Below are 121896 nucleotides of genomic sequence, written 5' to 3'. Positions count from 1 at the left end.
CGCCCCGGCTTCGCCCGTGGTACATATTTCGCAATAAAAGGTAGCCTATGTCCTTTCTCGGGTATCAAAATATCGCCATACCAAATTTCATGCAAATTGGTTCAGTAGTTTAGGCGTGATTGAGTAACAGACAGACAGAGTTACTTTCGCATTTATAATATTAGTATGGATATAGTTAACGAGACGAGAGATACCTAACGGATATCAAGTATGTCATATAAGTAATAATATGTATTTATAGTTTTTATGCTCTATGGGTCGTGAGGTAGAGCAAAAGTTTTATAACTTAGAGGGTATTGGGCAGAGTTAGGTCATATTGTCAATTAAAGCTTGTGACGTTTACTGACCCTCTGAATGCACAGGACGTACGCTGAAATGGAAACAAAATATTTTTTATCGACTTAACTACAACATGCTTTAAACATGGCCGTCGGTCGCCGGCGCCACTCAGTACATTCTCAACCGGCGACGGAGACACGCGCTACCGCACATTAAATATATTACGATAACATAAAAATAAATCAATTATATTTAAACTCAATGTGTATTGTGAATTAAAATTCCCGTTTTCTTCAAAATAAATACTATCACGTGTTATATTTTGAAAGTCTGAAAAGGCGGGAGTGTTAGCGACGCGTTCGCGTTTATGCTAAAAAGCCGGCATTTCGGAATAGGTGATTACTCGGTGGTACTTGTGAAGTTCAGGATTTTTAGATTTTGCACGGACAAGTCTCTACAATAGTGTCGGTGCATTAGGGTGAGTGACATCTAAAGAAGCTAGTTACAGCTTATTTTTAAACTTTAAGCACGAGATGCGCAGACGTAACTATTTTTGGTCCACGACACATCCTCACCTCTACAACAAATGTCATTCTCGAGTTTCAAAATATCGAGTATAATAAAATACAGGTTTTTGTTAAAGAACAATTAACAGTACTGAAAATAAATTGATATTCACGCTAGAGGAACATTTTTATACAAGGTTATATAAATACTTATTTAAAGTTATATACTTTTTAAAATGAGTTTAAAAGTTTAAATGATCTTTTAACGAGGAAACGATGTTTAATTTAGTTAGCGAGTATACATTAATTCATAAAGTGGGTTTGTTAGCATTTTAGCATGAAGAATGAACCCATACATATTGATTTTGCATAATAAACACTCAATGATACAGGTTTAATCTACGCGGTTTCATTTAATTAAGAGTAATCATAATCAACCAAAATCAAATTTTAATTGAATCACGTACTGAAAAAATTGCATGAGATTAAGTTATTAAGTATGTAGTGACTAGAAAAATTAAGTAACTAATAAACACTTGTTTTATGCAAATTGCAAGTATATCTGCTTCATACTTTTAAAACGTATCTATATATCTAATATTGAATTCTAAAGTATTGTTTTTATTTGTTAAGTATGTACCTAATTTAAATTATTATCATCAAATACGTCAATGGTCATGAGAAACTCAGTTGTGATTGCTATATTTGACCTTACCCTCGACTTCAGTTAGCAGATAACGTTGCTTAGTTCAAGCTTAACTGTTCACGCCAATTTATATCGTAACGTTTACTATATAAACAGTAAATTCCTATACACATATTTATTTTATGCAACACAAACATAACTTACGGTAACCAACATAAAAGTTGCAAGGAAAATTTTGATGTCAAAGACCTTTTGAAATTCAATAAACGAAGAGAAAGTAAGATCGTTTAGGTAGTCAGTTTGTTTTATTACCAATCACTATTCACAGGCTTTTTACGTTTCAAGAATAATGGTTGAAAATTGCAATAAAATGCATATATGTAGAGTTTTCGCATAGAACAATTTTAAGCAGCTCAAAAATGTTTATATTAATTAACCTTAGATTTTTGATTTCCTGTTAACTTCTAAGTCCATAAAATAATTTTCATTTCCGCTACAATTAATACATTAATATTAAATTAATAACTATAAAATACTTAAAATGTGGCTAAATAAATAAAATAATATATACTTAAATTAGAAATAGTTCCATTAGCGTTTATTTTAATTTTTGTTTAAATGATAAGTAGAGGGCAAGCGACGGTAAAGTCAATACAGATAGTAAAATTAACAATAGCTTTGGAGTCCGGATGAATTTCCGTTCCCAGTAGAACGCTAATAAGGATTTAAATGCATTCCTACCTATCGAGTAAATACCTACTACCTATCGAGGAGTAAATACTGTTACAAATTGAAGACGAAACAAATCCTTTTGAAACTGTTTCATAGAAGAAAGCTTTGTGTGAAGTTTAGAACGTGCAATGTGTCGGACTTGTCACAATTTGTGGGCAGTGCAGGACCATCTGTTTCACCCACTGAGCCTTGAAACAAAAAACTAGTTTCCAGTGAATGTAAACACTAAACACGTTACAAAGCTCATATTGTATTCGACCTTTACTGAAATGCATTTTTTATTTATTTACGTTCAGACAGGACATAAAACTTGTCAGGCTCAATTGAGACGGATTGGAAATTTATCCCGCACCTTACCGCTGATCGCGAAAGTTGTATGTTCCGATGTATTATATTATTAGTTACAATTTGCAATTCATAGTTCTAAAATTCTACAATTTCTTGCATGATTGAATTGATGTGCAATTGAACAATATCCGTATGCATGTATCCTGAAGGTAATAAGTAAGTAATAAAACTCATTAAATTATCATTTTCTAAGTATGTAATATGTATCTAGTAAATAGTAATATAATTATTGTTTCTGCGTAAATTATACTCAGTTAATATATCTATAATTTAGTGCGGTATTCCTAATTAATTAAATTTAGATAAATATATTTTATGACTTAATACATAGTGCGTAGGTACCTACTACGTAAATAATATATGCAATAATATGGAACAATGATGGAATAAATCAATATACAAAACATTTATTAGCTAATAAGGAAACAATTAAACTTTACTGTAATGAAGTCTGAAAATGAATTAAAACTGAGAAACTAATTGTTAAGTTAGTTTTGGACTTCACTATGATTTAGTGTTACATTGTAGTAGGTACATACCTTTAATGCAATAGTAGGTGAGTATTTAAACCTTAACCTATATTTTGTATAAATTAAAAACAATCAACAAAATAATACTTAATTCCATACTCTGGGCAAACATTTTTAATATTGCGTGCTGCGACTCACATGTTTGTTTGTCTGATAACATTATTGATATTCGAGATAAACGACTGGTTGTCAAATTGTACCTAAGTTGACCCCATTCCATAGTGTGTTTAGAGATTCATGTGAAACTGTGCCAAAGAATATTTTTGTAGCTAATTAAAATAAAATGCCCTATGCATTTCATATATAATATAATTTTTATAAAATTCTAAACTATATTTACAGATTTCAATTTTAAAGTACAACTTTTCGTTTAAAATAAAATACACGGCAGTCGATATGTCACTTATAAGAATTTCCTTATCTTTAAATTTCATTAGCAGGCTTAATTTTTGATCAAATAAAGGCTAATTCGCGCAGCTGATGAGATCATTCAACATTCAAAATATACTACTACTTGAACAAATGAGTATGACAAATTTAAACAAAACTATCTTCGTATGCTGAACCTAAAAACAAAAGCAATAATGTTAAAAAAATATCAAACGGACAATTAAAAAGTTAAAACATTCGAACAACTCCAAAGTTCCACAAAAAAAACAACGTGTGAAAAGTCTCAGGAATATTCCATAATGTGGATGGGATGTATCAATAGATGCTTTTTTTACAAAGAATAATGTTTTCTTAATTCCTAGAAGTGACGACCGCGATCCTTTACTAGGCGTGGGACAACTGTGGCGCTTCAAGTTCAAAAGAATTCTTGGGTTCACCGTCTTTGGCGCCAACAAATATGAATGGGCCATTCATTGATACCATTTTTTTCATTCACTCGAACAGAATGAATTATATTGCTGTGATAGTTTTGATTTATAGGACAAGCTATTTGGTGAACTAATAGGTAGAGTTTTTATACCATAACCTGCAATGTTTAATATTATACATCCCTAGTTATGTAAGTAAATGTATAATGTTTAATATGAATATTATATTACTTTAGAAAATGAATATGAACAGGATCACTTTGATCTTCATAGGCCACTGTTTCTTTTTTCAATAATTTTGTAGAGCTGCATTCAAAATATTATGCAAAAAGCTTCAAATAAATGGGCAGTATAATTTACTATATTAAAAAGGTACTTATCAAATAACTCATACTTTCAAGTCACAACATATAATACATATCTATTAAAAACACATAACATGACACCAAACTATCCAAACCTGTTTTCGTAAATAAAAACTAATATTGGCCTGGCCATGTTTATCTAGAAGCCAATATGGTTATCTGACCATAGGAAGTTAGACTGATAATAATTATTAGTTCTATCACACAATCTTTAAAAAAATATTTGGTTAACGTAGTACGTCATTACCATTACTCATTACATACTCTAACCACCAGTATAAATAAGAAGCAAAATGTTATTATAATATAGGTAATATATATACCTATAATATATATTTTCGATTACTTAATACATACATATAATAAATCAATTTATGTAGCAGCTGTGCATCCCAGTCTTGCCTGTGGCGTTTTTATATACAGATAATTTATATAATGTATAAAAAGAAAAGCAAAATTTTAGTGTTATTATTATTTGCAGTAAATATTTAATATTTTTAAATTATGCGCTTTATATCTCTAACACCTACAATAATATTATGCATGTAAGTCATATTGAATTTATACGTATTAAAGACTGTTTACAAACAATCCCTTCATAGACTGTAAGGTGATATAGGTTTTCCTTGCTTTTCCGTAATTTGCAAGTTACTACGACACCGGACAAACACTAGCAATAATACTTGTATTATTGCTAGTGTTTTGTTTTTTTTTTAATTCTCACTTGTAACGTAAGTATAACTATTTTTTTTATTAAATTAAATTACATAAGATAACTCATCGGAAAAATTCAATTACAATTTTTTGTAATTGTAGTTGATGGAATTGCGAGGAGTAGGTAGTACCTACTACCATGATAGACCTGGCACACTAAAAACTATTTTTTGCGCTTTTTTTTTTCGGCATATAGAATGAAAATTGAAATGTTTGTAAATTATGTAGTTAGTACTTGCTAGGAAATTTAATGTATTATCCCTTTTTACATGCTCTACATAAATGCATCTACATCTTTAAATTCAGTGGCTTTAAATGAGTTTCTGAATTTTTATTATATTTCTTTATGAACAGGTATATAGTTTAGGTACATACCTGTTCGGATTAAATGCCTTTCGTCTAAAACACTTGTATAAATGTCAAGCGATCATGGAATATAACCGTATAATTCATGAAAACCTGTTGCGATCAACTTGTATTTTACGATCTTCTGAAATGAATCTCCAATAAATAAGCAGTATTTCATTTTATAAAGGAATATATCATCAAGTAAAAGTACAAAATTTTCATCACGAAGGTATTAGGTAGCCCCGTATCCACTATCCACTTTTATTAAATTTTTAAACATAATATGTGTACTTTAATTTCTCTTTTACGCAGCTGTATTTGACAATTTGTATTTTCTTCCCATCCAAGTTTAAAAAATGAAGCTCCATTATAATTAAATGTGTCTATAATTAGCTAAGATCATTTCTAGTACCTATAAACTAGTTGAAGATATGGAAAGCCGCCGCGACCACATTTCGCGCAAATCGTTTGATTTACACGTAAGCTTGTGACAGCTGTAACTAGTTCGAGTAGACCGGGAGATACTGACAGAAAATTTCGAGTCATTTGTAACAGGATGGCGGTTCTACAGGGGTCTTAGTACGCAATGACAAAAAGAAAAACGATGGTGTGAACGCTGGTACCGGCGGCTTAGTCGCGTGGGCGTTAGTCGAACTCGTCGGAAAAATAGCGAAGTCAAACGATTTGTAACACAAAAATTTTAGAATTTACCGATAGCCCATAAAAAAGAAGTAGGCGGTAGTGTCATGCCATACTTTTCCGGTGTGACTTACAGCCCGCCATACCGACGCGAATGTGTTGATTTAAAAAAAACAATTCAACCATTTGTACCAGGCTAACTTTTGCACAGGTAACCATCGTCGTGCAGCCATTTACGAAAATCGCCATGCCATACTTTTCGGACGATTCCAAATGGTCGCCATACCGCCGAAAATCTGCAAATTTTTTTTTTCGCCGAACCATTTGTAACACCCTAAATTTTTTTTTCAAAAACTCCTGAATGATTATAAATAGAAGTGTGATAATGCCATACCTGTGGGAGGTGGCGAATGTGTATAAGATTTTTTTTTATTGTATGATTTTATTCGTATTTTGAACGATTTGTAACAGTATGGCATTAATCTTTCCTATAAGTTTGAGGTTCAACAAATATAAATACAAAATTTCAAAGATCTATGTGGTAGAAATCTTCACTTCTATAAATTAATAATAAATTTATTTATGAAGTATGGCAGCACTTTTTCCCCCTACAAGCAGAGGCGGCTCGTGACAAAATTTTATGGGTGTTCACTTGAAATAAAATACTGAAAATACATGGTGTAAATCAGTACAATTTATTAAAAAAAATATATATTATATAGATTCCGGGATTCAGGGATTCCGAAGACTCATCATGCCCCCATAAAGCAATTTGAAATGCACCACAAAATACGACACATCACACAATCTATTAACCTTCGTAAAATATGTCTGTTTTCATCGACACGGTCATTGAACTCGCGTATTGACTTTCGGTACCTACGCGGAATCTAGTGCTTTACGAATGTCTTGTCGTCCGATAGACGCCAATTGCAGTTCATTCAACAAATGGTACCGAGATTGTGAATGTTTTTTCATCTTGATTGAAAGATGAGCTAAGTCGTCAACGCCCGTTTCAGTCCAAGCACTCTCACCTCCGCCGGCCGCGCCCGCTTTAAATAAAAGACACGGAAAACAAAATAGTTTGTTGCTTTCATCACAAACACACAACCACGGTGTTTTCACATATTGTTCAGATTTAAACACACGCGTATATGTTTTCGTTTTTGTCGTACTTACATTTTTGCGTAAGATCAAGTTCAGGCCGTGGCGGTCCCTTATTAGCTTTACATTCAAGCCGAATTTGTAACGTTTTAACACACTTTTTAATGAACGCCACATTATAATTATTGTTCATTTTAACACTCACAAGTAATACTGATAACTACAGGCTATTTCAACACGTATTTTATAATTTTAATTAGAAAATTGCATGAATCGCGCGCGTGCATTGAAGTTGACTCGAGTGTTTTGTTTATATTATAGAAGTGGTAACTGGCAACCTCGCGCGCAATCGCTGTCCTGCCTGGCGGTAAAAACGAACCGGCAACGTTTGCGGGTGCGCCGCTCCGAATTTTGCTACTTTTCCATAGAAAATCTTTTGTTTCACGCGCAGGGCTCTGGCAAAACCCTCTCTTTCACTCCTATTGGATTTCGTATTAGGAAATGTACTAAATCTTTTTTCATTGGAGCGCAATCGTGAGCGCACCGCTTCGCGCGTTACATAATACAGTAGGTATTTACAGGTGTATGGGATGATGGAATGATGGATATATTCATTGGTATTAACAGTAGTTTTAAAGATTACGATTGATTTTAAATAGTAGATAATAATTAATGTTAATAATTAAATTAAGGATTTTATTATAATTATTTATGGGAGTTCACTGCACCAGCGCTCCTTAGGGCGAGCCGCCTCTGCCTACAAGAAGTATGGCAAATATAATAATGGTCACATTTTATCAAATACTCTCCAAAAATCTAAATGCAATACTGGTACAAAAAGTTTGGCGAAAAAAAAATTTTTTGCAGATTTTCGGCGGTATGGCGACCATTTGGAATCGTCCGAAAAGTATGGTATGGTGATTTTCGTAAATGGCTAGACGACGATGGTTACCTGTGCAAAAGTTAGCCTGGTACAAATGGTTGAATTGTTTTTTTTTAAATCAACACATTTGCGTCGGTATGGCGGGCTGTAAGTCACACCGGAAAAGTATGGCATGACAGTACCGCCTACTTCTTTTTTATGGGCTATCGGTAAATTCTAAAATTTTTGTGTTACAAATCGTTTGACTTTCGCTATTTTTACGACGAGTTCGACTAACGCCCACGCGACTAAACCGCCGGTACCAGTGTTCACACCATCGTTTTTCTTTTTGTCATTGCGTACTAAGACCCCTGTAGAACCGCCATCCTGTTACAAATGACTCGAAATTTTGTGTCAGTATCTCCCGGTCTAGAGTCGATCTCTATCAGATTTAATGACTAAATTGTACCAATTAACTACATGTTACATACAAATATTTAACTTTTCCTTTGCATTTTCAATATGGTCAGTGATGAAATTGTTCTACAAACTTCCGTATAATTTATCCCAAAGAAAATATTTAATTGCATCCAACCGACAATTTAGTTTTACACGAAAAATGGTTTCAAAAATATTTAAATTTAATATTTTCTCTTAAAATCAATTCAAATTATTTTTGTAACATGTTTAGTGAAATTAAACAATAAATATCTACAAAAAAATGATTTTAAAAAGAAAAGCCTTCGCAAATGTCTCTTGTACGACCGAATAATAATATTATACCTAGGTAGGTACCAATATAACAATTACCTATGTGGTTAGAAACCTGCATAAAAATATGATCATTTTGTGGTAACAAAAACTTCATAAGATATTTAAATCTAGTCCTGTAGGCTACTTCTGAAAAACTTAATACGCAGTATTCAGAACATTCATAGCAATCGCCAACAAAACCTGATTCTGATCACTAATGTGTTGAATGGCATAGAACTTGAAAATTTACATAACATTATGCGATATAAACATAATATTTTTCGAATAATTAACACAGTTACGTTTTCACTGCGGTACACACAAGTAGTCTGCTATTTTGCAAAATCTAATGTACTGGGAAATTAAATATTGGTTATTCCGACATCGCAAGACATTAGACAGATTATGAATAACAGTAAGTAGCATAACTCTTAGTACCTATCCTACGTTCATCTCGAATATTTTTATATCTTTATCATTTAAATAGGTTATCAATAAAAACACAACTATGATTGAGCAATGATCCGTAATCTTACCTTGAAAGCTCTGGAAGAATCGAATGATCATAATATTAGTATTTCATCTTGTGTGATAATAATTTTTAATCACACAATAGCATTAAAATTTAAAATAGTTCTTCTAATGTGCCTTCAATTAAAAACAAGTGTGATTGTAAAACATTTTACATTATATGCTAATAATAAAATACTTCATTATTACACAAAGCCAATTAAATGTTTATGGATGTGTCATGTGACTTATTAAGATTTTGCTTGGAATATTTCAAACAATAATAATTATACCTTGATTACAACAGAAGATAATACTTATTACTGGGTTCACATAAGGTTCAGATGATATATCTGTATAATAGACGCCAGGATGACGAGCTGCCGGAAGAACCACATTAACCAAAGTCTATCAAGATTACAGTCTTATTTAACCTTGTCATTAATTTTAATTACATTCCATATCAAATTGCTTTAACTGTAGATTTCACAAATTAACATTTTTTCGACCGAAATTTTAAAAGCAATTACCCTCATCGCTGCTCCCAGCTGCTTATTGAATTCGTGTTCTATCTGATTGTTTTTCGACAAACACGTAACTTGAACTGAATACGTATGCAGTCTTTCTGTGTTTTATTATGTCAGAAATGCTTCATGATTCACGCGAAGATAAGGCTAAAATTTCCATAGAAAAATGCCCATTATTCGCAATAAATATTTATTAATATTCGCTATCTTGTTTTCTCATATTTGACCTCTGACTGTTAACACTGCAAAGCAACCCCCGCAAGAGTAAACACGATAATTTACATTTCGTCACTATCAATTATCAACATACGTATAAATAGACTGAAGTGTAACTTAAGATATAAACAAGCTGCGACTTAACTATAAATTCTTTCATAAAATATGATGACTAGATCTTATTTACATACGTATAAAAGCTATTCTAATAACAATCTACGTATATCGAATTTATAACGTTAAATATTACTATTTATTTATAGAATCTTATCACGGATCCCCCCACTAACATAAGATAAATTAAAATACCAGTCGTTATATTTATAGAGCTTTTACCCTATTCTGTAGACTGGTGTAATGGCAATTAAAGTTATCGGAAGTTAATATTTTATATACCTATCATATTTCCATTTCAAATCCATATTAATTACCAATTAAATACGCAATAAATGAATACTTACTTAGGATCGATTAATTACTTTATGATATTTGCACGATAATAATAAAAACATATATTTGTTTTTTCAATATATGACGTAAAACTGACACAAAATCTATAAAATTGCGATGATTGCTTACGCCACAGCATCATGCCGACTCATTGATATAAGTTGTTGTTTGTTGGAATAATTATAGCTATAAAGGCAATGCAAAATATTTATCAATATTATGTATTATCTTGCTCGTCGTGATTTATGCGGCACTTACAGAAGGGTTACACGGTCATCGATCCACATAGGGCTTAATTTTTCCCAAGCGATAGGAAAATTACATACTTACCTTTACAAGGCGGGCTTTTCATCGTACTGTATTCTTGTGAATATTATTTTATAATAATATGATTTAATTCAAGTAAACTATTCTAATGAAACATTTTTTATTTTAAAGATGTTGGTAAAATAATTCTCATACTAAGGACATTCTCGTAGTAAACAATGATTTATGAGCATTTTCCATAATATTATCTTAAGTTAAAACGAAGTAAAACCAACATATCTGTAAACAATAGATCTATTTCTCAAACAATAGCTTTTATAGTTTCAAAATAAGTGTGAAATTGCATTGTTTAAAGTTCCGTCTAAGACAATATATTGAAAAGTAAAATCCAATACGTAATAAGTTTTCTGGATAGAACCAGTATTGACTATCATAGTCAGGGTCAATTAAATAGTTATTTGTTGTGTTGCGTCCATAATGCGACACATTTATTGTACAGCTGTGTCTTTAATTCTCCTCTATTCACGTTTACGTTTGCATTTGTTATTAAACAAGAAATAGGTACACGTGTCATATGATAATACGTTATAATATAATTATTTTCATACAATCTAAAATATGGTCATGTGGAAGGATCGTCTACCAATATTGATAGTTATCTCTCCAATTATATTATGCCATGCATATACCTCCGCGGCACGCTCATGGCTTTCTGAATAAACATATAAAAAAATCTGTAACACAACTCGATCATTACATACATAACCTATTTCTGAAATCCCATACATCAGATGATAAAGAAAGTGACCTGGTTTATTTATCACTTCATATTGTTGCAGTGGACACGATGGTGCAACGAGTGGCGACGGACGAGCGTCCGTTCGAGACCCCTTCCTCAGACGAGAGCGGCCTGGGACGGGACACTCCCACGGATGATTCCGAACCTGAGGCAGCTTTGGTAAGCAATGGGCCATGTTGTTGCTGGTATTCTTTGACTTCACTATTTTATATACTTTATAGACCGTATAGGCTGCTTACAAGGTATTTTTTATGGATAGGTATATACTTTACTAAATTGTGGAACTCTTGCAGGTATATGAGGTAATACCTGTTTAAGAATATATTTTTTCTGTAATGTATTATCAATAGTCTTTGCTATTTGGATACTGGCCGAAATCGTTTATAGATAATAAAATTAAATATCAATTAAATTATAAATGTCACAATAATACATAATATAGTCTTCCTGTCAATATACAAATTAATTCATGGCCATCTAATTTTGGACAAAATTTAATAAATGGACACGGCAGACATGTCTCAGTTTACGGATTTTTGCTATGAAATTAGCCTTATTCTATAATTCATTCATAATTGTGGTTGTTGGTTACCACATTTATGCCGTTGTTGTGAGCTTCGAAAAAGTGCAGTGGGATTGTAAAAAATCCACAAAAACACAAACAGATATCATAGAAACGAGGTCAGCATGTATAGAAACATGCAATTGTGATGATAACGCCTCTAAACTAAAGGTGTAAAGTTATAAAATATGCAAATGAAAAAAAAAATGAAAAAGTAGAAATGTACAGTGCATGCTATTGATAAAGTGATAGCAAAAAATGTCTGAATTAGCAAAGAAAATAAGAAGGAAAAGGAAATTGAGGAACATAGCAGAAAAAATAATTAACGGCTGCCTATTTTCAACGATTTTTCTTGCCTTTGCTGAGATTACTGTAACCTTGTTGCTGTTGATTTTCTAGGATTATTTACTTGCAATTGAATAATGGCTGTTTTAAGATTGTGGAACAGGAGAAAGGAAATCGCAAAAAAAATTGGAACGTTTATTTTAGACTCGCTTATTTGGGCGACTCTTATATTTGGAACATATATTCTGGTGGCTTTTTAGGACACTGAAATACTACTTTTTGATAAAAATACATTTGCAACATGTAACTCTAATAAACGATAGCTTTGCACCAAGAAACATGTTCTATTACTTCTAATTGCTCTATGTACAAATATGATTTTGTAAATGGCTAGTAACAGTGGTAGCACTAACGATATTAGGTGATTGATTATATAGGTGAAATGGATCAAATTTCGATGACAAGGTCACTATGTCAGAAGCTTTTTTGAGGCTATTCTTAGTCTAGTTACTAAATGTGTTACTAAAGACATCTTATACCTACGTAATAATTTTTCACCAGCTTAATTTTTGCAGTTGGTAATTAAATTACTACATTGCCATTTGTGAATCCGTCTCACTTCTCAATTAATAATAATTTCTATATGAAATAAGATGTTCTTTATGAAAGCAAATTTTATTAAGCTGTGCGAAATAAACATGTCAATATAAGTCAAAATTTGGCAACAATACAAATCAGAAGTTTTATAGATGCAATAATATTAAAACTAATTTAAAGTTAATAGTATCTACCTCTGACGATTACATCAAATGAATAAGAAAGCTGGAAAATATTAGTGTTTTTCTTCATGTCTGAAACAATATTTTCCAAGGATGCTAAAGGAGATTTCCCAGTTACCCCCACAACCGAAAGTGATGAAAAATTATATCAGTTAGAAGAGAATTGCGTAAATTATTTATTTCTTTTTCATTTAAGTATCTAGATGTTAACAAAATATAACTTAGCATCAAATAATCAGTTATTAGTTAGAAATTGTATTTTCCAGCATAAAATTTCTGTGATGAAAATTTCAACTACATTGCAAGGGTAAACAAACAAACTCAGTTTGTAGTATCAGAGTTACAATTAATTATATATAATAAATAATAAAATCCAATTTCTATGTAATGTTCATTTTCAGGTTGTACCTCCCGATGGCGGTTGGGGCTGGATGGTGGTAGCGGCTTCATTCATGTGCAATTTTATCGTCGATGGAATATTGTTCTGTGGAGGAAGTCTTCTTAAACCCATACAGACGGAATTCAATGTAAGTTATCAACTTTAGCTTCAACTAATATAAAGCACATTTCAAATAAATGCAGTTTATATCACGAACTTTTGCATGCACATGTAACGACGATAACGATAGTCTGATCTTACCCCTCTTCATTATTATTTGTAAATAAATACGCAGATACCTGGAACCCTAATAAAATAATCACAAATTAATATTAATCTTCAATGAATGACTTGCAAAATCTTTATTCGTTTATACGTTTAGCATTTAACGAACACCTCTATAAATCGAGTATAATAAGAGTAAAAAAAGAAAAACTTTAATATTACCGGTCTTCCTAATTACGAATTCAAAACGAAACAATCTTGTGACGACTATTTATAAGTGACTGACCACACCCTCGTACGACGCTGCTGTTCTCACGTCACAAACGTGCCTCCATATTAATATGTTATTACTTATTATATATTATATAGCTAATCATTCAGTGTTTAAATGCGTTTAAAAATATAAGCCATTTGCATTGGACATATTTTTCTAGAACTAGATAATTTATTCAATCTACTTCGGTCGATATCTGACATGTTATAATTGGTTAAATTATCATGTTTTACTTTTGCTATGTTCATGCTTAAAAGCTTAAAGATACTTATTTATATTATGTTACTTATTAACTAATAAGTTACATAATTAATTTAATTTAATTAGTTAATAAGTAACATAATATAAAGGATTTCATTCAAAATATAAATAAAATAGGTAGATAATATAGAGTTAACTATGTCTAAATTTCTGTTTATTTAATCTCTTTATAAAATCCTGTTTTAAAGATAACTAGTCACTACGTATTTAAAATGTGTAATACTCAAATCTTATAAGCTACAATGATTCTTATATGCTTTAACAATGAGTCATGCTTACCTAACGAGGCGTTAGCCGTCACGCTTAAATTTAAATTTTAAACTTACGCACATGACTGATATGCATAGACGCATTTTATTGTTCAAAGGCTTTTTCTACAGTAATAATAACCATCAAACATAACTCAGTTATAGTCCAAGGTTTCAATAAATGTAGGTCGCTGCAAGATTGAATACTAATTAACGAGTAAGTGTGAATGGATTGGTAGTTTAAAAATAATCGGACGTTGGTCCACTTCTCTGGCAGGTGATCTGCTGTAAATGACAACTAATAAGATGCTAATTTCTATGAAAAATTTAGTTGACTGTCAGCTTAATGCAGATAAAATATTTAGAGACTTTAATTAACGCTATACTTTGTTACGTTGTTTAAATATTAGTAATTTTTTTTTTTTTTGTTATTTTATTATTAAGTCGAATTTCAATTTAATGTGCATATACGTCAATCGAACATTTCTTATACTTTTGAAATAATTACATTTTTGCAACGACACTAATTGTTATTTTTTTGTATCCACTTTTTTCCTTATAGAATTTTATAGCTCTACAAATATCGAAATCTTAATATCACTTAGGGATTTTTGTTTAAATGGGGTTGAATTATCACAGAATGCGGAGGTTCCAAAAAAAAATAAAATTAAAAATTGTTATTTTCCAATGCACGTTTAGGTAACTTATTTTCCAGAATATTTAAAAACAATAAAAGGGTTTAGGTGTTATTGTTTTGGATTTTGGAACTCAAGTTCACAATTACCATAAAGTTAAGGCCAAGGCTTCATCGCGTTTAACCTTCATTCATTCATAGAATTCATTTATCTAGTTATAATGTTTTTCTCTACAATTGATTTAGCATCCAAATGCAAAATTAAAGAGGAAATATGTAGAGGATTTTTTATTTACATCCAAATGTACTAAGTAAATTAATATGAGCTTTCACCTAACCTGTCTATTTGGACTCGATTCGAACGGTCATTTTAATAATTGAAATGTCATTTATCATTAACAATTTAGAATTTAGATCAATATCAAAATGAAACAATTATTCTCCGACACTGTTATACTATGTACAAAAAAATTGTCAAGACTTGATTTCAATTAAGGCGGGCACAATCTAGATAACTTTTAGTATCTATTTTCTTAAATATAAATATAAAAAGTCACTAAAAAGTCAAGGACGATGATCATGCATGCTTGTCAAGCCTGCAATTACGTGAGCAGCCAGCCTCAATAGTGGACAGACGTCAAAGAAACTTGCTGGCGACGACGCGACGTTCAATTAATTACGCGGTTTACGCCATATCAATACGAATGCGTGGAATTATTCCATTTCCACTTTCTCAGGGTTGCCTCTGCGTACAGTCTATAATTAAAATGCGTGCTCAGTACTCAATATTTATTGCTAATACTTACTAGAGAATGTTGTTTACGGTCTACCTATATATATCCAAGAGCAATGCTACGGGTATTTTTACTACCATTGCTGATGCCTGATACCTATAAGTTTTTACAAAAGTTTTCACAATTTTCCTGTATACTTAATTCTCTAGTACGTATATCATCGTGGACTATTTCGTAAATAAGTAAGAAAGAATATCATTAACTTTGATATTTTACCATGTTAATAGAAAGTAACATGAAAATACATTGACCTTTTTATGAAAGACAAATCGTAAGATTAAAAATAAACGAGATAAATCAGCTACAATACTACACGCAACTATTGGGAGTTTGCCAAACAGACAACACAAACTATTTCAAGGAAAATGTTGTAGGCGTGAATACAGATTTTCGCAATGCATTGTTAACTTTTTACAAATAAAAAATTAAAAAGTGCGTACGTAGGCTTTGGTTATTTGAGTAAATAATCAAACTAGGTACGTCGGTATATACATTAATTCTATTATCAGTTAATTTAAATAAGTCGCATGTACCTGCCAACATATTAGCAATTAAATTTGCAAAATTAATCATGTTCCATAAATACTTATATTCTTACGTTAAGTACGTCTGATTTAATTTTGTTAAAACATTATTTTTTTTCCTATACCAGTGACAATGCCTTGACAATGACTTCATAATTTTATATGACAAAATAACCTAACTTAAGGCTGCAGTCTAGCAAAATTGCGTTTTCAACAAGTTATTTGACAATTTTTTCCCGGCTAATGAAATGATAAACTGAATTTTTTTTTCTTGTTTATCAATTAGTGTTATATACGCAATGCGCGTGAATTTTTTCACATTTATAAAGTTACTTTATGTTACCTTAATCAGGCCTTCAAGATAAGTCTCTTTCCCCCAAAGACATTTCGAGCTAAGTTTGTGCACTCACTACGTTGCAACCGATTACAATTTACACAATCTGATCAGCGCATTATTATCCTTATATAGTCGTTATTAAAAACTGCTGAATACAATTGCCGAAAAACTTATGATTTTCTTAATTAGAACGTTATAAATTCATTAAATTTCCCATTTTTTGCCTTACAAAATCTATTGATAAATACTGCTAAAAGTTATTTTTTCCATTAATTTATTCGAGTTGGTTGAAGACCAATGAGTATTAATCCTTTAAAAAAATTTTTTTTGAATTTTGATAATTCTTTAAATATTAAAAAAATATTTAAAATAATTAGGAAAAATCCTAGCGAATTTCTTTAGTCGCGCTCCTTGGGCCGGAGCGTTCTGACGTGTGCTCTACGCTCGATTTTCCTTCATACCGAAGTGAAAGTTGCTCTACTTCATTAAATTTAATATTTTTGTTAATTGATTATTTTTATCTTAGTTTTGTGCAAATATTCGTATTTTTAAACATTTGATTTCGATATGGAAAATAAACGAAAAAAATACGCGTGTAACTACTAGAAAAAAAATTATCTTCGAACATAAAGTTAATGAAACCAAATAGATTGCAAAGGTGATTGGCAACAATTTCTTTATTTTACGGGGTGTCAGTAAAGGGATGTATATTTCTTTAAAACTAAAGTAAGCTCATAAATTTTCTTATAATATAATTTTTTTGAAGTTCCAAAAATGTTTATTCGTTTGAGAAATACGAAATATAATATAAACTTGTATTGAGAACTTGAACTTCCCAAGTTCATCCGGGGAAATCCCCATACGGGGAAAATGATTTGTTTACTCCAAAATTGATCCGAGGTGTTTTAATTTTTTCTTTTAGTCATTTTCAACATAGCGGCATGTTGTTTGATTATTAATTTTGTAACTTAAATACAGGATGTTGGTTTTATATTCTGATCTTACAGACGCGCTGACAAATTTAGTCCGCCATTTCTAGTTTAGTCTACCAACTCTAAGTACCAATATTAAAACGAATGGATTATCATCACATCATCAAAACTCAGATGTAATGGAAGATCACAATAACATAGAAAATTCAGTGGGTGTTGAGAACTAAACAAACAGAAGTAACAGAGACGCGAAGAATAAAAAAAGAGGACGAAAACGATAATTCGTTGATGCTTTCCCTTTTCGACGTATTGTTAGGGTACATCACCAATCTGCAAAAAACAAAACTGATGATTCCCAATTGCTGATTAAAAATGAAAAACAAATAATCGACAACAGTGGTGAAAATTTGCTGATCACAATGAAACATCCTTCAGTGGTAGCAGATTTACTCATTTCAAATGTATCGGTGAACAGCGTAAAGGAGAGGAGGACAGGAAAACATTATGAATGTGGATGGTGGATTGTATACAGGGTGTAATCGATAAGTATGTGCAGGCGATTATGACGTTATTATTGCAGGTATCAAAAAACTTAAAACTGATATCGAAATTACTTTACCTAATGAGCAAAATGACAATAATAACTTTTTAAAAGTATAACGAGAAATATCTAAAAAATTTACTTTATACACTCCCATATCAAAAAGGGAAAATGGGGCTAGTAGAAGTTAAATGTCTAATTCCGGCAAAAGACATGAATGCGGAAGATGCGGTTAAAAAAAAATTTAATATTTGAAATACAATGCAAAAAATAACACTTTTGTCATAGATAAGAATCATGACTATTTTTTCTAAATTCAGGGACAACTAAACGTTGCAGAAGCAGAAGTCTGCTTATTTGCTGTTTGGACTGGAGTGAATAATTCGTTAAAAATAGAATATATAAAAAAGTATGTAACGTTTAGGCAAAATAAAATGATGGACCATTATCAAGATTTTACATAAATTGCCTACTGTCAGAATTGATTGATTCGAGACTTATCTTATATCATTCAAGCGATTGAAAAAAAAGAGATAAATCCAGTGCAACCGATAAAGCATCAGAATGCTAGCAAAAGATTTATTAGGTTTATCAATATAAATCTATATATTACACATAATATAATAAATCTGTAGAAGACGCGAAGACTGACATCCGCGCAGACGGAGTCGCGGGCGGAAGCTAGTCAGAAATAAATATCTTTTGTTTTCATTTAACACAAACATTACATTTTTTTTATTATATACAAAATTTGTTTATCCGTTTTATTAGTTAAACTGAACAACTTTCACTAAGAAACTTAGGTCGAAAAAAATGTATAGAGTTCTGCATTTTGTATGGAAAGCTTATTTTTTTTTATATTTCGTCCAAATTTCTTTGTAAAAGTTGATCAGTTATATAAACATGAAGTTGAAGATATCAATAGAAAGTATTCGCAAATTTTGTGTACTGATAAAAAAAAATCACCCGGTGTAATTTTCATGAAAATTGTTTCAAATTGTCATTTTTGGTACTTATTACGAATATTAAATTATGCATACGAATGATTTAATTTTTAAAAATTAAGTGGAGCAACTTTCCCTTAGTACATTTGTATTATTTACATATAGGATGACAGGTTGCATTTGTTTGCACTACTAGACCAAGCCCTTAAGGGCTATCTTCTACTTCATGTTTATATAACTGATCAACTTTTACAAAGAAATTTGGACGAAATATAAAAAAATAAGCTTTCCATACAAAATGCTACATTTTTATTCTCTATACATTTTTTTCGACCTAAGTTTCTTAGTGAAAGTTGTTCAGTTTAACTAATAAAACGGATAAACAAATTTTGTATATAATAAAAAAATGTAATGTTTGTTTTAAAAAATTATCAAATAGAAAAATACGCAAATGAAAACAAAAGATAATTATTTCTGACTAGCTTCCGCCCGCGACTCCGTCCGCGCGGATGTCAGTCTTCGCGTCTTCTATAGATTTATTATATTATGTGTAATATATAGATTTATATTGATAAACCTAATAAATCTTTTGCTAGCATTCTGATGCTTTATCGGTTGCACTGGATTTATCTCTTTTTTTTCAATCGCTTGAATGATATAGGAAGGGTCCTTGATGGGCATCGAATGCTGAAGTCTCGAATCAATCAATTCTGACAGTAGGCAATTTATGTAAAATCTTGATAATGGTCCATCATTTTATTTTGCCTAAACGTTACATACTTTTTTATATATTCTATTTTTAACGAATTATTCACTTCAGTCCAAACAGCAAATAAGCAGACTTCTGCTTCTGCAACGTTTAGTTGTCCCTGAATTTAGAAAAAATAGTTATGATTCTTATCTATGACAAAAGTGTTATTTTTTGCATTGTATTTCAAATATTAATTTTTTTTTAACCGCATCTTCTGCATTCATGTCTTTTGCCGGAATTAGACATTTAACTTCTACTAGTCCCATTTTCCCTTTTTGATATGGGAGTGTATAAAGTAAATTTTTTAGATATTTCTCGTTATACTTTGAAAAAGTTGTTATTGTCATTTTGCTCATTAGGTAAAGTAATTTCGATATCAGTTTTAAGTTTTTTGATACCTGCAATAATAACGTCATAATTGCCTGCAGGCTGTACATACTTATCGATTACACCCTGTATACAATCCACCATCCACATTCATAATGTTTTCCTGTCCTCCTCTCCTTTACGCTGTTCACCGATACATTTGAAATGAGTAAATCTGCTACCACTGAAGGATGTTTCATTGTGATCAGCAAATTTTCACCACTGTTGTCGATTATTTGTTTTTCATTTTTAATCATCAATTGGGAATCATCAGTTTTGTTTTTTGTAGATTGGTGATGTACCCTAACAATACGTCGAAAAGGGAAAGCATCAACGAATTATCGTTTTCGTCCTCTTTTTTTATTCTCCGCGTCTCTGTTACTTCTGTTTGTTTAGTTCTCAACACCCACTGAATTTTCTATGTTATTGTGATCTTCCATTACATCTGAGTTTTGATGATGTGATGATAATCCATTCGTTTTAATATTGGTACTTAGAGTTGGTAGACTAAACTAGAAATGGCGGACTAAATTTGTCAGCGCGTCTGTAAGATCAGAATATAAAACCAACATCCTGTATTTAAGTTACAAAATTAATAATCAAACAACATGCCGCTACGTTGAAAATGACTAGAAGAAAAAATTAAAACACCTCGGATCAATTTTGGAGTAAACAAATCATTTTCCCCGTATGGGGATTTCCCCGGATGAACATGGGAAGTTCAAGTTCTCAATACAAGTTTATATTATATTTCGTATTTCTCAAACGAAAAATAAACATTTTTGGAACTTCAAAAAAAATTATATTATAAGAAAATTTATGAGCTTACTTTAGTTTTAAAGAAATATACATCCCTTTACATCCCTTTACCCCGTAAAATAAAGAAATTGTTGCCAATCACCTTTGCAATCTATTTGGTTTCATTAACTTTAGGTTCGAAGATAATTTTTTTTCTAGTAGTTACACGCGTATTTTTTTCGTTTATTTTCCATATCGAAATCAAATATTTAAAAATACGAATATTTGCACAAAACTAAGATAAAAATAATCAATTAACAAAAATATTAAATTTAATGAAGTAGAGCAACTTTCACTTCGGTATGAAGGAAAATCGAGCGTAGAGCACACGTCAGAACGCTCCGGCCCAAGGAGCGCGACTAAAGAAATTCGCTAGGATTTTTCCTAATTATTTTAAATATTTTTTTAATATTTAAAGAATTATCAAAATTCAAAAAAAAATTTTTTTGAAGGATTAATACTCATTGGTCTTCAACCAACTCGAATAAATTAATGGAAAAAATAACTTTTAGCAGTATTTATCAATAGATTTTGTAAGGCAAAAAATGGGAAATTTAATGAATTTATAACGTTCTAATTAAGAAAATCATAAGTTTTTCGGCAATTGTATTCAGCAGTTTTTAATAACGACTATATAAGGATAATAATGCGCTGATCAGATTGTGTAAATTGTAATCGGTTGCAACGTAGTGAGTGCACAAACTTAGCTCGAAATGTCTTTGGGGGAAAGAGACTTATCTTGAAGGCGTGATTAAGGTAACATAAAGTAACTTTATAAATGTGAAAAAATTCACGCGCATTGCGTATATAACACTAATTGATAAACAAGAAAAAAAAATTCAGTTTGTCATTTCATTAGCCGGGAAAAAATTGTCAAATAACTTGTTGAAAACGCAATTTTGCTAGACTGCAGCCTTAAATAATTATCTTTTATAAAAAAAAGACCCCGCTCTAATAGTACAATTTGCATTACCTTAGATATTTAGTCCCGTTAGTAAAGACTATAGGTTATAGACAATGACCTAGCCTAGAGAGGCTTCGCGGTTCACATTCCACACTCAATGTTCTATACCCTATTATTAAATACTTAAAAACTTTTAAATAGGGATCGTTACTACTCGTTACCTATATTTTATTAAAGTGGTTACGTAATTAAAATTATAAGTAGGTACATATAATACTACAATGTAATTAAATAATTCATTGTTTATTATATTTCATCATTGAATTATTATAATCGAGAATCTAGTTCGTAATAAATATGAGAAATAGTCGTAAATATTAATGATAAGATAATTTTAATAACAATAATATGGTTCAGGTCAAAGTATGTGTGGATTAATCATAACAATTCAGTTTGAATTTGTTATCATAATTTGACAACGGATTTATGAATTAAATGTTTAGTTATTTGCACATATACCTACTGTTAACTTTTTTTTTAAAGAAAAATATTATATGCTTCCGCAGCTCTTTGCACATAAAAATTGTATGCTTCGTGTAAGGCTTTCATGTATTTCAAAGAACAAACAACTGCGCCCAGCAAAACGCTCATGAATTGTGTTGCGAGGTCTCCTAGGTAGACGTTCTGCTAATATTACGGTACCTACACGATCGTTCTATGAACTCTACAATGTTTACAATGTTACTGATAATGTCTCCAATTTGTAAATATATCAATTTTGTTAGCTTTAGTCCTTGGTTTATTCAAAATTTAAATAGTTTATTTAAACTACACTTATAATGGAATTAATTTAAATAGTAATTATTAAACGTCTTTATATTGCGTTGGTAATTTGTATTCCTTAGAGGTGTACCAACATTTCTACGAGTGCGGCGGTTACTCGTATCGCAAAATTGATCTTATCAAGATTGTAACCGAATTAATGTTCATCCAAGCAAATACCCCAAACGCTGACATGTGTTTACACAAAAAATTAAGTGCGACAGTAGGTAATTAATTCAAAGCTAATGTGTGCGTACCTACATGCCACTGTCACCTAACAAGGCTATTCGGTCATTGAAAGAGTAAAAAATCGGAAATATTTATTTCCCGCCTCTCGGAAATGAATCTTATCATGCGTGATATTTATCTAAGTAACAATTTCATTTATATTATACTTCCTAGTGACTCATTGTAGGTAATATGCGCCGTGAGGTACCTATTTAATATTTAAAGTCTATGGGTAATAAAATTTAGCCTGATTTATCTACTTACAATACTAACCATATTTGTACTATCTACTATAAAAAATACCTACTATTTCAAATGTGAGATTACACTAATAGTTTTAACTTTTAAGACTAGGTACTGGACCGATTTAAAAAAATTATCATTAGAATCCTAAATTATCCCTAATGAACATAGGTTAAATTTTAAAAAGTTTTTATCCCGGAGCGGAACCGGGACGAGCGTCTAGTATATAATATATGTATTATGTAATTACCCAATAATTATTAACCAAGAGACAATTTGGGATGTATAAAAATGTAGTGTACGTATGCGATATTTCTATCCCCAACACTTACATGAATCGTTAAATTGCTTATCATTCTCAATTTTTATTTCTAATTGTCAAGTCATTCATAAAACTCAATTTAAAAGCGAATAATAATTGGCGCTTGTAAAAACCGTTTAATATAGATGTGTACCTACCTGAGTAACAAACGCCTTTGTTTTGGTTCCCAGTAGTCTAATATAACTGAAAATCCAATTGCATTTGTTATCAACAGGTAAGCGGTGGTCAGGTGGCTCCAGTGAACTCATTGCTACAGGGTTTTTACCTCTTAGCGGGACCGTTTGTTTCCGCTTTGGCCAATAAGTAAGTACCTACCTACCTAATTTTTGGCAAAAATACTTAACATCAAGAATATCTCCCTTTTGAAATCAATATAAAAAAGATGATTCTGCAGATTGGGCGCTTGATAATAATTGTCTAACTTCTTTTCAGATATGGTTTCCGCGTGGTCACCATTGTGGGTAGTATTATATCGAGTGCCGCCTTCGCCCTGTCGTATTTCGCAACGAGTGTTGAATACTTGTACCTGGTCTATGGAATTATGGGAGGTTAGTAGATATGCTTACAGGGCAATAACATCCTCATAAAGCCTGTTTAAAACACATATCTATCTCGTATTTATCAAGCCATGAGCGTGGATTTATACCAAATTAGTTCTACTACTTGACAGAAAATAATAATATATAAATCAATTTAATTTCTCACTTAGTCTCGAACTCTCTACTTTCGCTCGTAACATAGTTATGAGTTATGACTAATTATGCATCTCATAATCTATATTCTATTTTAACACGAATGTTGACTTTAAGCGTGTAATTATCAGTTAAATGACACCAAAGAACGTGATAATAATATAATAGCTCTATTAAACGGATGTCACACGTCATAAAAACTACTATTTGCCAGAATATACTACTAAGTACTGCCTATACTTAATAATTGAAATAAAGCTGACACGATAGTCAAATTTTGCTTGCAAACAAAACTTCTGAAAACAATTACCTCATATGAGAGTTAGTTTGGACGTTATAAGCAAATATGTATCTTCTATTAACAGAGATATGTCTGTCTTTTTATAGTTAAGAATGAACATACCTATAACGTTTACGTTACGTTAACGTATGTTTCATATAAATATGTATATTTAGGTTAACATACTTACTTAATATCCCAATGCTGCCTTACTTAATATCCCACTTTGCTGCTCAACACAACAAAATCATAAGTAAAAAGTATAAACCCGGTTCCATTGCAGCTCTACATAAACGCGCGTTAATCTAATTATTCCGTTGCAGGTATCGGTTTCTGTATGATCTACATGCCGGCTGTGCTGACGGTTGGTTTCTACTTCGAGAGATGGCGCGCGCTGGCCACAGGCCTGGCTCTGTGCGGCTCCGGTGTGGGGACCCTCATATTTGCGCCTCTCACTGCTATGCTCCTCGAAAAATATGGCTGGAGAGGCACTATTCTTGTTAATGGATGTAAGATCAATTATATTATCATAGTATACATGGCCCTTTCATTTAAATATGTAGCTACATTAAAACGATTCTGTCTACCATTGTTGAGTTTTAACTCATTAATTTTATCAAAATCCTACCGTATGTAAGGAAAACATATTTAGGTACTTGTTATCGTTTTACAATATTCCTTGTAGTAGTAACGAATATTATTTGAATAATAGCACTTCAAATGTTTTTCTGTTTTACATTTTATGAATATATGAATATAACTTTATTATTGTTTATTTTTACATGCAGTTAAATTGCAACTAGTTACTTAAAAATAATATAAGCTCAAAATTACTTTTCGACTTAGGTACAATTCACATATTATAACGACGTAAGTAATAACCACACACATGTGACCAATAAAAACCCGAGGTCACATATGTAAACCGGAAATTGTTATCTTAATGCTGTTACACAAAATAAACACATTAACAATACAATTTATGTTTTTTGACAGGTTTCGTTCTGGTGTGCCTGGTCTGCGGGGCCATGTTTAGACCCATAAATCCGGTCAGAGTAACCTTGGCCGATAAGGACGAGGAGGACGACACTTCCCGTCGCCACGAAGAAGCTGTTGAAAAATTAAACTCAATGCTCAAACTGCACAACAAACTAGATTCCGGTATAGGAATGCCAGAAGTGCAATTCGGCAACAAAGTGTGCCCCCACACGTGGATGGGCGTAGCCAATAACACTCGCTATCCGACCGCCGAAGAAGTTTTTCGAGGAAGCAATTCACATTTAACCAGACGATCGTCCGCAACCGCGGGAACAATAAAAAATCATATGTGTAATAAGCCCCTTTTCATTGCCGTACCGGTGGCTGAGAAAGACGAACAGGAAGACTCCAATAGCAACATTGATAATGCTGAGCCATTGATCGCTAACTCTGTTAAAGTCATGACACGGAATTCACGACCGCGCCGTTCTCACGTCGATTTAGTCGCCCGGCCATTTTATCGTGATGACATATTCTTTGGGGGCAGTTTGGCGAGGTTGCCTCAATACACGTCACGAACGTCGCTCGGCTATCACTTGGCCGTAACTCATGTGCCCACCCAAGAAGATACTCAAGAAGAACAATCTGGAAAATGCAAACTTTGCCCCGAAGCCGTCCGAAGGGCGTTGGCTACTTTGCTGGATGTCAGTTTGTTCAGATCGCTGACTTTTAACATTTTAGCGATTAGTGGATTCTTTACGATGTTGGGTTTCTTCGTCCCGTATATGTACGTAGCTCAGAGGGCGAAAGATAATGGCATAGATAAAGATACTAGTATTTTGTTAGTGTCGGCTATTGGAATTGCCAATATAGTGGGACGTGTTGCTTGTGGATTGGTGTCATCGATGCCGAAGGTGTCTCCTCTGTGGCTGAACAACATCGCTCTCTCTGCGGGAGGGATCGCGACGATGATCAGCGGCTTGTACTACCACGACGCCTATCAATTTGCATACTGTGCCATCTTTGGACTCGCTGTTGGTAAGCGAAATTTTCTTATTACAATTCTGTTTGATTAACAAAAATAAATATTGAATCGTACCTATGAAAAATAATTAGTTTTCTTCAATAAGTATAAGTTATTAGAAGATAGGTGTTACTTATTCTTTTTACGTAAAAATATAAAATTCAAAAGCTTTTAAATCGTAATAATGAGTAAACAAAAAAAAACTTATTAATTGGTAAATGGAGATATTACAATTAATTTACTCTTACAGCTTGCTTCGCGTCTCTACGGTCGATCCTGGTTGTGGAATACATTGGACTCGAACAACTGACCAATTGTTTCGGATTATTCTTGCTGTTCCAAGGTTTGGGAGCTGTGCTGGGCGCCCCCATTGCTGGTAAGCATCCTGTTTTATTTCACCACAAAAACACAGCACTAACTATAGAATAATGTATTAATGTAAATTGTATGGTAACCTATTAAAAACTCGAATTTCTATTACCCGAATCTTAAAACCCCGAAAACGGTTGTTAGAACTTTTAAAAAACAGATGTAATGAATGACAAATTTTTAAAATTCCTTTTTTAATTTCCCAGATGAATCAATTTCCAGATGCACCAAAACCAGATTTTTAAAAAGTATTTTTTTGTTTCCCGTATTCTCATAATCCAGATCTCAATATACCAGATTCTCAGAATACTTTTTTTTGTTTCCCATCGTACCATTTTCCAAATAAACTATTGCCAAATTTTCATAATCTTTTTATTTGGTTCCCATATAATCGTATAACAGATAAACTATTGCCAGATTTTCATTATCTTTTTATTTGATTTCCATACAATCGTGATGATACTATTACTATCGACTGAAAATGAACATTGTCAGTAAGTAAATTTATTGTTTTACTTGTCCATTACAGACCGGTTTTAGTGTCAAAGTCGACTCAGTAGGTTAGGTTTGAACTACGACCCCCACGCTAGAACTGACTCGCTATTGTTTTACTTGCCTATTACAGAAAGGTTTAAGTATCAAATTCGACTCAGTAGGTTAGGTTAGGTTTGAACTGTGACCCCCCATGCACGAGCCGAGCGAGCGAAGCGAGCGTGCCGCGGCAGCGGCCGGCGAGTGCCAGAACCGACTCGCTATTGTTTTACTTGCCCATTACAGAAAGGTTTAAGTGTCAAATTCGACTCAGTAGGTTAGGTTAGGTTTGAACTGTGACCCCCCATGCACGAGCCGAGCGAGCGAAGCGAGCGTGCCGCGGCAGCGGCCGGCGAGTGCCAGAACCGACTCGCTATTGTTTTACTTGCCCATTACAGAAAGGTTAAAGTGTTAAAATCTATTCAGAAGGTTAGATTAGGTTCGTGCTGCGTCCCCCTGGAAGGATTACGTTTTGCTGGATATCGTTTATTGGAATTTCAAAAATCTGGACATTGTTTGTCTGGATATCAATTAACTGTATTTCAAAAATTTGTGTTTTAAAAATCTGGCTTTCGTGCATATGGATTACGGTCATCTGGATTTTGTGCATTTAGATTTCGTATGTCTGGAATTCATTCGTCTGGATTGTAAAACGTCGTACAAATAAAGAAATGGGCAAATGAAATTCGGAGTTGCGATTATATGGCAAACAAAACTTCGAAATTTTAAAATTCGGGGTTATGAAAAAATGTCCAAACGTTTTCTGGATTATGATATTCGGAATATTAAAATTCGAGATTAAGATAGGTAACCAAATTGTATTGCATTTGCCTTTTCCTTACAAAATTCGTTGAAGTGCTATTAGAAAAAGTAAATGGATCAAAGTGAAATGTAATGAGACACTTACATTAGGGAAATATATTGATGAATTAAACGGAGCCGCTAGATAATAAGGAATGAAAAATGATTGTTTATTATTCTTATTAAAATGAACAAAAATTATTTGCAGGTGCTCTCATGGACATGACTCAAAGCTACGAAATCGCGTTCTACGTGTCCGGTGGCTTTTTGCTCTTCTCGGCTGTCATTTGTTACCCGATTGACTACATTAGCAGATGGGAAAAATCAAGAAGTAAACTAGCGTCCAGCCCAAAAGTCTGAAACAATCGAAATTATACTTTGATTTTATAATTTCAGAGAATTATGAGTGCTTGAAATAATGTCCGTTTTAGGACGTTTTGAAGAATAAGTACCTACGTGTTAGCATTTTCTTCATCCGCGCACTGCCTAAATCTTTCCGCGATTCTATTGAATCTAGATTTTAGAATTTAAGTGTCCAAACTTGGCATTTGCCGAGTGTCAATTTGCCAAATTGAATCCTTCCATATCGAATTACCTACCTACCGTTGTGTGGAGTGTACCTACAACTTGTAACTAAGTAATGTAATCTATTCGTTTTAAAAAAATTGAAATTGTACTTACCAATGAAACGCGCTGGTCGCGACGGTAGTAACATATCGTTGTATATTTAAATAGATAAGACAGAGTTGATACTCAGCTGCCAAATTATTTGTAAGCATTTATTCAGGTCACCATTTGTACTTAATCGAATCATCACGTTGAAGAAGCCGACACCTATAAACTTAAATAAAATTTACAAACGGAAGACTACATATTTTGTGAATTGGTGAATAAATTGAGAATCTATTGTTAGTGGAATAAATGTGATAATATTATATCCTATTCATGATATTCATAAACCATAAGATAAAAAATTGAGGAACAATAACATATAGGAGTATCGAAAACTATACAGAATCATAATATGTTATGTAGTTAGTTATATCTAGTAGTAACCAATGGTAGTAACGAATTATTTTGAATCATAAAATTTTGGTGACATAAAAAAAATACTAAGCAGTCGATATGGTAAGAAATTTTATTTGTGATAAATCTGTTATGGAAAATGCATTTACATTAGGTTTTTAGTTTTAGTTTAAAAAGTACAAAGACTCGAAATATAAAATGAACATTTGATTAATACGGTACATTTGATTACTATGTTTTGTAGCTTTATAATGAACTACTTTTATGCTAATCGTTTAACATCAGGGTGAATAAAAATTGACTTAAGTGTGTGAAAATAGGTAATAAAGCCTAATTGTATGCTCCTGACTTCTAAGGTATAGTATGCTCCATAAAGTAAAAAAAATTATTACTTCACAATAATTAAAAATAACATAAGTCAATCTCAACAAAATATCAACTAGTTCTGAGCTTGACACCGTTTATCTCTGTGTAATTAGTATACTTATACATATTAATTAATATACATTATATTTTATTGTTGTATCCCACAAATAAAATAACATATTATACCTAATAATTTTAAGTAGGTATTTATAAACACAAGTGACTACATTTTTAGGTTCTTTAAGATAGTTGTATAATATGTATGTGCCTTATAATCTTGTTGAACGAGTGTATCCTATATTTAAATTGTTCTTATATCATGTAGTTGACTTTACTGTATATTTTTAACTAATAATATTAAATTAATTATCAAAGCATATACAGTGGAATCCGTTTAAATAACTCAGAGCATTTTTAATGCTAGATGTGCATAGAACTTGGATAGAATGTCCTTTAGGTATCTAACATATTTTTGAAGGAACTATGTACCTATTTTATTAGTTATAATATTATTAGATTATGCTACTTAAATACGACTGTGGTTGTGGTCTAAAAAAAAGAAATCATAGTCATCGCTTGTATGTTGCCGACTGAACTTAAAATATTTCTATATCAACCACACTCAAATGAAATAGTACCTAGTACATAGTAGGTTCTCTCCTCTTTCCTAAAATGCACGATTCCGAAGATTTTGTTTATTTATTTTTATGTTCTCATTATATCTATTGACATCTACATAATATTATGGATAGACCGCACCCAGTCAAAACGATTCTGGTCAATTCTGGTCTATACATGTTTGGTTTCTTATTAATATATAATTATTATAAAATATTAATCATAAAATAAACTAAATTTATTTCCTATTTAATTGAAAATCTTTGTTGATATAGATGCTTGTTGTTTCAGTTATTTGTAATGAACTCCTTAAATGACTATGATTTTTTGAAATTCAATAATCGTAAGGTAGACGCCACAGTGCCATACAAAAGTAGGGAACCCAATGGTAAAAATATATAAAATGTGATCGAATGGGATATAAAGTGTGTATCTTAGAAGATATGAATGAATTTAGATTTAGACAATATTTTATAACAATTATTATTATAAACTATATCAATAAAGTGATGTTATTAAACCATTTTTTATTTTATTTTATCCTTTATAGTGTACTCACTAAGGCTTCTCTAGGCGTGGCTCTTAAGATACATAGGTATTACAAGTTTATCAGAAATACTAGGATATACTAGATATTATGATACATAATTTATATTATCTGTGGCAGTACATTATTGCCATAATAAATCCTCCTCTCTATACTACCTCTTATAAAATTCTCCATTTGGTGGTGAATACGTATATCCGGAACCTACATTATTATTATTTATAGTAATATACATTATGCACTCATGTTGTTTTCTTTATTGTATTTTTTTGTTTGTATGTATTGTTAAATACTGTTACTTTTTTAAAGTCAGTTTTAGAATTATTTTCTTATAACTTTCCCAAAAGTATTGTTTAAAATAATAAAAGGCGCTTTATATTGGAGTCTAATATAATATCGCAGATAATGTAACACTGTTAATATACAGGGTGTACCAAAAAGTAGTGATGAACGGAAGCTGAGAGGTAGAGGACCTAAAGGGCTATCCGAATCACCCCCATGTATGTTATGCGATTTTTCGTATTTTCGGAGTTATGACGTTTTTTTCAATTTTTCACCTATCGCCGAGTACGATGATATTTTCACTCATGCTGACGTCAATGATTGCGGAAGATGCTTGATTTTTTTTGTATGCTAAGCTGAAAGATAGGCCAATTCAGTATGGTAACATTTACTATCGTTAGATCTTTGAATGGAATAAAAAAAAGAATTAAATGGCAAGAAAGGTAAAATTTCCCGGTATGTTCACCACTTCAAGGGCCCGTAAAAAAATAAAATCACATAAAAAAAGTTTTCCGTTTGACTTTTAAAAACTTGCTCTATCTATCAGATAGCTACCCTGAAAATTTCATTTAATTATTCAGAAGGCTTCAATCGAAAAATTTAAATCTAAATGTGGTAAGTGCAAAAATTGAATTAACATGATGATCATTAAAACCAATAAATAGGTGTTTAATTACCAGAAATTTTTAAAATAACCCCGCTGTTGCTCAATGCAAGTGCGACATCACCGTAAAAAGTTGTCTTTTAAATGTCTGAATACCCTTTTATCATTTTTAATGGTTTCTTCTGCTACTATGAATTTCCGGGTTATTTCGTCCAAATTGTGGCAGTCTCTCGTCTTTGTAGTATCCCCACGAAAAAAAATCAATAGGGTTTATGTCCGGGGACCGTGCAGGCCAGGCTAAAGGGCAAAGATACCCTGAAAGATGGATTGGTCGTTGCAGCCTGCGCATACGCCGGTGACGGCTGCCTTAAAGCCTGGCCTCCAGGGTCCCTCGACCTAAACCCTATTGAATTTTTTCCGTGGGGATACTACAAAGACGAGAGACTGCCACAATTTGGACGAAATAACCCGGAAATTCATAGTAGCAGAAGAAACCATTAAAAATGATAAAAGGGTATTCAGACATTTAAAAGACAACTTTTTACGGTGATGTCGCACTTGCATTGAGCAACAGCGGGGTTATTTTAAAAATTTCTGGTAATTAAACACCTATTTATTGGTTTTAATGATCATCATGTTAATTCAATTTTTGCACTTACCACATTTAGATTTAAATTTTTCGATTGAAGCCTTCTGAATAATTAAATGAAATTTTCAGGGTAGCTATCTGATAGATAGAGCAAGTTTTTAAAAGTCAAACGGAAAACTTTTTTTATGTGATTTTATTTTTTTACGGGCCCTTGAAGTGGTGAACATACCGGGAAATTTTACCTTTCTTGCCATTTAATTCTTTTTTTTATTCCATTCAAAGATCTAACGATAGTAAATGTTACCATACTGAATTGGCCTATCTTTCAGCTTAGCATACAAAAAAAATCAAGCATCTTCCGCAATCATTGACGTCAGCATGAGTGAAAATATCATCGTACTCGGCGATAGGTGAAAAATTGAAAAAAACGTCATAACTCCGAAAATACGAAAAATCGCATAACATACATGGGGGTGATTCGGATAGCCCTCTAGGTCCTCTACCTCTCAGCTTCCGTTCATCACTACTTTTTGGTACACCCTGTATACCTATGTCATACCTATAGGTATACTATTCTTGCTTATTCTATAGTTGCCAACAATTTAATTTGTATTCAAAGCATACAACCTGTAATTTCGAAATAACCGTCATCACGGTTGTTCATTCAAATATTGCGGTGGAAAATATATTAGCCGAATTATGTTTGTTCCAACTAATCTTTGGAACGGCGAAATTATCAGGAACTGTCGTCGTAAAATTAAAGCGTTAGTCATTCAACTAAATAGCAGATTCAACCAAATGACGGCGACACATATACGCTTTTTGCCCGTGAATTTATAACCGTGAACTGCAGTAACTGCTTTGGCATAGTTGCCTGGAAGAGATAACTGCAGTGATAGGGCATAGTGATACTCCTTGTGCTATATTGCATCATATTATTTCTTATCTCTATATTAAGATTTTAGTCCATTGAAAAGTTACTTTTTGAAAAGTTACAGTTACACATCAAAAAAATAAAATTACGTCCTCTAAAAAACGCAAGGTTAGGCCTAAAAAATGTAACATTTCAATGGACTATTAAGTGTAAACTAAAAATAAATGAAAAGCAATTTGGCGTCAATTCAGATGTTATTTATTGACATTTTTATAAACACTAACATATATTTAAGAGTTTGAGTTAGGTCCTCGTCTGCGGCCGAAGGTCTGGACAACATTGACGAATCTGTAAACAAAATATTTTATGTAAAATAAAGCATAAAAAAATACTATATCTATACTAATCTATTTTGCATGTAAAAAGATTACCAAATAATAGCATCGTAGTATTAGTAAACCTGTGGTCCTTAGGTCGTTCTTGTGAAATTAAATCAAATATAAAGAAAATAAATCATTTTATAGTTAATTAAAAATATGGTTTAATATAAAATATGATGATTCAGTCCTGGACCAGCACCTATTAAGACTGAGCTCCAATTAATGTTATTTATAATTTATTAAAAATAATGAAATTGCATCCAGCACTGCTGGTATTCTTTTGTAAGTATCTTAGAAATTCCTTGTCATTTTGGGAGCACTGAACAGATGCAATTTCATTATTTTTAATAAATTATAAATAACATTAATTGGAGCTCAGTCTTAATAGGTCTACTGTTCTATTCTAGTTCAAAGCATTAATTTAATTATGTTTTGGTTCACATTAACCAGTGCGTAGTACAAATAAGTAACTGGACCTTTTATATTATCCTAATATACTTATAAAGATACAAGATGATTTAATAATTTAAAAATATTACAGCTTATAAAAAAAAATTGGTTGTCTTTAAAGTCGGTTTACTGACGATAGTTGAACGTGACAACGTCCGATTGTGCTTCTTTGTCGCTCGTTCCGCGCTCTCGTTTGCACTTCAAGCCTAACATGGAACGCCTCAGAGCGAGGTAACGCCGCATGAGTCATGTTTTTTCGTGCGTGCAGCCGGCTCTATCGAATTATAAGACGTTGTCACGTCAAAAACAAAAAATTTATTTAATACTAGCGGTCCGCCCCGGCTTCGCCCGTGGTACATGTTTACGTTTTCTCTACATAAGAACCATCCTCGTACTTCAAGGAATATAATAAAAAAAGAATTATCGAAATCGGTTCAGCCGTTTTCGAGTTATGCGCTTACCAACACATTTTGCGATTCATTTTTATATATAAAATATTAATTAATATTAATTACCGTCTGTTGTATTGGATCCTACGCTTGGCACGGCCGGTCTTCTTCTTCTTCTTTTGCTGCTTTTCTACTTTGGGTGTCTGTCCCTTTACCTTACCTGGAATGTGAAATTTTTTTTAGTATTAATATGAATATAAGGTAGGTAATAAATGTGTTCACAAAAATATTTTTTTTTTAAATTAGGTATATACGCATAATATTGGAACTATAACATACTGCCATTATTTATGTATAATTTAATTATATTATAGGATTTGTTAATTATTACCTCCGTATCTCTTGTTTTTTTTTTGCTCACACACTGTATCTGATTGTTATTGGTGTACCTTGAAATTGGCGTACAGAATTGTAAAATGTTCTATTTAATTTATGTTTAAAGTCCGGTCGCGGAGCAGAAAGAATTTCGTACAATGACCTCTTTACCTACTGACAGTGGTCACAAACATTTTTGAATGAAGTGCAGTTTACATGAAATATTTGGAGGAGAAATTGTTTTTTACTAATTTATTAAATAAATGTCCTTTATTCATTTACAATACTTATTAGTTAGTTACATTTTAACTTTTTCAATAACCACGATATATTATAAAAAAAAGTGTGCGTGTACACACATAAGAAGTGAAACTTCTTTATGACCTTATTTTTCAAAAAATATTATTTAAACGTATTATTCTGTAATAATAATTACAGAAATACGTTAGTCTAACACACGATTTCGACTTAGGCGGATTTTGATTGGACATAAAGAGTTTGAAGTTTAATCTTATAAATTTTGAATTCACAAAATCATAATTGAACACCTGACACCAATCAAGCAAACACAAACCTTACGCTCTCAGGTTAAAGGTTTACAATCCCTAAGGACGGCGGTCATTGCACCTGTGCGAGCAAGACGCATTATTTTTACAAGGGAGTGACAGTGACAGGTAATAACAGGTTAATGTACGAAATTCTTCCTGCTCCGCGACCGGACTTTAGCTGTAAGGTACCTTTGTACAAATAAATAAATAAATAATTATTGGCATTTTACACTATCACACTTTTTCACTTATCTTTTATTATAAGCATTTAGCAAGTATACCTAAAGTATGATAAACAATACAATTGAAATAACCATTATGGAAATTTCTATGATGAATTTATGTTTAGCTGTAAGGTACCTTTGTACAAATACATAAATAAATAAATAATTATTGGCATTTTACACTATCACACTTGTTCACTTATCTTTTATAAGCATTTAGCAATTACACCCAAAGTATGATAAACAATACAATTGAAATAACCATTATGGAAATTTCTATGATGAAACAAATAAACTGACTTTAAATATTAATATCTTGAATAAAATTTGGGTTTTTGAATGAATAGGGATTCATGGTTATGGTGAAGGCCATATTATTTCTTACTAGCACTATTACTACTAGCATCTTTTCTTGACAGCAGATAAATCCATACTTTAATATTATAAACGCGAAAGTAACTCTGTCTGTCTGTCTGTTACTCAATCACGCCTTAACTACTGAACCAATTTGCATGAAATTTGGTATAGAGATATTTTGATACCCGAGAAAGGACATAGGATAGGTTTTATCCCGGAAATCCTACGGGAATGGGTTTTTCTTTGAAAACACGGGCGAAGCCGCGGGCGTAAAGCTAGTTTTAGAATAAAGTAAATTTGTACATACCAGCACGAGCCAAGGATCCGTGCACTTTACCACCGAGAAGTGGGATTGTAAGGTCCAAGTCTGTAACAGACAGCTCGGATACGAGAACACTGTCCTCCAATGGGGCACCGCATACTGACAAGGTGAGCTCTTCGGCGCCTACATCAGCGAGACTGCGGATGCGCTCCTAAAAACAGTAATAAATAATTAATATGTATGTATTGGATTTAATTTTATTCACTGTTATTGAAGGTTTCACATTCAGATAGAAAAGTGAACACTAGAATAGATCTTCCTCTACTAAACGCAACAATTAAATTTGATGGCTAAACAGATTTACAAGCAATAGTCAACACTTTATCAGATACATTTTTACCACACTTATTACAATAAAACATGTATGTTTGAATTATAATTCAAATATTAAATTTGTTGACAGTTTTATCAATAAGGTTAAGTTACACATTATGTGTTGGTAGCATTTTTTACCTTGATCTGGGCAATGGATTCCTCTCCATTGACATCAAGGACATGTGTCGATTGACCTCTAATATGCAATTGCATCTTGGAGTTTCTGGAAAAAAGCAACACCTCATTACGGCGTGGTCACCACGACACTTCATTTTATTATACCAAGTCCAAAATGTACATAAAATAATAATAAAAACATTACACAGATTAAGTCCTAAATTAAACTAACTATTTTACGTATATAAATGTAAAAAAATAACGACATTAGATTTTTTAATTAATGAAAATATTTTACGCACTAACCTATCAGCCAAGTCTGACAAATAAAAGAAACAAAAATGGCTGCTCGGAAACGGATTAATAAAGAAATCGGATACGCGTACAAAATATTTATTTATGAACAAATGTCAAATTAAGCGTATTTTTTTAATGATAACTTAAAAAAAAAACAGAATATCGTTATATTTAAAACAACGCTATAATAAATGTATAAGTTGAAAATATTATGTACTAGAACAGACTTCTCTATTCAAAAATTTTACAAAAGCAGACGAACTAATTTACCTTAATTATTCTTGAATAGAAATTAATTAATTGTAAATCTAATTACTTGGATAGAATATAATTTCGTAATAAATTATTTTCCTGTCAAATATATAATAGTTGCTTCATTGCATGGATATTTATTTTTTTTGAACGTTCATATTTTTTGGAATGTTGGTAGCAATGTGTTGACACCCATGAGCTCGTGATTGGTTATCTCAAAAAGCGGTAGAAATAGACAGATCATACATATATTGACGATGTGAGTTCCACATTTACAGATGGGTTTTGGTGTTTTAAAAATTGTTTCAAGACAATGAAATACAAAAGCGCTTAGATAAATTATACTCCTTGATCATGCTATCGAAGCTTATTCGTCAACTTTTATTTATCCTCTTACACTTGGTTGTAAAAATACTTGTTGCTGTTCATCATGTTTATCACCGGCTATGTGTTAAAATAAGGAATATACCAAAGCATCAATCGATAAAATCAGAAGTAGTCACTGTACTAAAGCATGTACCTTTGATTACCAAGAAGCTGAACCATTTGGTTGTGTTAGCAGACACAGATCACCATCGTATCGCAGACCTAGCGCGGATTGTCATTTGGAGTCTTGCATTTGGAATACCTCACATAAGCTTTCATGATATAACAGGTAACTTTTTGCCAAAATATTTATATTTTGCTAGGGAATCTTATGTGATGCAATATTTCTATTTGATAAAGAAACTCTATTTGGTTGATTTTTTTTTACAGGGGACTTACAAAACAAAGAAGAAGTGTTTTTTTATGAGGTGGAACGAAGAAAGAAAGGAATACCTGGCTGTATAAAATGGTCGAATAAGCCTAATCTAAATGGCTACACAAATGGTGTGCGGGCAAATACAATTTCTGTAAATATTATATCTTATAAGGATGGTAGGCCAAAATTAGCTCAATGCATACAGAAACTATCTCAAAACAAAGAATTATGTGAGAGTAGTAAGGAATTTACTTCCGAAGAGTTGGACAGGATACTTAAAATAATGTACCCATCAATCCCTGATCCTGATCTAGTGTTATATTCTGGTCCTGTCTGTTGCACGCAAGGGCTTCTACCATGGCATATAAGATTGACAGAATTTATACAAATATCAATTAATCATAAAATAAATGTGCATAATTATTTAGGTGCTTTATATAAGTATAATAAATGTGATCTTAGGTTTGGTAAATGAGAAGTAATAGATAGTAGCTGGCCTACAAATAGTTCCATATTATTTATTGTAATATTTATCGCTGTAGATTACATATTCACATTATGCATGTAGTCTAACTGATGTATTGAGAAAACTTGTATTGTTCTATTACATGTTGACTCTGAATGTTGTATGAAATGTTTCTGTAAATACTTATATGAAAATAATTATATTGTAAACTGAAATTTAATATTTTATTTATTTATACTTACAGCAATGTCCTAATAGGTGTTTCTTATTGAATACATTAAATACTTTGTACTCAAAAGTATATAATCATTTAAAATAATTCATGAATAGAGCAGTATACAGACACTTCAAAGGGTTTTCCATCAATAAGAAAGTTAGAAGTTAAAGATGAGTATCACAAATAATGAGTATAATTTTTAAGATATTTAACAGTTTTATTGTAGTACATATTTGAATATGGAAAACATTTTTGCTTTAATTGTGTCTTTAGAGGTAAATTTATTAAAACACATTCATAATATCAAAGTTTTTTAATATAATGCAATGCATGTAAAGCCAATAATATACACAAGTACTAAATATATTTACAGTTGTAGAAGCAAACTACATCTCAGCAAACCTACCTGCAAAAGAAAATATTAATTTATTACTATATTATCACAGAAGTGAACCTATCTCTAATTTTATTGTATGTTTTTATTTACTTATACAAAATTACATTACATTTTCTAACAAATTTCTGAAGAACTACACTACAAACAATTCAAAGTTCGGACAAATTGGCATCGGCGGAATAAATCCAACCATTTCAACATACTATTACCAAAAAAACTGATATGACTCATGTGCACTATGAAAAACAAATACCACCTTTTGTTCATATAACCTGATGTTCATCTGCGGTGTCTGGAATGGCTGCCGCTGCGCGATCGCCTCCGGTGGTCGTCCCTACGCTCATACCTATCGTATTTATCGTACGACCTGTCCCTGTCGCGCTTCGAATTGTCCCTATCGTAAGACCGCTTGTCTCGCCTCCGAGATCTATCTTCGGACCTATCCCGGGAACGCCGCTTCCCAGAACGAGATTCATAACTTATGGACCTCGACCGCTTCGAACGTTTCTTCGGCCTTTCCTCCGCAGAGTCCCTTCGTCTATGCTTCTCCTCTCGTTTTGACCTGTGACTATCGTGTCCCTCCCTTTTTGATTTTCTTTCGGATTTGGAATAATCACTCTCATAATCGTCCCTTTTTGATTTCTTATCTGACTTAGAATAATCACTTTCATAATCGTCTCTTTTAGATTTCTTTTCTGATTTCGAATGCTCGTCGTGTTTTGACTTCGAGTAGCTCCTATCGCTCTTGGAAGTCTTTGACTTTTTGCTCTTTTTGGACTTTTTGTGCGAGTCGCTCGAACTGGAACTTTTACGTTTGCGCTTTTTAGCTCGAGTTTCGACCTTGACTTCAGGTTCACTCTCTGACGAAGAACTACTCGAACTGGACGATGGATCTTCCGAATCACTAGTGGTGGAATTTTCTTTATTATTATTTTTGCTATTCTTCTGTGGACTGGGAGTGTTTTCAGATTTGCTAAGCTTCCGTTCTTTGTGTTTATCTTCATGTACTGTTTCTAATTTACGGACACCATCTACTTTATCATTTGATTTATGATTCGGTTTTTTGTCTCTCGATGGTCGCCGTTCCGGTTTCTTCTCTGGAGTGGCACTTTCTATTGGAGGAGGAGTAGCGGACGACCCTATAAGAGTAATATCTATAATTAATATAATTTGAGGAGTTTCAAAGTTTTCTATTACGACTGTTTAAAATGAATCAATGTCGAAGGTCTGTCTGTATTTTGTTTTGTGTCGGTTGCATAAGTAGGATTTCGATAAAAAATTAAAAAGGTCAAATTATTATGTACATAAAATATTATATCTAGTTCCGTTTCGGTTATAGAATGCAGTGATTATCTTATTTTTCTTTATTATAGTAAAATAATGAACTTTCAAATAAATTACACATAGACGTTTGGCATTGACCCATTTGAATTATAATTTTCTGACTATGTTATTTTGTTATACATTGAACAGCGCATTATTATACAATATACGCTTTATACATATAAAACTACTGCATAATGAATGATGAATGCTTATTATCGCGTTTTCCAATTACTTAAAATCAATTAACCCAGAATAGTGTTTAAAACGGTCATGAAATATATGCAGATCTTGTATAATTTTGAAAAAATCTGTAGGTATGGGAATTTAATTTCAGAAAGCGGTACAAGAACTCTCCATTTAACAGAAATAGATCTTAAGCAAATTTTTCATGAATAGGAAAATACATAGATAAGTATATTTATTGCAAATTAAAAGTCTAAAATTCACTTTGCACAATGCCAAGGTAGAGGGCGTTCAAAAGATTAGCATAAACGTGTTTTACACGTCGGATATGCATTAACAAAGCAAATGATAAAAATGAGATATAAATATTATACATAGTATCTACATATTTAAGACAAGTTGGGTCGGTTGTGTTTATAAAAAAAAACCTAATCTACATTCATGTGTCTTTCTATGTATGTCAATGTGTGTGTAAACGAGCCTATGTAATTTTTATTAAAAATAAACCTAATTCGGCACACATTAATAAATAATTCCTAATATATATTCATGAGAAATGAGCAAATCTACGATATGGCTACGACATATTATACACTATACATGTACACACAAACACATACATACTTACTTATATGGACACATGAATATATATTAGGAATTATTTATTAATGTGTGCCGAACACACGTGTCAGAATTGAAACTTCTTTGGCAAGATTCAAAGATAATAAAATCGTCGCCTTACTCCACCACGTGGCCACGACATATTATACGTACTCGTCCGCTTGGGCGTGCCGGCGGGCGAGAGCGCGTCCGCGTGCTCGCGCAGCTCCGCGCGCTTCACCTCCGCCTCGATCTCGCGCGACGTGCGCTCGAACTCCGCCCGCTTGCGACGAATCATCTCCTACATACCACACACTACATTCAGTACGCTCTACATTCATTTACTGAATCGATTATTTTAAAAACATTGAATGCTTCTATTTTTTTTTATTAAATAAACATTTATAAACATATCAGGGTGCAAAACTTTCATTTACTGAATATTATTAGCTAATAGTTCATGCACTTAGGACATTTTTCATCTTCCGGTAGCGATTATTTTAAAAACATTGATGATGATTTAATGCTTCTATTTGTTTTTATTAAATAAACCTTTATAAACATATTAGTGTGCAAAACTTAAATAAAACAGTATGTTAAACTAGGTTATTACTTATAATAGACTAAATGCATGCGTGCAATTTCATTACAATTTCACTAAAGTAATTTCCTACATCCATTTCCATTACCTGTTCTTAAAAAAAAACCGTGGAATAAATGATAATTGTTTAGCGATGTAGCTATAAAATGAGATAGACAGACTATTCACTCTTATAGTGAATATTTTGTCTATATCATACAAAGGATTATTTCATCATTTAAAATCAGTGTACCTACATTTTTAAATTATTAAAACAACATCAAATAATCCAAATCATCTACGTATTTGAAGTACACACATAAAAAAAAACACGTATATGCACATGTTTTTACCAAAGTTTAAACTTTAAACAATTGTTACGTCAATCAACAGGGCTACCATGAATTGTAAAAATTCAATGCATACAATCATGTTGATTTGAAATAGCTGAATAATTAAGTTTTTATATGTTTTTTAATTATTATTGAATATTTAAATTTAATACCATTTGTATATATACTGAATGTGAAGTTTTCTATCGTTTACATAGGTATTTTTAGGTACCCAAATAAACACTGTTGATCCTAAATCTAATATGAATTTAATTGAATAAACTCAGAAGTTACATCGAAAAGCGACATATTTTAATGCGCATTTATAATATTAGTAGGATACTAGCTTCACTCGCGTGATACCCGGCTAAGAAATTAACTTTGTACTATCCAGGCCTATCAACTCTCTGTAAATTCATCATATACTCATTATATTATTCTCTTAATATACTGTATTACAATAATACTGATTTAGAAACGATTTATATTTCACCTTCACTGGAAACAGGTCGAATGCTTACAATGTCTTAGTAGGTATATGAATATATTTTAAAATTTTGAACCGATTTTAATGAATCTAAATTAATGCCATAATTAAAGCTAAATTCAATAGTATAAAGTAGGTAGTAATCAATATTAAAAAAATGTCTGTCTGTTCCGGAATCTCTGGAATCTGGAATCGTGGCTGGATCGATTTTGATGGGACAGATAGCCGAAGTAATGAGTAACTTAGGCTACATTTTATCCTGATATTTCAATAAACATTAGGAACATTAGGATTCGAACGAAAAACTCATCGCAGCTAGTAGATAATGTCTACCGGTTGTCTGGAAGAAATCGCTATTTAGCGATAAGGCCGCTTGTTACAATGTATCCTAGATTAAGTCTCAATTTGTAATTTTTAAGAGCAATAAAGTAATAAATAAATAAATAAATAATATGTACAACGATACCTGCAACTGTTGATCCGAAACGTCGTTAACATCGTCTTCGTTGTCGGTGTCGCTGCTGCTCTCGTACGCGCCGAGCCCTGCACACAACGCCTCAGATAACTAGCGATCGATTGACACACATGCAATAGATACCATGGAAAATGTTAACGTTCCGACCGTTTTTCAGTGTGAAAAATCCTATTAATATTATAAATGTGAAAGTTTGTAAGTATGGATGTATGGATGTTTGTTACTCTTTCACGTAAAAACTACTGAATGGATTTGAATGAAACTTTACCACAATATAGCTTATACATCAGAATAACACATAGGATAGGTTTTATCCCGGAAATCCCACGGGAACGGGAACTATGCGGGTTTATCTTTGAAAATGCGGGCGAAGCCGCGGGCGGAAATCTAGTTCTTAAATAAAGGCATTGTAAGTGTAATGTTGGTCTGTTGACATTTTCCAATAGCACTATTCGAACAAAAGTTGGTATATAGCACGCCAAAAACAGTTTCGGTGTACGATATTGCCCTACAATATACATCCCCTTTGTTTAATGACTATGACTGTAGTAAGTTCAGATTGATACACCTTTAATATTTTCAATCATTATTAAAACTGATTTAAAGATATGAACATTTTTTCGTAAAATTTACAACGCGCCATCTTGTAAGATACTGCTACAGGAAGTGCATATTTTACTGGTAGTAAATTTAATTTATAGTTAGTTACGGCTGAAACAGGATTTAGCTCGTAACGTCAACAAACTTTGATCAATGGATCATTTACATCAAGAACCCCTTAATATTGTTATTATTAAATCTATTTTAAAATTATATAACATGAAATCAAGGTCCCGAAACATAAATAAATGATCATAACATTAGACTTATCGAATCCAAGAAATAGCATACACTTACGTTAGCTAACATCTATAATAAATACTTTTTTCTTACCAATTTCATTCCACAAGTCGTTATATAAATCACTTGCAGTTACATAATAAATTGCCAATATGGTCAATAATTAAACATCAAAACAGCAATGCTGAAATAGAATGCTCTCGTAACATACGTGGTGGTTGTTAGATAAACCACCATGTAAGTTAGAAGCAAATATCTGGCAAACGGAGGCAAAAACATGAGGGTAGGCCGAAAATTGACGCAAAGTTTGCGAGATATTCGCATTAGGAAATCTTTAGGAAAAGCACTCACCGAGGCCAGTTGCAATAGCGGTGAATGCCTTAGATTGAGATGCTTTCATAGCGTTGAGGCGCGACGCTTTTACCATATAAATAAAACCAATATTAATCACACAATACATGTATTCATTCAACGGGCAACATCTGAAATAAGACTTTATTAGCGATGAAATTAATTCACAATAGTTCACACAATTTTCTTCCTGTACACTTCGAAATATAATCATGGATGTATGTATCACAAATGCAATGATAGTCAGTACACGATTCACGTTGGATAGAGCAATGTCTTGATATAGAGTCTGGCCATTGGGCATAAGCCTATATGAGTGGAAATACCTTGTGCCGAGGTATACCGGGCCAATTCTTCCTGGCTCACCGTTTGGATCTCTTGGTCCGTCACTTCTAGCAGGATTTCTGTTAGCGAGCGACGGACGGCTAACATCTGAGAACAACAATCCTATTATAATATTATAAATGCGAAAGTTTGTATGGATGTATGGATGTTTGTTACTCTTTCACGTAAAAACTACTGAATGGATTTGAATGAAACTTTACCACAATATAGCTTATACATCAGAATAACACATAGGATAGGTATTATCCCGGAAATCCCACGGGAACGGGAACTATGCGGAATTTCCTTTGAAAACGCGGGCGAAGCCACGGGCGGAAATCTAGTAATTACATAAGATGCATTGACTATAAACAACGATACTCTCTTTCGCCTAATAAAAAGTCGTCAAGAAATGTCCGAGCGTGTAACATTAATTTAAATTAACACCTAATTTGTAGTTATGAGTCTATTTGCTTATGGCTCAATTATTATAGGACTTCTTTATATGTGTCCTATATATGCAATTAAGTGATTGAAGTCTTTTTCAAAGGATAAAAACAAGAATATTCCTGTTAAAACATATGCTATTGACTGCAAAAGATTCTAGATTAGTATTATGAGATTAATACATGGACAAATTTAGATGTAACATTTAAACATCTCAGTCACTTCGATTTATCGCTGTTAATAGAAATTATGTAATTGAAATTGAATCAAATTTACACGTGAATTATAAATAAACTAGGGCATTGTATTATGAGATTTGAAAAACAATTTATTTCTAATATTTACACAGTTTGCTTTTCAAGGTTTGAAAACTTGTCATAGTTAGAACTTAGAACCAATAATATAAATAAAAGACGTGTGGCACTCGGGGACTGCCGCGATAAAGCTATTGCATAGCATGCCTTCAAGCCACACCTCCGCGCCCGTCGGAGTGGGGAGCGTGAGGTTTTTTCGTTACGGAATTTTTAGATTCGGTCCCCGCGCTCAAGGCCCGCGATAGAAGCTATGCAATAGCTTAAAATTATTTGTCCACTTTGGAATGTAAACACACGTTATCATTATATGATACAGTCTTAACACGATAGTAACCTATATTTTAATCACTTTCATAAAGTGATAGCTGATGTTTCAATTGTCAATTAAAATTTTAGAGATAAATTAATGTTTTAATATTTTGCATAACTAAATTTAATCAGAGATTTATAAATTTATCGTTTGAATTAATTTAGATAAGGCGTTGTTTAGAAATGATAATTCGCATTAATAATGTATAATTGATGCCAATTATGTTTCTGTATGTTAAGGGCCCTTATAGTAGAGCCATTTTAATAGGCAACATTTGACAGTTGAACAAAATTCAACAACGTAACCTAGTAACGACGACATAGAATAACATGATATTTCGTTTTGTTAGAACTGCATATTTGCTTAACTTTTTTCAATTAAAATTACATATTTATAATAATAATGACCGATACAAGTTATTTTAAAGATTTCATTTTACTGATAAACCATTCTAAACCTAATAAACAATTTCTGAATTAAGAACTGACGTCGCTACAATTTTGTGTCAATAAATTTTTTAGTTTTTTCTTTTTAAATACCAGAGACGTTACCGGTTACTCTTAAAATCGAAATCTGACACCTAGAATCGAATGCATTGATTACTTGTGAATAAAAATCATCATAAATTAATAAATGCGTTGTACTTTTTTACTTACAAGTGTATAGTATGACATAAATCATTCATAATATGAAGTTATGTATTTAGTTCTATAGCCAAGAAAGTAGAAATACTCATACCGAATATATTCGGCACCTAAACCGAATAATTCGGCCGAATACGAATAGTGAAAATGATGCCGAATATGCCGAATACCGAATATGAATTCGGTATTCGGCGCATCCCTAACTGTTATCTATGAGCTATAATTGAAAATATTGAAGTTTTTTCGCACTGAAATTTCTAGTATTTTACGATAATAATTCGTATAAAATCACAAATATATAGGTTTTTACCTTCTCGATTTCTGTTTAATCTATCTAAGAAAAACTCTGTCTATCAGCATAGGCATAATTTTTCTTTGCACAAATTTTGAAGGTGATTGTGAGTCTAGTTATTTTTGTTTTACATCAATGATTGATTATAATTATGAGGTGTAAGGGTGTAAGTTAGATTACATTTCATTTACAGTATGTAATAATCTGCTTAATTGGAAGTCTTTATCGAAGGGAAAAAACTAATAATTTTCCTGTAAAACATATGGCATTGACTGCAAAAGATTCAAATTAATTCAGAAATAAATACATGGATAAATTTAGATGTAACATTTAAACATCTCAGTCACTTCGATTTATCGCTGTTAATAGAAATTATATAATTGAAATTGAATCAAATTTACACGTGAATTATAAATAAACTAGGGCATTGTATTATGAGATTCGAAAAACAATTTATTTCTAATATTTACACAGTTTGCTTTTCAAGGTTTGAAAACTTGTCATAGTTAGAACCAACAATATAAAAATTATTTGTCCACTTTGGAATGTAAACACACGTTATCATTATATTATGATACAGTCATATTACGATAGTAACCTATATTTTAATCACTTTCATAATGTGATAGCTGATAATGTTTCAATTGTCAATTAAAATTTTAGAGATTATTAATATTTAATCTTTTGCAATGCTAAATTTAATCAGATATTTTGATTTATCATTCGAATTAATTTAGATAAGGCACTGCTTAAGAGCGTGTACGCGGTCCGTGTGCTGTTTGGCTCAGATATTTGATTTTTCAAACCAGATTGTCCATCAACCACTTATCTTACAAATATATGAATTACTAATAATTTTAGGAAATGTTATTGTCTATGTTGTTAGTTAAGAGTTTTTTTCAATTAATACAGTATTTGTGAATACCATCAAGATAACTGAGCCGATGATTACTTGATTTCACTTTTAGTGTCAATTTCGAAGCTAAAAATATCTGAAATTGCTGACAGATCTAACAAACAATTTTTTTTAACTAACTGCAAAAATCCTTTTTAAAGTCGTTAGTTAAAAGATTTTTTTATTTTGGACTCCTAACTTACGAAATTAAAATCCGAACAATGTGAATTTTTTTATGCCGGGTCCAGACTGGTGAAACGTAACATGCAATGTAACATGCAATGAAAGAATTCACCGTCCACATTGCTGCAATGTATCATGAAAGGTAACACACTTTGTAACAATTTCTCATAGTTTGGACGTCTTGCGCGCGCGAATTGTGCATTACACGCGCATGCTACCGGCTACGAGCATTACAAGCCGCGCGCGGAGCGATCCGAAATTTGTCGGTTTTTCGACGAACACAAAGGGGCAAGGAACACGAATACGGGAGGTTCGTAGTGAATGCGCGTTATGAGCGCGCTATGCGTCCACACCAGCAGCGAACATGCAATGAAAGGCAGAATGTTACATTGCATGTTACGTTTCACCAGTCTGGACCCGGCATTAGAAATTATAGTCGATAAAATGATTATTTTCACCAAGATATTTGACTTAATCCGTCAGTCCTCGGATCACAGACACAATAGAAAATCTATTGTGTCTCGGCCCGATCGGGCCGCTCGGTGGTCAATGGGTTAATTGAATATAATTTATACATATTGCAATAAAAGAATGTCTTCTTTATAAGATAAAATTTTAAAAATCAACTAGGGTATCTCTATTATTTTTCTACAATTTTTTTTTAAAAGTACTATAAAACACTGCGCGCGACCCGATTCAAAACAGTCGGCAGCGAGCCTTTCCAGAGAGAGGACACGTTGCTGGGCGCTCTCCTTGACCCCTGTTGACCTTTGCTGTTCATAGTAAAAGGATAAAGCTTCGATAGATCGAGTAGATTTTGACTTGCGTTAAATTGAACAAGCGCTCTTAAAACAATTCGCATTTTCATAAGATATTGTTAAAAATGAGTCTCTGCAGCCCGGCAATAGTATCTTGCCCCAGTAATTACCACCATTGCTTCCTTTGATTGAAGCTGCTATCATAGGTAATGATAGTAAAATTATATAAAAAGCTAGCTGATTGTCCTGATCTACAAGGGTAGAAAGTTACTTTATTTTTTTAATGCAAAACAAATACTATTTTACAGTACTCCCAAACTGATAATGCGCATAGAAAAATTCGTCACTGTTCGGCAACTGTCATATTCCCCGAGCCTCCGAAGACGATAATATTATGTATATAGAGTGGTTAAATGTATTTTCTTCATGCATTTTATGGTAAAAGAGATACTTAAGTAACGAAATTTGTTTCGATAATTCAATGTAAGTTAATAGCGAGGATAAGCCACACGATTGCGAATATATGTTTGTTGTAATGATTTACTTGGAAAATTCTATACTTAGAACTATTAAAGTGTCTTACTGAAGCTGGCGTGATGATGGATTTATGGAAGGTTAAAATAAGACAAAGTTTATATTTAAAAAAATATTTTCAAACACTGGTTTACATTTAAATAGTAGAAATCTAATCATTAAAATCTCAGTCTAAAGGATTTACAGAATCAGGGATTATCTCTATTTCTGATATCGTAGAATGATCAGAACTTTCATTATGCTCTTATTAACTGCTACCTATCTAAATAATCATTTTATCGGAAAATTCAACTTTGAAACAAAACTAAGAAGGGTATGTAACAGCAGCTCTATATAATTCCATACCGAGATAATACGTGCGGTCACCACCAATATATAAAGACAACTGACGGATTTTTGAATTTTTTGACTGACAGGCTACCGTCACCTATCGCCCGAATTGTTTTCGATTGTTTATGACTCTGAATTGACTCCTATTTCTTTCGAACAAGGTGCAAGATGCAAGTGCATTGTTTAGGGCACTTACGATTCAATGATTTGGGGTGATTCGGGTGTTTCTGGAAATACGATAATTGGCGAAGATCTGCATGCGCATTATTAATTTTGGAGTACCGTACACAAATATAACAAATGAATGGTGTATACAATTATATCGAATTGAAAGAAATGCGAAAAAGATGCGTACATACATCATTATAAATCTCATGTATACTTTTAATAGGTATGTACATAACTCATGGATTAATATACCCACTGAAGCATAATGTGTAAATGATGCCAATTATGAGATGTTTTTGGAACTATAATATTTAAATTCATCATCGAAATGGTTGGACTCTGCAACAATGCAATGCCCTTTCTGGCTACGGAAACTAAAGGGATCGTTTCGAAAAAATAAATTCAATAAATAAAAAATAAAAAAAATCCGATTAGACCTGGGATGTGCTGAAAAAAATATAGCTTATTAATTCACAAATTCCAATATACTATACACAAATCTGGGTGTTTGTATTTGTACAACTTCCACTTTCCCTCTCCAATCTCCATATGATACTTATTCATGTATACCAATATGGAGTGTGTTTTTAATATTGAAATAACAGATTTGTACTAAATGTTAAGAGCGCATATTCTATTTAACGCAAGTCAAAAACTCCGCGATCTATTACGATAGATCGCGGCTTGCGCTATCCTTTTACTATGAACAGCATAGGTCCGCAGGAGAGCGCCGAGCAACATGTCCTCTCTCTGGAAAGGCTCGCTGCCGACTGATTTTAATCGGGTCGCGCGCAGTGTTTTATAGTACTTTAAAAAAATTTGTAGAAAAATAATAGAGGTACCTTAGTTGATTTTTTAAATTTTATCTTATAAGTAAGACATTCTTTTATTGCAATATGTATAAATTATATTCAATAAAGTCAAATATCTTGGTGAAAATAATCATTTTGTCGACTATAATTTCTAAAAAAATTCACATTGTTCGGATTTTAATTTCGTAAGTTAGAAGTCCAAAATAAAAAAATCTCTTAACTAACTATTTTAATAAGGATTTTTGCAGTTAGTTAAAAATAATTGTGTGTTAGATCTGTCAGCAATTTCAGATATTTTTAGCTTCGAAATTGACACTAAAAGTGAAATCAAGTAATCATCGGCTCAGTTATCTTGATGGTATTCAGAAATACTGTATTAATTGAAAAAAACTCTTAACTAACTACATAGACAATAAAATTTCCTAAAATTATTAGTAATTCATATGTTTGTAAGATAAGTGGTTGATGGACAATCTGGTTTGAAAAATCACATATTTGAGCCAAACAGCGCACGGACCGCGTAAACCCTCTTAACACTGTAGATATATATATATATACAAAAATAGTAATCTTTAAAATTTTTGTCTGTCTGTATGTTTGTTTGTTCTGGCTAATCTCGAGAACGGCTGGACCAACTTTTACTGACAGATAGCCATTGTTATAAGGAGTAACTTAAGCTATTTTTTGAACCGATATCCCACATGAACATTAGGACTCAGTAACACACGCGCGTGATACCGCGGGGCGCAACTAGTCTATACTAATATTATAAAGAGGAAAGGTTTGTATGTATGTATGTATGTATGGTTTTCACGCATAAACTACTGGACCGATTTTGATGAAATTTGGCATAGATAATCTTTAGACCCTGAGAAAGAACATAGGCTACCTTTCATTGCGAAATATGTACCACAGGCGACCGCTAGTCTAAAATAAACTCACAACTTCCTGCATGATCTCCTCTTTACTCTTCTTGACGAGCTCCTGTTCCACCGGCTCCTCTTTCACTTCTATCGGCTCTTCTTGCTTCACTTCCGGCTTTTCTGGCTCTTCCTTCTCCGATTCTTCTCCTTCTGAGTCCGTCTCCTGCAAGAGAATAATAATAATAAATAATAAATAAATAATAATATCACTATTCCACATGACGACAATCTTGTTAAGGCCGAGTCAGATAAACGGCTCAAATATCTGGATCTGGCGCACGAGGTTGTCGAGATGTGGGACGGTGTGTCTGCCGAGATAATCCCTATAGTTGTGTCCACCAATGGGCTGGTTCCTGCCTCCTTAAAACAATATTTAAGGAGGTTGGATTTACCGGTAAAGCCCATGACAGTGGGGATACAGCGGGCAGTCCTTCTGGATAACGCTCGATAGTCCGAAGGTTCCTCACTCAGTCGCCCTAGACTCCGGCCGTCTGGCCACTCAGCCGGAGTTTTTTTTCAGCACCGCCGCGAGGCGAGCTACTTGCCCCCCCAAATAATAAATAATAATAAATATTATAGGACATTATTACACAAATCGACCTAGTCCCACAGTAAGCTCAATTAAGGCTTGTGTTGTAGGTACTAGGCGACGATAGATATAATATTTAATAAATACATATATAGACTAGCGGTCCGCCCCGGCTTCGCCCGTGGTACATATGAAAAATAGATGTTGGCCGATTCTCAGACTTACCCGATATGCACAGAAAATTTCATGAGAATCGGTCCACCCGTTTCGGAGGAGTATGCAGACTAACATTGTGACACGAGAATTTTATATATAAGAAAGATAATAACACCCAGACCCAAGAACAAATAATTGAGTTCATCACACAAATATTTGCCCTGACCGGGGATCGAACCCGGGACCGTCGGCTCAGTAGGCAGTTACTTTACCACTGCGCCAACCGCGTCGTCAGAGAAGTTTGTTTTGTGATTAGTTCTTAAATGTGCTGATGAAAATGAATGCGAAGTTTAAATTTTCTAGCAGACAGATATCAACATTTGTTTCAAGTTTCTGGCTTGAAATATTAAAAAGAAAATACAACTGGGTCTGTTTATAATAGTTTAATATTTTTCTTTGAACATATAGACAGAACAGGGACAAAAGAGAATAGCTTCCCTTATTTCCATGTGAAAAATGTATTTTGTGTAACAAAAAAAAAAAACACACACAACTCTGTTAGTACCGAACATCCATAAGTCTATTTAGTAAAAAGATGAAATAATAAGTAAAAAGAATATAAAATAATTAAAAACTAGCTGGAACGCGCTGCGAAACTGGCGTGATTCCCAGAAAACAAGTCTGTCTGCTAATCCTATAATGAAGCTGTCTCTGTACCACATATGAAAGACCTACACCATAAATTATACCTAAACCATACATTACCTACCTAAACCATAAATTATTTCAAACTTTCGCATTTAATTAGAATGCAAAACAACTTTATACTCATTAAATAGTATTCTATTCTTCTATCAAGAAAAAATAACTCACAAATTTGCTCTTAGCTGGCATTACTGGTCCACCACCCGCTACCGCTTTCATTCTCTCCAGTTCTTCTTGTTCCAATTTCTTCTTTTCTACCTCAGCTGCTTCTCGAGCTTTCTTCTCCTGTTCCCTTTCTATGGCCTTTTGTTTTTCCCTTTCCATTTTTTCTAGACCTGTTAAAATAAATATTCATATAAAGTAACTAGCTTTCCGCCCGCGGCTTCGCCCGCGTTTTCAGAGAAAACCCCGCATGTTCCCTTTCCCGTGGGATTTCCGGGATAAAACCTATCCTATCTCTCAAGTTGGATCGAGCTGCACATGGTGTGCGAATTTTATTATAATTGGTTAAGTGGTTTAGGAGTCCATTGAGGACAAACATTGTGACACGAGATTTATATATCACCCTGTGCAGTTGTGCACATAATATGCAAATGTGTGAAAATCTTGAACTGCCTGTCACATCTTTTAATATAGTTTAGAAGCTAGTTCACACTGGTAACTTCAAGACATATGATTATCTGTTTTTAAGGACCATGAATTGTTTTCAGGAACCATTATTAAGTTTAATAAAGTATTAAACATTATTAAGAAAATCTTAATATTTCTCAGTTTGATGTAATAATCCTAGTCCCATTGACATATTGAAAACTCTTTTAATAATATTGTCTTGCTCTTATATTCTACCTTGTATACTTTTGAATGTCACAGTGTAAACAAAGAATACATTATTTCTAATGTAATAGTGAAATAAAGCATACCTTCTCTAATCCATGCTGGTAACTGCCTTCTCTTAGCCGCATCAAGTGTAGATGCTGTTGTAGGTGCCGGAGGCACTATTGGCTCCACTACTGGTGGTAATGATGGTTTATCTCTGGAATTATAATATTTTATAAGTTTTGTATTATAACTACTTATGCAAACATACTTCAGAAAAAAAAATGTATGAAATCAATAAGAGTTAAGTGTATTTACAATCTTTCATTGATAAGTAGCCACACATTCTTATACCAATAGCTATACTAATGTTATAAATAAGAAAGGTTTGTATGTAAGAATGTTTGAAATGAATTGGCGCAAATACTGGGCGGATTTAGATGAAACTTTCAAGTAACGTAGGTTGTACAAATAAAAGTACATGTACATGAGCTAAAGATAGAGTAAAACCATGCCGCACAGCTAGTAATTTTATAAATTATATGTTATGATAACTAGTTGTCTAGTTATAAATACATTACAGTGGCCCCGCGTGACACCGGCCCCTGGCCTATCCGTCGCCCCCTATAATCCGACATGTCTATAAGAGCCAGCGCGCACAAGCAACTTTGTCTCCGCAACTATTTTGTCTCTCCCACCTATGGGCTAGTATGAAAGTGCGCGCACGTAGCGACGCAACTCCCCATACAAATTGATGGGAGAGACAAAATAGTTGTGGAGACAAAGTTGCTCGTGCGCGCTAGCTCTTTTTGTTAAATCCCTATTTTGACGTGATAACGTTTTTAAAATCGTTTTAGTCTGGTGACATGTTCAGAAACTTGTGTCACACCAAAACCTCACGAGCGCGATCGCAGGTATAACGAGAGAGAGACGGACCGATCTCCCGTCTCATCTCGAGCGCTGCCACCAATAAGACGTTATCACGTAAACATCTCGATCGTAAACCTAATTTACCACTAATTTACCAACAACCAATTTTTTGACAATTTTTACGTTGATCATTCATGATTTAACAGTATACAAACTGTACAAAAAAAACTTGCTACCACTATTGTGTTCTACTGGAAGATATTGTTTTAGTTAATAATACACAATGAAACATAATTTGAACCTACTTCTGAAACAGTTATTTTATCATTAGGTACGTAATTTGTCGAATTACAAGGTACTCTTGCGTAAAAACATCCGGACTGTAGGGAGTCTCTAGGCAGCACCCGATAAGGGTGCACTCACACACATCAGTCACCGTCAAGTCACCGATGACTGATCGGTGACGGTTTGTGTACGTATCCACAAACACCAGTCACCGTCATGTTGTCCGTCAGTCACGTCGCCGGTTTGACTGAATCATTGAACACATACATCAGGTTAGTGAGTGATTAGACGTGTGTCACGCTAGAGAACATGTAGCAATTGACGGTAGCACGACGCTGACTGAACTGAGACGTGACGGCACCGGGTGAGTGGGGATAAAAGTATGATACATGTATGGAAAGATTATTTGACGTGCCTGACCGGGGACGTCACTGATAGATTTCGTGCCGGCGACTGTCGTGTGGGAACAGAGTCATACTAGAACTATTGATACATATTTTTTTTTAATCCTGTCCGGTGACGTGCCGTGACGGTGACTGATGTGTGTGAGTGCACCCTAATCCGACAAATTCGATACTTCGACAAGGCCCTGCAAAACGATTGTCGGAATACCGCGGGTCTACTGTACTTCCTAATATCATTTAATGGATGTATGTAAATTATGACTAACACTTCATCAATGAAATAGTGTATGATTATAAAAAAAAAAACATACCTGTGAGACCTACTTCTCGATGATTTACTATCTCTATTTTTGCTCTTTGATCTTCTATCACTACTTCTACTTCTATTTCTACTACTGTTGTTCTGTTGTTCGGCTTGAGGTGCCGTCCAGTATCCATGTTGAAATGAAGGTGTTTGTACTGTTCCAGTTGTGTAGCTGTAAATATGTTTATTCTTAGTTAATTTAATTTCTTTAAAATAAATAATCTTAGCCCACCATTGAGTTACATGTACTACGTACTAGAGAGGACATCGCTACTACACTTTTTTTAACACGAGTTAGAGTCAATCGTCTCAAACTCAATTTTTTTTTGTTACATTGATTGGTTTTAATTGATAAGTTTATTCATATTTTTTTAATAAGATAAACAATATTTATTTGTTACATTGATTGGTTTTAATTCATAAGTAATAAGAGGCAGAATATCTACAAAGTGTATGACTCACTAGCCGCCCCGCGCTGCCGCGCTTGTCGCACAGATTTTGTTCGTGGTGCCCTCTCTAGTAATAATACCTCAATGTAGCCCACACATTATTTATTTATTATTAACTAGCATTCTGCCCGCAGCTTTACCTTCGTGCTCAAAAACTTAAACTCAACACACTTGACTCACAAACTCACTTGAATTACTTTATCTATAAAAAAACTGCACCAAATTCAGCATTGCACAGTTTTAAAGATCTTTGTTAATACTATGTAGTTTTGATATACTTACCCAGGCATTGAAGCAGAGGAGTCTGTAACTGGGTATCCATCCATCATCGGAGCCATTGGCATAGATGGGTCCCCAGCCATTTTAGGATCCACAGGACCAGACCCTGGCCATCCCCAGCCTGGATAAAGAATATATTTAAGGTTCCTTATAAAATTATGTTGTTTTCTATTTGAATTTTTATGGCCATTACAAAAAAAAAAAACTTTGATTAGGTTGATTAGGATTCTATGATATTAATATAAATAAGAGTTTAGTTTTCTATATCTTTATTGATATATTTTAAATTTAAAAAAGCCATTACAGAATTTCTTCAATTTTCTCTGCATAGACTGCTTCCCAAATCAATGGTAGGTACTTGGTAGAAATGAAAATATATATTTAGACAATTTAAAAGTGCTTTTATAAGAACTCTACTTGCATGAAGAAATGTTTGAGCTTTAACCAGTTCTTTTATGTAAGAGATGCATGTTTAAGATTTACTGTTTGTGATTTTTATGAAGACCAAGTCTTTGAATTATTTTATTAAACTTACTTACGAAAATGTACCTAAACCCTGCGTGGGATTTATGGTTGTTTATGTACATTTCCTACAATTGATTCCATCGATCGAATTTTTAATATATTTATTGATCTTTGATTTAGAATCATAAAGTTCTTTTAAACATCCTATAATAAATAAAATGATCACAATACTGTGTTTAGTATAGTAGTATTTGCACAAATCTATTATTGTTTTGTATAGAACATCTCCAAAATGTTCAAATTGAACATATTCAAATGAATAATGAAGGATATAGATAAGATCAAATTTAGTATCAGTACAGTTTTGAATAATACAAAACAATATAATAATATGTATACTATAGTAAAACAGCAAACATTTTGAAGTTTTTGGTGTGAGTGATAATGAATACAGAATATGTAATTCTTTACCCCATTGGCTCCAAGAGTTTCCACCCCAAGAGTTGGTAGCCGCATTCCATTCAGCACCAGGTGGCATGGAAACATCTGTTGAATTTTCCACCTCCATAGGTGCCTCGCCACCTTCGGTTTCGGCCTTTGCTTGAGGTGCTCCGACAATTGCCGCAGCTTCTTTCATAGCAATCCATTGTTGAGCTAGGGCTGCCCAGTCTACTTGGCTTGCATCTACATTTTGATAGGCATTTGGGTTAAGTGCCCATTGTGTCGGATACCCTACATTCGTAGCGGCATCCTTCCCCGAAAACATGGTTGTAGTTAAATTGTTTATCTACAATATTTTAGTAAATTCCAATTATTTATAATAAAAGTTAATCTTTATAACATTGGCACGTGATATTAAACTTTTCCATTTGGTAGTTACAGAAAAAATAGTAAAGCTTTCATTCGCACGCAAAATTAGCACAATTTTTTCATAGACCAACATAGACACATGTCTAATTTTTTTAAACAGTAGTATTCACAGATTAAATATATTTTCTACGCATAGACCTATATTACTTGTTCTGTGTCATAGACCAAATTCAAATACAATATGATTACATTTAAAATAAATGGTAGTATGACCGTGTAAGATGTAATTTTATTCTAAACTCGTACAGTATTTGAAGAAATTACGTTCAAAGCTAAAATATTCTTTATATGGGACCTTGTGACAGCTAAAAATATGTCTTGCTAATCACCGCTAGATGGCGCGGTAAAATGTCAGTCTACTATTTATGGTCTAGGCTTCAAAGCTTCAAAGTAACTAAATTATTTTTTATTGTACTATAGATGGCAGCACTTGTTATTTTGTTTGAATCAGAAGCGTTGATTTTTGGTGTTAACAGCTGTTATTGTATTTTTTTTAAACAAACGATGATGTTATTGCACAAAACTAAATTGCAGTAAATTTGAAATATTTTAGAACAATAACTATTTTACTTATGTGAGGCCTGCATCGTAAGGTAAGTGGGTATCTAATATTTACTATTTGATGATTATAATAATTATTATTATGCTAACGTACCTATGGCTTACGTATCCATGAACATGCCTCCTTGTAGGGAATCGAATGACAGTATTCTAAGCTAATAAGATATAGCTTATTTGGTGATAATGAGTACCTAAATGGAAACTGTCATTATAGGTAATTAATTTCAGACTACAGAGGATCGATCGAGGATACATTTCATATTTTGTAACAGTCATGGACTAATAATATTCTTTGCTCACTATTCTAACTTTATATGGTGCTGTTTATTAACTTAGTGGAGACGACAATACCACAATAAATGAGGATACCACCTATTTATTGGTTATATTTTTACGAAATTATAGGTAGGTAACATCGAGATATATAGGTATGTACATATATCTCGATGGTAGGTAATATTTTTTTTCATCAAATTAAAAAGTGCCATTTTTTGTACCTACAAATTAACGAGTGGTCTATAAATGACACAAGGAGAGTTTAAGCACTTTACGATTTCATGAAGTGACAGACATTGATGTAGGTGTTTTTGGGGTGCCATACCGAAAGGGTGAAACGAGACCCTATTATTCATATCTACATTGCTGTCTGTCTGATTTTCTTTGTCCATTGTAGGTAAGACATTATGAGTAAAAGTACCCAACTGCTATCTACAATTCTACAGGTTGCTTTGTAGTTTGTATTGATATCATGAAAACTGATAAAACTTTAATCTATTGGCTAAATTTAATTGATTTCTGGTATATAGACTAGGGACGATAGATATTATATTATATATGTTACCGGAAATGTATGAAATCAAGGAATTGTATACAAATCCTAGGAAATGTGTACAATTCCGATACCATTTAGGAAATGTATAAAATATTGTTTAATAAACTATGTATTTAATGCATAGATATCCTAGGAAATGTATAATCTTCCTCGGAATTGTATATAATTCCAATATCGTATTAGGAAATGTATTTAAAGTAAATGATTTCTGTAATAAAACACGTTGTTATTTTTTTTATTATACTTAGCACTTATTGAGACAATCGGGTAACAGTCTTACCGTAAGATAATAATAATATGTTCATATTATCTTACTAATTAACATTTCTTAAATCAACTTATATCAATCAAATCAAATTTTCATTTGGTAAGTAATCAGTCCCCTCTTCCCGCTGACCCCGTGTACATGTCGCAGTCGGATTGTATAATCAGCCCTATTACAAACGGCCGGCATTTTGTAATATGCCGAAATTCGTCTTTTTCCAAAATTCTACAAAAAGGCGGTTGCGAGCCGACGGAGCCCCACTTCTTTCGGGCTCCTATTTCTGTGTAGTTTTAAAAAACACGAACCTAACCTAACCCACCCCCTTATCCAAACCAAAAATTTCTGATTACGAATTTTCGGCATATTACAAAATGCCGGCCGTTTGTAATACGGCGGATTATACAATCCGACTGCGACATACACACCCCTCGTCCCGCGTACCTTCCAATATCTTAGATGTTTTACAATTCCGATTGCTATTTAGGAAATGTATAGATTTCCTAGGAAATGTGTATAAAATAATTTATTTCACACATTTCCGTGCGATTTTAGAAATTAAATACATTTCCTAGGTATTTTATACAATGACGGATTACATACATTTCCGTTAACATATATACGTAGTTAAATTCATTGTTGTAGTGCCATCTCCACTGCATATTTTTTGTCATAGGACATTGAAAAGATAAATGTAAGTAAGATAATTTATTGATATATACAGTGAATTAAGGATTTAGATATCTATTTAATTATATTTTATTATTCGTCAATCCCTGCAAAGTGCATCTAAGATTATAAATAAAAATACAGATTTAAAATACTTAAAAAATTAATTTATTTCCAGATTATCAATCACTCCTTAAAATAAACTTTACAACAAACACTCTCGGGACTGTACATTTACATTTACATTAATTTAGTTAGTGAGCTTTTACCACCTTTTCTTTAGTGATAAAATGCTGCAACTATTTATATCTATGTATAACTAGATTACTTATAACACTTAGGAAATAACAAGTCTTTTGTATTGTAACTACATTTTTAACTTAACGCTAATAACGGTTCTTCTGGATCATGTTTTATGCTTGAGATTTTCGATGTTTTATTCCATTTCTCTTTTTTGTTTTGCATCTTTTGTTTAGTCGCTGCTAATTTTGCCTTTGACTTCGATACTTTAGGAGCAATTGTCGTGTCAATTTGTTCTAGCGTTTCGATTATATTTTTAGGTCTGTATACTACTTGCTTCGTCTCTTCACTTATTTCATCGAGTGTCGCATTTTTGTTAGCGTATACAACCACATAGTGAGAGTAATCCGAATTAGAAGGAGTGTTGATGTCAGCGAAATCTTTAAAGTTTGCGAATTGATCGTGATTGTAGTTAGGCCGTGGATTCGCAATGTATCCCAAGTTTAATGAGGGTCTGCCATGGCCATTATTGTAGTAGGAAAGACCATCACCGAAGTCTGATTCTTCGTCATTTTGGGCGAAAAATGTTCCTCCTCTGATGATTCCAAAGTTTCCAGAACCAAGTACACTTGAACTAGCGTCTACGAGAGGTTCAGACGCGTGTGGGGTGCTTTGTTTAGAATAATTGTCGATAGCTCTGTAGCCTCCAAATAGAGGAGAGTTCAGGAGAGATCTGTAGGAATTCGGTCGCTGGCTGAACGCAGCCTCTTGGTTGCCAAAGCCGAATCTAAAGTTATTTTGTTGTGGCTTTGGTTCAAAAAAGTTAGCAAACGTGGGGAAAAATGTTTGTGAATCGCCGACGATTTCAATAGAATGGTCCCCATGACCGATCGCTGGTGCTGTATCTCGTGACCTAAATTGCCTTAAGCTTGCTGGTGGAGCCACTGCTTCTGATATGATTTCTGATGATTCTGCTTCAAGATCTCCAGTGAATTCTGTAACAATAATAAATTTCGCTTAAGTTTTTAATGCTCGAAACAATATGAAACACATAAACAATAAAAACATTGTGATTTATGTTTATTTTCGTTGGCAATTTAAATTAGTTTTTCATTCAGATTATAAGTAAAAAAGTAGTAACTTTGTAAGAAGTTTCGTTTAACAAAAGCGAATTTCAAGGTGACCGGTTAGCTTAGCCTATTTTTTATCAATGCGGTTTGCACATTTCTGCTAGAAAAAGCGAAAGGTTTATTAGTTTTATGATGGCTTTGTTAAGTATACAAAATTTAAATCGTATTTAATCAGGTAACATAATATCTTTATATTTCCATGCATTGTATGAAAAATGCACAATGGCATGCATAGCATGAATTTCGACCATTAAAAGTGTAACGTTTACAAATGAAAATATATTATGTTATCTGCACTCTGTAGGCGTATGGTGTACTTAAATAACATTGAAATGGTTCTAACGAGACATATAATATATGAACGTTTAAGTGACTACCGACTAGTAGAGTGACTTGTACAAAATCACTCTTCCTGATCGAATAAGTAATGTGTGTGAGGTAATCGGGAAAAGCATACCTACGTTAGAAACTATTTCCGTGTTCCATAAGTCTTGTTTCCACACATGTTTATATATCTTTTTTCTCAGTAATCCAATATTATGTAATATAAATCAGTGCATATATACCTATCTGTAAATGCGCTTTTAAATTACGGTAATTTTACTAACTAGTAACTCAACTTAAACATATGTAGGGACATAGGGATAGAGAAAGCGACTTTTGTACTAAAGTTTGTACTATGTAGTGATTCTCATAGGCATTTTGAAATTGGGAAAATTAGTAGCGATGTTTTTAATACAATCATAACAAATGAACACTCTGCGAAAAGCTTCTATTTTGTTTACTTTACAAGACTACAATTTCAAATGAATGCTAACAAATGCTAATAAGCCTTACTGTATTATTTTTCCCACGGTTTGCGAATCTGAATCATCATAACAAGAGTAAGGGCCATCATTACATACTAGAATATATCCATAAATAAACAGAAATTCTTAAAATAAAACAAATATTGTACAATGTCAAGCAAAATGAGGTAATATAGTTAATGTGACCAATGTGACCTTATCTTTTCACGCTTCTATGAGTATCGATGGAAACAATTATTTATGATGTTAAAATTTATTGGATTAAAACGGTTGGCCAGTGCATTCTTACATAAAACGGCTGTGAAGTGGAAATCTAATTTACATTTTATACATTCACCTAGATATTATTGGGGTCAAAGGTTAAAAGGTGCTTGATGTTATAATATTTGTTTTGATGAGAAGAGCTTTTTTGTGTTGTTCGTTGCAGGTAACTTTCATATGAATATGTGTCATAAATGCAAATGGTAATTTAATTTAGTGAAAATATAGACAGCAGTTGAAATAATAACGTTTTAGACAGATTCCTTCTTCTCTTTCATTAAATCAGTAGCGTTCTAAGAAGCTCATTGTATATCTAGAACAAACAATTATACTTAATTCCGTTACTTTTATTTGATTGTCTCACTATTACGTAGATATTACGTCTGTGACCGCGGTTTCCGTTTGTATACTTTGTCTCGCCTTATACGTGTTTATTTCTCTTATTATGTCACATGACATATTATTTAGAAGAAAAGTAGACACGAAATGATAAAGCCTAAAATAAAGTTTCTCAGAAAATATTTATAACCACAAACATGTAATATGCGTAGGTTTTTCGACTGTCGTAGTATTGACGCTATGATGCTGTGGATACATTCACAACTACATTATAACATTAATTAACGTTCATCAACATAATATTATTTACGCTCTCGTTAATACTAACTTCGACTGCTCATGTAATTAGTCAGCATTTTTAAAAAGTAGATACTTCTAATAGTAAAAAAAATAAGTTCACTAAAGTATAGTCATAGTAACCTCTGTTGCTAGCTATCAAAATTCAAAATAATGAATGAGGGTGGGAATATTATATTTCACATATTTCGTTCAATAATAATTAAGCTTATATTTGCAACAATTAAGTAGTTCATTGTTGTGAAACATATTATCAAACTATTAGTTACGTGTATTTGTAACACATAGTTGCGTTTGAATAATCGCCGGATTATGTATTTGGCTAACCTTTGTAACCTCCGGCCTACAATCATCCAAATATTCATTAAAATGTGCATTTTTATCGAAAAACTCCATGTCAGTTTTGAAACTGTGTCAAAGGTGAGGAGAAAGTTTGGGGTTACCGTGAATAACGAGGATTTGTATTTCGTATTGAAATACGTGACTTATCTGTGAAGTTTTACGATTTTGGTCACGTTCTATGAATTGTTTAGGGCTAATTGGATGGGTCACCTGCTTCGTAAGTCATCAGAGTTCTGTGTCATGATACGAGAATCATTCCTAGTATGAGCTTTTAAAGGTTGCGAAAGCATATTTGTTGGTAGTTATTAATTTGGTACGTGAGTTACGTGCTTTTGATAAAGTATTTGGTCATACATATTTATAATTTTAAGATACATAAAAAATATTAAAAGTAAGTAAAATAAAAACGTGGTTTTTGAGTCTTTTTTATATTTTTGATTATAGTAAAAGATATAATAATGTAATATTACTCTATCAAAAAATGAGGTACCTCCTTTATCTACATACTTATTAGTTAAGAAGAGAAAAATTTAAATTTCTTCTATTTACACTTCTTCATTATTTAATTTGCTGCTTCTTTCATAATGAAAATTGTGTTTGATCATTTCTCTGATAGCTTTGTGATTTAGTGCGTAAAATTTCTTTGTATAAATTATTATACCTACTCTTTATTATAATTGCTATTATGTAAAGCCTTCTGTTTATTATCTTGATTATTCTTTTTTAGTTACATTGGCTTAACAAATTTTACTTTAAACATAGAGTGAAAGCTAGATTATATTCGTAACTCAACGCCTATGTCATAAAATTTGGTAAATATAGCTATCCGGGTTACACAATGCTTTTAGAACTTATAAAATATGTGAAAAATGTTTTGTAATATTTTCTCTTTTCGGCAAAAGTTTATATTTCATTGCGACGTAAGTTTTCTGAGTTTGAATCCAATAGTTGGTAGTCTTTGTATATATTATGTAACATTATTTTAACAGTAGATAAGTATATTAATGTTTTAAATTTTTACGATTTATTACCAAACAAATTGAAAAAAAAACAACATTTTGAAAATTAAAAAAAATTAGGTACATATTACTTATCAACATAACGTAATTCCTTAAAAAATAAAAGAGTGGGCTTTGCTACTATGTCGTAATTGTGATCATCTAAGATAATTATACAATTGGGAACGCAACTAATATTGTGGTTTACCGATTCAAAAAACACCATGCATTGCGTATTGCCATAATTTTGTGATGTTACGTCGGTATGGTATTAAGATGATGGTAGGTACTAAGATTGAATAACAGTAGTGAACAAGGCGTTACCTGCGGGTTCGGCTCTATTACAGTTTTGTTAACCTCTTGATCTACGTAACAGGGAAATTATGGAGGAGTAGCTGTGCCGCGTGGCTTCCGTGGACTAATCCACGGTTAAATTCAAGTATCTCTATAGCTCATATGTTATTCTGATGCATAACCTATATTAACGTAAAGTATCATTCAAATCCGTCCATAAGTTTTACAACAAACATCCATGCGTTCGTTATGATATTAATTATTAATATGATTAGTCGTCGTTTATAATATAGTAGGATTGCGATCGGAAAAAATTATGCCAGTTTCAGTGATGGAAAATTTATTGGAAATTTATGCATTCAGGTTTTATAATGTTGTGATAAATGTGATTATGGATGCTTCTACCATTTGGTTAATTTTCGGGTCATCTTTTAGGAAATGTGAAATATGTTCTGAGATAGTAAATGGTGCCGACATCTGCATCAATCGTCATATTTCAACCAAGTCGCAATAACCGTTTAAAAATACCTCAAATGTTATCTTGTTAGAAGTTAGAGTTGACACTTTGTTAGAAAATTTAACTGACGGTAACAGAGGAAAACAAACTTTTCTATAAAAACCAAAATACCAAAACCTATGAGCATTAGGTAAGAACAAGCGAACATTTGGGCACGTAAATATTTAAATGTAACACATTGAAGTGTCAAGCGACACATTATCGTAACACAGAAATACGTAATAGGCGATTAAGCTTTCAATACGTGCATTTGCATTAACCATTCAAGTGAGGATGTAATGTTTTCGTGTTACACATCGTATAGTATGTGTTGCAATCGTTTCTATCAATGATATCATACGAATTATATCCTATACACAAAACTTTGCATATTATACCAGTTTCAAAAGAATGAATAATAAAGGTTTTCCTTTGTTCTTAGTATTAATATTTCAGCTGTAATATTTTTAATTTAATGCTTTGTTTATGTTTCTGTACGTAATTGATACGTAATGTAAAAGTAGTAAAGGATTTACACACAGCAGTTACTAATTCCACGGATACAAGATAATAGCATAAACATTACAATACTTGTTTAACCTGAGGCAGTCAGGAAAACGTTATAACTGAAGGAAGCTATTACTTCGTAAATTACCTCGCCTATGACATTAAACCTATTTCATTTTTGCAATTGCTATAAAACTGGTACTTTATTTCAGATGTATCTAAATTCTCAAGTCAATAAAGAATATAAATTATGCAAGTGACAAAGGCATGGTTGAACTATAGACAGGTTAATAACATGTAGGTATAAGAGTAATTCACGTTTCATTGTTATTAAGAGATATGTCAGACATTTAATGAAGTTTCCTCTCTTGTCCCGGGTTAATTAATTATAATTTCTTTTCAAAATAACATGACCAGAAACTCATGATGGGGAATTTTTTAAACTTTGGTCATTTATCTTTAAGAAAACACTTTATATAGTGTTTTCTTAAAATGTATAATAAAGCATTAATAAGATAAAAATAACAATCCGAACGTTGTAAACCTTTCATAAAACAAAGGTGACAAGTAGTAAATGAGTACATTACATAGCTCTACCATTTGCAAACTTGTAACGTTCAAAGGGTGTAACTAGTAACGATCTGTGAACAGAAATGCAATAATCTTTTATCTTACGAACATTGCGGTTTCTTAACTCATCCCTGTGAATAGTGACGAAATGTGGAGCATGACATCAATTCGCATACATTATGTCAACTGAAGCGACTCTTGTGTTCGTAACGAATTTGAAAGCTCGAGTTTGAGTGATTTCTTGTCACGTTCTTAACGTATGGTGGGCATAGATCATCAGTTGAAATAATGTGAATTCCGTATCGAAACATAGGTATTTGTATTCGTTAGTAACATAGCTGCATATTATTTTATTTAGAGTCACGATCTTTTCATTCGTATGTATTATAATCTATCATTACTAACACTAACTACATTGGTAAAACATCGGCTAGTCATGGAGATGTGAAATTTTTAATCATCATTCATCATGTGATATACGAACGAAACTGCACTTTCGTCGTTTTCATATTGCTTTACAATTATATGTAATTTATATAATTATTTCCTGCAGTATAAATTATAACGCACTTTCTACTCCCTGATTTAGCTTTCGCGTATCAACCAGCCATTAAGAGTATAAAGATAGTACATATTTATATGTATATCACACCATTGAATTGACTCATCATCATTATAAGTATCTATGTATTGAGTGTGGGCTCACGTATTCAAAATTTCAATGTCTTCAGTTCAAAAAAACCCGGAACATATAGATTATGATGTTAATGCATTTATGAGCACATAATTGTAATCGTGACATACGTTTTTAAATGAGGTAATTTGATACGAGGAAGTGAAACATGATAAAAAATAGAGCGGTGTAAACTGTCAAATATGTCGGACTATGTAAATCATAATAATAGACTTTGTTACATTTCAATACAATGATTTATATACACACAACACATATATGACGTATTTTGTATGATAGTTATCGATCACATGCTTTGTATTCATTTTTTGACGTACGCAAAAGCATGCATGTACTTGAACTTTATTTTCAAACGAGCTTTCCGCCCGCGGCTTCACCCGCTTTGTCTAAAATCTAATAAATTAGGTAAATTCTTGTTATCTCTATTTTAATTAATTAATTAATTCAAGTAATAATACCATAAATAATAAACAAAAATATGTGATCATGATTATAAAAATTATTTTTAATTTACACTTATGTAAGTAATATACATCATACAGTTATCTAAGATTTTTTTATTTAAATTTGGGTCACATATAGTGTAATAATAACTTTGTCTCAACACTTACATCAACTTTCACTAAACTCTGCCTCAAGCAAAAAAAATATTTAAATATCAAGAACTGTTAAAAATTGACCTTTGTGCCTTTGCTTGATTAATATTTTTTCCCATGTCATATAAAAGGTTTATGGGCGTATCAAAACAAATATTTCATATTATATAACGCGTGGCATTGTTGTTATTATGTAAGACATGTGATCAACGATTTATTGTTTAATAACAAAACCCTTCCGGCATGAGAATCTGAATAATTGAGTATTAATTAAGTACATAATAAATATAATGTAAAATGTACTGACTACGACTACAAACAACTATATTGTGTTTATTAAACGTGTTAGCTTTTGTAATGATTATTTCATTAAATTAATCAATTGATACTTGTTAAATAGACTGTATAAAGATACAAATACATACATTTAAAATACTCGATAACTAGTGTAAATTATACAAATAAAGTTTCTATTTTACCCTTGGGACTGTATCGTATATAAGCATTTCCGTAATTACATGTATGATTATCATTTTAATAAACGATAATTATATTTTTATAAATGCAGTAGTTCTAAGATTATATTTTATATTTTTCTTAATTATTATTTAACATTGCCATCGCCTATATTTTGCGATAATATCTGGGTAATATTGGGATAATAGGTTTATATTATGTTATCCTTTGATATGACTATGTTTTTGCGTTGTTTTAATGATGTATACTGATAGAATAGACAAATTTTTTTTTAGGTATACTAAGTTTCATCCATTTTTATGATACTAGTAAATGCAATTTTTTCTATGTTATCTCTTAAGATGACCAAACAAGTATTTTTTTGGTAAAGTTTGATAATAAATAAAAGTAGATATATTTTTAAACTCACAACCCGAAATATTTTTTATTTAAATATAATTTGAATCTAAAATACATACAGACTATATAAGATTTATTCATTGAACAAAATACGATAATATGTAAATGAGCTTTCTAAAGTCCTCTCACGGAAGTACAGGAAGGTTCATTTCTCACGATTTTCCTTACAAATTGAAATACTAAGCATTGATATTATCATTTAGGTACGAATTACTATTCTTAGGTACCTTGATTGATGAATAATGAAATAATACATGCAAGTACCACAATAATACATTATTCTTAACCTATAAGTGCGAGAATTTGCGTAAATTTATAACGTAACAAATACTTTTACTAAAATATAAATCTGTTTGCCATTTCAGTTAATGATCATCTTCATTCATTGAACTTTCTTTATCTGACCTTTTGAAATTAAACGATACTTTCGATTTATTGATATGATTGTATTAAACATGATCAGAAGAGTACAAAGATGAGTTTATAATTAAAGTGAGGCAAAAATAGTTGTTGTAAATAGAAATGTTATGTTCCGCAGTATTATTTTATTGTCCTTATTCTGTAAATGAAAGAGGGTCGTTCAACTATGTTTGGGCTGTTCCGCCTTTATTAAGGCGATGTATGTTAATATGGTGTGTCCCAACTTTATCCAAGCTAATATATCAATGACTTAACATAAAAAAATTCCCCAAAAGGTATGTAAGGTACATACATATTTGCTTTTTGACCATATTACAGCAAAACGCACTTAGAATTGTTTAATAAAATGTTTTATGTACAAAGTATTACCTTTATTACAATCTTCCATGTTAATATTGCGAAAAACTTAAACATCTAACACAATAAATAGATTGGAATTTTACACAGGTATTAACAATGCAGCCATCGTTGTTGCAATACATGCTTGTTATCAATTCATCGCAAGACCATCAAAGCATAACGTTCTTTCAATGTTGTAAATTACACAGTTTCATAGTTCAGTGCAACCTTGAATAGTTTCAAATACGATTTGAAATGAAAATAACAATAAAGATTTGCCAAATAAATATTAATATTTAACCGTCTGCTAACCCTTTGGTCATGCATTTCTTAATATTTATTGAATGCAAAACAATGAATATTACTTTATTGATTGGTGAAAGATTTTGTATTGTTTAGTTAATGCGTAAAGAACCGCAACAATAACCAATTTTTAATTGGTATCACGATTGAAAATTAATATTGGAAGCATAGCATATTTTAATGTAGATAAGAAAAATAACAATCGATATTATTCGTACCTATAGGTATACCAAAAAAATCAAGAGCAATGAATTCAATGTAACATTGTATTCCGATACGTATACTAAATGCAATAAATATACTAAAAAATAAATGTCTGACCAGTAAGTAACTGCAGATTTACAAACATTCTCCATCTGTGTACAGACTACAGAGAGGTGTAATATTTGTTCATGATCTCCAAACCAATAATGTACTGCTTTCTTTTTATTCTGCTCACTAACGCTGATTTGCAAATACTTGAAAAAGCGTTTTGTTAGCACTTTCAGTGAAGCTAGCTAATTCGTATTGTAAATATGTATATTGTGCTTTAGTTTTAAAAGGAATGTTTTGCAAGCTTGTATTACGGTGTAATATTTAGGTTAAATAACATTGTTTTGACTCACTTTTGTTATATAGTTATAAATAGTCTAAACAAAGCTATCGTATTACAATAAGTTATTTATTCATTAATATTGTGTAGGTACATTGTAATATTTTTATTTCAGAAATAATTCATCATGCATTTTATTTTTGAGCTGTGCGCTCGTTGAATATCTCAATATAAGCGTTCTAACAGACGAACGGCAGAGGCTACTTCAGCCGTCGCCACATGTCGTGTCGTCGACGTGTGTTTCCGTTCGTGTGTTAGGGCTCTAAATGCGACAGTTTAAACATTTTCATTATATTTTTAGAAATGTTAAAAATAATCTAGTTAAAATATATCTAATGGATGTATATAGAACAAATATTTATCTTCCTTCTACTAATATTATTAAAAAAAAATCGATAATTTATTAATTTGCATCAACACAGTTTCCTATAAATAAATCATCATATTACATAATGTAAAATGAAGTCAAGTGATTCTTGGACTCCGTATTATTTGTTCGAATCTTTAGTTACATAAGAAATATAATGTCTTCCGATGATCTTTTATCATTCCGAAAGCCAATTAATGTTTACTTATCTATTGGTAACACAAGTATATTACGCCACTAAGTGAATATTACAAATATTACTATTACAATGTGGATGTTAAATAATAATTGCCCTGTGAATGATTTTTGCGATTAATGTATTTTAAAAAGAACAATACATTCTCAGAATTAAGTTCATGATTCTCAAGGCTCCCTTCTAGATTATCGTAGAAGATATTAAGAGGTTACATACTTGGTTTAGTTTGAAGTACAATTAGCCAAATATCACCAGTCATGTGGTAAGTATTTAATTTGACATTATTCTAATTAACTCAAAAATAATAGAGTTAAGTTACAGAACTCAACTGACGTTTTAAATAGATCTCAATTATTATTTCCTGATACTAATATTTATGATGATGTTTCAGTGCCACAAGGGAACCGGAGAATGAGTATTCCAACCAACATAACTACAAATTAATACCGCAACCGATTAGGAGGGTCACCAGAATTTTATATATAGCAGATTATGGAACACGCAATCCTCACATCAGTTTAAAATAAGTATAAAATTATTATTTATTTCTTGCAATAAGTAAAAGTACAGAGCTCTCGAAGAGAATAAAAAAAAATCATAAAATAAATCTGATCTGTTTAAGAACGAGATCAAATTGATAGCGAAGCATTAGCTGACTACTAATGGGTATATTGTTTAACATTTACTTATTGTTCATATAAACCAATAACCTATTGGACTGATTCAATAGAGTCATATATATCGACTAGTTCCCATGAGATTTAATAAAGATCACGAATGCCTTTTCGGAAGTTCGATAAAATACAGGCGTGTACATGGCTATTGTGCAACTATTTGCAATCATTATAGCGCTTCTCAGCGCTTTTAATACGACAGCTATTATTCATATAACAACAGTTACAGCGCTCCAGCCGATTGTTAGTTACAAAATGCAGGGTAAGTATAGGTCATGCAGATCCGAATGCCGCGAAGATCACGCCTAACCGTTCAAGAAATACTTCAATTCTACTCATGTAAGGTTAAAAGGTCGTGTCTAATTTAACTAGCCCTGGAACCTTCAAGATTACTCATGCATGTATTGTAAAGTCGCTTATGCTATTGAACGTTATGGTTTAATCTGTTAACCTTAATTATAAGATTCATAAAAACCCTGAAGGTAAATTTCCGCCAAGATTAAGAGTTGTTTCATCTTCTTCGAGATTTTGTAAAAAAATTAATGCAATCAAAGAACTCGTTCGAACCTTTAACAGATACGGCTTAAAGATGTCTTTTAAATGTATGTGAATGGAATGGAAAAAAGCGATTTCACGAAATTTTTGACGCTACCTCATATAATATCATGTAAAGTCCTCATATAAAGTCATGGATTGAGTAAGTACACAATCTTATCCTTCAAACTACAATAAGATAAATAAATTGTAAACTGAATGCTTGAAATATGTAAAGTTAAATACGTCTTATGTTTAAGCATAATAGTTAATTATGACGTGAATGTTCAAACATTTTCTACTTTGATCAAGGATTCATAAGCGTATTGTTTTGTGCTCGTTACTCAGTTATTTCTTAATCATCCTGAATGTAGTTAGTATAATATACCGCTTATATTTATTTTAGAATGCTTTATAGCATAATTGTCTTATAATTTATAGTACTAAATTCCTAGTATGTACCTATAAAACATTTTCAATTATTTTTGTCTGTATTCATAAGACGATTCTTATGATTATAAACGAAATTCAAGACAGTAATGCAATCAAAATTAAACTTAGTTTACATTTGTTGCAATTTCATAGTTAGCTTTAATATTATTTCCCTCAACGAAATGCTACGATTATCATTGTATAAGTTAATTGGTAATTCGTGACTTGCTACATTAATATCTTTATAAAGTTCCGTTTTATTTTGACAGTAGCAAATATTAATTACTTAGGCGATTGCGGAATGGCTCGTGCTTAGAAATTCGTTATGGATTTTTTTTACTTTTTACGCTATCTAGTAACCTTGGACTAATTATAAAATAACTTTCTAATAGTTCAAATTAAGTTCGATTTCTATTTATATTTTTAAGGTTAAATGAATTAACTTATTAGTTATTGCTAACGTATGTAAATATTTATGGTCATTTTGCATTACAGGATGCGTTTCCTATGAAATGCATCAATATGGATATGTTTCGTATGTTTTAATTGAACACGCAAGATATATCGTGCAATAAGACATACCGCCTTAACATGAAGGTGTGTCATTTACATATTATGAAAATCAATAGGGTGGATTGGAGGTAAAAAAGTTTTAAAAGGTAAGCGGGTAAGATCATGTTACAACTTTGATTCATATAAATTTATAAAGAATAGAAAAAATTCGATCACGAGGCGGGACTCGAACCCGCATCCTTTCGCGCCATTCCGGGGCGGATGCCTGACCAACTCAGCCACTCGTGATCTATTCTTTATAAATTTATATTTATAAAGCATTTGAATGCGATAAAACCAAAAATATAAATTCAACTTTGATTCATTAAAAATGGGAACTATATTTTCTATCACCAAAATTTATATTTGTCATCAAGTTGTATCACCTAATAAATAGATCTATCACCACGAAATATTTTCGTTCTCAGATAAACAAAAATTGTTCCCAGGTATGAATTATCAAATTAATGTTAATATATGTGTAAAATAAGAGATCGATAACCAATAAAATTATATTGCATTACATGAATATAAACTTCGTTCTTTTAATAACAGTTTTGTTACTTAAATAATAGCTCTGTGCTCAGAATGGTAGATCTGTCACCAAATAAATCGATTATCGATCCCTGACTGCGACTCCTTTTTATTTGATATTTTGTCACCAATACAGTAGTAACATTTTATTTCGTTCAGATATTAAATTAATAGTATTCGTTACCAATTTAATACATCAATTTATAATTTTAATGAAAAAATTATCAAAGGGGCGGAGACAAATTGGCGCGCTTTAAAAATTGATTATTTTAACTTTAATTAAGTGTTTTATCTACAATTATGCTAGCCATAAGCCAGCTATTAAACCAGAGCTGATTGTTCAGTGGTAATTATTTTAAACAATAAATATTGATTATTTTGACTTTAATAATTGTTTTATTTACTACTCTGCTAAAAAAATTTTTTAAATATATAATTTATACTACCATACCAGTGGCAATTTAGAACCTTGGGAGTCTAGTTAAGTAGCAGAATCTTTTGGTTGAAACGATGATACAACCCTATTTTTTTATTTGAACTTAATGCAATTTTCTAGTAACATAATATGATTTATTGGTGATCTCTTTAAATTAGTTTGCTTAAATACTTATTAGGACACACCTTTTATAATACATACAAAAACATTTATTTGGTACTAGACCTTATATCTCAGGATTTTAGGTGATTTATTGTGGAACTGATTTTGCATTGTTTGGTGACTACATTTTGGTGACAGATCTACTATTTTGAGGACAAACCCTATTATTTAAGAAACACAAAACTAATTAAATTGGTGATAGCTTAAATGATACCCATTAAAAATCAAGACGTGAGGTACATTGTAAGGTAAGTAAAATACGAGAACATAAAACAAAAATAGCTTTTGTTTATAAAAAGCTGTATTTGTTTTGCTGCTGTCATGCTTATATTCTAATGGAATATTATAATTATTTTTGTAATTCATAATCTTTTTTAACAAATTCGGCAAACATATTTTTAAACGCTAACAGTAAAAATAAATTGTTGCAGTAAGTTAATAATTGAATTATTTCATGACATAGTAAACTCAAACTCAAACTCAAACTCAAACATTTATTTATTCAATTAGACTTCTTCTAGAAGCACTTTTGAAACGTCATTAAGTACATGTTTTTAACATTTACCACCTATTACCATTAGTAGTTATTATACACGGCAAATACCGTAAATACAGACAAAAACAATAATTAATACGAACGTAGAAAGTATACCCGGCTGTCCACTTGATGGATGTAACAGCAGCTAATTACAAACAGGTGTCCTTGACCTCAGGTAAACAATGGCGTTCAGATCTATAGATGGATGAGTATCTATGGGAATGGGCATGCAAAAAATATGAGGACAGAGTTGTAAAAATTGTGCGTAATGCTTGTTGCCTTACTTGTACTAACAATGTATATGATGTGATTTAGGCAAAGCCTATTACATAATATGAGATTATCTGAACAAAACTTGAAATAATGAACAGAAGAATTGACAAATTCAACACACTCATTAATTTTAAATGAAAATGTTTTCCCCCCAGGCATAATTTGAGGTAAGTATTTGACTTGATGTTTTTAACTGATACATGGACTAAAAAGTAAAAACCTTGTGTAGTATTTTCGCGTAACGTTTAATAAACATTCAGAAATACCTATTAAATATATTTATGCTTTAATTAAAAAATATTCGCCATGAAATGACCAAGGTAAATCAATTACTATAGCATTAATATAAAACGTAATTACAAGCATATTACAAGCGGTACATCTAACTGTAAAACTATTGTATGTTATGTTCTATTCAGTACAAATATTAAGGGCCATTCATCAAACGATGGCACAATATTCACTAACAGTATTTTGATATTTGTTTGAATTAAGTATTAACAGCCGTAACGTAATGTTGATTTATAGACTACTATAGCGTTTGTCTGTTGTTGTCTATTATAATTTTCATTTCATATTTTTTTTGCGAAGCAGCGTGTACGTAGGTACTCTATGTAGTTTGAACTGCTTCTCTAACTCACTTTGGGACAACAAAGACATCAATTTTCAGTATAAAGCACTGTATAAAGTATACACATATAAAGAAAAAAAATCAACAAAGCTCTATCGAATTGTTAAATTATGAAGATTGACAAAGTGATTCACGAATTGATTGGAATTAGGACAAGTCTTTGGAAGTAAAGTGTTCCATTGACCATATAAGAAGAAGAAAGAAATTTATCTTACAGTTAGATATTTCGTACATTTTCTTAATTTAGATGGTAGGGTTGTCACTTTAGCGAATCATTACCAATAAGGTCTTCATTATGTTTAGTATGATAGATTTGTTCATCACAAAAGAATTATACCTTCAGTTTAATCGGGCGAAGATTTGGTCTAAGATGCAGCGCACTTCCCTATAAGACTAGGTATAAAAAACAATACAATTAAATGCAAATACTTGACTAATGATCTATACTTACATTAGATTTTCAGTAAATATTGTCGCAACAATATTCTATCTACTTTATTTTCTTCAATTATTCCAGACATTTTATGTTCATACATTTTTTCAGCCGACTCAGCAGCAGCCCTATAGACGCGATATTTATGCAATATTTCTTGACCAAACAATGAGTCAGTGCACGTTTTCTGTTTGATTGCTTGTGCGAACATTGACACGGCGAAGTTTATTGCACTCGTTCGTACTTAAATATGTGCGAACTTTGGTTTATTGTCCCACTTTTTAAATCCATTAATTATTAATGAGTTATCGTTAGGATTTAGCATAAAAGATTAATTTATTGACAAAACAATGAAGGTTTTTTCAACGCTTAACTGGCTTGTGGCTCGACCATTTGATAAAATTTTAACAAATAGGTGTTTAAAAAATTCTTTATAAAATGTTGTATGGTTTTATGAAACCACGGTAAAAGTGAAACTTAGGCACAAAATTATCGTATTTGTACGATAATGACTCCGAACACTGCTTTATATACCTACTCGGCACTCGGCAGCCGACCGTCACGCGACATGCGCTACACAGACCAAAAAGTTTGAGACGATGTAATAAAAGTTTCACTTTAATATTTATAAATTTAATTATAAATTTTTTGTTTCAACGAAGGCAAAAATAAATAATCTTGAAGTTTTTTATATTAAAGGAATAACATGTCAAAATTCATACAAACATTTTTTGAAAGCACACTTCCAAGTGCTCACGAACGTTTTGCGCGTGGTATCAAGTTATCGCACAGAAATTCCGACAATCGCTGAAAATGTGTCGAAAAGTCACTGTTCACACGTCTGTATCAATTCTTCCGAGACACATTACGGAAGTGTACAATACGTAACTGGTTATGTCGAGATTCTTTTGGAGATTTATCTTAAGACTCAATTAACATACAGTTAACGCCTTAGCATAATAAGGTGGGTAGCGTAACTAATCACAATAATGGATGATACCTACCTTATGGTATGCTGCTAGTGCGGCTTTGACAGTCGCTTGTTATGATAATTGTTTTGCATAAGACTTACACGACGTGTACAAGGTTGGGAACAACAATAACTTTGAAGGATTTTATTAAACAGCAGACTATTCTTACTTTGTTGTAAACCAGATATAAGCTTAAGATCGCATAACTTAAAATAAGTAAGATATGTACTTGTTGTTGATATGTACTTGGGATGTTTGAGCTAAAGCGCTCATAGTGGAATAGAATAGGTATATTACTTAAACTGGATATAAAACTAAGTGAAAAATTCGGTGGCATAGCCATTGGACTTAAATAGTTTAAAAACTTGAGCTTTTCACACTTGAATCATAGAGTAGACTTCTCATAATATGTATATTTCGTTATAAACCTGTGAGAAAATATCATGTGAAACATTCTACAATTAAAAAGTTGTTAAGGTTAATAGGTGAATAGGTGTACAATATTAAATGTTCTGTGATCGTTGTTTACTCTGTGCTTTATGCTTTTGTCCGATATTACACAAGAAATTGTGAAGATATTCTTATTCAAATTGCGTTTAAGAGGAGTTGCGAAAAAAATGTAAGTTTATAATTAGTTGTGGCTCGTTTTGTAACTCCATTGTCACGATGCGACGCTCTCTGCTGCATAATGCTGAACGTGATCTGCTATTGGTTAACATCTAAATATTGTTTATATTTTAATCATTTAATGCATTTAAATATATTATACGCATCCATAACGGGTTCAGTCAGTATTAAAAGTTTTTTGAAGTGAAACTTCTTTAGGCGCGTTGACTGTAAAATTTCAAGGTCACGTCATGGCAATACCGTCACGTCATGGAGCAAGGCGACGATTTGGTATCTTTGATCCTTGAATCTTGCCAAAGAAGTTTCACTTCTGATATGTGTGCTCGGCACACACGCTCTTTTTATATATAGCTACAAACGTAACATATTATTACATCTATCTTTATGATAACCTAACCATTCTACGAACTAATATAGTTTTATTGACTAGGAAATAGCTATTATAATATAATATAATCTATAAGACGACCGTTGTTATTTCGAAACGAACTTCAATACGATAGTTAATAATAAAAATTTATCTGATGCCTTCTACTTTTATTTAACACCTTCCTTGTTAAAGATTGAATGCGCGATTATAAAAATAGTTATTATTTATCGATGCAATAGTTTTAATCTAATAAACTGACTCGATGAAAAGAATATGATTTAATACTTCCTGTTTGCACTTAAACAAAATGTTATGGAATTTTGCAATGCTCGATGCTGTTTCTCTTTTTCAATTAAAAAATAACTAAAAAGTTAATTAATTTGAAATATCATAGATGAGTAGATATGTATTAAGAAATAAGCGAAAAACATTAGTTCTCCTATGTTGTAAATGTTACATAGTACCTCGTTATATGTATCTCAATAATGTAGTATATTCATTATAAGAACTCCTGACCAGTTTGATATCATTATTTTAATGACATGCAGAGAAAATATCGTGGTTTTTATGATGAGTGAAAAAATTGAATTGTACCTATGTTAAGTACATCTATATATATATAAAACTCAAAGGTGATCACTATATAGTGATCTATCAACGCACAGCCCAAACCACTGGACATATCGGGCTGAAATTTGGCATGCAGCATCTACCTAGGAGCATCTAGGACGTAGGCATCCGCAAAGAAAGGATTTCCCGAAATTCTTGCGGGAACGGGGAAAAACGGGGATGCACGTACAAAGTCGTGGGCGGAAGCTAGTTAGGTATATGACACACAGAAAACCTAGACGAAGGTTTATTTGAGACATAGGGAACTACTAATTATAATTGGTACTAACGCGTTCCTGTAGTTCGCGTAGTTAGTCAACCTAGAGTAGGTAATGTCTATCGTAATGATTTTTGATAAAGTCATGACTCATGAATAAATACGATTTCCCTTGTTTAACCAAGTCAGTTTTTAGGGCAACAGCGTGAATCCGTGACTTGTCTTAAGAATAATTTATTAAGACACGAATTTGCATTGAAGGATGCGATTATTTGATCCAATGATTGAATTCATGATCGAGCTGCATGAAAATATATCAATTAATTATAATCATCGTTAAGTCTTATATTTTACACTTAATTGGTAATTATTCCTATTTTGTTGGTGCGCAAGGTTGTAATGCTAATTAAACTTGTGTACCTACAGATTATTATCTATTGTAGTTTATGTATGAAAAATCTTCTGATACAAGATTGTTTATTATTATTTCATAAAGGACAATGGTTACTTGTAACAATTAAATACTGGTTTTAGGCGAGCTTTTGTAGATTTATCTGGAAGCTAGTTGTATGCATGCTGTATGCATGTTGTTTTCAGTAAATAAATCTGATGTGTCGCTATATAATGTAAAACATATCTTATTTACTTTTATAAAATTAAAACATATAGGTGATATGGAATGCTTTTACTATCAATAAAATAGAGATTGTCTTTATAAAAAATACTGGACTGAAATAAAAAATGTAATAAGGAAATTAAGTAGCTTTAGAGCGGACACTACATAACATAGAAGTAAGAACACAAATGATCTAACATAAATTGCCTCATCTAAACTAGATTTACAACGTAAATTACCGCGCACACAGGCCATAAAGTGATTTATTTACATGCGTATAATATTGTACTTTGAGATGTTACATAGATTGATGATAGGAGAAAATTTTACGGAAGAGATGAGCTTAAGGAAGAACACAGTTACGCGGCTATGTGTAAAAGCAATTACAAAATATTATATAAGTCATTGAAGGAGATAGTTGTGCGCCTTGAGATAGTATCTAGATTCTTTGCAACGCATACAAAAGGTGAACTCGTTCCATCTATTTGTCTAGTTAGGTAAACCGGTCTCAGTACTCCGATTTACACTTTCAGTTTCTATCTAGGTTGATGGTAATGATATTGTGTGTGAGCTTCCGTAGTTCAAGGACGCCTTTTTCTTACATTACTTACCGAATGAACAACGAATACATTACCAATGTTCATACGAAATCATCTTAGATAAAATTAGAATTTTATTAATACTAATTATATAATGTACCTATCTACATATTTAAAAAAATGTTTAAAACTGTCACAAATAATTATAAAAATTTGAAGGTAGATACAACAGATGCACTTTCAGTCTAATGAAACAACAGCTGTAGGTACATGTTTGCCAATGTGTTATTGATAGGTGACCTTTTTCTTTATTTTAGAACCGGTACATTGTACATATTGTAAGCCGTTTAATATTAATATGAAAATAAAAAATACAATCGCATAATTGCACTGCGAAAGAGGTAGAGGCCTATATTTTAATAACAATATTGTCCTACATTTTTTACGACAACTGCAATGTTCATCGTAAACACAGCAAATAAATTACAGATATATAAATATTTGTCACGAAATTGTGTAAGCCTCATTACTATCTTATGCTTGTATGTGACAAATTGTCATTACATTTAAGCAATAGCAATTTAGATACAATTTCTTAATAATTGTGATTGGCGTGTAAGGTTCCCTTTGAAGCGAATTTCTAAGTACATTTCTCACGTTATTTCTTAGGTCACTATTCGCGTAATTATTTTTCTAAATAATTATGCCGTTTTTATTTATTATGCTTCCTACTTACGCAACAAGGATGTGGATATGAGATAGTTTTAATAAAAAATGCATTTTACCTCGAATTTGACTCTGTACGTAGATATGTACATAGAAATAGCTCAAAATTCATCCTATTATCTATTTAAATATATATGGTATTAAATAATAGCAACATATAACATATTAAATGCATAATATAATTGCAATGCAAAAATCCGATTCCCGGAATAAAGATTTGCGTCGCGTGAACAGAATATCTCGATGCAGATCCGAATCGATGACATAACCGCGCATCGTGTCGTGTCCAATGCCCATAATGTATGGAAGTTTCACTTTCGCATAAGTTACAGTTTCACCGACACTCGTTTGTATTGTTCAGTTTTTGCACGATTATCGTATTGAATTTATATTATATGAAATTAAGAGGTGAGGAAATTAATACTTAGTAGGATAAGTATTATTTTCTTATTACTTAAAACTTCAAGGTAACAGTGGTAAATTGAGATTTTCTTTCGAAAATTTTGACTCGTTATTTAAAAAAAAATAGTTTTAGTTTTATAAACGAAATTAATTTGGATATATTTAGAAAATTTTATTAAGTAATACATTATGTCAGCGTTTAAATCAAACGGAAAACCTCGTTATTCAAATCAGTAGGTCGATATTGACATAAACGATTCGGAACCAGTAACCGATTGCAATTCTTTAACGATTTTAGTGGGCTGATCGAATTCCGATGCTATATACGGATATTTTACGATATTGTTGTAAGTATTGGATTATACGCATGGGCGAGTGCGTTGTTTATCTGCGTTTATTTCCGTCAATATTGACACTCGTAAATTATTCAATTTACGTTACGTATGAGGTATGCAATGGTTTCGATATTTCGTTTTAATAATGTTCGATGAAGACAATTTTATTATTGAGTGCACAAATCGTGTGTTACGCTTGATAAAGCGTACAACTGGTTTGTACTAAGTATAACGGAAAGTGTAAAACAAGAGCAAATTGTTACTTGAGGCTAGACAAGAGCATAGTCAGCAAAGAAAGTCGTAAAACGTAGACAAGTAATTACATAACATAATATTTTATTGGCATTAAGTATTCACTGTGTTTCTTTTCCGTAATTTATGCACATAACAACAATTCATTTATATTATTTAATGGTATCATTTTGTAACACTATAAAATACTATTAATATTTATTAATATTTATATTTTGTTATACTTTATAATTTAAAAATGAATGTTGAGTTTCATGATTTAATCTATTGGCAAAAACGTGTAATTGTTTTGTCTATAATTCTCTGTATTATTATAACTTAGAGATGCTTAGAGATATTGTTATTAATTATTATAATCATTAATTAAAAATTAATTGCAAAACCTTTCCGGCATTTGTCATTAACATATTAATATCTGAATAGATAAGATACGCGATCATTAAACAAACGTCAAAGATCTTTGAACTTATCGATTTTGAATCTATTGTTATCTTTTTAATTAGTTAAAGCTTGTTAATACAATGTCGATGATCTACAACGTCAAATTAAAGGTCACAGTGGATGTACAATTTACCTTGACCTAGTTAAATACTTAAATGCCAATCCATCACGTTTTATTCGATTGAATTAGACGATATTGTGCAGAGAAAGTGTTCATTCGATTTAATAATTCCAAAAATATGCACGCTATTATATTTCATATCACTGAGGCAAAGATGTCAAAGTTGCAACAAGCAATTTGACATCTGATATCGAGTATCGGGTGTATGTTATTGGGTGATTGACTTCGACTAAATGCCATTAGACCAAGGTCTTATATATTTTACACGTCAGTAATTGTTAGAGGACTATTTACTGCATTTTTGATAGAGGTTTTTGTAACTAAATATTTATATATGAATTTTATTTGATAAACTTTACCCTATTAAATTAATAAATTATTCTAACTGTACTTATATTAAGGGCCGATTTTTCAATGCTTGGATAAAACTTATCCGTCCGATAAAGTATTACACGATAATATTAAAATGTCACGTAGACTGTCAAATACGGGCAATTAGAATACTTTTAAAATGGTAGTTTTATACATTATTCGACGAATAAGTTTTAACCAAGGATTGAAAAATTAGCCCTTAATTGAATTAATAATGTCTTCCTCAATTGCTAAGAGAAGTCAAATGTGAGTAGTTCTATTTCTTTTAGCGAGAGGAGATCATTTTTTATTTATAGTGTGTTATATAATCGTTGCGTCGTTTCAATTATAAAAATTAAATGAATTCTCTTTTCTTATGAACAGTCACTTAATTAAAAAGTAATAACCAAGGTTCTCATTTATAAATGTGTATTAAGAATTAAGATTAGTTTGTAGCTTCTGGTTATTTCGATATTCAATTGTCAATTGAATGAGATTTGCGAAAGTACTTAGAGGTTAGTAGTTCATGTAATACTGGCTAGTAGGTAAATAATCGGTCAAGCGCGAGTCGTACTCGCGGCACTAAGTTCCGTTCAGAGCAACTGCAAAAATAAAATTAGTTACCCGTGAATTTAAGACTGTGTTAAGAGGGCATATAAAGCCAGATAATTCTACGATTAAGCCCCGCACATTACGCGCCATGCCGCGCGCCCTCACAATACCCTCATACACCCGGCTCATCCAACGTACGTAAAGTTCATCGCACGCTAAATTATACACAATATTCTTCGCTCGTTCAACGCGTATTTTCGGTAGTTAGTAGGTATGTTGTCTAAAATAATTGTATAAAACAGTGAAGTTGAAATCATCACAAATTATGTAATATGTCTTTTTATTATTATTTGTTTATAATTATTAATGATGATCGATACATATTATAAAACAGTAAAAAAACTGTCTGTATGTAATATATAAAAAAAAACAATATTAGGGAAACAGTATAGAGCACGAATCCGTAAAAAAAGTCTGTCGAAATAGCGAGTATAGATACTATTTTTAAATAAACATACGCAGTCGACGACACACATTCCTCCAGAACTTTATTTTGATAAATTTGGTTATATAGTCCATTGAATAAAAAGTTCTAGAGTGCGTGAGTTAGTAACGTAAGATGTTTCTTCGGAAACATGTCAAGAGTCCCTAGGTAATAAATATACTAAAACCCCGGGCCACTAGGAGGAGCCCTGGAGTGGGGGGAGCGGGGAAATGGGTCCATTTTTTCATTTTTCGCTTAAATCTCAAAAACGGTACATGTTAGAGAATAACTTTCAAGGAAAAGTTGAAAGGCCATAAAATTATCTACAAGTTGTACCTGAATCATTTTTTCCTATATCCTACCGTTTCTGAGTTATACGCAGTAAAACATGATTTTGGCTCAAACAATTTCCACATCAATCGATCAAAAAATATTTCTTTCTTCCAAAAAACTCAAATGTGCAACTTGTGACCAGTACTGATAGATTGCTCTTAATTAGGTCTATAATTGGTAAAATAAACACATTCCTCCATGGAAGCCTTTAGGAGGAATCGATTGTCAAAATATTATATTATGGTAGTTTGAGTTACTGAACTTGATCTTTTTATTTTTTTCAGCCAAAAAACTCAAAAGTGCAACTTGTGACCGGTACAGATAGATTGCTCATAATTGGGTCTATCATTGATAAAAATACCAGATTCCACCACGGAGGCGTTTATGGGGAATTGAATTTTATTAGGGTAGATACGATACTTGAACTTTTTATTTTTTTTCTCCAAAAAAACTCAAAAGTGCAACTTGTGACTGATACTGATACATTGCTCTTAATTAGGTCTATAATTGGTAAAATAAACACATTCCTCCATGGAAGCCTTTAGGAGGAATCGATTGTCAAAATACTATATTAGGGTAGTTTGAGTTACTGAACTTGATCTTTTTATTTTTTTCTTCCAAAAAACTCAAAAGTGCAACTTGTGACCGGTACTGTTAGATTGCTCTTAATTAGGTCTATAATTGGTAAAATAAACACATTCCTCCATGGAAGCCTTTAGGAGGAATCGATTGTCAAAATACTATATTAGGGTAGTTTGAGTTACTGAACTTGATCTTTTTATTTTTTTCTTCCAAAAAACTCAAAAGTGCAACTTGTGACCGGTACTGATAGATTGCTCATAATAAGGTCTATCATTGATAAAAATACTAGATTCCACCACGGAGGCGTTTACGGGGAATTGAATTTTATTAGGGTAGATACGATACTTGAACTTTTTATTTTTTTTCTTCCAAAAAAACTCAAAAGTGCAACTTGTGACCGGTACCGATAGATTGCTCATAATAAGGTCTATCATTGATAAAAAAACCAGATTCCACCATGGAGGCGTTTAGGAGGTATTGAATTTTATTAGGGTAGTTACGATACATGAACTTTTTAACTAACTACCCTAATAAAATTCAATTCCCCGTAAACGCCTCCATGGTGGAATCTGGTATTTTTATCAATGATAGACCTAATTATGAGCAATCTATCTGTACTGGTCACAAATTGCACTTTTGAGCTTTTTGGATGAAAAAAATAAAAAGTTCATAATATATCGTAACTACCCTGATAAAATTCAATTCCCCGTAAACGCCTCCATGGTGGAATCTGGTATTTTTATCAATGATAGACCCAATTATGAGCAATCTATCTGTACCGGTCACAAGTTGCACTTTTGAGTTTTTTGGCTGAAAAAAATAAAAAGATCAAGTTCAGTAACTCAAACTACCATAATATAATATTTTGACAATCGATTCCTCCTAAAGGCTTCCATGGAGGAATGTGTTTATTTTACCAATTATAGACCTAATTAAGAGCAATCTATCAGTACTGGTCACAAGTTGCACATTTGAGTTTTTTGGAAGAAAGAAATATTTTTTGATCGATTGATGTGGAAATTGTTTGAGCCAAAATCATGTTTTACTGCGTATAACTCAGAAACGGTAGGATATAGGAAAAAATGATTCAGGTACAACTTGTAGATAATTTTATGGCCTTTCAATTTTTCCTTGAAAGTTTTTCTCTAACATGTACCGTTTTTGAGATTTAAGCGAAAAATGAAAAAATGGACCCATTTCCCCCCTCCCCCCACTCCGGGGCTCCTCCTAGTGGCCCAGGGTTTTAGTATGTTTATTACCTAGGGACTCTTGACATGTTTCCGAAGAAACATCTTACGTTACTAACTCATGCACTCTAGAACTTTTTATTCAATGGACTATTAGATTGTACGACATTTTTCGACTCAGCAATTATTCTAAAAATAAAATCATTCTTATAAATGTGTAGCTGGGCTCTTATGGGTCTATATCAGATGTTCCAGATCTTTGATTTTTTTTAATCAACAGAAAATTTCCATCAGACGCAACAATTTTTGTTGACGTCACTCCTATAAATGTTAGAGTGTGATCTCAGGGTCCCTCATCATACATTCTAGATCTTCGAATTTGTATATTTATATTGCCCAGATAATACCTACACAACAAAATAACTTTCATTCAAAGCCGTCCAATAGTTCCGGAGATTGGCGTGTACAAACAAACAGACACATAGAGTTTTTTTAGGATTTACGGGAACAAACCTATCCAATGTCCTTTCTCAGGTCTCAAGCTATCTCTGTATCAAAGTTAGAGCTTAGAGAGCCAGACATACATACAGACAAACAGACAAAAATTCTATAAACTATGTACCTATATTTTTGGCTCCTATATCGATTGAAAATCACGCCCCAAGTAGGTATTCGTAAAAATATTCAATGTACAGTTTTTACTTTCGTACAATTTTTTTTTATACCTATGTGATTGTAATATTATTATCTAATACAGATTGTAAATATATATAACTAGTGGTCCGCCCCGGCTTCGCCCGTGGTACATATTTCGCAATAAAAGGTAGCCTATGTCCTTTCTCGGGTATCAAAATATCTCCATACAAAATTTCATGCAAATTGGTTCAGTAGTTTAGGCGTGATTGAGTAACAGACAGACAGACAGACAGAGTTACTTTCGCATTTATAATATTAGTATGGATGTGTAGTTACTATTCACAACTAGTATTGGTTATTTACTGGAGCAAACATAGGAATCTACCTATAGTAATACTATAATATATATATAATATTATAAAACATTCCCGATTTTCCCGAAACGAATTTACAGAATTTACACAAATAATAATATCCAAACTCGCCTGGATAAACTTTCTCAAATGAATCTATAGTTTAGGTGGTCTGTTGCGGTTCTGCATCAGGTGTTTCAGTTCTCAAAATAAATTATTATTTTATATTTCCCGGATAATATAATAGTACCTACCTACACAACAAAATAACTTTCATTCAAATCCGTCCAGTAGTTCCGGAGATTAGCGTGTACAAACAAACAGACAAACACAGACAGTTTTTTTTATTTACGGGATAAAACTCATCCTATGACCTTTCTCAAACCTCAAGCTATATCTGCACCAAAATTAGAGCCCAGACATACATACAGACAGACATACAAAAATTCTAAAAACTATATTTATGTATAGATATGTACTACATATTACTATGTAATACAGATTATGAATATATTATATATATACATATACATATGTATATTATAAAAAAATACCTATTCAATGTAAGTACAGTTTTGACTTTCGTACGAATTTGTTATACCTACCTATGTATAGATGTTATGTATGATTATCTAATACAGATTGTAAATATAATATATATGTACTATTCACAACCGGTTTACATATTATTTATATTATTATTTACTGGAGCGAACATAGGATCTGCCTATAGTAATAATAGTAATATAAATCTTTCTTGACTTGATTGATTGCACCGCGACTGTAAGAATTAGGTACCACTATGAATTTTATTTACCTATCTATAGTTGCTGCTGCTATCGCGTCAATAGGTACTCAGCCCGCGGAAATTATTTTACAGAAACTAAACTTTCTCAAATAGGTAAATCAAGACTTATCTTTTTATATTATAATTATTATTTATTAATATTATAACAATACTATTCTAACTTACCTTCGACATTTAGTTATCTTTTCAATTTGAATCTTTTTTAGTTCTCGTTTCTTAAGTCTTTTTATTTTGTTGTTTACAAATCAATATTCGGCGTAATTATAAAACACGGCGCAGCAATTTTAGCGTGGTCTACTCGTCTCAACGGAGCGATAGCGTCTGATGTATGAAATAGAATTATGTTTTTAGCTCCCGGAACGTGCGATGGAAGATGATTTCTTGCGTAATTAAAAATATAGTAAGCGCCAAAAGTGTTTCATCGTGATTAAACCAAAACTAAAAGTAATTACACAAAATGCTCTGACAAATATCTTGCAAATGTTTTAATATAATTGTTTATGAAAAAAAAATCTTAATAAGTATTGCCATGTCCAGTAAAAAACGTAAAAGTGTGAAATTTAGAGGTAACTTCGTGAATTTTTTCTATCGAGTCAATTTCAATATTTTATGTTTTTGATCTGACAATATAATCGAAAATATCATCAAGTTTTACATATATTTTATTTTTTATATTTGGTCTTGAATATTACACGTATCAACTAAAAGTTGATTGGTGATTTGACTTTATACGCGCCCTTAACCGTACCTTACCTAACCTAGATTTTTGTTTATTTTATGTTATTAAAGCGGCAACAGAAATACACCATGTCTGAAAATTTCAAGTGTTTATCTGTCGCGGCTTATGAGATACATATAGCATGGTTTCAAACGGACAGACAGACAGGCGGACAGCGACGTTTCAGTAATGATATGGTTCCGTTTTACCCTTTCGGTACGGAACCCTGAAAACAAAGAAAGAATGTTACGAAACTTTATAATATCGGTCAGCTTATTGATCATAATTATTACGATTATGCCCAACAGAAGACTGTTAGATTTTATAAATCGGAACGAAAGACTATGCAACGTTTGAATGCTTTAAATGGTGTTCATAATTTTAAATTTTAAAACAATAGTTAAAATTGTAAATTTCAAGAAAATCGGAAAATATTTTACAGGAGTTATATTTGTTTTGTGCCCAATTCAAACAAGAATTCTTATTACAAAAACAAAAAAAAAACCGACTGCAAACTTTTTAGTTTTATATTATTAGTGTGAAGTGTGATTTGTTAGAATTTCCTATTCGACTCTGCAATAAAACATGATTTATGTATGTATATCAGAATCACCGTTAAAAACTCCACCGTTAAATTCTGATTTAAGATACCATAGGTCGGTGCAGGGCGTACCAGTCGATTCAGTCGGGTAACTAAGAGATGTTCGTATCGACAATCAGTCGCAAATACCAAAATAAAAAAATGTTACATAAAAGCTCCAAGTAATTAAATCGATTACAATCGATACCAAAGCAATTAAGATCATGCATAAGATGTGTCAAGGAAGCTCAGAAGCTCAGCACAGATAACAGAAAAAAATATTTTTAATCATGCAAGTAAAGCGGAATGTAATTTTATTTTATGTAGAGAGATTTTCGAACAGTTTTAATTAAAGCTTTCATAATGTATTCAGTTTTTTTACAAGGATTTAAATACAGTTTTAAGGATCTCAATGAAATTTTACGATTTCAAGTGAACTGCACGTTTACACAACAAATTAACATTTAAAATCATATATAGTTACGAAATATATAAGTGCTTAATTTGTCCTAAAATGGTGCGACGTAGTTATGAGGATCAAAGGCGCCTACATTATTTTTTTATAAAACACGGTATATTGTGAAATATGTAAGAGCGTTGGAGATTATGAAGTCAAGCGTTAATATGTATGAAGCAATGTACTAGTTTTGGATTAGTACTAAAAATTTCTCGCAAGTGATTACGTGCATGAGTAATTGAAGCTTTTGCCCTCCGGTGACCTTTTAGTGATTTAATTTTAGAATTTAATGTAACAAAGTTAAAAGCACTTACATCGAAAAGGTTAGTTAACTACGAAGTGTTCATTATTTGCGTATTTTTTAATATTTATTTACACATTTGTGTCTAACATTATCATACAAAACAAACAATGATATTAAGTTTTATGTAAATCCGTGCTATGATGCGTAACGATGTGTTATTGGTAATATGCAAACATGAAACAAATTGGACGTGTACATACCTAAATCGAAATACACTTAAAAAACTTCTAAACGTAAGTTTTCATAAATAACATAAACACGGAACAATGCTTAACGTATCTTTTAACATTTCCGTATGATTGCGGTTAGTTTGGTTGTTATTTAATGCAAACAAAATACTAAGTTACCTAATCAGATATACCTACTTCTTAATCTCTTAATCTAATTCTTCTTTCTTCTTCTTCTTTAATAGTTGGTTGTATCTCTATGATTATGCAGTAAGTACGTTATAAAGAAATAGAGCGTATGTTATGATTGATTTATATGTGATATCATTATATCAAATAAAGACCATTTTTATTATTATTATTATATGGTCAAATAAAAGTCTAGTGTCAGCATACTAGCTATATCTTCTAGGTACCTAATGAAGTCCCAAATGATATCGATAATGATATCAACACACAATTTTGCTTAGCATGTTTTCATAGTAATGTATTATTGCAACCTTGTTTCTTGCAACCTGTGTGTATGAAAAGTTTTGTGCAGTAATTAAAGATCTTAGATACTATTATGTCACAATGAAAGATAATGCATTACAATTATTATGAGGCGACCATCGTAGCGACCTTAGGTATAAGGACATGAGACAACAATCAAAAACTTTAATTAAGTATATAATTTAGCATTAAGGCGCTACCCGGCAATTTCGACTATGTTCAACCTCTATAAAGTCTGGTACAACATAAAGCACAATACCGAAAAAAATATATAAAATAGGATGGTCTTTGATCTTTAATTGCTCGCGAGGACTTTTTTCCAAAGTTAATAGATTTCTAGAAAATAAATGTGCCGTGGTCATCGATTTTTCCGCAAATACTCTATAAACTTCGTAACCTGCTGACTTAGAACTCTGAAAATTTTACGTTTAATAAATTATCAGTTACACAACAGTCCCTGACGAGGATTTTTTGTTTCACTGATTGGTATCTTTTTAAATACAAAATGCGAGGAAAAAAGAAGGTGCAGCGGGAGAGGTTTGAGATCCGTCAAGTATGGTCAAGGTTATTAGCGCATGTATAAGCCTTAATGTTTTGACCTTTACTGTGTTTATTTACTTGTATACAGTAAGGTACTTGGTTTTTATTAACTTTAAGTCATATTTTTACTCGCTAGAAAATTAAGTGTAAGTGTTAGACCTTTAGTAAATAATATCTGGATGAAAAATGTAAGGGTAGAGATAGACCTAAGATCAAACCTTGCAAAATTTCTTTGATATCGATTAAAAACAATTTTGTTATTAAATAGTGATTAGTGCGCCATTAGCCGAAAGAGAAGAAGACCTTGATTTAATTAAAATTCTTGCAGAATATCGTAGTACAATTTACGATACCTACACATTATGATTGAAAACAAATTGTATCAAAACAGTACCCATTGTTTCGCAAGTGGTGAGTTGATTGAATCAAACTATGAGGCTAATTTTGTTTAAACTGTGTTGCAAACTAAATCGAATAATATCAGTTCAAGGTCCCTCTAAAATTTGCAGCTAAACCACTTTTCTTGTTGAGTCATTGCAACGCTGCGCTATGGCGTCAATTGCTAATCATGTCAATCTTTGTTACAATTAATAAATGATTTAAATTATAATAACAAACATATAAACTGTACGATAAGTTTAACAAAAAAAAAATACAAAATAAAATACTATGTAGCATTATCGGAGAGGTACGATTTTTTGTAACGGGAAAACATAAAATTAAGTAATTAGCTAAGTAATCGATTGTTTTTTATTTATTTTTTTAATTAGTGGAAAAATGTATTATTCGTCGGAGATATAGGTACATCTATTATTATTTATTATACTTGATAAAGGAGGGCGGAGTCAGGACGTCAGGCGACTCAATAAAATAAGCACTGTAACTAGAAACGGTATTTGTCTTTCAAGATCTGTAGATATGAAATGTGCATTGACCATTGTTCGTCAAATATGATATGAATAACTATGATGAATTTACATGTCGACAGATACAGCATGATCTACATACAATGACATGCCGACGTTATTAAAGTTATAATAGTGGTTATAACTGTTAAGGCTTTCAGTACGCAGATCTTGTTTCAGTTCTTGTACGGGTAAGCGATTATTTTGCAAATGAGAGTTTCAAAATAAAAACAAGAAGGTTTGTATTTAATAATGATTGTTAATCGTTTCATAATTAGGATTTACTTAGTTAGGTACTTGCCTTGTTAAGTACTACAAAACTTAACAAATACTAGATTTAATTATAAAAATAAAGGGAAATACATTCAATTAAACCTATCACTTCATTTGAACGCACAATAAATTTTATCCGGATATGAGAGACTTCCATTGACTTAACTATACCACGAACGGCGGATTTTTCTCTTCAAGCGCATTGACATAGTTAGAACAAGTAAAGCCTGGGAAATTAAACCGACATGTTTGATGACAATGCTATTGCAGTGCCGTACAATTTTGTTGAAGGCCACAAAACGAATTGTTCTTACCGATTATACTATTCGGGACAATAGTACCCGAGGTGATAATTTTCTATTACATTTCATACGGTTAATAGTTTGTCAAATTGCAGTGATTGTCTCGCGTTGGTAACATCGCGTCACGAGTTCGCTGTGTTGCAAAAGTTATTTAGACAATCTAAATCTATAGAATTCCGAAAATTAACACCGTTGATTTATGAAAATAATTAAAAATTAAATATTTTGGTATTAAAAACCCTTTGCTTTACGTCTAATGTCATAATGTTTATATGCAAGGCAAGTATGGCAAATTACGTTGAAGCCTTTTTCGTTCGTGAAATTTCCGCTGATCGTAAATTTTGTATGTAGGTAAGTAACTACGTAATTATATGTAAAATAGTTAGTGTAATTAATGCTAATTAATCAATTCGAATGAAACCTTGAAAGTTGTAATTCCTAACTTTTAGTCTATACAGCAAAATCTTTGTCTCTATGTTAATGAAGTGCCAAAGTTTATTTATTTGTTTATATTATAATATTATAACACACCCACAGTTATTTAAGTCAAGAAAATATATGGGAGCAAGGAAAAGACCTCAGATCAATTCATTTTCCTTATTATCCTTTTATTATACAACTAAAGAGGGACCAATTTTTTTCCAGAATACATAATGCGTCAAGAACAAACTGCTTAGTGCTTGGATAGCCTTGATGTTCTTGGAAATGTATTAATGATGGAATTAACATAGTTACAATTACACAGAAAATATATTCCATTCTTCCTGATTTTTACCCTTTATTGAAACTTTTGACATATCGTAATAAGCTAGTTGAATTATGAATTAGGAATAAGGAATTTCCGAAGAAATTTTTAATGAGCCTTGAAGGACATAAGTGGTCAACAGTATTGTATGTTTTAATTACGTGAATATTTATTTCCTCGTTTACATGTGCGTTGCCACATCCTGACTAATGCATTAAATGTTTTCATATCAATAGCCTTTTATCTCTCTCCCACGCAATACTACGATAACACGTCTTGCTTAACGATAATATTGTGTACATAATTGTTATGCCCATACTAATCTGACACCTCATCTATTGTAGCAAAGAAATTAATTATAATCAATTAACTATGTTATCTGTTGGCTTCTGCTAGTCCTATAGTAGGTAGAAACATTTTTTTAAACTAACAACTGGAATAATTCTTTTTAGTTTTAATTTATATATACAGGGTGTAATCGTTAAGTGTGCACAGGCGATTTTTCCGTAAGTATTACAGATAACAAAAAACTTTAAACTGATATCGAAAGTACTTAACCTAATGAGTAAAATGGCCGTAATAAATTTTTAAAAATAAATCGAGAAATATAAAAAAAAAATATCTTTAAACCCTCCCATACATTAAGTATGAAATATGAATATCCCATATACATTTAATATGAAAGATTTAGCTTTCTTTTTCTTTTTTTGGTTTTCTGCTTTAATTACTTCGCAAATTTGAAGTGACATTTTCCACGTTTTTTCGGACATTTTCACGCATTTTCCGGATATTTTCCGGGAATTTTCCAGGCATTTTCCGGATATTTCCCTGACATAGCCTGTAAATGTCTGGAAAATCCACGGGAAATGCTCGGAAAATCCCCGGAAAATTTCTGGAAAATACCCGGAAAATGCCAGGGAAATGTCCGGAAAATGTCTGGAAAACATCCGGAAAATCCCCGGAAAAAGCCTGGGAAATTCCCGGAAAATAACGGAAAATGCCTGGGAAATGCTCGGAAAATGCGTGGAAATTTCCGGAAAAACCGTGGAAAATCCCTGGAAAATTCCTGGAAAATATCCGGAAGATGCGTGAAAATGAAAAAGCGTGGAAAATGCCACTTCAAATTTGCGAAATAATTAAAGCAGAAAACCAAAAAAGAAAAAGAAAGCTAAAATCTTTCATATTAAATGTATATGGGATATTCATATTTCATACTTAATGTATGGGAGGGTTTAAAGATGATTTTTTTGATATTTCTCGATTTATTTTTAAAAATTTATTACGGCCATTTTACTCATTAGGTTAAGTACTTTCGATATCAGTTTAAAGTATTTTGTTATCTGTAATACTTACGGAAAAGTCGCCTGTGCACACTTAGCGATTACACCCTGTATAAAGGAAAGCATTTATTGCCCGCAGATTGACAAAAAGCTGACTTAAAATTCAACCAAGTATAAAATTCGTCGGGTAAATATTGAAGCCGTAAAAGTTTTTATGTTGAAAATAAGCTGATAGCATGGCCTTGTACACTATAGAAGACAAACTTATTTGCCTTTTAAATCCATGTAATGTTAACCAATACAGAGCACTTAAGCACAGATACTTTTCAACGAGACCGTTTGCGACATAGCTGGCAACAGACACACGTTGCATTGTGATCGGATGTTGCAACAAAGTGTCATACATTCAGTTCCGACATCATTCCTTGAAGACCTTTGGAGATGATTGTTCGACAATCATACATGTTCGTATTTTGACACATTATAGGACCAAAATGCTGGTGTGAAATCAGTAATCATTGCTCAAACAATGAACGGCGCATACAGAATGCATATAAATTGTAAGGACTAAATTTATTCTGACAATTTTCCTGTTTGCAACAATATTTTTTTATAAGTTTCATATATTGTACATCACAGTATGATGCGATATAAACTTTCTTTCTTTCTTGATATGCACTTTTATAGCCTCAATCTATTATCTAAACTTCAAAAGACGCAACTTGAACATACTTATATTTTTGGACTTCAGAACGGATATCGTGAAGAATGAAAAATCTTTCATTTTATTGTGAATTCTATACCTTTTTATCGGCACGTCCATGGTTAACCACGGACAATACCTAATTACAAATTGAAAAACACATAAATGTGTTGGCTTTTCAAAGACACTTTCGATTTTCGAACTTTCACTTTATCTGTATGTTGGGGCAATGACCTTAGCTTTGACGTAAGCCCTTTCGTTAGAGGACACCATGGACACCGAAAGCCTTTATTTTTAAAGTTTCCTTTCCTTTTAATTATTTCTAATAACTTTTACGACTTCATATAAGTCGGCTTTGCCATAAAACTGATTATATCGTTCATTACGAATCGTAAAATGTATCGGTACTTATATCGACAGTTGAATTTATTGCCATCTGGATCAATTAAATTTTAACGCAGCGGATTATCATAAAATGTAATGTTGAGATTTTGCTTACGAGAAAATTTAAAGAAAAGTATAAGATATGTACTGAGACCCTTCATCACTTATTTAAAAAGTTAATTAATCTGTAACTTATTAAAACAAACGTATTTAGTAGAAGTGCAGCTCAGATAATACAAAAAGTCTAGCCTATATATAAATATTGTAACAAATATATACGTTTACTGGAAACGTGTAAATAATTATAACTGATGGTAAAACCGATGGCCTTAATTTAATTGTAAACGATATAATTTAGCAAAACAATTTTATAATGTGTCAGCTCTGGGTCGCGTTCTTGATCCTGCCGTCTCTGTACTACACTTTGCACGCAATTTTCATCAACATTGCTATTAATTGTATTGTTTATTATAATACTATTTATGTGGGATATGAAGGGACACAGTTATTCTCAATTAAATCATGTAGATGCGTGAGTATAAAATTACAATATAAGTTGCGATAATTCTTCTACTAGTGAAACCCCAATTATATAATCGCCCTCCCAAAATTAGATCCTATACACAGTAAATATAAATAATCTAAATTAATATACAAATAACGTCATTTAGAGCAATTATATAAGAGCCAAAAATAAATAATTTATATAAATGGTTTGAAAATCTTCTAAACGTTTTATAACAATGAAGATACGATCGGAAGCGCCGCAACTATCTCAATCATTATATAAATCATACACAACAACGTATGTAAAGTGACCATAAATGGATTTAAAGATTCTATCGCTATAATTACCTTTATATACTTTCACTTAGAAACATTAAAAAAATAAGTAGGTAGGTATTCGCCACTAAAACTGATTAGCCTTAATATATTGCATTTATGTAATCTTGATGGCATCATGACATAAGTGTAACACTCTATCGATAATAATTACACGTAATCAAATGTATGATAATTCCGTGCAATCATTTCTTAGAAAACACTATATTGCACAGAATTAACGAAACAAATATTGCCAATAGTGCTGCAAGTGGACCAAAAATGAAGTCGATATAAATACAATCAATACGTACGTGACTTAATTGATTTATCGATATGTCGATGTTATCGATGCATCGAGTAAATAGCTCACCTGTTTAACGGTGATAATGAATCATCGTGTTGTTTTTATTACTTAATAGCAACATTGGTTTATCATTGGTTCGTCATTTACATTTTTTTATCAAGAATTAACATTGTGTCAAGTTATTGTAGATACCATCATACAACTTACAGGAATACGAGACGTATGATCTAGTAAAATAATAATATCTAACATAAGATTGATACTTTCATTTGTTTAATCAATCAATTTGAAAAAATATATTATTTCTTCGTATTCTTAGTTCGTATCAAATTTAAATTTTAAAATTTAATCAGAATTAAATTTTTGACAAGGAATACCAAAAGGCAAATTAAAGCTCCGGAGCTGTGTATGAAAACAAAACCGCATTTACCATTCTACATATAGGTATGAGAGGGGTTCGTAAGTCGTAAACGTCAGTCACAATATAAATATTGAATTCAAGATCCTCCCAAGGGTAACGAACTGAAAGACTTAACCGCATTACGAAGCAAAAAGTAATTTCGAGTAGGTAGCAGTTATAAATAAAAGCTTTTCCTTAAAGTTCGTACATATTCAGATTTAATAGCATCATACATTTTAAAAGGCTATGAAATCGAAATTGAACGTAATTATTAAATGGATCTTTTGAACAAAACATTTTTGAGATACATGATTTTTAATTAAAAATGCAAAAACATCGTCATTTCGTCGTTATACGAGAATCATATAGGGATAATTTCATAGATGAAATTATGTGTATCTGATATAAACTATTAACTCTTCAGGATATACTGGCGTTTATAAGTCACTGATTGTGATTTCTTTATGCAATCAAGGCTGTATGCAATAAATAATAAAGAAGCTTTCAGTTTTTACGTAATTTTAATAACTATGCGAATTCTTTAGGGTCAGATGTTAACAAATTCTGATAAATCACGTAATCGAAGTTCATTTTTAAGGCGCTTTATCGGATGTGAAAATTGATTGCAATAAATATTTTTATGGGACAAGTGATGACCCGGACCAATAAAATTGCATTTAAAAGGAGATTGAAATTGTTTTATTATAGGTGCATTAAAATATTCCGCTTTGTAGTTTCCTTTTATAACTTTTGGATATAGAGAAAAGTTTTATTTGTTTTTTTTTATATTTCCAATACCTGAACAAATAGTAGAAAAATCTCACTGCCTATTTCTAAATGTTTTTAGAAGAGTTCTTTTAGACGTGGAGGAAGGAAGGTGCAATTCCTCCATCGAAAAAATTTAATGAATATTTAATTAGGATTTCTAAAGCTCTAAATCATTTTCGGCTAATGTGTTCTTAGGAAGTGAGGGGTTCCGTTCCATAACGACATATTGAACAATGCTTTAAAAATTAACTAGCTGTGAGCATTACCTTGGCTTCCATTGTTACCGGTTCAAGCAATTAGGCAATGCTAGGAACGAGGGAAAACCTTGGCTAGTGAAAACTTTATGCGTAATTTGTTAACTGCTATACATAATGTTTTAAATTTGTAGCAAATAAACGTAGCCTTCAATTATGATGTTTACGTCAACTTGTTGCAATTTTTTTACATAAATGGACTCGGAGGTTGTTAAATAAACCGTTACAATTATTAATTCTTTTTGTAGACGATTAAAATAGCTTTTTCGGGTACTTATTCGTATTTTTTAGTTACATATTTAGGTAGGCACTAGTGGACGTTCCTGATTTTGGTCATTTTTATTTATATTTCTTTATGCTAACCTTTATCAAATTATAAATATCTCATTCAATCAAAGTTATTTGTTATAATATGAAGCATCTTTAAGTGAAAATTATTTTGACTAGGTATTAGCTGTTGCGATATTATTTTCATGGCTGAGCCGGAAAAGTAACACCAAAACTGTGTTTAAAATTAATTTTTATTAAAAAAAAATGAACTCTATCAATTACTTCATAAATCTTGAATGGAAAACGATAGTTGAACGATTTCAACGAACAGTTTAACAGCTAATAGGCCATAAAATCGGTAATATAGTATAACGTGGTTTCAGTAGGTCATTGTCATTGACAGGCCCACGGCGACAGATTTCGTTCGCGTGAAATTAACTTGCGCTGTAGTAATTCTTGCAAATTTAACCCCTTTGCGACACTTTGTGCAATTATTTTTACGATCGCAACGGCTTATTGTTAAATGTTTTTATTAAATATTATAAGGTAATATCGATTTCATATTCTTTGTGATGTTATATTTCCAACTAAATTAATAATGATATCATTACATAAACTATTATTTAATAAATTAAAATAATATATAAAAAATGTTGATAAGTATGAATTAATTATGTATGAATAAAGAAGGAAAAAATGTACAATAGGCAATTAAAATATGAATAAAAAATGCACTTTTATTATTTTGATTTTACTTTTTCTACTACAATAGAACTAATTAATTATTTTTTTAAATAAATATTATTATACCATACCATCGATCTTTTCGCTTTTCTCCTTAACAGGAACAGCTGTTATTGCAGAAATCAGAAGAAACGAGGCCACAATCCTGACACTGACACTCATTTTTGCAATGTTTTTTTGAGATTTTTTTTAAATTTTTTCTCTTATTATCTTTGAATGTTAGTACACGAGGACGCAACTATATTCCGCGGGAAGCCGGTAACATTTGCGTCGACACCAGCGTGCAGCAGCGTCGGCTGTCAACTGCGAGCTACGCCAGTATGCGGCGACTTTCTATCAGCTGGCGATGTGCGGACGCAATGCACCCGTATCGTACTGTTATCAATTTATCATACATTCTTTGTTTGCGCGGGAAATGGAATTTCTGTGAGATTATGGTATTATCTATCTGGTATACCTGGCCTGGGAGCCTTATCCCTTGTTCTATATCTGCCTTATGCAGAAATTATTTATTGCTTCTTTCCAAGTATGGAAAAATGAAATTGAAATTATAACTACATATTAATATACATATTTTCAACATATACTTTTCAACATGTTCTTATTTTTTTATTTTTTTATTTATTTACACACACCCATAGAACTAACTATCATTACAGGTTAACCTAATTCGACAGAGTTCTTTTATAAATTAAGAAAAACAAACATATCTCATAAAAATATAAAAATAAACACGTTGTAACACAAGAATAGCCTATTAAGCCTCAATAATTCATAAACTTAACATTTCTGCTGATAGCATAATATATTTAGTAGTTCTGTAATCTAGAGTACTAAAATTTCTATATAAAAAATTTATATGTTAAAAATTTAAATGAATTTAAATTTAATTTTTTACGAAAACGTAATAGGCTAAATAAAACAAATGAATATCATTAAATTATCAAATCTATTTTTTTTTTTATTTTAATTGTTGTTATAACTAAGGTTCCGTAGATACATAGGCTTTGAAAGAAATAGAGCGTGCATCAAATGTTTGGAAAAACATCTTTAACCTGATTTTCATGGTTTAATGATCAATGAATATTGAATTTATCATGAAATATTCATGTAAAAATCGATTAATAATATCTTAAGGGTTTATATTGTTATAAGTTTATTCTTTAAAAGAACTTTTATGATGCATATCTAAGAAAAAAAGTCCTTACCATGGGTAATTTATTTGAAATAATATAGGTAATCTTGAATTTAAGAATATGCAAGTATTTTCGACCATTCTATGTTTGTTTATCACTGCACCATATCTCGTCATATTTATAGCGTTCTGCGTCATAAAATTAAATCCTAATATTTTCAGTCAACTTAAAAAATTTCGTCCTAAAAGCTCTTCCTAGCTTCGGTCTCGATAAGAGTTATGTATAATAATTAGAATTAAATAATTAAATTATTGTAAGGCTTTATTATCTATTTTTTAACGTAGATAGGTATTCAAATACCGTTAACGTTGTGGTGAACATTCTACATTTGCAGACATTGAAATTGATTATTATAACCTTAACATTATTTTGGAATATTAGAAATTCAGTTTTTAATTAAATTTTTAATTAAATTTCAATGTCATTTTAATTTAACAATTAGTGCAGTTACATTTTCTAGAAATAAATTTCTCACACCTTTTAAAAAGTGATATAACCCAATATGACCCATATTTTTTTGTACAACTGCACGCTTACAAAAAATATTTGGAAATTTGGAACAATTTCCATTTAATCAATCCAGATTTACCTATATATCACCATAATCTACATAATGACTGAATCTACTAGAGCCATTAAAGTCTGCAACCAAAAAAACTCCTTATACTTATGTGGAAATTTTCGTTGGGCCCTGGGGGGAAAGTAAACTTAAAATACTGAAAAAAAAAATTTTTGTTAGTTCGATTCCCAGTCGAAGCAAGTGGATTTTCGAAAATCTTTGAATGCAAGTTCTATTTCATTTTAAACATAAAGGAATATTTCCTTTCATCAAAATTTGCTATCTCCAGTAGGTATTATCAAGGACTCCTGAACAAATTTTTATAATTTCTGGTTTGTTAGATAAAAGTTTGAAAACCTAAAGATATAGACAGCGGGGTACTGGTAGTATCTATAAGATTTATTATATTAACATAATACAACAATACATACAAATAGTATCTATAATAGGTACATACCTATTACATAATTAATTGTTGTACATAATTATTGACAACTTCATAATACATTTAAAATAAACTATATAGGTTTACATTTTGCCAAAATGTTTATTAAAATTATAACAATGAATTTATCGTTTCGGTGTGGCGCTCTGAAGTTGCTTGCAACACGGAATAATTGTCCATATCGACGGAAGGAGCTTGATGAAATACTTCAACTATGAAATATGAAGGCCGTTAGCCGATCCGATTTAAACAATGTTCCACGTTGGTTGCTAAAATTATTTTCACGGTAATCTAATATTACCTATGCAGCGATAAAAATGATAATTTATTAATGCCCTTTCTAATTTCTACATTACCTATCTTGAAACGTCTTACTAATAAGAATGTTAATTTTAGAAAACAAACGTCCATATTGAACTCTATTTAATTTTAATTGAATTGACGGTACACGCTTAACAATATTTTTTTCGTAATAATTATTATTGTACAATAAAAGAAAGCGCCATCTAGCGACGAGTGGCATTATCTGTAGAACGATTAAAGTGACCATAGACTATAAAAAAATAAACTAACAATAGATCCAGCGTATTTAATATTTAATGGAATTGAGTATAGCGCCATCTATATTTTGTAGTAAGAAGTACCTGAAGGAAGAAACTTAAAGAATGTATAAACTACATAAATTATTCAATAGATGTCACTTATATCAAATAAATATCAAAAATTTATAACAATAATAATGAATTATTTATAATAGATTCTAATATTATATTAATAAATTTATCTGTGTGTCTAATGTCTATTGGATTAATAAATTGATTTGTATTTTACTTGAATTTTTTAATGTTACTCGCAAATTTTACCTTACCTGCAGACGTAGTATATTATTATGAGTCTGTGCCTGCAGTAAGCTACCTTTTTATAAATTACTAGCTTTCCGCCTGCGGCTTCGCCCGCGTTTTCAAAAAAAAACCCGCATAGTTCCCGTTCCCGGTGATTTCCGGGATAAAACCTAGCCTATGTCACTCAGAAATGATGTAGCTTTCCAACAGTGAAATAATTTTTCAAATCTGCCAAGTAGTTTCGGAGCCTATTCAATTCATACAAACAAACAAACAAACAAAAAATCAAACCTTTCCTCTTTATAATATTTGTATAGATGTATAGATAAAATTAACAAAAAAAATCTCTACAACAAAATCCTGTTGTTGTTCTTAATAATATATAGGCACAACACAATATAGGTAATAAAAATAATTCATGAAATAATAGTAGGTAGATACCTATAGGTACACCATGAATGTTTCATTTTATTTAAATTTGCTATACTTACTTAATCAATATTTAAAGTAGGTACTTTTTCTCCATGACCTATTAATTATCTACCATATCCAAGGGTGAAAGAATGTTTGGAATCGTTCCAGTAGCTCCTGAGATGCGCGCATTCAAACAAACAAACGAATAGGTATTAAAACTCTTTAGCTTTGTATTATTCAATATCTAATCTTAATGTACATTATAAAATTATAAAGGCGAAAGTTTGTATGGATGTTTGTTACTCTTTCACGTAAAAACTACTGAACCGATTACAATGAAATTTAGCACACATATGGAGGGTAACGTGGATTAACACATAGGATATGTTTTATCCCGGAAATCCCGCGGGAACGGGAACTATGCGGGTTTTCCTTTGAAAACGCGGGCGAAGCCGCGGGCGGAAATGTAGTACCTAAATTCTAATATTAGTAACTATAGATTTGTACAGGAGATAACTCTGAATAGTTTATCTATTCAGAGTTCGAATATACCTCATCAAATTTCAAAGGATTTCAAAAACTCATTTTCTTTAATATAGGTACCTAATATATTTAATCAAATAATTCTATTTATACCTTGATCGTTACATTATAATCGAAGAGCTTTTACCTGTAGTAAGTACCTTTTTATAAATTATAAAATTAATAAAAAAAAAATCAATCCAACAAAATCCTGTTGTTGTTCTAAATAACATATAGGCACAGGTTCTTAATAATATACAGGTAGGTAGTAGAAAATGTAAAATATTATGAACCTTCAATAAACACTGTCCTATTGTGTAGTATCAATATATAAGGAACATTATAAACAAAAACAACAGAAATATCAAAATCAGTGAATTTATTTCATTGCAATCAATTTTCAGATGTAATACCGAAATATCAATATTATAAAAATATATTTACATTGTCATAACTCACATGGTATCAGTTCATTGATGTTAAAACTAACGGCACGTTTATAAGTACATTTAAATAAACATAAATAAGCACTTAATAAAAACACTAAAAGTCTTTCTTTTCTAAAACGGCAATTGCCGGCTAGTAATACTAGTGGAGATTTATTCATAGGATAGGTTTAATACTTCTCAAGATAATTTCACAGCAAATTCGAAATAGACAACAAAATAAATAAGGATAGAGATTTTTACACGACAGATAGGTACACAGAAACAGAGGAACTTAATTATACTTAAGTACTAGTTCAATAAATTAAAATCACTAACTAGAGAATACTAAATATCACAGAGCGAGTACCCATTACTTAATCAACAAAACGTATCGTCGAGCAACTCAGTATAACACGTCAGAGAGCGAACACTTACATCTAACAATAAATAAGTACAAGCGACAATACATCACAAACAATAAATACAAAAAGCCTATCCTTGACTCGACTTTTTATTCTTCGGCCGCTTATTGCTCTTTTCTCTCAGCTTTGCGTGGAAATCTGCGCATTTCCTGTCTTTCTTGTTGAGTGGGCATTTGAATTCTGAATACCAATTATTGAGTAAGTTGCCGTAACCCCTGAACGCAATGTAGTCGTTTTTGAGACACTGCGTAGCGTCCACTTTCATGGCCAGCGAGTCCAATTTCATCTTGCCCTTGTCGAACGCCGGCACGGGCATGTTGACTGCCACCATGTTCTCAGTTATTTCAGCGATGGTGCTGTAAAGCCGGTCTAACGTGTCGGCTAACAGTTTTTCTCTGGTTGCGACGTAGGTGTTGAACGGATCGTCGGATAGGTCGACTTGTACGTTGCGTAGCCTTTTGAAGATCACTTCGTATTCTCGCAACGACTTGTATAGCTTCGGCATTAGATATGTAAACTGTAACAAAAGAAAATAATCATTAGAATTACATTTATACATCAAAAACTATAATACACTTTGGAAAGATGTGTCACAAATATGGTCTTATAATACGTGCGTCTCTATAAAGCCCTTTATCGTGAATATTTAACGACGTGGCTAATTGGTGTCGAGGCTATATGATCCAGTGTCTTGATCCGTGTAACTATTGGAATGGCATTATTCAGTTACAAACAATATGCCGGCATAAGTGGCTTTAATATAAACAAAAAGCTCCAACGAGATAATTTATTGATTTGTTTAAAGTATTGTTCAATCAGCAGACAATTTAAAATATTTTGATAGCATATATACATATATGGTTTATATTAGTGATTGGGAATTATTTTGTATATCTCTATTAGTATATAGTAGTTAATAAAATAACTAAAGTTTATTAGAGCATAATTTTCTCAACGATTCAATACTTGTAATAATGTTGATTAAATTGTTTTGTTTTCTGTTCATTCAAGGTATTAAACATTTAAGGTTATGAAATCAACAGAATAAGATCGATGTATGACATAAGCTCTACAACCGTTAATCGTTTATAGATTAGGAAGGACATTCATTCAACAATTTATAATACAGCAATTTACATGTACCAGATATAATATTTACATCATCACGATGAATTGTTTGTATGGCATTTATTCAACAAGCCGCTGCGCTCTCTGTATTGTGTGAACTATGCAATTGATTGTTTAAATTCGTAATTTAAGTACAAATAAGATTACTAAGATTACTAAGTACAAATAAGATTACTATACTGTCTAAATATTCGTGAAAGCTTTCACATAAAGGCGAATAAATCAACGGGCCTACGACAATATTACTCTCAGTAGGCACGAGTCCTTACAACAATGATGGATGTCCGACAAAACTCGGTTTACAGGACCAACCGGTTACGCCAATTGTTGCATATTACATTGTTTTTATCGTTAGTACAAGGCAGATATTTGCCTTTTTATTGCTACTGGACAATTTTCCCGAGGTGAAGCAATCACTGTATAATAATTTTAAATGAATAGGTTTCTGTCTAAATAGAATATCTAATAATATATTTATAAATATATTAAGAAATATATTAAGGTTATAATAATTTAGTAATTTAATATCAAAATATACGCTTGTTGTAGTTTGTGCAGGAATGCGGTAAATTAACGGTTTTCCTATTAACAGTTCAAGTTCAATAACATAATTGTAACGCATACGACACAGTGTTGACTAATACGTTATATGTCATGGTCTGAAAATCGTGTCGCATTTCCGTGAGTAACAGTTTCAGGAAAACAGTCTGGCTGAACGGAGCCATGAATGAAATCATCTCATTGAGCATTCCGGGAACGGGATAACTCAATGGCCACTAGACGAAGCGCCACTTTTAATTAATGATATTTCATCTGAATCATTCATGAATTGTGATTCACGATTCTTGGCCCAGCTCTGAACGAAATTTAAAGGGCTATTAACGAGCGATTCTAAAATTGATCTTTAATCTTTTACGGTTCATAAAACTGCCCAGATGAGGGCATTGTGAGGGAAGAAATTGTCGAGTGCCATAATAAAAGCGTCGAGGCCCGAGAGCAAATATGGCGAAGTATAAAGCTGAAAACCCGACAATGAGCAGTATTTTCGCATTAAAGAGCTGAGCTTAACCTGTGAAACGTGTCGGAGACAAACGCGTTGCGCCGGAATCGTAAGTCCACATTAGTCTCACTTGGACAAATAATGTGTTTTTAACATTTCGTGTTGTTTTGTTAAATCGTAAATACTGAACAAACATTTCGACGTATGAGCGGCTCGCGGGCTCTGTCACCGTGAAAGCGTTCCGTGTTAACATCTGTGGAATGTCTGCCCTTTAGTCTTTGCTCGCTGAAATACATAATCCTTATTTACGACGCGATTACTTAGTCCTTTATGTAGAAGAACGGAGTGCGCGTAAACTAAGGCTTAGTTTCTAAGTGAATTCTAATATTTTATGCGCACGCTGGTTACTGTGATTTATTTAAACCTTATCTTAACTGTCGATGTTACACCGAAGGTTTATTCATACATTGATTTAGTCACGGCTCTGGTTTGACATCTCATTTAAGCGGTATTTAATTTTTAAATTGTCCATAAGTCAACTAAGAGCCGAGCGATGCTGAGATCACTTGAATTCTAACGCTTTCCTTTGCCCAAAGTTAAATATTTAAATTTCTTAAGTGGGCATGCATTGACGAACTGTCGAAACATACACAAGAACGATTTAATATTCATTGACATTTATACTGGGCGACTCGACACTGGCATGTTAGAAACGATTTCGTCGATGGCGCGCGAGGCAGAAAGCTCTTGTGTGTAAGGACATCGGACACTGTATGCTCACATTCATTGTCTCGTGTCGCATTTACTTTTGTGTACTAATTAGTGGGTGTCCAATATGAATACGTAATAGAAAGTCGCGGTCCAGATGTGTGCTCGGTAAATAATAAAAGCTTTGAAAGATCCGTTACAATGCGTTTGTCGATATTTTAAAAGCGGAGGTGTTACGATGAATATTTAAAGAAAAACTCATTTACCGCTATTGCACCTAAGCTTTTTAATTATCGTGGAAGCCGTTTGCAAATAAAAGGTTTATTGACACAATCAATTTATCCGTGTGAGTCAAGATTGTTTGCTTTCTTTTATACCACTGTTTAGACTTAAGACATTATTTACTTATTTACATGTTTTGTAATTTCATTTGACCGAAATTAGAGAAATAACTGTTGCCTATGCGTTATTATTAACTGATAAGGAATGTAGATATAAACCATTTTTTTATTAATTATGACGATAAAAACACAAGATTCTAAATAAAAATAAATCGCACCATTGTCATGATTAAAAAATCCCTAACAACGATGTAATGAGTTTCGCAAGATAGATGGTATTTTAAAGTATCTCTTTTCAACTTAAATAAGTTGTTTGGCATTTACAGATCGCGTGCGTGGCCGGTCGGTATCCATCTATGCAAATTTCCACGAAAGCCTTAATTGGATACTTTGACTGTGCTCTTACTGCGCTTACACAAAAGCTTCAGAATTATTTGCCACCAGTCTAACGTGAACTTTTTCCCTCGCTTATTATGGTATTTCAACAATAAGATCGGACATTTATTTGTACTCATTATTCATTGAGTATGAACTCTACCTTAGCTTTGTTTTTAATTATCTACTCACGTCAATACATTTTACATTTTTAATTATATACTTAAAGTAATATGATACTACATACTATATATATACTACCTTGGCAATTTATTTAATATTATAACGGATTTAAAATGTGAAACGCGGCGGATAAATTAAGGGTTTATATTTCTAGTTATTGCCCTTAAGTACATACAATGTGAAGTAAATAAACGGGGTACAAAGGCCGCCACATGTAATTTGGCCCGACGAAACCTCATTTAAGTTGCAACGGTACAGCCTCGAGCCGAGCTAATATACAAGGGATTCTTTGTCTCAAATAAGGCAAAAATAAATTAAAAATCATGTAAAAACAGTGAGAAAACAAAAAGAGTAATGGGCTGGACTACCACACCCTCGAGACGCGAAATGATCGGGCTACGGTAATTATACTGTCAGAGTGCTTAAAGCTCACTTCAAATATTTAACTTAACTTAGTCTTTCAAAACATAATGCTAATCATAATTTGTGACAGAGAATTAATAAAAGTAGATATTATACATTAAAGTGATCTTTACCTTTCGTTCTGAAATCGATTTCCCCAATTTTCTCGACGACCTGTACTCGTGGAAGTGTATGTCCACGAAGTTAACTGCTGGCAGCCACGACGGCATCCCGTCCCGGTACTCTTTCGTTTCGTTCAATACTTTCTTATCTTGATCGAAGAACCTTTTCGTGTTCCTTAACTTGTGTTTGATTTTTCTAGTCGCGATCTTATAATTCTCTACACTGAGGTTTTTTGGTCGTTTCAGCGTTGCTGACATATCTTTGGTAAGTTGCGCCATGGTTTCTGACTGTCTTTGATGGCGTTTCTTGTGAGGCAGGCTGGCACTTTCAGTCGGCATTATACACATGGCTATGATTACAACTACGGATACAGCCACCAATAGCCTTTTGGGAAAACCTGTAACAAGGAAGTTATATTTGAGTATCGACGTCATTTGCAGTCTAGATTTTTAATTTGTAAATGTAAATGAACTCATTATAAAGTTGAAGGTCGAAAGGACTCAGTGCCATCTCGTACACTTAAATATTTCTGTTCGACAAAGCCGTCGCAGACACGAGCGCTGCATAACTACGACCGCGCAGGAGTCACATACAAAATAATAACCTCCGTGATTTTAGTGAACGCACTCCTACGACCATAACATGATGTGCATAAACCCGTAGCTACGTACAATCTTCATCTCCAGGCGACTTTCTCACCGACCATTAGCTGCTTGGGACACGCACGTAATTTTTTTCAACAGTTGCGCCTCCGGTGAACGAGTTTTTATTATAATAAATTTTGAATACGAAGTCAGTGGGAGCGTCACTTGCATTGTGGAATTGCTTAAAAATGGCAAGCACTATTCTTTCGATTTATCGTTTGACTGTTATTGAGGGTTTTGATGTTTGCGCCGACTCATAAAACATATTTTATGTTCGAACACTGACTCGTAATTCTGCGAGCGACGTTTTCAAACTTTTTAAGAGATAAGCCCATGCGACGTTAGGCTTTGTACTTAAGCCATGTGCTAAAACGTAGAAAGTTGCCATTGGGCATGCACACAAGTATGTTTTGTAAATATGCATATTGCTCTCAATGAATACACTATAACAAGTAAATGGCTACGAGTATTTATTCTGAATTGTAAATAGTGTTTCTTCAAACAATGTATGCGGTGAATAATGAATTCCAAATGAAAAATTCTCCGTAAAATAATTGCTTAAATGTAACATTACGTGTGTCTAGTAACGAGAACTGCGATTAAAATGTAAAAGGTTATTATTAAGTCAAACACATAATACAGGAACTGGCGCTACCTATTACGTTTATTACGTCAAACGATGATAAGCGGAGGTTTATGGTCAGTGAATCATTAGGTCAATCCGTGTCGTTGACAATCGAATGTGTGTAAGTCAATACAGCCTTACGATAAAGCGGGAGCCGCGAATCGTTTGTTCAAATTGACCAGAGAATAGAATTTTTTTAGCGTGTGCCCATTGTTTGTGACCACTGATTTCTATATCACAGATTGTGTCCGACAAACAATGCTTACCTATATTACAACGAAAACTGATGGTATAGTTATGACGTGATTTTCCGTGGGGATTTCCCAGCCAGTTTTATAGATAACCGCGATATTGTTAGTAAATTGTTTGGAAAACTAAAGAGTGGTTATATAGGTCCTTATAAAAAATTAAGCACTTATATGTTTAAAATATTATGTATCATATGTGTTTGGAAATTTTGCTGTCAATCGAATTAAGTACTTTGAACTGCCGCGGCCGGCGCGTTTGTTGTACATTCCCACACGAATTGCTCGTTCAGCTAAACCGAACTCTTTCTTAATTCGTATTGTCAACTTCCAAAAACGCTCGATCAATTGTATCTTAATAATAACAATTGATTTGAACACGTACTTACATTAATTGAATTTCGATATTTCGCAACGTTTTGATTTTTAACCGTTAGAAACATCTCAATTATATTAATAAAATGAGCTTTAAAGGACAATTTTAACTTTTTTTACTATTTAACATCGCACATCGTTATTTAAATCCTTGTAGATACCATTTAAGTTGTAAATGTCACACATCAAGTAAACAAACACATTTGATTCGAAATACGGTAACAACGATTTTTATCTACCCACGGCAATTATTATTTAATTAATATTCTTTTGACAAATGGCACCAAAATATAAGCTTTCACACACCAGTTAAAAAGACATCCATGAACAACGCATTGATGTAGCTCCTTTAGCCAAGTCCATATTCATGTGAATAATTTTCCGATCGAAATTTTCGCGACGATAATTCACAAAACACTCGAAACACAAGTCACTGGGGGTTTATTCTGTCACAGGACATTACTGAGTACGTGTTATCGACGAGAGAGCGTGCGAGACCGGCGCGCGGGCAATCGTCGCTCGTTGAATGAGCACCGAAATGCGGCACCGTACATGAAATAGCCACTCAAACTATGCGAAAACCCTTACGCCCGCCGGAAAGCGAACTCCGACCCCGTCGGAGACATCCTTCCAACGTTATTATTCGCCGCCCACGGGAATTCAAGTATTCTAATCGCATTTATAACGATACACATTCGATTTCATAATTCCAAATGGATATTAAATCACAATCTAAATTACGTCATAGACATTACTCACCTAATAGGATTATTTCACTTGAGAAAAGCAAACATTTCGGATATTTTAAAATGTATATTGAACGGTTTTAAAATAAATTGCAAGTGTTTGGACTGATTATTATTTAAATGCGATAAATTATGATATTAAACAAATTTACATAATTTATCATCTCCACGCCATTCGCTTTCTAAATCTTGTGCAAGTGAACAATTATTATTCGGTTAGACCTCGACGCTGATTCATCGATGAGTCTATCCTAATGTTACTTTTTATCGGACGTTAGTCGCGGGCGAGCACGTGTGCGACATTTTTTACCTTACGAACTGTATCAAACAAAAAAGTGATTATCAAACGAAATAATCACGGATGATATAATAACTACCATAACATCCGCGTTTTTTATTAGGTGATAATATGGTGATAATAGATAAGTACGTAATTAATTATCTGTGTGTCATTGCTAGGGAAAATAAAATGTAACATTTTATAAAAATATAAATATTTTTAGGCTCTCTTTCAAATTAAATTAAGTTTTTTTTTAAGATTTTTGTGGCCAATTCCTAGATAGTAAGAAATTTAACAATGCATTTCGGTTAATCAGTAACGTTACGGCAATTATCATTCTGTGTAGTATGAATACTATCCTAAAACCCTATCGGATAATTAATGCTTAAAATTATTTGCAACGCCATTAAATTCCGCAGTTAATTTCATTTTACGTAAACTAAGTACAGATTAACACATTTGCGGAGATTACGTTCAAGCCTTATCGATAGCAGTGAGCACTCGTCATCGACAAACACATATCATTCATCTATTAGCTTGAAATGATCGTTTCGTTGTTATTTACATGTTTTATTATCGACGCACACGTTTGACGTTTTACATATAGCCAAAGATACAATAACAGTATAGAATTATGGTGACCCTAGTGTCATTTTAATTTCGCGACTTTCACGGAGCCTACTAAAAAGGATATTCACACGTCAACCTGTGTTATGTTTTTATGTTCAATTTGTTTAATATTCGATTATCCTAAAGAATAACGTCGTGATTTATTTAACTGTTCGACGCTTAAATATTCTCTTCAAATTATAAAACAAATATTTGGCTTAGAGGTTCACAATAAAAGTAACTTTCGTTTTCTTTTTACTGCTCGGTCTTAAACGATGCGAACACGACTCAAAAGAACAAACTTGAACAAACTAACTTTAAAAACAAAAAAAAAGTATTGAAGTATGGGAAAGATAGTCGACCAGATTCTACGTAGACGCCAGAACGATTGTTGTGATACAACACTCATAAAAATTACACATGCAATAAAATAACCCTTGTATTGTTTGACCTACTGCTTTTTTTCTTGATAATCTTCAAGCAACATTACTCGGATGAGGTTTATGTTATAAACATTTGAACGGGCACTTGGTGTATTTACATTGACACGTTTTTTTGTCCCGCGGTTAACAAGGAGATGCCATTGTACTCGACTGCTTATTGATAGTGTCAATAGATGATTATTATGTCCATGATTAATAACACTTCCCGAAAGTTTTACTTTTTTACTTTTTCTAAACGGAAGGAATGTAGATCTAGGTTATGTGGTAATGTCGAGATATAGCGTTGCAGGGTGTGATTGTGCTGGTTCTTTAAAGATATCGTATCATGCATCCTTTGAAATAAAGTTCGTTATTTGTTACAAATTGATTAATAATGGGTAGACACAACGTTTTTTACGATGACACAAAAGAGATTCCCATCGTCATTCCATCTTGTGACATGATGACACAGCTTTCGTCAATTAGTAGTTTTTATGTGAAAATGAGTTTGTAATTAGCTTAAGTAGAGGCTTTCCGGTCGGCGATTGTGTTCTGTGCATTTACTCAAACGAATCGTCAGGTTTTTACGGAGTGTTGTGTCGTGAATATAAAATGTTATCTGTTGAAAGTAATAATGGTTAATTGTTGACTGAAGGCATCTTTTGATTGCCGATGGATGGAGATTGAATACTGACGACTGAAGACAGTGCTTGCGAATCTTTTAATGTCCTATAGTTACATAGGAATTATGGTGTAATTATAAGAACAATGACCCTACTACGTGACTGATTGACTTGCTTTTTTATAAAAAGAAGGGTAAATGTGCGAATAGGTTATCTAAGGTAAAAACCAACGAGGAGATCCGTAACGTTCTAAGAGTCACGATTCACGATTGAATATAAAATGTTTCGATATTAGATGGTTTTGCTACTATAAGTAAAGGAAAGAATTAAGTTCCACAATGAGTTGTCTCATCGATGAGTCACGGATTTCCCAAATTTTCGCGAAACCCACGTCACGGTGGAAAGCGTCTGAAAACCTACAAGAGCGGTATCGAGTCTCGGATGGGCCATTTCTTGTTATTACTCATAGATTTATGAGCTCACTAATGTTTTTTAATATAGGTAGTATGTACAGTGTAGTTTATGATTTGATTAAGTTAACGAAAACTTCTATGTGTATTAAGCGTTTAACGAAAAGCTCTGGTATCTGTTTAACTTTTTAAAAGTTATACTTAGTACTATATGGAATTGTATTAAATGCACCCAACATAATTTCGGTTCGTTTAAATTTACCGTAAACCAAACACGGCTTCCGCGGCCGCTAAAACTAAATAGCATTGTTGCCGCAATATAAATCAAAGCTAGCTTGCACACTATTGTGAAGCTTCAACTGTTACCCGTTAACACCACAGAGTATAGACTAGACAGGTGACAAAAAAAAAACTGAAAGTAATGGTATGGGAAATGTTTGCGAATATTTTATGATACTCTATTGAAGCTCTATTGTTTGCAGGATTTGAGCTTCGAGGACTGCGCTTAATTAATATAATACTTTGATATTGGTAATTATTTTGTACGTGTGCGGGTGATTGAACTCCTGAACGACTGGACCGCTTTGGATGAAATTTTTATGACTCAATATATAAATCTAATTAATAATGTAATTTTGTTACAGGACATCGTTCATCGGCACTATTTATATAATTTAATCATCCGCATCGTGTTTTTTCCTGGATTGAATAATTAAAGAATATTTAAATTTTAATATCCTTGCATAGTACATATAACTTTTTGTAGTTTTCATATTTAGGTGGGTACCTATGTATAAAGAGCCTGCGCGTGCGCTTTAATTTTAATTTACCAGTTTATGAATTAGATCATCAAAATTATGATCGAGATGATAAGATTCGAAATGAATCAAATTTCAGATACTGTTTTTTTATTGAAATATTATCTCTTACTCAATGCACATTAGGTCATAATTTTGATGTCATTATTCTATTTGCGGATAATACTAATATAACATATACCTACAGAAATAGTATGTATTATCTCATAAATAAAAAAAAATCATATACCATAAGATGTCCTTGCCGGCGCTTTCTTCAGTGAACATCCAATGCACAATGCACAATTATCTATCATCTTTGCTGTTACAATTATATCACAGAAAATACTCTTTGGTACGATGACACAGTAATCTGTATCTAATAACACTGGCACATAAACACGAAATTATGGATGAATTAATAGTGAATATTTGAAAGTTGTCTACGGCTTTCGGACCGCGTGGAGGGCTCTGTGCGGTTACGCTCAGATCGCCGCGTTACGTGTAATGTATGTCCTGAACGGATTTCCACGGCTTTTATGTAGTTGGCCGGCGCTCCTGTGATAAAGGGTGCAAAAAACCGATTGTTTGCAGAGGGCCCGCCATTACGTCACAGATACGACGTCGCGCGCGATCAGAACGTAAACGGGCATGTGTTATTACGCAACCCGCTGTTCAAATAAATAGATACATGTGGTCCCTAGCCGGATCCTGGATAGATGTGTGAAAATCGAAATTGGTGCAAAATTTTATTATTTATAGCTGTAGCTGCGTCATATAGTTTATTAATAGATACTAAAAAAATAAATACATATTTTACAGAATGTCGTAAACCTTAAATATTTGAGTAAGGTCACGCATAAACATTTGTTTTTGTACATATTTGAGCCCTTTAAAAAATATTACAAAATCTTAAGTGACCCTTGAAATATCAAAAGAGTTAACGCTGAAGGATCCTGTTCTTATTTCAGTTTGTTTATTCAATAGATTCGGCATTGAAAAATGAAGTAGAATGTATATTCACACTCGCCATGAAGTTAGTAAAACACAGATTATAAATAGTCTTCAGGCGAGCATAACGCTTTAATCGTCTCCACATACATCTTTCAATATTAATAATGGCGGAATCCTTGATACGTACTTGGCACACGACGATTAAAATTAACCATAGATTATAATAGATTTTTGGCGGCAACGGAGCGAAACTCATTCGCAATTTCAACGGGGGAGTTGCTTACTCTATCATCCCGCCTCCGAGAGAGTTCCGCCTCTCGATTTAAATCCCAAAATAGTCCTGTTTGATTGGCCGCCTCTGTAATCTCTTCGCCTATTACATACAGATGGTGTTCAAACTTCAAACTTATCAAATTCAAGCAAATTGCGCGCCAGTCAATAGAGTTACAGCAAAATAGGTCAATCTGGTTACTGTTTTCGCTGCTATTAAATATGTACTGGTTTGGTTTATATAGTTTCGTACTTAAATTTTAAAACTTATGAGAACGCATGATATGAGGATGAATTGAAGGTCGAAGTAGAATATACAATCGTGCAAAAATATACTCTATAGTATTAACAACATCAACTGATCGTGATGGCTACTAAGTAGAATTAAAAGTTGAGCATCAAATTGAAGACAATATCCATAATATGTTCAAAAAATAAAAAGTGGCTTACCTAATTGATGTTTATATCTGGAATACCATTGTAAATGTATTAATTTTAATAATGAAAATTAGATAATATTTGGCTAGATGTTAAGTACCTAACTATGATCGATTATTTCAATATCCATTACAGGAATTTCTATCAGAAATTCTATCTAAGTTACACATGTGTGGTATTTATGACACACTAAAAACGCTCGATGTTTTTTTTTTTATTTTACAATGTTCATAAGTTTATCAATTAATTATTCCATAGCAGTAAAAAATTTTCTTTAATTGAATTACGTTAATTAGCCACTTTTTATGAAAGAAAAATAAACCATTAAATGTTCATAATCACTTACAATCAATACAGATTTTACTTGTAACACAGAGACGCCGTTTCCAACGTAATAATTATTACGTATCGATACGCAATTAATAGAGACAAAAGAGACAATTACGTTTGGCTCTTGTCACACCGTAGATACTGTTACACCGCACTTTAATAAATAGGTACTTCGCATTGTATGGAAACTTATACATATAAAAGGTTTGTATTTGCGATTTCCCTGTTTAATTTTAAACGATCTCTATAATTATCGCTTATCCTTATTTAGGTAACACCAATTCGTAATTTAAATTGAATAAATATATATTTTCCTAATGTTACAGTTATGTCACCAAATTTGAAGGAAAACCATACCAAACATTTATATTTACCATTTGTGATGTAATGCTTTTATTTATATTTTCTGTCTAAATAATTGTGTGAAATAGACGATGAAAAGGTTCTTCAATATTATTTGTAAAACTCGAAGCGGTGTGAATAGCGGCCACGCTATCGTCACAATCGTAGGCTAAATAAAAAATGGGAATTTAGAAAAATCTAAGGTATATAAAGAAAAATAATTGGTGGGGTTATTTGAATATCCTTGATACACGTGGTTTCAGAGAAACTGCTTGAGGATGGCCCGACGAAAAACCCCGCTGAAACATTTGTAATTTGTATGCTCATTATGCAAATCCGCAATTCTATTATGATGCTGTCATATCCGATGTTACGTGGCATTCTCACATTTAACACACACGTAGGCACGTACACTGCATCTTTGAATCTTGGAAGTGCCGTATCCATTTATTTATTGAACGATTGCTTCAAGGCGCTACGAATTCAGAAGCGTTTAGATGAAAGTACTTTTCTTTGTGGGGGAAGTGTTGTTTCCTATTTTTAACATTTTTTTTCAATTTAACGGATGACAAATTAAATGTATTTTACGATTTAAGGTGAAATATGTTCGTTTCCTACATTGCGGGCTAGAACACATGGCACATATTTTTATATTTTACTCATACAAAAGGAAAAACAAGTAGGTAGGAAGGTAGGTGCCTTTAAAATCAGCAGTTCGTAATTTGTAATTTAAGGTTTGGTATTGTAAGATGTTTTAGCATGAACATGTTTTAGTAAAATTTTTTAGTTTTTAATAAAAAGTAAGAATAAAAAACTAAAGTTTTAAAAGCTTTGATGACATTCATGTAGCTTTTTAAAGCTTATTTTTTTAGATATAGTAATTTCTTATTCCTCCCTTTAAAATATTTCAGTTTGTGTGCAGAATTTTGAAGAAATTGATGACTAAATGTTACAATTTTTATTGGAAATCGGTAGCGGTACATTTCTGAATATGGTATGGTTGAAATGTAAGGAAGAGTAACTTTCCAATTAAGGTGTGTCTTCTGTTGATTATATATTAATTAAATAATCAACTTTCAATAAAACTTATTAACACACTTAATAATTATTTGATCATTATATTTAAAAGTTATACTTAGTAGTTATTACGTGCTAATAATTTTATAAAGTATAAATGAAATATATTTTATGCTTTGCGTAGACAGTAAAATTTACTTTTTGTCACTATTAAATAATAAATGCTTTTCATACGCAACTCCTGAAAACATCTCAATAGCATAAAATCTAGGATCTACTGTTGTTTAAGATATTTATTATATAATGACTAACTAAAACTTTAGAGAGAGTTAAGGTTTTTACGAGGTCAAAATAAACACGTAAGAGTTAAACAATGCTTTATAAAGCATGTAATTCGGTTCTGATTTATAAAAATGCCTCCGATGACTAACCACATCTTAGATATTTAAGACCTTAGGCGTTCCGAGAACAATAACAGACGCAGGTATGAGAACTTAAAGGAAATGCCATCACATTCTTTCCTTGGTTCCTTTACTATTTTTGAAACGTCTAATATGAAAAATGAACGTCGAAATTAGACAATCAAATCTTATTCGATAGGAGGAAAACTTTTAAGTGTTTTATTTTCATTCATTTATTGAGGGTTTCTTTACAATGTACCGAAAGGATTCGATTGTATTCCTTTAAATAAAATTAATAAATTTGCCTCATTCCATACTCAATAAAAGAAAATAAAGAAAGAACAATTTTTCAGGAACCTAAACTAATGTTTTGATTTCATTTTGTACGAATAGGAATATTGCCCGTGATTTTTTCAATGTCTCTCTACATTGAATACTACTTCTCTGTAGAATCTAGTTATACGGCGCAGATTAATTTCCATGTCTTGGACAAGACATAGTAAATAATAGATCTATTAAAATGGGACGAGAAATATGTAAAATGATGGTGAAATAACACCATGAGATTGAGAAACAATACAAAGAGTGATTTGAATATAAAAATGTAGTACATACAATAATAATTATTCTAATCTTGTTCCTGAGGAATTGTTTAAATCACGATTAGTGAAACGCGACTACACTACCGGAAAAACTGGAAAGGTATATTGTTTTTTCCAAGTGAATGCTATTCATATGCGGTGCAACGATCCCACGGATTGCTTTGTTTGTGCTGACAATAATTCTGCGATAATACACTTCAGTGTCACGGCCATGTAGTTATATATGTAACAAGTGATCAGCCCTCTTTTGCTCAAAGAGGAAAAAAGAACCGGTCAAGTGCATGCGCATCTATCGTCTCCAGAGCATACAGACGATTCAGTTTTATAATTTAATACATACACAGAAGTATTTATTTTCAATAAAAATATTTTTTTTTTAAATAATATTATATTTTAACAAATTAAAAAAAAAACAACGCACAAATATTTAATCCTATAATCCTAATAACATATAGTCATTTTGATACCCTACAAATTCGATAAAACTGAAAAACTTGCTCACTCTTTTTGAATGAACAAAAAATTTTGTAGTTCGACGACAATCTTTAATTAAAGCGATTCATGAATATTTGTTTATTATTAATTGATCAGAATGATTTTAAAAACTGTTACATACTGCTTTAATAATAAAAAACATAAAAAAGGAAGTTTATTGAGAAATATTAAAAAATGTAGCTATAAAAATATTTTGCGTCCACTCAGTTTTGAGACTACAAATCTTAAATTAACAAAAAATCTTATTAAACGCGTGATGAATAACAACGAAAAAATAAAAGCGCAAGTTAATTTGAACAACCTAAAATTTGTAGTATACGAACACGAAAATACAAATGAAAGGCTGCAAAAGACATTAATGGTGTTGAGAAAAAATGCTAATTCCACATGATAAGGCTAATGATTGTTGCCCACTCACTTGGCCTGTATTTCCTGTTCCCCAGTTACATAAAATTGCACGCCAACACAAATTCCATCATTTTTACTATACCCTATTGTAATCAGAAATTGATTCTGAGATTCGCATTAAATAGCGGTAATTGTCTAGTAAGTAGTAATACTTTTTTGCGCGCAACATTCCTAAAAGATTCTTTCTCAAGACTGTATGGTAACTGTATAATGTATGTAGGTTCTCTTACCAATTGTTGAAAATAAACAAAACAATTTGATTAATTAAAATATATTTTATTCGAATAAGTATCGAAAGTACAGTAGGAAGTACAGCCCTATTTCTTATATATTTTAATCATCAATATTATCCGGATTTACTATAACACGTTTATACGTGCTATATATTATATTATGGCTGTTTCGTCTTATTTCAGCATGTTACAGGACATAATAAAAATCGTGAAATTGATACAATAATTATTATCAGCCATAATATCTATTTTTAACTTAAGGCACACGTCTTATTTGCTACAATTCTTCAAAATCTATCAAAGATCTTAACAAAGGTTGTCTGTCGAAAATGATGAATAAAACAAACAGTGAAACGGACATAAGTCATTGTTGAAATGGGAATTCTCAAGTTCTTATAATACACGATGCACGATAAATATTTATTTATCTATTAGAAAAATTACCTACGTTTCATACTGTTGGCCTTCCTCGCGTAAACTGATTCATATCTTTTAAACGTAACTGCAATATTACGTAAATAGTGTTAATTTTTATAGAGTCATAGTGACTATTTTTATTGTATTTAAGTTAATTTAATTGATTCAATACAAAATATATTTTTTTATTTTCTGTTATTATACAAATAGAGAAAACTTAACCTGTGCTAATCTAACTAAACTCATTTATTGAAATTAATAACTGTATTAATTTTCCACTACCATTTAAAAATCGCATCAAAAGCTATAATAACCTTTTAACGTCTTTCAACCAACACTATCTTCCGATTCTTCTCATAATAAAAGTTTATTGTTTTCTTCTATAAACAGTTAATAATTCTATATTAATCTAATCGACTTAAACAGAATATTTGTTAACGAGCAAATCCAAATTTGGTGACAGCCGACACCATAAATATTCGAAAAACATCATAATATTTTTTTATTACTCTCTCTTGGTTACAATATTTAACAATATTTATAAATAAATTTTGTGGTTTTATTTTTTTGTAGATAACATTTCATAATATATAAGTATGTTTAGATTAAATTAGACATTATGTTTATACAATGACTTTGTTTCATTGTTAATGCCACTGTGCAACGTTTGAATATAAACATCCTACTTCTATCTGTTTGTTATTATAAAGTAAGTACTTCAAATTATTATCCCATGTCCTGTATATACAGCAGATGCTACTACTCACAATATGTATGTTAATATCAAGTTCAACAAAATAAGTAATACATGATTATGAAACCACTTTTGATTGCAGGATTCTTTCTAGATCTGTAAACTGATAAAAAAGATATTAATACATATTATTGTAAAATATATAGGTAACCTATACCCAAAAATGGATAAAAATATCAGAATTTGTTACTGAAATTATTGTGAAGTGAACTTTTTCTCTCTTTCTTATATGGCAATACTTCTCTATATAAACATTGCATGTTTGATACAGATTAGTGAATTACATATGGAATTACTAGCGGTCCGCCCCGGCTTCGCCCGTGGTACATATTTCGCAATAAAAAGTAGCCTATGTCCTTTCTCGGGTATCAAAATATCTCCATACCAAATTTCATACAAATTGGTTCAGTAGTTTAGGCGTGATTGAGTAACAGACAGACAGACAGAGTTACTTTCGCATTTATAATATTAGTATGGATTATGTCACCCTAACTATATAGATACGTTGCGTTTTTACATGCCGAAGCTAGAAGATAGACGTTAAAGCTTAGAGTATACATAAGCAAGTTAAAAGCATATGAGCGGCTATGATGCTCCTAACTATTATTGCTCAGGAAGCAAATACATCATGTAAAGAGTGTATAAATGCGAATAAAATTGTCGTCTTTAATGCGTCTCTATAATTTTTTTTATTTTGTTCTTGGTCAAATCTTTAAGGTGAGTATTGAAGACATTTGCGTAACGAATCCAGTCGTGCAATTACTACATCTTAGATGAGTAATCTTAATACATCAACTACTATTTTTTGTCTGTGTTACTTTTCAAATTTTATCCTAACAAATGAATCCAATTTTAAATAGAACTGCTCAAAAGGGGCCTTCTTTTTTCAACGGATTATTATATCTGTAGTCTCAGTTGATCTCTATGACATCATAAACATTAAAAATTATGATTTGTTAAATTACTTATAATCAAGCGTGATAATGAATCATTTTATATTAGATCATTGTTTTAAAATTGTGATAGGCACAAAAACTATAGGTGAGCGAACGCTTGCAGGAAGTATATAATATTAATATTAGTACAATGGTAACTTGTAAAACTTTTCCGAGATCCTGAATACTTTGTATAGTAGGTATAACTAGCTGCGCTTCGCAGTTTCACCCGCGTGGCTCCGTTCCTGTTGGTCTTAGGTCTTAGCGTAATGATATATAGCTTATAACCTTCCCCGATAAATAGGCTATCTAACACCGACATAATTTTTCAAATCGGATCAGTAGTTCCTGAGACAAACGCGTTCAAACAAACAAACAAACTCTTCAGCTTTATAATATTACTAAGTATAGATGCATAATGCGAACTGTAATTAAAGTTAAGTACATAAAAGATTGTAAATCAAAATATTATGTAGCATTTGATTCGACTTCCACTTACTTAACAGGATCTTTATATCATTTTTATCTTAGTTTAATGGAACGTTTATCTCACTTTCAACTTATTCCATTAAAATCTTTTTAATTCTCTATTTATTGATAACAATATAAAGTAGCATTTTATTAAATAGACGAACAAAGATGTAAATAATGCATTTTAATATTTGATATAGTTTATATACATTTATAATACAGTTTCTGTTGGAAAAAGAATTTAAGCCAATATTTGTGGGAGTAGCAACATTCGTAACATTGATACAAATTGGAACCAACGCTTCTGTTTTACAATTTAATTAATTTTTTAACAGCTTGGAAAAGATGAATATCTGACATTAAAGGCAATCGTCATACCTTCCTCAGACAGCTACAATATATGATTATTAAATAATGTTTACTTATAAATGAAAAAGTGTATGCTTAGATGCATAGATTGAGTTTATTACTCAATCAAGCCAAAAGCACGGAATGAGCTTTTAATTTGGCTGTGCTATTGCTTATATGTACATTGTACAATGTACATTGAAGTTCACATACCTAAATAATGGATCTTCTAGCGTGTGGCTGTGGCTTTTCGAGACATAATATGG

The 121896-nt window shown here is 32.0% G+C and overlaps 6 protein-coding genes across 9 annotated transcripts; 2 read left to right on the top strand and 4 right to left on the bottom strand.

Annotated features, from left to right (window-relative positions):
* Positions 1-457: 457 nt before the first annotated feature.
* On the top strand, positions 458-30774 carry LOC149902770 (monocarboxylate transporter 14). 2 transcript variants are annotated; one of them, XM_090109282.1, is made up of 9 exons: positions 458-757; positions 11454-11572; positions 13441-13566; positions 23781-23869; positions 23999-24114; positions 24862-25047; positions 25535-26554; positions 26791-26916; positions 28450-30774. In XM_090109282.1, exons 2-9 carry the CDS (start codon positions 11462-11464, stop codon positions 28599-28601), a joined length of 1926 nt encoding a protein of 641 aa, XP_089965408.1. In that variant the 5' UTR covers positions 458-757; positions 11454-11461; the 3' UTR covers positions 28602-30774. The 2 variants fall into 2 exon arrangements, with proteins under 2 accessions (XP_089965408.1, XP_089965407.1); XM_090109281.1 differs by lacking the exon at positions 458-757 and adding an exon at positions 8952-9059.
* A 2608-nt stretch (positions 30775-33382) lies between these two features.
* RpS30 (ribosomal protein S30) lies at positions 33383-36990 on the bottom strand. Its single transcript, XM_090109449.1, has 5 exons — positions 36931-36990; positions 36646-36730; positions 36178-36343; positions 34493-34586; positions 33383-33495 (listed from the first exon to the last, which is right to left on the bottom strand). Exons 2-5 carry the CDS (start codon positions 36718-36720, stop codon positions 33438-33440), a joined length of 393 nt encoding a protein of 130 aa, XP_089965575.1. The 5' UTR covers positions 36721-36730; positions 36931-36990; the 3' UTR covers positions 33383-33437.
* A 353-nt stretch (positions 36991-37343) lies between these two features.
* Positions 37344-38596, top strand: Tango14 (transport and golgi organization 14). The gene is made up of 2 exons (XM_090109205.1): positions 37344-37828; positions 37930-38596. The coding sequence occupies exons 1-2, from the start codon at positions 37528-37530 to the stop codon at positions 38388-38390; spliced, it is 762 nt and encodes a 253-aa protein (XP_089965331.1). The 5' UTR covers positions 37344-37527; the 3' UTR covers positions 38391-38596.
* A 300-nt stretch (positions 38597-38896) lies between these two features.
* LOC149902767 (uncharacterized) lies at positions 38897-57307 on the bottom strand. Of its 3 annotated transcripts, XM_090109203.1 has the most exons (12): positions 56837-57307; positions 55904-56021; positions 55180-55344; positions 53414-53526; positions 52662-52828; positions 51123-51266; positions 44496-44601; positions 44170-44235; positions 42970-43046; positions 41279-41405; positions 39252-40134; positions 38897-39004 (listed from the first exon to the last, which is right to left on the bottom strand). In XM_090109203.1, exons 1-11 carry the CDS (start codon positions 57129-57131, stop codon positions 39275-39277), a joined length of 2238 nt encoding a protein of 745 aa, XP_089965329.1. In that variant the 5' UTR covers positions 57132-57307; the 3' UTR covers positions 38897-39004; positions 39252-39274. The 3 variants fall into 3 exon arrangements, with proteins under 3 accessions (XP_089965329.1, XP_089965330.1, XP_089965328.1); XM_090109204.1 differs by having other exon boundaries at positions 38897-40134; positions 44170-44366; positions 44429-44601; XM_090109202.1 differs by having other exon boundaries at positions 38897-40134.
* Positions 57308-59704: 2397 nt separating this feature from the next.
* Positions 59705-98702, bottom strand: LOC149902766 (uncharacterized). Its single transcript, XM_090109395.1, has 2 exons — positions 98423-98702; positions 59705-60794 (listed from the first exon to the last, which is right to left on the bottom strand). Exons 1-2 carry the CDS (start codon positions 98511-98513, stop codon positions 59935-59937), a joined length of 951 nt encoding a protein of 316 aa, XP_089965521.1. The 5' UTR covers positions 98514-98702; the 3' UTR covers positions 59705-59934.
* A 3991-nt stretch (positions 98703-102693) lies between these two features.
* LOC149902765 (uncharacterized) lies at positions 102694-109840 on the bottom strand. The gene is made up of 3 exons (XM_090109556.1): positions 109635-109840; positions 107451-107836; positions 102694-103696 (listed from the first exon to the last, which is right to left on the bottom strand). Exons 1-3 carry the CDS (start codon positions 109651-109653, stop codon positions 103250-103252), a joined length of 852 nt encoding a protein of 283 aa, XP_089965682.1. The 5' UTR covers positions 109654-109840; the 3' UTR covers positions 102694-103249.
* Positions 109841-121896: the final 12056 nt, after the last annotated feature.

Source organism: Colias eurytheme, chromosome 14 (genome assembly GCF_061535395.1).
Source record: "Colias eurytheme isolate Ceu_HAF_F1 chromosome 14, ilColEury1 Martin Lab GWU primary, whole genome shotgun sequence".
Classification (NCBI taxonomy): domain Eukaryota; kingdom Metazoa; phylum Arthropoda; class Insecta; order Lepidoptera; family Pieridae; genus Colias; species Colias eurytheme.
The sequence above is the reverse complement of the archived record's forward strand: the minus strand, read 5'-3'. Positions and strand labels throughout refer to the sequence as shown.

Excerpts from the sequence above, each read along its gene's own strand:
- LOC149902770 (XM_090109281.1), top strand. Across the intron at positions 11,573-13,440 it reads CCGAACCTGAGGCAGCTTTG|GTTGTACCTCCCGATGGCGG; the intron begins GTAAGCAATGGG and ends GTTCATTTTCAG. Across the intron at positions 24,115-24,861 it reads GGTCTATGGAATTATGGGAG|GTATCGGTTTCTGTATGATC; the intron begins GTTAGTAGATAT and ends ATTCCGTTGCAG.
- RpS30 (XM_090109449.1), bottom strand. The coding sequence starts at position 36,720 with ATGCAATTGCATATTAGAGGTCAATCGACACATGTCCTTGATGTCAAT. Across the intron at positions 36,344-36,645 it reads AATCCATTGCCCAGATCAAG|GAGCGCATCCGCAGTCTCGC; the intron begins GTAAAAAATGCT and ends TACTGTTTTTAG. Across the intron at positions 34,587-36,177 it reads CGGATCCTTGGCTCGTGCTG|GTAAGGTAAAGGGACAGACA; the intron begins GTATGTACAAAT and ends TTCACATTCCAG.
- Tango14 (XM_090109205.1), top strand. The coding sequence starts at position 37,528 with ATGCTATCGAAGCTTATTCGTCAACTTTTATTTATCCTCTTACACTTG. Across the intron at positions 37,829-37,929 it reads AAGCTTTCATGATATAACAG|GGGACTTACAAAACAAAGAA; the intron begins GTAACTTTTTGC and ends TTTTTTTTACAG.
- LOC149902767 (XM_090109204.1), bottom strand. The coding sequence starts at position 57,131 with ATGTTTTCGGGGAAGGATGCCGCTACGAATGTAGGGTATCCGACACAA. Across the intron at positions 55,345-55,903 it reads TCCTCTGCTTCAATGCCTGG|CTACACAACTGGAACAGTAC; the intron begins GTAAGTATATCA and ends ACATATTTACAG. Across the intron at positions 53,527-55,179 it reads TCGAGAAGTAGGTCTCACAG|AGATAAACCATCATTACCAC; the intron begins GTATGTTTTTTT and ends TTATAATTCCAG.
- LOC149902766 (XM_090109395.1), bottom strand. The coding sequence starts at position 98,513 with ATGAGTGTCAGTGTCAGGATTGTGGCCTCGTTTCTTCTGATTTCTGCA. Across the intron at positions 60,795-98,422 it reads GAAAAGCGAAAAGATCGATG|AATTCACTGGAGATCTTGAA; the intron begins GTATGGTATAAT and ends TTATTGTTACAG.
- LOC149902765 (XM_090109556.1), bottom strand. Across the intron at positions 103,697-107,450 it reads AATCGATTTCAGAACGAAAG|TTTACATATCTAATGCCGAA; the intron begins GTAAAGATCACT and ends CTTTTGTTACAG.